Genomic DNA, 144179 nt, shown 5'->3' on the forward strand with positions numbered 1-144179 from the left:
ATCCATACTTACACTGCCCCTCCCCACCATGCACACACACGTTAATTTAGCAGACTTGAGCCAGACTCTAAATTCACCAAGAATTTATGATCCATGAAGGGCAGGTTTAGCAGAAAAGCATGGGGGAAGCAGTGAAAAACAAGCTTGACAGTATTAGCCTGTCTCCAGTGCCCTCTGGCTTCACAGCGCTGGGAGTACAAAAGGAGAGAAAGGTCATTTATTCCCTGTCCCTTCCTGCTGGCCAGCTTTGTGTTCCTCTAGTGTAGCCACAGTTCCCAGTGGCTAAACTCAGCTCACACCCCTAAAAATAGTCCCTTCACCAAATCCTGTTCCATTTCCCTTTTGAGTGTGCTGTCATTTCCTGCCTGAGGTTTAATGCACTAGAAAAGTAATTTCCAAGAAAAAGGATAGAAATTAAGATGATCACACAGTAATAAATTACCATGGGTCACACTCCTCATTTACACACTAATAAATTACCATGGGTCACACTACTCATTTACACACTAACTAAATGAAGGCACCGGAAAACAGCAACAATTATCTCACCAATCCTAAGAATTAAACCAGAGTCAAAAGGAAATTTTTGTCAAAGAATTTGCAAAAGCTGCAGAAGTGGCTTTTGCTGGGAAGCAACAAGGGTGGTCCCCAGGCTAACAGGTTGATATTTTTCTTTAAGATTTATTTATTTATTATTATGTGTATAGCATTCTGCCTCCATGTATGCCTGCTCACCAGAAGAGGTCATCAGATCTCATTATAGATGGCTGTGAGCCACCATGTGGTTGCTGGGACTTGAACTCAGGACCTCTGGAAGTAGTCAGTACTCTTAACCTCTAAGCTGTCTCTCCAGCCCTAACAGGTTGATTTTTAAGATCTGTTTTTCTACAGTTTACAGAATTATGAAACAGCTGGAAGACAATTATCTGAGTGTGTGCGGGCGTGTTGCCTTACAGAATATCTAGCATTTCAGTTTTCACCACAGCACACGCCTTCTTACCAGGAAATGCAAGTGTGCAAGGTGAGGGAAAGCCATCTATGGATTTGTTTTAGAGGAAACATTTTTGTTTTGTTTTGTTTTGCTTTTTTGAGATAGACTCTCACTATGTAGTTCAACTGTCCGAAACTCACTCTGTAGACTAGGATAGTCTCCAACTCAGAGACTCACCCGCCTTTTCCTCCAGGGTGCACTAACTCACCAGCTTTAGAAACATAGTTCTTCATTTGGAGAAAGTACTTTGACGCAGAGTGAGAGATTCCTTATGCCATCCCACCCCCAACCAACTCCTACCCCACCCCTCCCCTCACACTCCTCCACAAACAGTAAGAGTGCAGGAAGCCAGGATAAGAATAGGCTTTGCTAAGCAAAGGGAAAGAAAGGCAGAAGGCTGCTAACAGGCTGGTTCACAATGTAAGTCCTTTTGTTTTGTTTTTTTGAGATAGGGTCTCTCTATGTAACCTTAGCTGACCTAGAACTAGCTATGCACACTATGCTGGCCTCAAACTCACAGAGGTCCCCCTGCTTCTGCTGAGATTAAAGGCCTGTACCACCACACCCAGCTGTGAACAGTCCTTTAATGCCCATGTTCAATAGTTTAATTTTTAAAAATTTTTTTTAAAAACAGCTGTTGAGACTAGATCTTTATGCCTTTGTAGAAACGGAAACACTTTTTTAAAAAGACGAATTTTTCCTTAAGAACTGGAGCCAATAGAGACATCTGCACATGAGTCTAAGCGAAGGATAATAAAGTAAAGAATTTACAGCCGGCCATAGATACAGAGCACTCTGAACATACTGGGATGGGTACTGGTAAAAGATAAATTTGGGTGGCAAGTAAGACAACTCAGTGAGTAAAGACACTTGCTGCCACCTCTGATGGCCTGAGTTTAATCCCCAGGACCCACTTGGTGGAAGGAGACCTGAATCCTGAGAGTTGTCCTCTGGCCTTCTCATAGATTCGGAAGCATGTGTGCTTATGTGTGCACCTGCATGTGTGTACACACACAAATAAATAGGTAAATAAAGAAACAAATTTAACTTAAAAAATAAAAATGAATAAGTCATGAGCTTGGCCACATTAAAAACATAAAGTTTTGACTTGAGCAGGTAACAATTATGAATTGAGCAGCTCCATTATACATGCAACTCCAAGGGACAGAAGAAGGGCTGGAGAGATGGCTCAGTGGTTAAGAGCACCCACTGCTCTTCCAGAGGTACTGAGTTCAATTCCCAGCAACCACATGGTGGCTCACAACCATCCGTTATAAGATCTGGTGCCCTCTTCTGGTGTGCAGATATACATGGAAGCAGAATGTTGTATACATAATAAAAATAAATAAAATCTTTAAAAAAAAAAAAAAAAGAAGGGACAGAAGAGAAAGCAAGATGACGAAGATATTGACTGAATAGGAACAGTGATGTCTTTGGGTCATTCTAGTGGGAAGAAGACCCTAACTGGAGGTTAATTGGTAGTTCCCATGCATCTACGCTTTGTCTTACTGTTTATCCTGGATTGGGTTTTGGTTTGCTGACTGACTTGGTTAGGGTTTCTATTGCTGCGATAAAACAGCATGACCGTGAGGGTTTATTTCATCTTATACATCTGTATTACAGTGCATCAATGAGGATATCGGGGCAGAAACTGAAGCAGGAACTTAGAGGCAGGAGCTAATGCAGAGGCCACAGAGGAGTGCTGCTTACTGGTTTTTTCCTCATAGATTTCTCAGCCTGCTTTCTTAATAGCACCCAGAACCGCCAGCATAGAGGCGGTACTGCCCACAGTGAACTGGACCCTCTAACAGCAACCATCAATCAAGAAAATGCACCACTTTTTCCCTCTAGGGGGACCAAATGACCCTTTCACAGGGGACACCTCCGACCATCAGAAAACACAGATATTTACATTATAATTCATAACAGTAGCAAAATAACAGCTATGAAGTAGCAACACAAATTTTATGGTTGAGGAACTGTATTAAAGGGTGGCAGCATTAGGAAGGTTGAGTACCACTGCTCAATGTCAATTTAAAAATTCAGTTCTTACCTCAAGGGAAATAAAAGAGTTTGTTTATTCTGGAGCCAAATATCAATTACCATGGCCTGTGAATGCAGATTTAGGTTACCCCAAATTCCTGGTAACAAGTTTCATGAAAGTTTTTACAGTCAAAGAAGAAAGTAAGTCATAAATTATCATTCTTTTAACATGCATTGGTGTGGCTGGAAAGATGGCTCAGTGGTTAAGAGCACTGGCTATTCTTTTAGTGGACCCGGGTTCAATTCCCAGCATCCACATGGCAGCTCACCACTATTTGTAACTCTAGTTCCGGGAAATCTGGAACCCTCACACAGCCATGCATGCAGGCAAAACATCAATGCACATGAAATAAAAATAGATTTTTAAAATTTTATTTTATAATAAATGTATTAGTATAATCATCTGGAAGGTGGGTTATAGCAAAGATGGGACCCTTCTGCTACAGGCTTCCCTCAGATCTGTCTGAAGAATTCTAGCTCTTGAGTTGGTGGACCTTTAGGAAGTCTGTTCATATATTCCAAAAGGATTGGAATTAATCACAGGATATTATGTGACTATCCCACTTTTCAGAGGTGGGAATCAAGTAGCTATATGGGGGTAAAAAGAGCCCAAGATATTTGGCTCTGGACCTGCAACTCTCCACCCTGTCCCCATCACTGAAGTCAAATCAGTCAGTCAGCTTTTGTAGAGTGTTCGGTGGAAGTGTGGCTTCTCTTCGGGAGATTTAATTCACAACAGTGAGAACCTATCTCAACAAACAAACAAATGAACAAATGAAAATAAAAATCCAAGTTAAACAAAAAAATGTAAACCAGTTCAGTTTATCCCGAGCCAATATGATTGACTGTGGCTTAGGAGTTTGGGTTCTAGTTGCCTTTGATACGGGGATGAGTAGCCCTGGAGGCCACCGAGAATGGACCTCATCTCCTGTTTCCCTGGTAACACTAGAAAAGGAAGCTTCACAATTGTCTTTTCATACCATATGAAAAAAAATGGAGGTAGGTACCAAGGCTTTGTTGAGGCTCATTAAGGGAAGGCTGCTTCCTCCTGGTCAAATGGAAATTTGAGTTCTACCTCTGGCCCTGGGTAGAGACATGACATTCTGATCTACCCCAAATATTAGACCATTACATACTACTGTCTCCTCCTTTAAGAGTTGATTCAGGAGTCAGGCGGTGGTGGCATACATCTTTAATCGCCATCACTTGGGAAGCAGAGGTAGGCAGATCTTACAGGCTAGGCTTATCTACCGAGACAGTTTCAGGACAGTCAGGCCTACAGAGAAACCCTGTCTTGAAAAACCAACCAACCAACCAACCCACCAACCCACCAACCCACCAACCCACCAACCCACCAACCCACCAACCCACCAACCCACCAACCCACGGAGTTGATTCATTTATGCCTGTCAATCACCTGGTCAAGGGACCACCCCATAGGAAGGCTGATTCACCTGACGACATGCTAAGGAGGAATAATCATCTCCTTAGTGAGCAAGTGTACTCATACTTTCTAGAAGCCTCTCCCATGAGGCAGCTGCTTCCAGAGCAGCTGCGGTATAGCACTGTTACGCCTGCCCACTTTTCTGAGATCTAATTCAAAAAGCGTAACTTTTCCTTTTGCCTTTCTCTCTTTCAGAAAACTGACCACACTCCTAAGCATGCTGCCCCTGACACTCTGGGTTTCCTTCTTATTTATTTCAATCGTCCCGCTCCCCTTTCAACATGCAACGGCTTGTCAACCTCTGTTGGTGAACATGCCTGCTCTTTCAGACCTTAACTCAGAAGGCATGGCCTTTTCTCTTCCTATGTCTTTGAGGGTCAAGGTGAAATCTGCCAAGGTCTAAATTTCCTAGCATGTAAGATTAGAATGTTTCTGTTTGGCTGGAATCTCCGGCTCACCCCTGCTTGTTTGGCCACTCCTTCTGCTCCAAACCCCACCCTCTCAGATCAATCACCAAGCTGTGGCTCCTCCTCTGGGGCTGCCACCCAAAGCTTATATAATTGGGCACACACCCAGCTGCATCATCCCCCCTGAGCCTGAAGGGTATTTAAACCTCCTTTTTAGAACAGCCATGTGATTTCTCTCCTGCCGGCTTCCACGCCCTAATCTCTGGGGCGGGGTAGGGGTGGGGGGCGCTGGAGGACTCACCCAGAAGTTGCTTTGCACAAATATACCTGGTCTTTTACCTTTTAATTTGCCCTGACCTGGCTTACTGAGTCACCAGAGAAACCTATTATCGGAGTCCAGAAAATCTATCAGTTTCTCCACAAGGTCAAAAAACTCTTGCTGAATTATCAAAGAGTCTAAGACTAAAATATGCATCCCATAATACGATGGAGTGATGGAGTGTTGAGTGGAAGGAAAAAGATGCCGCATAGCGTCTGCCTTCCCTGTATTTGCCTAAAAGTAGGAGTAGCTTTCAGAGATATGTTTTCCTTTGCCTTCTACAAGGGAGAACAAAGGTATTGACATAAAACACAACTTTGATCCAAAGGGAGTAAGAGTTGGTTTATTCTGAGCCAAGTTATCAAGGTCTGTAACCTGGAGTTACCTTGCCCTGAGTAAACTACTCCACTGTGACAGTGGCTATATAAAATTTCACAGTCACAAAACAAAAGGAAGCCATAATTCAGTGTATTTACCAAATATATTGATAAGGGGGCTAGAGCAGAGCAGGAAAATTTCAGATTAAAGCATTCTTAGCTCTAGAGTGGTAGAGACTAGAGACTGGCTGTTTAATAACATATTCTGAATTTTTGCCTAGTACATATAAAGCTGAAAGGGCATATACAGAGGCTTCCTGGGCCTGCTGCCCTGGGGTTATAAGAAAGCAGACTGAGCAAGCCAGTAAGTAAGCTGTATTCCTTCCTCTGTGGTCTCTGCTTCAGTTCCTATCTCCAGATCCCTGCCCTGCTTAAGTGCTTGCCTTAACGATGGACTGTGGTCAGGCCATACAAGCCACATAAACCCTTTCCACCCCAAGTTTCTGATTGTAGTTGGTTTTTACTCTGGCTCTTTGGGGGGGCCCACCACCCAGCTCCCAAATAAATCACTTATTCTTACTTAATAAATGCCCGGCCTTAACTTGGCTTGTTTGTAGCCAGCTTTTCTTAAATTATCCTATCTACCTTTTGCCTATGGGCTTTTAACTTTTTCTTTCTGTATGTCTTTCTTTGCTTCTCACTCCGTGGCTGGCTGTGTGGCTGGCCCCTATCATTCTCCTCCCCCTTTTCTTGCTCCTTGATCCTCCCAGATTTCCCCTATGTAACTCAGTCTACTCATAAACTGATTATGTAGGCCAGACTAGCATTGAGTTTGTGATCCTCTGACCTCAAACTCCTGAGTGCTGAAATTATAGGTGCACACCATACTAAGTTCAACTTAAACTTTGATAGTATGTGTAACACAAAATACTCCTGAATGTTTCAGTTAGAATGGATGGACTCCTGCTTAAAGAGAGAGACAGAATAAGAGAAAAATCCAAGTTTATTAGAACATATATTCCATCCACATGTTAGAGATAAACTACTGTTTCACTTGTACACACACACACACACACACACACACACACACACACACACACACACAGAGTACTTGCAATAAAGAAAATGAAAGTAGTAGCATTCCTTGGAACCTGTAACCGTGTCTTGGATGTTAAATTATATCCCGGGTAACACAGAGAAATAAGATTCTGGTCTGACCTTTTTAAAGGTCAATTTTGTTTTTTTGATTTTTTTTTGTTTAATCCCCCACCCCACCCCCACATTTTTCTGAAAACCTTAAGTTAACATCCCTAGGCATTTTTTAAAAAAAACTTTCAGCTGGCAAATGATGGACCATAATAGAACACCCACCTACATCTATCTATGGTTATTGGTGAATTGATCACTTCCCAGCTAGGCTCTGAGAACAAAAGCAGCACATTCTGACCCTACAGTTGAGAATTTGGGGCAGATGTTCTAGAAGGATAGAGTGAGAAATTGTGTCTGCCCTCCCCTTGTCTGGTCTGTTTCCTCACCCTGGCAGAGGATGGGTGACTGAGATGTATCAGGCCAGGGCAGCAAGATTGAGGCACTTAATCTCTGTTCACAGCTACAAAATTGCGCTGGACTCCTTCACTCCTGAGTAATCACCACCCATTTACTTGGTTAGTTTTGCCCTTTTGGTGCCTGGCAGACAGAGGTGCTAGGCTGGAACCAACTTTTGTGATCTGGGTTTTGTTTGTAACAGCCTATGTTCAGAGTACTTTGCCATGCATTCCCTTACAAATTTCTTTCTAGATGAGTTCTATTGTCAATACCTCTACAGAGTTGGCATCAGATCCTAATCAAGAACACTCTCTACAAACAAACAATTTTTTTTTTAAAAAAAAGGCTAAGCACTGTAGATCAAGTAGATATTAATTCCCAGCTAATACTAACTGTAAACACACACACACACACACACACACACACACACACACACACACCAGCCAGATGGCACTGGAGTAAAGATGTTTGGTCCCCAAACCCGATGACTTAGTTTCCAGGTCCCACATGGTGGAAAAAATCAACTCCTTCGAGTTGTCCTGACCTCCAAGCCTATGCTATGACTTACATCTGTACACACACACACACACACACACACACACACACACACACACACACGTGTAAATATAAGACGTTAAACTAGTGCCTGTGGTACATGCCTTTAATCCCAGCACTCAGGAGGCAGAGGCAAGTGGATCTGTGAGTTCGAGGCCAACCTGATCTACAGAGCAAGTTCTAGAAGCTACAGAGAAATCCTGTCTCAGAAAAAAAGGAAGGAAGGAAGGAGGGAGGGAGGGGGGGAGGGAGGAAGGAAGGGAGGGAGGGAGGGAGGGAGGGAGAGAAGGAAGGAAGGATGGAAGGGAGGAAGGAAGGAAGGAAGGAAGGAAGGAAAGAAGGAAGATTGAATTAGTAAAAGGAGCACTCCTACATTCATTCAGGAAGCTGGAAGCAGGCTCTTTATCCCTGACCAGAGGGGAAGTACAGACTCCTACTGGCTTGGCAGAGCCACTTATGAAGCCACCCAGAAATCTGGTCTCCACTCTCTGAATACTGTCTCTTCCTCCCCAGTGGCCCCTCTTTTGGTCTTCAGGAACTGTTTAAAATCATCAGCCTTGAGAACCCATTAGTTGGAATCTCGCCACCTAAAGCATCTTTCTCATTTAAAACCCAGTACTCTCTCAATGCCCCACTGTCTTTGAACACTGTCCTTCGGTGGGTGTCTCATTAAGACATGTCATTTAAAACTCGATCTCAGCCCTGCATCCTTGGTCTGGAGAGAGTTGGAAGCACCTGCCACTTAGATCCTCTCCACATCCTGGAATATTAATTCTTAGCCACAAGAGCATAGCATAAACCACAGCTTGTGTGTGACCCATGACATTTGGGCAAGCAATTTGCAACAAGAATAAGGTGTCCCTGTTTGCAACATTCCCTTTATGAATCTCTCTGTGGCAGAGAGCCCTGCAACACCATCATTGTTCATGGGCATTCCTGTGTGACTTTTGACATCAGGCCCTCTATCCCATGTGACCTGTATCACAGCTAATGAAAGACTCAATGGATAGGATGATTGCCTATTGCTGAGAGTTTAGTATGGCATGTTCATAGAACGGAAATGTAAATCAGGGCTTTGAGAAGGTCACAGGTACTGGCATCAGTCATTCAGAGTACCAATTACATGTCTCATTGGGCAGTAGCACCTGTTTGTTTTCAAAGAACCAAGAAGGTTGGGCTGGAGAGATGGCTCAGAGGTTAAGAGCATGGCTGTTCTTCCAGAGGTCCTAAGTTCAATTCCCAGCAACCACATGGTAGCTTACAACCATCCATTATGGGATCTGGTGCCCTCTTCTGGTGTGCAGATATACATGGAAGCAGAATGTTGTATACATAATAAATAAATAAAAATCTTAAAAAAAAAAAAGAACCAAGAAGGGCAAGACTCAATATGTAACAATTGTAATGAAAACTTAGACAACATAGCAGGCAAACAATATACGTCTGATGGGAAATGTATTCAGGTTAAGGTATGTTACATTGTCAAGACACCATACATGCACATTATTTTCTGTGTTGTGATTATCTACAGAAGTTTTAGAAAACTGCTTAAATCTAGATGAAATGTCCTGCTGAAGAAAGGATTTTCTGATGGGGACTCTGTGAAATCAGCTCTACAGAATAACTGAATGTCACATCATTGCTGGACTATTCTCACATTCAGAAGAAAGCAACTCGGCTAGAAGAAATCATTTTTAAGACATAGTGTCATTGCAAAATAATACCTTTCCAGGTTTAAGCCTTTGAGGTAGAGTATCAATGAAAAGAGAAAGCTCCCAGTGTGTAGATAACGTGAATAAACCACCTATAAGACTATTTTTGCATTTGTAAAGACATGCCATCAGCTAAATAAGGGTTTCAAACAAAGATATAAACAAAAGCATCCCCAAACAATTCCAGGGGCCAGTGAATGAGTCAGCAAGTACTTACTGCCAAGCCCGAGGGCCCAGGCTCCCAAAAGTTGTCCTCTGACCTCAGCACCCACTCTGTGGCACATGTACGTGTACACACACACACACACACACACACACACACACACACACACACACACACACGAGAACATACACATTAAAATAGATAAATTTAAAAACCTTCAACCACATTTATATTGCACCACTTTGGGTACCTTTGCCTGAAATTATATGGGACACTAAAAAATATTGAAAACTTTACTTTTTTGGCTTTGATAAAATACAAAGAAAGGCAACTCGGGTCGTCATTTATAATTTAGGTTTGCTTCACATACATGATGCTGTGTTAGTAAGCACGAGCACTTTCATAAAAAATTTATTTCACACTTTTATACAAATATCCACAGGTATTTTCTAATTATGAAATAACTTTACAATGCTAGTTAGTATAAAACCTATCAAATGCAAACAGACCAGTGACTTGACTTGAGATGACATTTTTAACAACTATAAATTTAAACATCATAACATTCTTGTTTCTCTGTTGTCGAACTCCCTCCCCACCCTTTTCTGGACATTCATTTCTTTTTCTTTTCTTTTTTTTTTTTTAAGATTTTATTTATTTATTATGTAAATACTCTTCTGCCCGAATGCCAGCAGAGGGCACCAGATCTCATTCAAGGTGGTTGTGAGCCACTATATGGTTGCCGGGAATTGAACTCAGGACCTCTGGAAGAACAGTCAGTGCTCTTAACCTCTTGAGCCATCTCTCCAGCCCCCCTGGACATTCATTTCTATAACAGAGGTCTACTGACACTGTCAAAATATCAGCTTCTTTGTTGTGTCCTTCAAAGGCAGTATGTTTGGCCTCAAGTTACCCAAGCAAGAAACTGAGACTTTAAACACCATCTGGACCCGTGGTAGAGAACTTTTTGTAAACAAGGTATTATTTGTAAAATTATTTTTATGAGTGAAAAATGCCAAAGTAGAACCAGAATAAAAGGTTTTAATATCTTAAGGGTATAACTTTTTATGAAAAAAAAAAAGACTTAAAAAATACCTCCAAAGCAACAATGGCATATTTAGCAATGTTTTGTTCTTTTAAAAGACTGAGAAATGGCGGCATGTAGCTCAGTTGGTAGAGTGATGGCCTAGAACACACAAAGCCCTGGGTTCAGTCCCAAGCACTGCATAAAACTGAGTATGGTGGCAAACACTTGCAATCCCAGCCCTGGGAATGTGGGGGTCAGGGCGGGGAGGCAAGAGGATCATAAGTTCAAGGCTATCCCCAGCTACCTAAGGAGTTCAAGACTAGCCTGGGTTACTTGAGACCCAGTCTTAAAAAAAAAACACAGAACTGCTTATATACAATACCCAAACAAAATAGCACCTCTTTGCTGCTGCTTCCATATAACTTACTTGTTTTAAAGCACAATTAAAAAAATCAGTTTTGATAGTATATTCAATGTCTGTTGAATATATATACACATACATATGTATGTATGTATGTGTATATATATAAAACTGGTTTCCCCTTCTGACATTTTAACAAACAAAAACCAAGGTGAGTCCCGGGAATGCTAGGCAAGCAGTCTAGCAGTGAGCTAAACCTTCTGCTCTAGGCCTAAAGGGCGTCACAGGTCATTTGGAAGAATTGAGATTGGGGTGAACAGTTAAAAAAAAATCAAACATGGACTCGCTGGTTGAATGGTTCCGACGGTATTTAAGAAGCTAAGCGCCGTGGCTCTCCATCTGTCTGGTATGGCTGTTTTGGTAGCAGATACTCTTCAGTAGTCTCACACTGGATTGGTCTGGATCCACACAGGTACTCACTTCAAGTCCTGAATGTACAGTGTTGACATCAGTGAGCACACAGATCCTAGAGTTCAATGAACTCACTTCCTCTAAGAGTTCTGAAAGTTACAGCACGAAGTTCACATGTTCCACACAGGGCTCAAAATCAGGGAACACCCCATGCTGGGTAAAGATGACACATCTTACAGTTAACCCTTTGTCAAACTTTCTGGGTTGAGGGAGAGCCTGCCAGAAAGGAGATGGTATCACTTACAGATAAGTTTAAGTTATTAAATCGATCCTTGCATGCTTATAAAGAACTTCCTTTTGGCAGTAAATGATCAAGGTCAGAACAAACGACCTCCCAAGTTCTCATTCTGATTGCCTAAACAAACCTGAAGTATCTTTGGCCTATCAGTCAATAGCAAGATGGCTTGAAGAAAAAAAAATAAATATATATAAACAAGTGTAACTAGCATTCAAGTCTGCCGAGCCTGTGCTTTAGTGACGAGGGAGAAGGGAACCTCTGTGCGTTTGGCATCAGCAAGGATTCTCACTTCTGGGAAATGGAGAGAGAAGGCAAGATGGCAACATCACCTTCTATTGCACATTTAAGACAGAACTTTCAACAGAGACACAGTTATCCAATGGCAGAGTCTTGAGCCACAGGGCAATTAACTTGCAGGTTCTGCAATCTTATGAGAAGGATGGCTTGTGGAGGCAGGCTGGGATGGCCACCCTGTGAGCACGGGTGACGGTGGGGGCCTTCTTCCTCCCGTGCTATCAGGAGAGAATGTCCCAGGAGTGCAGATGGGCAGGCCCTGCCACACAGCACATGTAATGTAAGTCAGTCACGCCAAAAACAAAGGCAATCTGGAAAGTTAAATTAAGGCAGTTAAAGAAAAATCCACTCTAAAAGTCTTAAATTTGGCTGTGCAAAACAGGAGCCTTAGGTGTAACAATATCCACAGCTGAAACTGTAGGTCCACACTGTGTGTCGTCAGTCTGAAATCACACTTCAGGTGCTAAGCAGGCTTTGGACCCACCTGGATCTCTGGGTTGGGAAAAATGAAAGGGGGTTTGGGTAGTGTGAAGCTTTCCTGGGTCCCCTATGAGTAGCTCTCATTCTCATTCCACTTTGTGATCCACTGTTTTTTTTCCAGGTTATCACCGTGTTTTTCATCTTTGATCTCTCGCTCTTCTTTCCGGATGCGAACAGCATGGTATCGGGGAACGCTGTCATCGTACCTAGAGCGCTTAAAGAATCCACACTGGAAAAAGGGGACAGAAAAACAAGACGGAAGTTAGTCAGTCTGAAGACCAGATGCACTAAACCAGAACATCTAAGCGTTCAGTTCATCTAGGTCTACCTATGGAATGCTGAGAACAGACTCTGCTTTCTTTATGAAAATAACAGGTTGAAAAGAAACAGCCAGTGGGGAAAAACAAGGAGAATGGATGTGGGCCTGGAAGAAAAGTCAGTTTCTTCTTTTTTACATTTTACAACTTGAGCTATTTCTTGACTAATGATTTAAGCATTTTGTAAAACACTGCTTTTATGTAAAAAAAAAATTTCACCATATAAATGAAAGATCTAATTTTCATATTACTAGGCCATTATAAAACAACTTGTGTGAATAAAAAACAGGAACTTGCTATGTAGCCAAGGATGCCCTTGAACTCAACATCCTTCTGCCTGAACCTCCTGGTGCTGGATAATAGACATATGTATACCACACTCTCTAAAGGCTTAAAAAAGTTACTTTCTAGTCCTCTCCATTAATAAACTGTAAATCAGATCACAAGTAATTTTACAAATACTATTTGGCATGCCATGTTCATGTGGGTCGGTTTAAAACTGTTCTCTCCCCTAGGGGCTTTATATCACTGCACTGGCTAGACTCCCTGGGGTGCTTCCTATCGAGCAGCTTTGTTAATAAGTTACAAAGTAACTGTGCTGTGATGCAATCAGCCAGCCATAAACCTCATAGGACTCAAGGGCAGCAAAACCAAACTGAATTTGAGTACTCCCCAATTTCTCCTCTTCATTTGGAAGCAGAAAAGGAAAGAAAGGAGGGGTTTGGGGAAGGGAGGGACAATCTTAAAAAAAAAAAAAAAAAAAACTGAACCAAAGTGCATTTTAAAAATATACCCAAAATTTTTGAATCAGATTAAAAATATTTATAAGAAAGATACACTTTTTTCTTTCTTATTTTTTTTAAAAGGAGTATTCTCAAATTTAAAAATGCAGTGTAGAAGGATCTATGTAGAATGGTTGGTTAATGTCCTTTGTGACAGCAACAAGAATAGAATGTTTATATTGAAGAATGTTGTGTCATAAAGATGCCATAGGGCAAGACAAAAAATCACACATAATAGGCCAAATGGGCCAAGAAATTTTGTTTAGGTCATTTCTATACAGACTCATTTGTAATTCTGCATAGAAAAACCAATATGCTTATCATAAAACAGGGCAGCTGCCTGCCCCATTTAAAAACAGAAGGAAATGAAGTTTGGAATATAAAATCAAAGTGACCACGTTGGGATCACTGTGTCAATGCCACAGAAAGGAACTGCAGTAATAACTGCACCCCCTCCTGCCCATAGAAAAGAAAAAGGAATCACCAACGGTTCCTGTTTCAATGGGTTTATAAAACGTAGGAGAAAAACATGAACTTAAAATCAACTGAGAAGCAAGGTGGAATAAAGTCTCTATGAATGTGAAACACGGCCAAACTCCATTACAACATATTGTATTACCCACAACGCTTTGGTATTAGATTGTTTTTGCATGCCTAGGGTTACTTGGGCAGAGGAACCATCTCCTGAAGCACTTTGTTGTAATGGTCTTTGGCCCAGAAGAAATACAAAGGAAAAGGGGAAGTTGCATGCTTAGCTAGCATAAACCACATCCATGCGACAGTAGGAAGCACCCCAAGCCTGCCCCATCACCTAGAGCAAGGACAGCAAAATGGTGACAAGTAGAGGAAGCCTCTCTACAGGAGAAACACAGGTCTCCCACATGCAACAGGTTAAGCAGGCAGTCAACAAAGCTTGAAATTCCAAAATGAACAAGAAATCTGGGCTGATTTCTCATGCATCTTTGAAATTCCGAGTGGGACACGACGTAACAACACATGGCAAACTGGGCTGCTCCGGAGCTCTTAACATCTAATTAGACAAACAGTGTGATTGTCTTCATTGCTGTGGGTATTGTTTAACAAGAGCACAAAACAACTCACCTGCATGAAAGATTCTTTGTACATTAACAAAAAGACAACTGAACTTTCAAGTGAAACAACAAAATAAATGAATAAATAAATAAGTAAACAAACAAATAAATCCAAGCAAGGCAAGCCAGTGTGGACACTTGGAAACATCTGTTAATGGGACACACACAGCAAGCTGTCGCTCTTTAGTTAGCCACCACAACCACAGCAGGTCCCACAGCTAGCGATGAAAGACACTGATCAATTACCAATTACGGGAGGAGATCAATACTATGCATCGGAAGTGAGCCTCTCTTTATCAGATGGCTGAGTATGGATCTCAGCCTTGTGATAGGTGGCATCGTAATGATCTTTCTTATTTCTCTTGAAGAAACCACACTACAAGGAAGCAAGGTATTCAGTCAATTTTACAGTTTTGTGTTTAAAAGCTAAAGAAAAGAACACCTCCGGTTTTAGCCCAAGTGAGCAGTTACTGCGCTGGCACCTTGTGCCAGCGTTCAGCAGTCTACCACTTGGTGTCTCTAGACAAAGATGACACACATTGGCTAATTGACTTTTCTATTTGCAGCAGAAGTCTTGAGGTCATTCTAAAAGGAACATGCATGCACATTTGACTGGAACTTGGTTGAATTTTTTCCTTGCACAACAGACTTGAAAAAGTCAAAACATTCACTTCTGCAGTCTACTGAGACAAGGAATGGACTATAAACCCTATAAAGTACAGATATAGTGTATCTATCTGCTTTTGCAGTAAGTTTTATGGAACACTATTTTCTACTGGAGGCCTCCGAACCAACTGGTAAGGTGAATCACAGAATAAATTCGAATGAAGGAATATTTGCTGTCATTTCCCTGAATTCTGAACCACCATGCAACCCTTAAATGGAAGGATTCCATGCTCCTCAGTTCAGGTCACTCTTAAGTGAGTATAAAAGTGTAATTTTACTCTCTGCTATTGTTTCCTTCATTTAGCAATGGGGAGCTTTTCCTATTTACTTTCGTCTAGTTCACAGGCTGTGGGGACTATCTTTTGAAATAAAATTGTGCCTCCTAGCCTGGCAATTCATTGGAATATCCTTCTTCGTTTGGAAGGATAGATCTAGATCTAGAAGATGTAGATCCCCCCGTCACAGGGTACATACACATGGTTATTCAAGTTCAGACTTGAAATTGAAAATGCGACTCTTCCACGGTACTAGCCACAAGTGACTCCTGGCTGTCATGAGATGGTGCCACTCTAGAACATTTCCTTATTACTGAGCCCTTTACTGGGCTGCACTGATGCAGCCTATATATCATATGTACTTGTGGCTATCAGGGTAACACGGCAAATGTACACAGCCAAGTTGCAATCACAAGAACTAGTAAATAGGATAGGAAGAAAAGTTAACCAAAAATGAATAGTCTTAAATAAGAGTCTAAGGACTTTTCTTTTTTACTTTCAAAAGAAGTCCTGTGCAAAAGCCAGAATTTTAAAAAAACAGATAAAGTCAGGGTTCCTCTGGGTAAAGTGGACCTCTTGGTTGTAGCTTTTGACACTGAAGTAGATGGACAAAGCTCAATGTCTGACTGCTGAACTAGACCCCATCCATGCTCCCCCCTTCCACAGTGCCTGGAGACTGAATGCAGAGCCTCAGACATCTAGACAGCAGCTTTAGGATCCTAGAGTCCTTTCGGCCTAAAAATTGCACTATTTTTAAATACAAATAATTTCGTTTATAAAGAAGAATATGAAGTAATAATACTGACTTTCGTGTGTAGTTTGAGGATCTGTTTAGAATCTGCCTCAGAGTCTGAAAGTTAAGAATGTCAAAGAACCCAATGAGATCATTTAGTCTGATCCAACTATCAGACAACTGAGTCCCAGGGAGGTGACATGATTTGCCCAACATTATAAACAGCTCAGGTATCTTAACTCTGCATCTACTGCCATGACTACACATGGATTCAGGACTGCCAATAAGATCTGCTCTGGGGAAAGACTGACCTTGTGAACTCTTCCAGGGAATACAAGCTCATTCTCAAGCATCAAAACCCCAAATTAACTTTTCCCCGTCAGATAATTGTGGCAAGAGCTCTAATATTGATTGGCTGTATTTGCCAGATAAACCTAGTGCTTGCAATACAACATGGGTAAAGCTGACTAAAATCCAAGTATCAGGAAGATTATTGGTACAGACAGATACCAAGTCTCAAACCCAGTATCTCAGCCTGGCAAAAGGAGTTGTTTAGAAGAGTGTGTGTATGTGTGTGTGTGGGGCACTCAAAATTAGAAAGTCAGAATATCCTTTGTCCTTGTACTCTAGGACACAACGGAAGGGAAAGGGTGGTTTGGGCCTAGCATATACTTTCTTGACCCCAAGCCCTCTGGAATAGACATGCTTGGGAAGTGCTATACACACAATGGCACAGTAATAGGAATGCTAGCACATCTGCAATGAAACTCAAGAAATAATAGAGCAAGACTAAATACTGTCTCTTCACAGCATAGTTCTATCAAGTCAGTCAAACTTCCGGTTCCCAGAGATTTTTGCAGTCTGGAATTACAGATAAAGATTGTGGAGGTCCATTACTCCCTGGGACTCACATAAAACTGAAAGAGGTTGTAATTTGTTGACAAACGTTCACAACCATCTACTGTGTATAGATAGGATTCAGGGCAAGACAGCACACACTGTGCATTGTCAGAACTGGGATGTTCATCATGCTTGTAACAGGCCGAGGGCCCCTGAGATGGAGTATTCATCCTGTCATGTCTTTTTGCTATATGGGCAATGATTCCCAGTGGCTGTCATGAAGGCTTCTTTACACAAAGGGAAATTAGCTGGAACTTACATCCAGATTCAACTGGTATCTGTCAATTTGGCTTAAAGGTTGATCTTAGGTTCAGAAAATGCTAAGAAAAGTAGTAAAATTCAGATTTGCTATTTACCAAACATGCTGAATTATACATGACACCTCAAAATTACTTAAGACACTTCTTACATGCAAATAAAGAGTATCTAAATATAAACTGTTAGGTAGATACACAGATAATCCTTGTAAAATTCTCTCAGACTTGCTGTATATTGGAAAAGTTTCATGATAAAATACTGGGGGAAAAAAAGAGAAACAAAGAAAATGCAAACGTGTCAGTGTCAATCCTCATATTTTACAAACATGAAGTTTACATCTAGAAACTCAGGTCATAGATGTGACTTACCTTCCACAGTAAAAACACTAACAGAGCCAGCATCAAAATCCCAGCAAGGACAGCCAGGAGGATGATCCACCAAGCTATCCCGGAATATTGAGCAGCAGTCTTTGAGGGAAACACTGTCACACGAACCTACAGGACACAAAAGAGAGACCACTATACACCAGGTGCCAGCTGACATCAGGCATCCATGGCTTCAATTTTGCTCAGCTCCTGAACACATTTCGAAAGAATGAAAAAGGGTATGGATGGATAAGTCACTTTCTCCTGAGAGACCCTTTTTCTCAATAACAGAATACCACTTCAACAGGCTTTTCCTGAAGACCTTTATCTGGAATCTGGAAAGGTCTGGGTTATATTTGTTAATTTAACTCTTAAATAATGTTTTTTTTGTTTTGTTTTGTTTTTTAAAAGAAAAGCAGAGAAAACGATACAATGAATCCAAGAATCCATCATTGTCTTTAAGTCTGAACAGCTATCAGCAGATAATTATGTTTCACTACAATTGCTTGATTGTTTTATGTTTTTTTGTTTTGTTTTATAATTTAGCTATGCTGGAGTCAAGCCTTGCACATGTGTAGGAAACACTGTACCTCCAAGCTCTGCCTCCAGCCTTCTATCTATGACCTTTTGAAAATAATCACACTTTCTTTTAGTTAATTTCCAGCAATGGAGAGACAAGGGTCAGTTTGGGTATAATTATTCTACAAACCTCAGGTTCCAAAGATGCTGTGAAATAGGGGTGAGCTACATAACAAACGCGTGCCATTTAATTCCTTTTCTTAGGCTATCAAACTAAAGACCTACAATGCAATTTCTTAGGCTATCAAACTAAAGACAAACAATGTAATTTCCTGAAGTGACTTGTTGCCATACTCTAAAAAAATGTGTGTGGACAAATTAGGTTCCTTCAGGTGTGGCTTAGAGCATAAGCTGTAGGGATGAGAAACTTAAACTCTAAGCATGTGATCATTGCAAACACCCTCCACAAGGTGTTTACTCTAAAACCTAAAAAGTTGCCTCGGCCATTTTTAACAGCTCAATGGAAATGTCTGCAGAGCTTTGCCATCCCTAAAACAATCTTTTCCTTTTGGTTTCATTAAACTTTTATGCATTTCCACGGGGGTGGTGGCTTAACCATAGGTACCTCATTCATCATATGCCAAAGACAGAAAGGGCTCACGCTTGACTGGTATATTCAATTGCATCACCAGTGACCAGTACAGAGACCACATCAATTTGCCAACTGCCAAAACACCTGTCCCCAATTACTCTACGTTGTAAAGCCCACTCTTACTGAACAGCAGTATAAATCACACAGGAAAGGGGCTGTCACACTTTTTACAAAACTTAACATCAAAGGTACCACCCGCCCAGGTGAGTGCTCTGCACATACAAGCCTGTTTTCTAAAAGCACACATACCTCAAGTTCTCTGAATTTGGGGCTCCCAGAAAGAAAATCTCACTATCCCAAAAAATGGGGTACTTAATTCTACCCATTACAATTTTCAGAAGGCAAAAAACGTGGATATTTACCTACCTGAGTCTTGGGAATAAAATGAGACATGTGTACACATATACATATTGACATATTGCCTTCTTCCTTGGATTAATTTGAAATTCTTGAGACTTTATTCAACTTTGCTTCTAGCACAGGGAGGGTGGCCACATGTTTTACCAGGTGCTTGTTTGCCACATAGATTTAAACAAACTGATGTCAAAATACAGTCATCTTACCTGGCTCAATTGTGTGATTTCTGCTTTCATTTGTTTTGATACTAAATTTAAGTATCTTATTGAGCAGCAAACACTAAATTCTTGAAATCAAACAGTAAGTAAACAAATTTTTCTTATTCTCTTTTTTTAAGAAGCAGGATTAGAGTAAAAAAAAAAAATCCAAAAAGACTGAATCACACAATGTATTTTGCTTCTATTGCCAAAGAAAATGATCCTCAGATTAGAAACGGGGAGCTAGATGAAGATGAAAATGTGACCCACAGTAAGTGAGGGGATCAAGAAGAAAGGCATCCTGACTCTCAAGTTCAGCTCCACTCTTCAGGCTGAAATACTGCACCTTCAGATTTACATGAAAAGTGCCTGCAGCATGGGGTCTGAGCTATCACAGAAATCACAGAAAATAGGGAGGCAGCAGAAGACAAGTGATAAGAAAATGCCTCTACTTTCAAAAGAAATGGGTTCCAAATAGAAGGTTAGAAGTTGTTCACCAACCTATAAAGGATTAAGCAAAGCAGGGTCAGGCAGAGACTCCATCTCCTGGTTAAGACAGAATGCCCAAGATAAGGATTTTTCTCTGTCACTATGCAGCCAGACTTGCTCTCAGGCCCAGAAAAGAACCTGAGATCTGGTCTCGGCTCCACTGGCAGGTCACAGGACAGTTAAGGAGAGACAACCTTCCTCTTGAAGGTGTCCAAGGAGATAGGACATTTCCTGTCATTGGAAAAGCTGTTCCATGGCCAAGGTTTATTCCAAAGGACACATCATGGATTTATTTTAGAAAATTCAATTCTAGACCAATGAGTTGATTGATTGATTGATTGATTGATTGATTCATTCATTCATTCACAGGGATTTTGAGATAGGGTCTCACTGTGGGCCATCTTAACCTGGAGCTCACTATATAGCTCAAACTGCCTCAGACTTGGAGCATCCCTCAGTGCTGGGATTGTAGATGTGAGCCGCCATGTTTGGCTCACACATAAAATCCCGATTTACAGAGAAATATCTTTTTTCAGTCACTGCCATGGCCACACACAGCACAGGCATTCTGAGAATGCAGCATTGGGGTGGGCTGACTTCATTTTCTACTGAACCATACGCTACTATTCTTCCGCTGCGTGGCTTCCCATCCTGGCCATGGCTCTGCTGAATGGAGGTCTATGGACTTCCTAATTTTTGGTGTGTATGCTGCACTTGGGATCGAACCTAGGGCCTCGTGCAGCAGTAGGAAGTATGAGCTACATATTGGCCCTTTTAAACTTTCTATATCAGAACAGGGCCTCACTAGATTGCCCAGGCTGGCCTGAAACTCACTCTGAAATCCAGACAGACTAAATCATGATTGTCCTGCTTCTGATTCCTGAGTAGCTAGCATATCAACAGGCCAGCACTACCAGGCCTGGCTCAGGGCTACTTTGTATTTTCAACAATTCCCTTAAAACAGAGCATTGTGCGGCATAACCTAAAACTGTCCTTTACAGAGCAGCAGGATCCGAGGGGTATGAGCACCAAAGAAGGTGACCTCGGGTTTTGGATGTGGTGTAGTGGGAGAGGCCAGCTGAGGCACCCAGGTCTCACCTGAGTGCCCGCATGAGGCAGCTTGATGTTCTGAGCAGCAGCTGTCACGTCAATAGAGGCCCGCACGAGAATGTCCAAGTAGTTCAGTTTGGAATATTCCTGTGGAAGACAAGACGTGTGTTAGGAGAGTGACAAACGTCCTTGGCAGTAGCAAGTCCTTCCAGGAGGCAAAGCCACACCTCTAGAAATGTACTGTTCCATAGCCTGGATCGCAAAATGAGAGAGGCCTTGCTGTCGAGCCCGCGCAGAGGACACCTGATGTTCACACACTTTACGTTGACGCTGCAGTTCTAAAGAGGAGACTAGTGGTGAGAATCCATTGTTCTGGGAAGCCGTTCCTTGTTTATGCCAACCCCGTTCACAGCCCGGAAAGATACTCACAAGAGTTTGGTATTTTCGTTCAGAAAACAAAGAAAACTTCCTGCTGTCATCTATTTGTTTTTCAGGAATTTCCCGTTTCTTTCTTGCGTTGTGAGACTCCTAAAAGTGATATCCAAAACAGACCCTCTTTATGTAAATTTCTGCTGTTGCCATATAAGCCTTACAAATAATGCCAAATTTACATCATCAATTAATATCTGCTTGTCTTTTTTTTTTTTTTTTTTTTTTGCTTTTTCGAAACAGGGTTTCTCTGCAGCTTTGGAGCCTGTCCTGGAACTAGCTCTTGTAGACCAGACTTGTCTCTAACTCACAGAGACCTGCCTGCCTCTGCCTCTGCCTCCCAAGTGCTGGGATTAAAGGCATGCGCCACCAGTCACCACTGCCCGGCTAATATCTGCCTGTCTTAGCTTCTTTTCCTGTCCTGTGATAATACACCCTGACATAGCAACTTACAGGGGAAAGGGCTTATTTTGGCTCACAGTTCTAGTTCCAGTCCATCATGGAGGGGATGTTAAGGAGCGGAAGGCAGCTGGTCACATGGTACCCACAGTAAGGAAGCAGAGAGCAATGAACGCTGGTGCCCAGCTCACTTTCTGTATAGATCCCACCCCAGGGACTGGTGCCACCTACTTTTAATGTGGGTCTCCACAACCCAAGAAACCTTACCAAAATAATCCTTCACAGGCATGGCCAGAGACTAAATAATCCCTCTATGTGTGCACAGTGTCTCAGAGATTCCACATTCTACCAAGGCTATAGTAAATCATCACATCTTCCCTCCTACCAGCAAAAGCAGGCGTTATGGCCATTTTTGGTTCATCGATGGTCTCACAGGTCTGTTTATTTATGTAGTTTATTCCTAGTGTGGTATTGAACTCGGGGAAAGAAAAAGCCACCTCCTTTGTTCTTGTGTCTCCCCTGAACCACGAGCACACAGCATCAAACTGTTAAGTCTATCCCAGCACTCAGCTCAGTGTATAACTCACAGGAGACAGTCAACAGGTAGGAATGACGGAATGACAAATGAGGAAGTGACAGGGAGGACAAGGAAACACAAGGCCTTCTGTATAATCAACTCCGAGAGGAGTGTGCTGCAAACTAAGCCAGATAAGAACTTTGAACATGTGCCGTCCTTATACAGACTGAATCGCCCTTCTTAGAAATGTACCTAAGATTTTAGAGCATTTCGAATTTATGATTGTTAGAAAGGGGCAGTCAAACAGGAATAACCACCCTGTTTTTCAATGTCAAGGGGCATGCTGTAAGCCTCCAACTCATAATACAACTTCGGAACTTAACATAAAAGAGGACTGGGGATACAGCTGAATTGGTAGAATGCTTCCCTAGCATGCATGAAGCCCTGGGTTTGAGCCCTAGCATTGCATAGTATGGACCAGGTATAGTAGCACTTGGGAGGCAGTGGCCAGAGGATCGAGACTTCAAGGTCATTTCTGGTTACTCTAGAGTTCAAGGCCAGTCCGGGCTATATAAGATCTGCCTCAAAAATGCACAGCCAAGCTGGGCACAGTGGCGGACGCCTTTAATCCCAGCACTATGGAGACAGAAGCAAGCAGATTTCTGAGTTCGAAGGCAGCCTGGTCTACAGAGTGAGTTCCAGACAAGCCAGTGCTACACACCAGCCAAACCCCAGTTAGTCAACCAACCAAAAACAGCAACCTCCCCTACCCCCAAGAATTTACACTAAATGAAACAGCCATCCACAGACAATGCAACTGTTCATCACACTGGAACTCAAGTCATCTAGTTACATAAGTGTGCTGTAGTAGAGAAGGGGTGAGCTTTGAAATCAGTGGGGCTTAAACGCAGAACCTATCATCTCTTAACAGCTGAGCTACTTTGAGAAGGTCACTTAATGTCTCTGATTCTCCATGTATTCACTCTTCTGTGAAGAGGCAGATGATAAAAAGCTATCTCACAGAATTGTCAAGAGAAGGGCTGGAGAGATGACTCAGCTGTTAAGAGCACTGACTGTTCTTCTAGAGGTCATGAGTTCAATTCCCAGCAACCACATGGTGGCTCACAAACACCTTGAATGAGATCTGGTGCCTTCTGCTGGCATGCAGGCAGAAGACTGCATACATAATAAATAAATAAAAAATAAAAAAAATCTACTCTCATGTAACAAAATTAAAAAAAAAAAGAATTATCAAGAGAGAGAATACACAAAGTACTTAGTCTGGTACTGGCAAAGTAAGGGACCCAGTGAACATTTTCTATTAATGAGAATGAAAGTGTTCCAGGTCATTTGCTAAGGTGCAGAGGCCTTTGTGGTGCCCTCCTAAAGCTCTTACAGTTTATGCTGGCTGGTTCATCCCCATGGGAATCTCCCAGTTTTCCTTACATTATTGGGTCATAACACTTCAGAAAATGTCCTTCATCTCAACAAGTGGATGTTCCATAATGGTCATTCATCAGCAAAAATGCCTTAGCCAGACTAACCGGGTTACTCAGTTATGAATGAGAAAAACTGTGACAACCCAAAACGACACAATGCGGTTTCCCTAGCAGAGTCAAGTTTACCCCTTGAAGGTCAGCAGCTCCCACCTGGGAGGCAGCAGAAAACCCATCAACGTACCTTCAGCTTCAGGAAGTTTATTTCATTGTGGGGCTCGCAATTGATCTGCTCCAAACCTTTGGATTCGACTTTCACCAAATAAAGCAACCATTTGCCATTGCTAATTTCCTTGGGCCACTGTATATTCAAGGTCGCTGTGCCGAGGTTTTTAAGAGGTTTACCTAAGTTAATCACCTGTCACAAAACAACATTATTTTGCTACAATATAATCCTTTTAAGATAAAATTACAAGATTCTTATCATAAAAAAAAAATAGAAGGAAAAAGGAAAGGTCAAAAAGAAAGGATTGCTAGTTCAATCCAGGGGTAACTATCATATGTAACAAAACCCACAGTGCAGTTCTGACATGTTCCCAAAAGCACAAGGAAAAGTCCTGGGTGCACTGGCGAATTGCTCAGCGAGCATCCTACCTGGCAGATGACAAAGCCTCTGCTTTGGTACCCAAATCCTGCTCTGGAAAATGTCCCTACCATGAAAATGAAGCAATCTCTTCATCTATTTGTACACAGGGAGACAGCTCAGGGCAAGTGCTGGGAGTGGAGTAGCTTTGTCCAACGGGGCCCTGAGCATCATGGCACACAATTCTAGAACCTCATCTGCCTGACTGCACAGAGCCCACACCAGCCGGCATTTCTTGAGAGAATTAGCCTCTTCAGTGTGCTGGATTTGGGTCAAGTCTGTTCTTGCCATTTCAGGCTTTAACCTCATTGCTCACCAGCATTTTAGGAACTCAATTTGCACCATGGAGACCCGAATCCATATGCATCATAGGCAGACATCACAGTCCATGTTCAAGTTTGTTAGACTGGACCCAGAGTCACAGTGGTTGCCCACTGTGAGAGCTCATCATCTGCTTTCTTTGCTGGCACCATCACACAATTGGGCTTGTGAAAGGGAGTAAATGTGAATATTCCTTCAGCCAAGAGCACCAGAAAAAATGACTTTCTTATAGAGGAAGAAACCAACTATACATTCTAAGGTCAACTACAAATTACCCGGAACTATTTCTTTGTTTTATAGACTCTGAGCAAAAAAATTAAGTATTACTTTGTACCTACACCACACATATATTACAATTCCCTGGTAAGGGTTAGCAGAGTTGGATTCGGAACCACAAGTCTCTGCTGAGTCATAGTTCTTCTCTACGTGGGAGGATAAAGTGTTCACTGTTAAAACCCAGCAAACATGTTCAACTGACTGATCATTAAAACGACATATCAAGACTGTATCTAGGACCGATTGCTCCGACTTACCCTGAATTCATACTCTATTAAACTTCCTACTTCGTCTTCAGATTTCATAGCTTGTTCACCAACAACTGTACCTCCAAAATACACCTGCGAAGGTTTAGCGACTCTGTCAAATTAAAAAAACACCCGTTTTAGTGAGAATTATAAATGGTCCTTTCAAACATTGATTTGTTATGCCAAACACAACACTTACCCGGAGACCGATAAAAGCAGTTCAATAACCACTTTTGCTTTCGCTGTAATTGGAGCCAAATTATCTTGATTGCTTGTTCTGAAAATGAAAGGGGAAACAATGGGTTTTATTTGAACAGTCAGTTTTCTCATTACAATTACATTTCTTTTATGAGTTAGATCAGTGCTAATTCAGTGACTCTGGGGTTCTCATGAAATAAGTATGAATGGGAAGGTTGAAGTAACTCTTACGTTTCCAACTTCAGATTAATATCCAGATCTGTGGTGTCAAATGTGACCTCAGTTGTACTTAAAATCAGATAAAAAGTAACCTAAAGAAAATACATATAAACAACTGTTACCAAGGGCCAGGCCCCTGGGCACAGTACAGGTAATCAGAACAGTACGACAGAGCGCGTGGAGGCATCACCTACACTGGAATTTCTCTTAAAAGGATTCCCGAGCTCACAGTCAGCTTGAGAGCCATTCTGGTTGGCGACACAGCTCAGCTGCTTCTCCTGGGGCAGAAAGGCATGGGGTCATGGTTTATTCACGGACTGTGTGGTCTTGTTCTTTCCCTCCCCGCTGGTTTCTCAAAAACACTTACAGGGAAAGCCCTCAGCTCTCTGTATGCAGAGTATGTGAGAGTGTCAGGGAAAGTTGCAACGAGTTTGGCTTCGTGAGCGTCGTCACCATCTTTTCTGGGATTCCTTGGATCAGATGGGCCGTTGGTCACTGTTATTTCCAGAGCTATATCCTTCTGATCTTTTAGGACTAATTCTGGGATGCCTTTCTGACTATTAAAAAAGAAAGAAAAACACAAAGAGAATCTGAACACGTGCAATTCTCTTTCTAACCAAAGCCTAGAGGTCAGAGTAACTTCTCATGATTCTTACATTGGAAGGTAAGAGAATTTGTCTTGACTGCCTTCTCGGGTACAGAATTTATACTCTAGTTTAAGGTTGCTGTTACAGACATTGTCATCTCCACACCCCTCCTTTAAGAAGTGTACCTGTAGGGAACCAAATGCAGAGAGGTCAGGTCCTAAAAGTCTTCACAGCTCATTTTCCTGTGGTACTTTACCCTCCTTTGCCAAACACCTGGTTCTGCTGTGTCCTCTATAAAGACACGTTGACCAGGCGATACAATTCCCAGCACCAAAACAGTAATCAAGATGACAATAATAGCTGGGTGGTGGTGGTGGTGAGTGTTTTTATCCAGCACTCAGGAGGCAGAGGCAGGCGGATTGCTGAGTTCGAGGCCAGCCTGGTCTATAGAGCGAATTCCAAGACAGCCAGGGCAACACAGAGAAACCCTGTCTTGGAAAACAAAACAAAATAATCATGATGATGACTCAAGGTCAAGCTGTCAAACTTCTCTAGGCTCATCTTGAATCTCCACTCTGTCCTAGCACACTGACTTCGTCTTACATGACATGTCCAGCAGCGATAGAATACTTATTTTCTTCCTACAGTGACCTAAGCTGCATTAGGTAAAGTATTTCATCATGTCTAATTTTCTTTTGCTTTGCTAAGTTTTGCTATTCATTGAGTTTAATGTTTTAATAATATATATTATCATCACACTGTGCTATACTCAGTGGTACAATGAAGACAAATATTGCTAGGCCCCAAAATTCCATCTAACAGGCCAATTATGTATACAGAAATAAGTAGTTATTATTATTTTTTCTTAGATAGGGTCTCATCATGAACCCTGGCTGGCCTAGAACTTGTTGTATAGACCAGACTAGCCTTGATCTCACAGGCATCCTCCTGCCTCTGCCTCCCAAGTGCTGGGATTAAAGGCACACACAATACCACCAAACCTGGCCATAAGTAAGTGGCCTGTAAAGCAAATCCCTATTTCTATAACACTGGCAAAAACAGAAACCAGGATGGCTTACATCTGTCTGGACGGACTTGGCTTCATTCGAATTCAAGATGGGAAGAACTTCGGGAAGTGAATTGACCCGCCTGCGAGAGCTGGTCTCCTGGATCTCCACAGAGGCGGTGATGGGGATGGGACGCAGCTTGTCTCTGATGTTTTCCTGCAAAGTGAGGAGAGTCATGGGTGAGTGTGGTCAACGGTGGACAGACCTCCAAAGCAATGGCAGCGCATTGATGAGCAGCTTGTTGTTCAGAAACCTAAGCATCAGGAAAGCACTGTTCTCTGCAACACGGAGATGACTGCCACATGCTTGCTCACCTGCAGCCAGAGGGTCTCCTCCATGCATGCCCGCTGCTTCTGCCGGTTCAGAGTTAGCTCCTGAGTATACTTTGGCTCAGAACCTTGGTGTCGAAACTGAACTCTCGACGACAACCCAGACTTTCTTCTTTCTTTTTCAGCTTCAAGTATGCCCAAAATCGCTAGGTTGAAGTGAACAAACTGTGTTAACTTAGAAGTGTCGATGCACCCCCCCAACTACAAATAGGATGAGTTCTTCTACAGTATTTAAAACTCCACACACTAGCACTTTGCCCCCAACCTTTGCTTTTCTTTATTATTTCCTGGTAGGGGACCTTCTATCGAACTGTGAAGTTTTAAATCCAATTGTTCTTCCCCATTGCTGTTACCGGTTTGTTAAGTTAAATTTTCACTGGACCACCTGGGGGAGCTAGAGAACAAGCCAGAACCTTCCGCAGCAGCTAGGAATCAATCAGTTTCTGGCTGAATTTCAGGAACCCACAGACTACTAAAGATAACCAGAAACACTAGATTCTTTCAGCCTGGGCTCTATGACCTAAGGTCTTTGTTATTTGAAAAGGTGTCTGGGAAAACCGTCTCCTGCAGCTGAACTGGTATTTGCATTTTAGTGCTGATAAGCAATGGGGGCAAACATTAAAGTCCTTGAAAGTAGGATAAGAGACTTGTAATCCCAGCACTTGGGAGCAAAGGGAAGGAAGGACTGCCAAGAATTCAAGGGTAGCTTCAGGTACAATGTCTGAAACACTAGATGGATGATGGATGGATGGATGGATGGATGGATGGATGGATGGACAGATGGACAGATGATAAATTTGACTGACATTTCTCTCCATAGCTGGAAACCAGTTTGTCAACCTAAAGCTTTTATAGGTAAGTCTCCAATCTGCAGCAGAGGTGGCCTGCTGCCGACTGCCACTGCTAACACAGCTTGGAGGCAGGCCAGGATCTGGACCATCAGAAGCTCACTTCTGGACCCTGGAATGCATTCTTCATTGGGTCACTGGACGAGGCTGCTAAATATGCTTTTCATGGGCCAATACTTAAATTACTTACATTCATTAAGCACTCACTGAAACCATCAGAGAGGAAAGAAAGCATGAGCATGTACAGAGGGTCAGAGAAAACAGCCTCCAGGGGAAAAAACTCCACTCTAGAAAATGTAGAAAATGAGCAACTTACGATCCTACTACCCAAGCTAAGGTGGAAGAAACACTTCTTAGAGTTTGTTGTTTGAGACAGATTCCATGTAGCTCAGGTTGCCTGGAACTCGCTATGAAGAAGAGATGACCTGAACAGGTCCTCCTGCCCCCACTTCCTGAGTGCTAAGATTACAGGCATGTACCACCATACTTGGTTTTATACAATGCTACAATTGAACCAGTACTTTATAATCACACAGAGCTGGGACTGGACCAGGACTTTGTGCATCCAAGACAAGCACTATCTGAGACACCTACATCCCCAGCCATGAGAATGTTTGTTTTAATGTTCTCTTTGTAAATGAAGGAGGTTCAGAACCACACAGCAAGGGACAGTGGTATTGACCGTTCTAAGATGTCCTGAAATTCAAAAGTGGCTGCTTCATACAATGGCTTAGATGCCAGGTCTCACTGCCTTTCCTCCCTCTGCACTGGTCCTGCTCTTCCTCTTTATCCTCCCTGCTCTGCTCCCCTATTCCCTCTTCAGAGCTTTGCTTTATCCTCCTGAGCCACTGAGAAAATTCTGTTCCCAAACCCTTTGAGGCCACCGCACTGGGACTGCCTGTCTTCCAGTGTGGAGGAACTAAGGATGAAGACTGCATCACTCTTGTTCACCACTGTATCCCTAGCAACTACCATAACACTTGATAGACATATCAACTGTAAGACAGAAGAATGGAATGGAGTAACCAGCTGTATGCACAGCGTGATGTGTGTGCACGTGTACACACAGTGTGATGTAACTTTTGCATGGCAATGGTAGTTTTTCAGATACTCAAGACCAAAATTTAGAAGCACTGACAGTTTCAAATAGCATTTTTTTCTATCCATCTGAAATATTCTTAAATGTCATAGCTACCAAATGGAATGCTCCTTTTTGGCCTTCTGCAGCTTTGACATCATGCATTTATCAGTGACCTGCTAACTTCACAATGAATCAGATGAAGGCTCCCAAGCTGAGTGCCCCTCATGGCAAAAGTACAGGAGGGTATGGGTACATTAAAACCATTTATCTACCAAACCCACGCCAACCTCCTGTAACCCTCCAGACAACTCACATCATCTTAAAATCCTTGCAGGTCACCTTTGCTGATCTTCTGAGGGGCAAGCCAAGAATACTCATTAAGGCTCAATTATAAATATCCATGTCCATGCAACACAGCAAGTGAGGACTGCCGGGTTAAAATACCCTGGCCCGACAGTAAGCTCACTTGTGGGATACTGGGAGATGATTCTAAATGTATTGAAACTTAGGCAGTTTGGTGGAAATTGTTTTGTTTCATTTTAAAGTTCCTAGTACTGTGGAAGTACAAACAATGAAAGAGTTCCTCCAGGTGAAAAGGTCCACCATCATAGGCCATCAATAAACACTTGGGTAATGGAGTAATTACATACTATAAAGGAGATGCACAGAGCATCAGACGTTGGGTTAAAGGTAGGAGAGAAAGCTTGTCATTCTCTCTATTAAGGCAGGAGCACACCAGTGAGACCTGACATTAAACAACTCAGACAGAGCCAATGTTTTCTCATTTCTTCTTCCTGCTCAAGAATCCAGTTCGTTCTCATTTCTCAAATTCATTACAAATACAGATAAAAGGCCTGGCATCAAAGTGAGGAAGGTGTATATTTTCTTATTATTAAAAACCATGCAACAGCCAGGTAGTGGTGGTGGTACACACCTTTAAACCCAGCATGTGAGGCAGGCGGATCTCTGAGTTCAAGGCCACTGGAGTTCCAGAACACCAGGGTTATACAGAGAAACCATGTTTCAAAAAACAAAAACCCAGCCAAACAACAACAAAAACATGCAACAAGGGGTTGGGTAAAAGACTCAGTTTGTAAAGTGCCACACAAACATGAGGACCAGTTCAGTCTCCAGACTCTGACTTTAAAAAGCCAGGCATGGTGATATGCCTGTCATCCCAGTAGATGCAGAGATGGCTCAGTCCATAAAGCACCACTGTAAATCCACACAAGTTTGGATTACAAGAACCCACATGAAAAGTCAAGAAAGCATGGCAGTCTAGGCTTATAACCCTAGCCCTGGGGCTCACTGGCCATGAGCTTCATTTTCAACAAGAGACCTATCTCAAAAGACAGCTAGCAATGAAAGAGAACACTTGCAGTTGACTTTCTGGCCACCACACACATATGCATGCACACTTATACAGATGTGCACGCACCCATTTTAACAAGCTATGTATGTACACACAAACAAATACACATGGAAATCCTGCTTTGGGTACCAGAGAAAGGAAGTAGAATAATTTAAAAGGCAAAGTGCCTTCCATCTGGTTTTGTCATTGACCAGCGTCACAAACCTAGACAATGACTTAGAGGCATTGTTTTAACACACAGGAAAGCCAACTTAAAGGTTAAGGACTTGTCCTTTGCTGTAGGTCAACCAGAGCTAGGCTGAGGCCAGGAGCAACAGCCAGGTCTTTGCCCTTTGGATGAGCCTTCAAATGCTCAGGGTCCTGTACTTGTGAACACAGCTTGGGGGAGCCTCTGTGGGAGGGGCAGTGAGGCTAGTTAACCTGGAGAGTGTGCCAGCTGCAGCTGTGCTCTGGCTCCCAGGCTGTCTTCCCACAACTGCCACCCACCACCTCAGAACCACACAACCAATTTTCCACAGTGCTTTGCAAAGACTGCACAGGAAGATGATGTTGTGACAGCAGATAAGTGCTTTTCCAAGTCTTCCTGTCCCAAACCATCTGCTCTGGAAAATTCAAATGGGGACCAAGTACAGAGTTTTCCTTCCCTCACCATGCTGTGCCCTCCTATTAAAGGGAGACCACGGATAAACCTCATCCTCTAGACAAGAGTTTATGAACTCACTTTGGCCACTGCAGTTTTGTCTTCCTGTGATTTAAGCAAAACTTTCAACTGACAGAGAGAAAAAAAAAATTTTTTTAAATGTACTAGGCACTTACATATTGGAGGATTATAATCAGAGGGTTTCGCAGTATATTCAAAACAGGCTTTAACCTTGAGGCTGCATAAAATCAAACACATATTTCTTAAAAAGATGCACTGTAGCAGTGGAAAATTCCCACCCTATCCCCCAACCCTCCAATGTCCCCGCTGCCCGCTGATGAGTAAACAATATGTTCACTCAACAGAATCTCATCCCTTTGTCCAACACACCCTTAGCCTTCCCTGCAGCCCAGCATCAGGTCAATGAGGCCATCACAAAGCAGAACTGAGGTTGCCCCCAGAAACACAAAATGAACTCACCATATTCCGCTAGGTGACCCGCACAGGGATTTCTGACGGAGGTCAATTCTGCTAGGGGTCACTGTGATGGTTTTCAGAATGTTAATCACTGGCCGGGACCTGAAGACAAAAGGAGTGAAGAACCTAAGCCTTTTGTTGTCTTGAACATCTGGGTCATTCCCATAAGAGGTAGTATTTGCAGTAGCCCAAAGCAGCTTTAAAAACACAGGCAAATGAATGTGTGTAACAGGTACAACTTCTTCTTTCGGGAACAAAACAAGCAACTAATGGATATAAACTTATGCTACTTAAAATACACAAAACTTAAAATTTTACTATATTTAAAAACCAATAGACTTGCTGAGCAGTGGTGGGACACACTTTTAATCCCAACAATCAGGAGGTAGAGGTAGACAGATCTCTGTGAGTTTGAGGCCAGTCTGGTTTACAGAGCTCCAAGACAGCCAGGGCTATACAGAGAAACCCTGTTTGGGGTGGGGGTGGGGCGAGGGAGATACACTTAATGCATGCAATGCATGCGATGTCATCAAGAAAATACTCTCTCCATTATAAAAAAATACTCACACCCAAGTAATCTTGTATGTTCTTTTCAGACATGCTATCTGTTTGTTTCTGTTACAAATATCATCTACTGGCAAACATAAAAATAAAGTAGCATTTTATGTTAACTGTTCTCTGTGGAGGTATGTCTCATTCCTTCACATTTAGGGGGCTCCTCCTATCACACACATATGATTTATTACCCTTCATCTGTAGTCATGATGAACTGTAACAATGTAATAGCCTCTATATACTCAGTCATCACCAGCAGCCATGGTAACAACACCATACAGAAATCTATGTTTACACTGGAGTTCACTTATAGATAAATCCCCAGAAGCAGAGCCTCAGAGTCTAAGAACACACAGTGTTCTTAGCATTCTGTGTGTTCAAAGCATTGTGTTCAGGAAGCAGAGGCAGGAGGGTTGCTGTAAACTCAAGACTAGTCTGGCCTAGATACGGAGTTGCAGGCCAGCTGGGGTCATACAGCAAGAACCTGCCTCAATACACAGACAAATACACTTTATTTTATTTAAATTTTTGAAAACTGATGTGTGTGTATACACAAAACAGCTAGGCATGATGGCACATGTTTGTAATTCCAGCACTTTAGAAGCTGAAGGAATAGGACTGTAATATCAAGGACTTCCTGGGATTTCCTGTAAGTTCAAGGCCAGCCAGTATTCAATAGGATGAGGCAGGAAAACTGCAACCTTAAGACTTGCTTCAGATCAAGTTCAAGCAGTTATTGAGACCCTGTCTCAGCTGCTTGCCTAGTATGCATAAGCCCCAGGATTCAATCGAAAATACCCCCTCCTCCACACACAGTTTTTAACTGCACATGTTACGGGGTACCTTGTGATTTTCTATACATCTACACATTGTATAATGTTCAAAATCAGAGTAAATATATCTATTTAAACACAAATAATTTTTTTTTCTGGTAGCAACATTCAAAATCCTTCAAGCTTTTTTAAATATACAATACATCATGATGTTCTAATCACCCACCGTACTGTGCAGCTGCTCCTGACTGTAACTTAGTACTGATCCTCCTCTCCCTCAAAGCCCCCCACCCCCAATGGTAACCACCCCAATTACCTTATGATGGAAAGTTTGCTACAGGGAATGAATGCAGACATTGTAGCCTTTACAGATGTTCAATCACGTTAATGTCGACACACTGAGGAGTTGGTGGTGTTTTGTAGAAAACTTTCTGACTGTGTTACCTAGGGGGGTCACCGTGCCTCCCAGAAACTCACTGTGGTGGCTTCTCAGAAGGCAATGGGACTCGAGACTGATGTTATGCAGTCACAGCATGAACCAGCACTTAATGGGACACCAGTCCTGTGAGCTCTGTCACATGTTCAATTATTTGGTAAACTTAACTCAGTTTCTTCCTTTGGCCTCATCAATAGCTCATCTCAGGCACACTCTCCTCTGCTTATTTTGCTATCTCCCTGTAACTAACTTCGGTATAAGATAGCTCTCACAGATCTTGCTATTGCACCAGAAAATGCTTTTTCTTTCACTATATCAAAGCATCTCTTTGAAAGTGTCCTGGGAGCCAGGTGATCAACTCTACTCAAAGGTATCCAGGAGGCTCAGGGCAGAGCTGTTTGAGGGAAGAAGTTCAAGACCAGCCTGGACGGCATATGAGAGCACATCTCACAACAATGAAGGTCTCCTGTGATGGGTTTCCACTCCAGGGGGCTTTGGAGGATGACTGTATGTTAGATGCAGAGGTTGCCTCTACACCTGCCACTCTCCTGAAGGTCCAGGGAAATAACAGGACCAAGTCCACACAGCACACAGTTTCACTGTACCTTATTGACCATTTTAAGAAGTAAAGATGACTCTACAGCCAAATAGTTTAAAAGGCAAAAAAAAACCAACATAAGACAAAAAAAAAAAAACAGGTATGGTGGCACACTGCTATAATCTGAGTACCGTGGAAGAAGTCTCAGGAGGGTTTTGAGTTTCAGGCCAGGCTGGGTTACAGAGCAAGGCCCTGCCTCAGAAATAAAACAAATAAAAAACAAACAACAAAAAACCCAAACCTGATCAACAAATAGTTCATTTCCTTCCTTCCTTCCTTCCTTCCTTCCTTCCTTCCTTCCTTCCTTCCTTCCTTTTCTTGAGACAGGGCTCTCTATATAGGCCTGACTATTCTAGAACTCACTATGTGGACCAGGCCGCCCTCAAACTCACAAAGATCTGCCAGCTTCTGCTTCCTGAGCACTGTGATTAAAAATTTGCATCACTACACCCGGCTTTCAAATGGTTTGTTTTCAAAGAAATGTAAACTAAATCAAAAGTAAGATCACTTATCTTGCAAAAATTAGATTCATCATATTTAATACTTTAGTCTGTGAGAAAATAACCTCTCAATGAATACAAAGTAACACAACTTTTCTGAAAATATAAGCATTTATGTAAATGTTTGCTAGCCTGTATCCCACGAACTTTCATTTTTCTTTTAAAAACATCATACAGAGGGACATATACAATGTTCCATATCACATTGTTTTTAATAAAAATCAGACACTATCCACATCTTCCATCAATTTTAAGAATTAATTCAGCATGTTTTTAGCAGGTTACCATTAAGTCACACTGTGGCACAAATGTAGATGTCAGAGGACCACGTGTAGGGAGGGGTTGATTCTCTTCTACCCAGGTATGGACCTCAAGTTACTAGGCTTTGTGTCAAATGCCTTGACCCACTGAGCCAGCTTGCTGGCCTAATTTAAAAAAAAAAAAAAAAAAAAAAAAAAAAAAAAAACTACAAGTGGTTATGAGCCACCATGTGGTTGCTGGGAATTGAACTCAAGACCTCTGGAAAAGCAGCCAGAGCTTTTAACTGCTGAACCTTCTCTCTAGCCCTGCTGGCCTAATTTTTATATATTATTTTAAAAACTTGTAACCCTAGTTAGCCTGGAATTTATCATGTAAATCAGGCTGGCCCCAACCTCCCAAGTCCCGGGGTTACAGGCATGAGCCACCATGCCTGGCTAGACGTGAAATTTTTACAAACCAGATTAAGGAACAGCGACGCCTGTGGTCTTTTAATTGATCCTAAATCAATGCTGCCCAAACCCATTAAACTGTTTTGAGAGAGATCGGAATATTTGGGCATTATTTAGGAACTTGATCTTCTACAAATGAATTAATCTTGTCAGTAAAAGCAACAACAACAAACCCCCAAGAATCTTACTTAAAAACCAAACCTTCTAAAATGGTGACTGCCAGGAGTGCTGGAAACACAGGGAAAGGAGGCTCCAAGCCCCTGCCTCAGCCTCTTCAGCCTTGGGGGTGGGGGTGTCACTCCATGAACCTGAATCAAGTCTTCAGATGCACACAGTAATGTCACTTTCAGAGACCACTGTAAGGAGCTGGCTATGGGACCACACCAGAGGACACGAGACAGTAACGTACTGTCGGGAAATGACCCATACAAGGGTGGTTACCATTGCCTGTTGTACCATGGGTTAGAGGAGGGAGGCACTTCAAACTATCAATGACAATATAGCAGCTGGTTAGACAAAACCCAAGCCCATTTATCCACAGCTAAGTAGTACTCGGTGGCAGGCACAAGCCTCCTAATACCACACAGGGACCAGAGCATCAAGTATTTATGGATGAGCACTGGATGCAGATAGAAGATAAGAAACATGAAAATCCACCTTTTGGAGTTAAAAAATGGATGGCAAAAAACCAACTGAAACAAAGGGGGAATATGGTAAATAACAAGACACTTTTCTTCTCTACGTGTTTTGCTTTTTCGTCAAAAGGAAGGTTGCTTTTAAAACCTGCTTTGCTTCTTCTCATGTGTATGTGTGTGGTGTGCTCATGTGTAGGTGTTCCTGAATGTGGAGGACCAGGGGTGACTCTGAATGACTCCAGAGAGTCCTTGTCTCTCTTCCATCTTATTCGCCAAGGCAGGGTCTTTCGGAGATGCCCACTGGTAGTCTCTGTCACTAGCTAGCTGGCTTCAGGATCCTTCCTGGGTGGGGATTACAGGAGGATCACCACACCTGGCCAGTACTGTCAGCCAAGTGCTGTGAAGCCCTCCCCAATCCTCTCACAAAAGGCTTGAGAGATACACGTAGGAAGCAGAACCTTCCATTAATTCTGACACATTTTCACTCCAAATTAGTTCAACATTAGCAAGATTTTACACCATTTTTTTAATCTTATAACCCTTCAAAAGAAAAATCTTCAAATTCAAAAAGCCTTTGTCTCAAAAAGTCAAAACATTAGTGTAAGATCATTTTGGAGCTTGCTTAACTGAAGTCAAAGATAACACACACCTGAAAATAGTTACTGAGTCTGAGAGGGAACCAACAGCAACGTCAGGGTAGGAATTCTTATCCAGGTCCATATTCCCAGCGATCGAATATCCAAAGTAAGGCGATGTGCCCTCAAGAACCTGAAATACACAGGGCATTAGAATGAATACTGGGCCACTAAATGAGCTGGCTAGCTATACTTTGAAAAAGACACAGAAGGGCTAGGGGAGAAGCTCAATAGTACAGCACTTCCCCAGCATGGGCAAGATGGGGAGTGGGACCCCTGGAACCACGAGCAGAGGAAATGAAAACAAAGACAAAGTTGATCTTGAGCCAAAGTTTTCAGTTCTCTTATAAAAATTATATTACATTATAAACGTAGTTACCTGTTACTTCATACAGTTCATAAAAGTCATGTGATTCACACAGTATTCCAAAAGATAAAGTCTATTTTGTTTGTTATATATCAGTGTAGCTTAAAACCAAATCTAACTGCCCCGCCAAAAGTCTTATTTTCAAAACCTGTTAAAACCTTTGGTGTCTCAATTCTCCAGGTAATTATGATCTTCTACTTTGTTTGCCCAGTTTCGACTCTAGTAAGCACACCCCTAAGGAACCAGAGCACAGGCCCCTACCCCTCACCCCACCCTCTCCCAGCTCAGAACAGTCTTCACTCTGGATAACACTGATTTCCCAACTTAGCTAAGACATTTAATAGTTAAAATAAGCCTGTCATTGCATCTGTGTGAGTGTGTCAAAGCCACCTCCCCATGGTACTCTGCAATTCACACTGGGCTTAAAAGATGGCTCATTGGTTTAGAGCATGGACTGCTCTCCCAGTGGATCCCAGTACCATTCCCAGCACCCATGTCAACCGCTCATAACCACCAGTAACTCTAGTTCCAGGGCATCTGATGCCTTTAGCTTCCTGAGGCATATTGGGTCACTTGTGCATGTGCACACACAATTTATACACACACATAATTAAAAGTAAATTTTTTTTTTAATTCATACTATTGTATGAGGCTAAAGAGATGACTCAGTGGTTAAGAGCACTGGCTACTCTTCTGGAGGAACCAGGTTCAATTCCCACACCCACAATGTAACTTCCATTCCAGAGGATCTCACACCTTCACACAGACATACATGCAAACAAAACACCAATGCACAAAAAATACAATAGCTAAATTATTAAAAATTCATACTAATGTATACGTGGGACTGAAATATGGGCGAAAATTGAGTTAAACCTATATAGTATACTACTAGCAAAACGCTGACACTGTTGAAGAGAGGGATCTGGTTACCTGTGTTGGTTTGGTATTTATGCCAGCTGGGGATCCATGATAGATAAAAACCTTCCCCAGATCATCGTAGGGAGCTCCAACAGCAATATCTGTTGATACCACATTTAAAAAACATTATCATTTAAAAAGTACTTCAATGTCTCAAAGATGCCATGAACGCTCATTAGCTACTCAATCAACCAGTCTATGATGGTAACCATGCCACAATCTATTTTAGCTACCTGGATAGCCGTCTTGATTAATATCTCCAATATTTTTCACAGAAATTCCAAACATAGAATCTTTGGTCCCATTAAGACGAATTGGCTTCACGTTATTCCATCTGCCTTGCTGGTTAATGTAGACATACACTGCACCCCCAACTTCACCATCCCTGTCAAAATACTGCGGGGCTCCAATAACTATGTCTTGCCACCTAAAAACATAATGAAAGGAAGATCTGGGAATGACTGCCTAAAATGCCAACAGGCTCCAGGAAATTACAACCAGTGTAGGCTCCAAGATCATACAAACACAACAACTTATATCTTACCAACTTATATACTTAAGATCCGCAACAAGCCAAGGAAAACAGTGACGCTAGCAATTCAAAGGCAGTTTCTCAAGTCAGAGCCACAGTACAGGAGGTCTGCAAGGATCTGCTTTTCCATTACTATTTCCAGCTGGCACTGAGAACTACCGAGTCCTGTACATACTGACGTGGTCACCACTTCCTACTTTCTGTAAGACATTCTGGATACTCCAACAGCCCCAGCCCCCGAGAAACCACAGAGCAGTCATGTAGCTAATGCCATTTTCTGAGTGATTTTTTTTTTTTCCAAATGTAAATTCTCAAGAAACTATGATCCCCAAACACAAGTGAAAACGTAACATTTAAAAGGTACTCCTGTGCCACTGGGAGTATAAGGAATGTCAGCTGTCATCAATGATGACAGGATGGTAAACTTTTGAGTCAACTAACCTATAATTCTTCTCTAGACCTACAGAAACCAATCAGCAGCAACCTTAGCCACATATGATAACCAAAGACATGCTTACCCATCTGCGTTGAGGTCCACCACCGCCACATCATAGCCAAATGAAGAAGCCAGGCCTTCTCCATCAAATATATACTCGGGGAGAAGATGTGCAGACTTCATGTCTCTTTTTAGTAAGACTACAGCCCCACTGTGATTGGCTCTTGGAGCACCAGATACAAAAGTGATGTCATCTTTAGAAACAATACCCTTCCCTGAGTCCAGTGAAAAGCCTAGAAAAACAAAACACAGTCTCTCACGTCAGTCCTGTACTTCGGCGAGGGACTCCCACCCAGCTCTCCTCCTGGCCATCTGATCTACTTTCACATTTACTACAGGAGTCACGGTGCTAAAGGACTGACAGAAGGACAAAGTGCCACAGATATTTGACTGCTTTCTATGGATATTAAGACTTCTAAAGAACAATTCTATGCTGTTTAGTATTTGGAGAGTTTGAACTGTGAAGTGTTCAAACTATGACAAAGAAAGAGTGAGCTAGATACCGAAGTCACCTGGGAATTCTGTGTCATATGCTCATTATTGAGTGTATGTTACAGGGTTCTGTACTGACCAGCAGTTTACACGAACAGAACCTGTATGTCATGTCAGTCTAGCTGGTAGTCAGGTAAGAACAAATGTTAATACTACTAACATACCCTAGGTAGCTTCTCATTGCTTTGAACCAATTCAGTTCTCAGACACAAACATGCAAAAAACAAACAAACAAAAAAACCAAAGAAAATGCATGGGTTTGTTTGTTATTTGAGAACCTCACATCAACAATAGCGGTGAGTCAACTGCCATTTGGCTCAGTTACATATGTTCAAAGGGTAGGCAACATTGGAATGTCCAGTTATCATGAATGAAGTAGCCCTTCCGGTTACAAACACTGAGATTTTCTAGAAAAACAAATAGAAGTATCCATTGCCCAAGCTCTTCAAAATTAACCTAGTCTCTCTCTATAAACGTGCCAGAGGCAGAGTAACGTAAAGCTCACCCTTTTTATTGGGTTTTATTTATAAAAAGTATCACCGCTACTGTTGCAGTTCTCAAATTGTGAGGTGAATTGAAAATATGATGAGCCCCAAGTTTAGAGCAAGGAGATATAATTGAACCCAGTGCTGAAAACCATCTGGCAGCTGAGCTCGACCATGGCATGCTTTTTGTATGTGTTTCATTGGAAATGAAATAGAAAATAGGAAGATTTATGCTCTGTATGGATCAAAAAAAATTTTAAATGACCATGACCAAGGCAATTTATTTGTCATCTCAGAGGTCACAAACCTAGGTAGCTATTCATCCTCACATCAGGGGATGTGTCAGGCTGCTCCCTGGGAGGCCGTGTTTTATAAACAAACTGATCGGGATCTGTATAGGAAATGCTGGTCAAAAACAGCAGGCCTGTACACATGCACGGGACAGGAGAGATCGGAGAAAAACGATTATGTGTGGTAAGAAGCAGGGCTGCGCTCCTTGCTAGCTTCCACAGCAGATCGGTCTAGACCCACACCCACTCATCTTTTTAAATGAGACCTTCACTGCACACATATGACTTCTTTCTCAGACATCTACTTTTGAGGAAACCCATTCTCAAAGAGGTAACGGTGTTGGAGGAAACAAACAAACAAACAAAACCCTTCCCCATCTAGCCATGTTCTACCAGAAGCTGTGTTTATAAACCCCAGGGGCATCTGAAAGACCAAACCATCGGTTTGTTAGCCAGGACAATTAATATGAAGTATATCCCATCATAAAATAATCCCTAAATAGCATATATGGAAAACAGAGGTTGCTGGTTAACACATCCCAGGAAAATACTAGTTTGTTGCTATTTTCCTTGTCCAGAGATCCTTTCTTGTCCTGCAAGGCTACTAACATGCACTCAGCCACTGTCCAGACCCATCATTTCCTGAGTATTCTCTCTCGGTTGGGGAATTATTAATGGTGTGACCTTGACTAGAAAATTAGTTCCTTCAGTAAACATAAGGAGGGGTGACAATCTTTAACAGTACTGTAGATAAGTAACACACTGAACATGGTACCTGACTCATACACAACAGGTGTTTAATAAGTAGCTGCTATAAATGCCCTCTTCTATACTATCTTTTTGAGTTTGTACAGGAGGTGGGAATTGTATATGAACTGTAAAAGGCTTCTTTTTTTAATACACAATACTCGTCATGTGTATTTGCACAATTAGAGCAACTTTCATGTATGCTTACTCCAGCATACTGTTTAGAATTATTTACTTATCCATATCTGCTTTTTTCCTTTTTATTTAACCTTCCATTGTTCCAGTAATCTCTCTCTAGTACATGTCTGTTTTGCCCCCACATTATTTTTTAAAAATAGGTTACTATGTAGGTTTAGAAGATTTTTTACATTTTTCCAAGAAATGTACAGTAATTATTCTTTATGTCAACTCACACCAAGAATTAAAGCTTTTTAAAAGCCTTTGTGCAATTACCATAATGTGCAGGAATAATTTAGGACACCATTAGTAATGCAAACAAGCCTCTGGAGTTAAGGAACCGGCACTTAGACACAATCTGGGTGTCCTCCACATTGCCTTAGCAGTCCTGGTTGGCCTCATCTGGGGAGCCCTGTGCCACCCACTGGGCCCTCTGACATGGAGCCCCAATGCAGTCGCAGGGCCAGGCCTTAGAGAGTGGCAATCACCAAGGAAGGACCTGGAAGTCTGACCTGCCACTTGAAAGTAACTTTGCAAGTGGAGCTCTTAAGTGTATGTCTAAAAGAGGCTCTGAAGGGAGAGGAAGGACCACTTAGCCTACCCTGAACACCCAGGCATTTCCTCATGGCTTCGTGAAGGGCCTGCTGCAGGCTATACAGGCTGCCATCAGCTCAGGTGGCATAGCTCCCTTCCAAAAGGGATGACTTCCGGGTGATAGCAGGTTCTCCCTGACTTTGCGGAAGCTCAGGCCAGAGGGATCAGTGAGCAGGCAATCTGCTTTCACCAGGGTAGAGCTAAAGCATGCCCTGAGGGCCCTGGCTCCCACCAGGCCTGTTCTCAGCCTGTGGGCCCTCAGAGGGAGAGAGTCAGGCAGTGTCTGAGAGAGGAGGTATGGTACCTCTGCTTGTTCCTACCTAGATAACTGTTAGCAGGAACAGGCACGAGACTTTCATCATGGTCAGTCTCTCCGCCAACTTCATAGGGCCCATCTTCAAAGATGTTCATGTCAAAAAAAGTGTTATTCTTTTGCTCTACACGAACAATCCCTAAAGGAATGAAATGGAAAACAACAACAACAACAAAAAATAAAGATGAAACAAAATAAAATAGATGGTTCCTAATAAACATCCCTCGTGTTAACAAGGAGAATAGAAGACTGGAAGAGAGAGATGAAAGGGGTGATGCTAGAATTGTTCAATATGGTCATGCAAGTTTTTATGTGAAAGAAATTTGCTCTAGGAATCTTGAAAATGACCCATGCATTTTAATAAACTATAACACCAAGAAGCTAGATGGAAAATGGAATGTTTGCTTAGCCAACAAAAATCTACCAAAACCTAAATTTGAATGACATGAACTTGAAATAAATGACTATTTTGTTTTCTTTAGTCCTGTATCAAGTTTCCTTTTCTGTAAAGTAAAATTAATATATCCATCTGCACTTCAATCTGCTTTAACCAAAATTTCTTCTTTTGAAAATTCTATAATTCTTAAAAATATTTCAGTATATTAAATCCCAAATCACAAAATGACCTTCTTTTTTAAGTTTTTTACTTATTTATTATGTATAGAGTCTTCTGCCCACATGTCAGCAGAGGGTACCAGATCTCATTCAAGGTGGTTGTGAGCCACCATGTGGTTGTCGGGAATTGAACTTAGGACCTCTGGAAGAACAGTCAGTGCTCTTAACCACTGAGCCATCTCTCCAGCCCACAAAATGGCCTTTTAAAAGTAACATTTCCATGGGTAGCAGTTGTGCACTCCTTTAATCCCAGAGCTTACAAGGCAGAGGCAGGTCGATCTCTGTGAGTTTGAGGCCAGATTGGTCTACATAACAAGTTCCAGGACAATCAGGGCTACACAGAGAAAACCTGTATTGAAAAAAACAAAAAAAGCAAACAACACCAAACCCATGACATTTAAAGTCAGTGTTGCAAAGTCAGAAGATATATTTTCCAAGAATTAAAATGGAGCTAACTGATGGGTGGTTTTATTGTTCTGTTTTACAATATAATGCCATCCACTCTTGCCAAAATAAAACTATTTCTAAATACAAAATGTTCTTTCTTTCTTTTTTTTTTTTTTTTTTTTGTTTTTTTGTTTTTTTGAGACAGGGTTTCTCTGTGTAGCTTTTGGAGCCTATCCTGGCACTCACTCTGGAGACCAGGCTGGCATCGAACTCACAGAAATCTGCCTGCCTCTGCCTCCAGAGTGCTGGGATTAAAGGGGTGCGCCACCAACGCCCGGCTTCAAAATGTTCTTTCAATGAGTTCAAAAAGCCTGATGTTTGGTTATATGAAAGACTCTGCCACAGACAGAGTGGAGACAAGGGAAATAACTTCCTAATGTCATAAGGAATGATATAGAGGATTCTCAAGAACCATTTTTAATAACAGTTGAGTGTGTGAGTGTGTGTGTGTTATGCTTGCTCACACAACTGCAGGTGCCAGTAGAGTCCAGAAGAGGGCACTGGATCCCCCACAGGTGGAGTTATAGACAGTTGTGAGCTGCCAATTACTGAGAACTAAACTTCGAATTCTCTGCAAGACTGGTACGTGCTCTTAAGCACTGGGCCATCCTCAGCTCCCACCCAACCCCCATGCCCATGCTTTATCCTGAGACAGACTCTTCATAAAGTGTCAGGGCTAACCTTGAATTTTTGGTTTTCATGCCTCAACCTTCCATGTAGTAATCTTTTCCTGGCTTATAGAAATATGGTTTAATTTCTCAAAATGTTTTATTGCCAAACCACCATAGATTCTCTTCACCACGGATTAGAGCTAGATTCCCTTATGATATAGCAGCTTGTCATATACCTCATTAATTTTTCAGAGAAACTTTTTTTTTTTTTTTTTTTTTTTTTTTTTTTGAGACAGGGTTTCTCTGTATTGCTTTGGTGGTTGTCCTGAAACTCACTCTGTAGACCAGGCTGACCCTGAACTCACAGAGATCCACCTGCCTCTGCCTCCCAAGCACTGGGATTAAAGGTGTGCATCACCAATGCCGGGAAAAGATTTATTTATTTGTTTGTTTGTTTGTTTATGTGTACAGTGTTCTGCTTGCATGTATGCTTGGGTGCCAGAAGAGGGCACCAGATCTCATTACGGATGGTTGTGAGCCACCATGTGGTTTCTGGGAATTGAACTCAGGACCTTTGGAAGAGTAGGCAGTGCTCTTAACCGTTGAGCCACCTCTCCAGCCATCAGAGAGACTTAATATGTATTGAAGGAATTGACCGGACTCATCTGACCACAAACATGAGTCATTTTCCTTGTTCCTTCACAGTGTCTCCTTTTCTTACAATAATATTGCCAACTAACCTTACCTCAAACTGCCTTGAATTTTTTGACTAACCCCCCCACAACCAATCTACCAGTCATCTGTTCTTTTAGCTTATTTGTTATTCATAGAACATGACCTTCTGAGATACTATACAATGGAATGCCCATGTTAACACAGCTCTTTGTATGTACCATTTACTCCAACTCAGTGTTCATATCACTGAACAGTTCTTCAAGTAGCAAATGTAAGACAGCAAAAAGCCCTACTAATTATTATATTAGAGAAAACTTAACCCTAAAACATTTGCATTACTGTTAAAATTCACAGTAGAGTTTAATATCCCAGCCATTTTCTTCTTCTTTTTCTTCTTTTTTTTCCTCCTCCTCCTCCTCTTTTGGTTTTTTGAGACAGGGTTTCTCTGGTTGGCTCCAGCTATTCTGAAACTCGCAGAGATCCTCCTGCCTCTGTCTCCCAAGTGCTGGGATTAAAGTCGTGTGCCACCACCGCCTGGCCCTACCCACTTTTATAAACACCTTACAGCCTGTTAAAAATGTACTGAACCATGGGGCATATTATAGGAATTTTACTGATATTTTCATGTGTTTCTGTAAATACAGATGCCATACCTTTCCAGTTGTAAGTGCCCGGGGCTCCAAACACAATGTAATGGAAATCTTTAGTGAAAGTAGCTGCTACCCCTTGCTGACAGGAGCCAAATTTTTCATGGCCTCTCAAGCGGCCATCACAGAAACTCCAGTCTCCTCCATCCATGTCATCTTCAATCTTGAGATTCTGACTCAGGACGTAACACCTCCCGAAGATGTCTCTCGACTCCTGCTTTGTGTTAACATGCTGTCTCTTTTCGTATCGATGCGCACATGTCTGTAAACAGTAAAACCTTGCTATTAAAACTTTGTAGAACTGGGGCACTTAGCAATAATAAGGAGGTTGGCTCTAAACAGGATGAACAAACGTGCCCTCATCCTGGGAGAGAATCCCAAAGCAAACCAGCAAATTCCTCACCAAGAAGCCATCTACAAGACAAAGGACCAGGGACTTCTGCCTTAGTCTCAAAGAACAAAGCCCCATGCCAAATATTAAAATGCCAGTTTGTATCCACAGGCAACTCACCTGTAAATTCACCCCGTCATATAAACAAAGGCAATACCACCTCACTACACTGTCTTGATGTAACAACTGGCTTTTAGTGGCTGTAAATAACTCTGTTGGAGACAGAAGCATGGACACATGCTCTTAGGAGACAAAGCCAACAGCGAGAACAAAGACACTTTTCTTTCCATCAGTACCATCATCTCCTTACAGAGAGCCCCATCTTACACTCTGCTCTCAGACTATTTCCTATCACTAGAAGGCAGAAGGAATGACCCTGTCAAGAGAGAATAATCTTCGTTTTCTACAGGGTCTTCATGCTACCTTCCATGTAACCCAGTCTAGTGTCTAAAGACAGTACCTCCAAGTCCATTTCACACACTGTGGCCCTGGTGTTAAGAATCGGTGGTTCACCAAGATTTTCAGTTTTCTCAAGTTTCTGTTTAAACTTTGTGATAGCAACTAGACTGTGAGACATGCCCCCCCCAAAAAAAATCACCATATTCCAACCAGAAGTGCTTCCAGGCCAGGCTACCTAACAAGCCGCATCCTATCTGAAGAGGTTAGGGGTAAAAGTAAAATTGATGTTACTGTTCACGATCAAATCCCATGGTTTGCAATAATTTTGTCAAAAAAAAAAAAAAAAAGAAGTTGCCAGGACAGAAAACTGTCTACTTGGCTTTGCTCTTTTTGTCCTAATTCTGGGCATCGGGACCTACGTTAGAGCAGGGTGTCTGCTGCTTAAAAGTAAACCAACCGAGGCAGGAGTTCTGTCTGTTGTCCACTGCTGTGAGCCCATAACCAGCCAATACTGAGGAGGTGGACTTTTCCTGCACTTACCACCACTTTGCCTCCTGGACCTTGACTCTGGACGGTGACTCCCATCCACTGATCTTCCTTACTTTCTGACATGGGGTCAGCTGCAGGAAGTAACACGGGTTACGCAGACAGTTAGCACATCCAAGTGACTGAAAGGAAGACTATCCAAACCAACACAGTAACAACAACAACAACAACAAAACAATAAGAAGTCATGTTCAAATGCCTGGACTCCAAGTCTAGCTACTCAGGAATTCAGTTAATCCCAAACAATTTCTTATCTTAAGGAAAGGGAGAAAGAGTTGAGTGAATCTTTCATAAAAATTCTGTAATAAGACCTTTGAAAATGGTGTGAGGGGGAGCCACCCAACAGCTGACTTTGATGCGGCAATGTGAAAAGCAGCATCTAAACTAACAGAGCGGGCACTTCTCTGCTCACCCCCCTGTTCTGGATGTAGCAGTGCATACTACTCTCTTCTGGGCTGGAAAGAGGGAGAAGGGGAGTGAGAACGTACAGAATGATCACCATGTACTCATTTCAATACCAGGTTTAAATCTACTCTATGACCCCACATTTCTGCCTTTCTAAACAAGAATCAAAACGTTAGGGAGAATGTCTAGATACTAAGATTACTACTGACATTTTGCCTTTTCTCTCTTTACATATCTGTGTACTTTTAAGTCTTCCACATTTAACATGTAATATTTCCTAGTCTTAAGAGCAGCACATTCGTTACTCCTGAAGGACACAGACGAGAATGGAAGCATGAGCCTGCATGTCTACTTCGGCCAATAATCAAGTTTGGTTTCTTAGAAGCTTCTCAGAGTACTAATGGCTCTGTTCAATCTACGGGAAACCAGGTAAATTAGCCGGTGACACATCTGGACTCCATTACGGCATCTTCCAGCTACTCGGAGGCTTCTAAAATGGGATATTAAAATAAAAGGGAAATAAGCCTGTCTTTCAGAGTTAGCGGTTTTAGCTGGGTAAGAGTCTGAGGTTTAAAAGACCCTTTTGTATAACAGTGACATGTATGGGACTCAACAGCAGAGCATGTGACACTTTCAACATCCCAGGGGGGAAAATTGTCACATTACATTTAATAAGGGTATAGATTTCCAAGACTAGCTGCTCCTGAAGTTTTTCAGAAATTATTTTAACTGCACCCCATCTCATCAATTAATGTATCTCAGTCTTTAGGGAAGATTTCATTCAAGTTGGTCTGTTCTCATTTTAGAGTATTCTCATATTTAAAAGTTTTTCAGGGTCGGAGGTGCTGTTTGGTGGTAAAATCGCTTGCTTAGGATATACGGGCACTGAGTTAGAGTCCCAGACATCACAAAAACAAACAAACACATGAATAAAATAAATAATAAAGACAGACAAGTCTTTCCCCCAAATATTTTAACAGTAGGTGATGTTTTGACTGCTTAAATATACGATAGACACATTTAATTTTCTTCACTGCTATGAACTCAATTTTGCAATGGTATCAATGCACCACTAGGTGGCAACATACACACGCCATTGTAACTAAAACAGACCAGATTAAACAAAGGTAGCAAATTGGCACACTTCGGTGTGATTTAGAAAAGTATTTTCAGGGCAAATAAAACAGTCAAGACTGACAGAATTAAAAGTGGTCCTTTCTTCAAGAATAAATGCCTGTGACTCCTGTCCTTGTGGCTTGTGGCAAGGAAAGCATGGTACAGACAGGCTAGCCAAATGAACAGGGAGAGCAGAACATACCATCATTATCAAACTCAATCCGAGTGCAGGGTCCCCGGGAGGTGATGTCACAGCTGTACAGGCCCCCTGTTCTGTTTGCCCTCTGTCGGGGCAGTGCCACAGCCCGAGGCGCTCCCACAAGCAACCTGGGGACAAAACAGAAAGAATTTAGGGACTTACATGTCAAATACTTTAAACGTTTAGCCAGAATCCAAAGCAATGGGCATTATTCTCTGCCATGCAGTCCACACTAAATGTTCAGCAGCTGAGGAGTTGAGGACAACAATCTTGTTTTTGCAGCACAGGCAGATACGACTTGCAGCTGAGGCACAATTCTGTCCCTCCCAGAATCGGCAGCAGTATCTGGGTGCTATGCTGGTGTTGGAAGACACTCTTCATAGAGCAAGAGCAGAACGCAACGGAACAATTCACACCCCCAACTTTGGGTGAGAAGCAGCCATCATGTTCCATCTAGTAAGTCTACATTGGTTTCCAACACTGACCAACCTCCCCTCGCCCCCCCCCACCAGGGGGGGTATTTTTGACTACACCTAGCTTTGCAACAGTTTCTTCACATTTAGAATCCAACGCTTGCCTATGACATAACTCAACGATTCTTGCAACCTGCCTCTTCCCTTACTTGTCTTCTTCAGCTTTACCGAGGATATAACTGACAAGTAGAGACTGCCTTCATTTAAAGTGCAATACTTGATGTTTGCCTCACTGGAACCTGATACGCAGTCTCCCATAAAGGATGTGGGACGAAATGGCAGCTTCGGGTGAAATATCTTCCTCTTCCTCCCGCCCCAGATTTCCCCTGAGGAGCGGTTCCTAAACCAAAGTCATGATCATCAGTCATTTCTGTTATTTCACTCCTGGAGGGGCTGACTCACCATCTGGTTTACAACCTGTGGGGTCTGCTTGACCACATAACAAACTGTCCAAGAGACAAAGAGAAAGGGCACACACCTGACCACACAGAGAGGCAAGGCCAGAGTTTGGGGGTATGAGGGTGGAAATGGAAAAACAGCTGGGAACAGAAGCCAATGCAAACAACAGACCCTCTGAAGAGAGAACAAGCCACACTTGGCCACAAGAAGCCTGCAGAGCCGGGTTCAGAAGGAACAAAACAAACACCCTCTGACCATCTCCACTACCTGTTGACTGCTGGGATGGATCCCAGAAAAGAAGTCAATGTACTAGTGGATACTCTGCTGCAGGTGCAACCAAGGGAAGGGAATTACATCCGCCCAGGAGAATAATGGTGGCTTCCTTCCATGGGACAACTGGCTGCCCTTCCTCCTATACCCCGAGGCAGTTTGCACTGCCAGCTTCTACCTCCAAGTCTATCCTGCATCTGGAAGGGCAAAACAGCGCACACAGAGGTATAGCACTGAAGTACAGCCTTAGCAACTGTTCCCAGCTTCTCAAATTTCTCAATTAATAGAAAGTTGCAGGGGTCTGAGTAATGCTGTTCCTGCTCTTGGGAACTCCAACAAAGGCCTGAGAGATGAGAGACTAGACTATGAGGTGAACAGGTTTAGATGCTTGCCAGATGGGATGGGCCCTGTGGCTGGGGAACAGGAGAAGCAAGCAATGGGCTGAATCACACACAGGCACAAATGAAGCTAAGGAGCTCACACCCTCTAGTTTGATAGGAAATAGAGGCCGTGACAGCGGTTGGGTCTCACAGGTAGGTGCCAGCCAGGACAAAAATCACCCAGCCATGTCTCGGATCCTTCAGAATGCTTCTTAATAAACAAAACTCAACACCTGAAAAGTTTTAAACTGGGCTGAAAGAGCCAACTTATACCAATGGCATACTGAAATAAAAACTGCCCTGAATAGTGACAGATTCAAGACCCATTCCCAACAGGCTGAGGGGAGAAAGAACCCAGGCCCAACCATAGCCAGTGGGTAAAGGTAACCAACCACCAAGAGGAGGTGCTTAAGGGCATCTCAGAAGTCCCAGACTGTTTTTTCCTCCTCTCTAACCACTTCCTCTTATACACACCCAAGGAGGCTGCTAAGTGTGGCAGGCAGGCTGCTTCCTGTTTACCCCACTCCGCCTTCAGCCAGTACTCCTTCAACACACACTGCCTCCAAAATGCATAAGGAATGGCCTCCCACTTACACTCAAGTGTGGGAATGCCTGATCCATGAGTAGCTCATAAAAGGACATGGAGGTAGAGTCAACAAGACGGCAAGGGCTTTGTGGAAGGAGTGTCACCAGGAAATGACAGCAGAACGGACATGGGGGAGGCAGCACAGCATAGGCAAACTGGCTTTGCTCCCAGGGAGCAGTTCTCAACCTTCCTAATGCTGTGACCCTTTAATACAGCTCTCCATGTTGTGGTGATCCCCAAGCATAAAATTATTTTCGTTGCTACTTCATAACTGTAATTTTGCTACTGTTATGAATTGCAATGCAAATATCTAATATGCAGGATATCTGGTATGTGACCCCTATGAAAGGGTGTTCAAGCCCCCCCCCATAAATGGGGGTCTCAACCCACAGCTTGAGAATTGCTGAGCTAAAAGCCATAGGGGAGTGGAGTCTGGTGATGTGGGTGGGGTTGGAGATGGAAGGGCCTGGTGAGAAGATTGGCTCAGGGGAGAGGATCAGAGGAGGCCCATAGAGCCTCAGGACACAGCCATCTCTTGAGCCTTTCTGGGTCCCTACAGGGACAGGGACTCCAAGGTTCCCTCCAATGTGAAAAGCTGTAGCAGGGTTGGAGAGATGGGTTAATACACTGTCTATTCTTCCAAAGGAGCAGAGTTTCGAGTCCAGCACCAAGTAGAGTGCCTGAAACTCCAGCTCCAGGGGATCCAAAGCCCTTTTCTGGGCTCCATGGGCACCTACACACATGAGGTGTGGCACACACACACACACACACACACACACACACACACACACACACACTAAACAACAAACTGTGGAGGCTGCTCCAGGCACAGCAGGCCTTCAGCCATGGGATTTCTCCAGCCTTTCTCCCCTTCATCCCTGGAGGGGGACAAGCATGGGACAGAGTGGAAAGTGGACTGCACAGAAGGAAGAAAGGAACAGGGCTGTTGAGTGACAAAGACAAATCTCAGGAGAAACCACAAAATAAGAGACACTTATCTATGAAGGCTAATGCCACCTGAGATGGTGCCTACCCTGGGCTCTGCCTGCATGGGTCCCTAAGTATTCTATCCCCATTTTGGATTCATCCTGGGAGGAATGGAAGAGGAGGGTATGGGACTGCCCTCAGTGGATCCCTGGGAGGCTGCAGGAGGGAGCACTTGCCAGCAGAGGGTGCCCTCTGCATCATTCTGCATTCCAAGGCTGCATCGGACTAATCCCAGCCTTGGGACAATAGGCCCCAGAAATGTGTGAATTAAATCACCCCGATACTCAGCAACTGGCAGAGGCTTCATTCGGAAATTAGCAAAAAAAAAAAAAAAAAAAAAAAAAAAAAGGCTCTTAATCCCACTTGGTAGTCTGTTCCAATCAACCCTTCAACCCATGCCAAAATCTGGTTTTTGCACTAATCCCGGCTTCCTCTCGGTTCCTCCCAGTAAGGGCTTGGGCCCCAGGCTGCCCAGATGGCTCAATGACAGAACCAAGTGCTCTGTGGGCACCACTACGATGACCAGATCAACTCCAAGGACCAGGACTGCAGGTGTCAACGCTACTCAGATCCTCTCTTAAGCAGAAAAAGCCTGACCTACAGCAACAGCTCTGCATTCAGACAGACAGGCTAGGGATGACGGTGGGGGTGGGGAAGTGAGTCAGCCTTGTAGGGAGGGAAGTGGAGGAAATTAACACAACAGCATCCAAAAGTCTATTCCTGTATCAGGTCCAAAGAAGGAAAGACTACAAACATGGTGCAAGAGTGTAGTCTGGGCTACGAAAAGTCACTTTTCACACAACTTGCCTCAGAGCCTGTGGATAGATACTTCTACTGGGTTTTATTATTTTCCTTTGTTTTTGGGGTGGGGGGGGGCGGTAAGATTTTTGAGACAGGATTGTCCTCTAATTTAGTATCTTCTTCCCTCAGCCTCCCAGGGCTGGATTGACTTGAGCCACCATGGTCACCTTCCTCTGAATTCTAAAGTTGTACTGAAATAACTCCTTGAAGATTTGAACATATTGGAAAACATTTAAAGCCAAGACAAGGGCTAAAGAGATGGCTCAGTGGTTAATCGCACTGGCTGCTTTTCCAGAGGACCCACGTGTGGTTCCCAGTGCCCACATTGGTGGCTCACAACCATCCATAACTCCAGTTCCAGGGGATCCTACTCTCTCTTCTAACATCCAAAGATACCAGGCACACATACAGTACACATTATGCATGCAGACAAAACACTCATACACATAAAAATTAGCTAGAATTTAAAAAACATCTTAAAATAAGATGCAAAACCACAGCATCACCTTTAACAGTAAGAGATAAACTTTTTCATAGTGAAAGGCAATGTCAAAAAGTATGGCGGTATTTCAGAATAAGACATAAATCGAGGTCTTGAGAGGCCATCATGACTACATGCTAAGGGTCTGGACCCACCACCATGGTCTGGAAAAGCAATTCTAAAATCCACCAAGAAGGCCACACGGCCACTCGTATTTTCACAACTCCCCCAACAACAGCTGGTCTACTTCTGTATAACTGTTTCAATCAAATGTTCTAAACACTGGGGTTCTCTTTAAACTTTAAAGACAATGCAGCAGAGCTGCATTGTCTTTGGCAATAATTCATTTCCTTAAGGATTAAAGACAGTGCCTCTAGCTACTCAACTCTGTCTTGGGAAACGTGAACTTCTGCTTCGTTGGAACAAGGGCACCATTATTGCTTAATTGAAAACACAGCCTTCCCCATTCACTTCATCAAAGAGTCAGCAGACAGCATTACCCACGGAACTGTGTCACTGACATTTAGGCATTCTTCAAATTCGATATCGCATCTTTAGTAAAGTAATAAATAACAATGATAAGTAGTCAAAAAATAAAGAAAGAACTTGGGGTCATAACAGATTCTAAACTCACCCCAAGCTCCAAAGATTGAGCAATTCTCTTACTTTTCTTATAGATTTAACTTCTTCTTAAATACAAATTATGATGTTTCTCTCTTGATTAATCAGTTCTGAGCAATGTTAGCCCTATCATCAGGAAGGGATGCCAATAAGTCTCTGGCTACTTCTGGTTCTATTTGCTATGCTAAGTTTCACATTCTTGAGCTTCTATTTTCTTTTCAACATTTGATAAAATAGTGAGATGAGGGTACTAGCATACCAACCCTTCCCCAAACACCTCTCTTCAGTTTCCCAAGTCCTACCATCTGCCATCTTTCATATACAATCAAAGATGAGTTACCTATGTAACCACAATTCCCTCACCTCTTTTTTACATAGACAGGAAAGTTTACTAAGTGCTGAACCAAACTATAAATGGATGGAGGACCAGTACCAGAATCAGATGCCAGTTTCCTCAAAGGAAGTTGCATCTAATCCAGAGGTCAAAGAGAGTTGCTTTTCTCCTGCCCTATCAGTGTGGTGTGCTTTATGTTTAGACCAAGACTTCTGTCTTCCTTGGCATTTCTCTGTGCCTGTTTTTTTCTGACATCATTGACCTTTATTGAAGTCTTTATTTCTTAAACTCCCAATCATGCTTTGTATTAAATCAAGACCTTGTCCTTGCTCAGACTTCTCTTCCTATTTACCCGTTACTCATCTAGATGTGATCTACAGGATACTCTAGACTCTCTTCACTGTTACCCTGGGGTGATGCACTCTGACCTGGGATCTCATACTTTTCTCTTGGATTTTCTTACTGTCCTAACATTACGTGATGGACAAGGCAAGCCTACGTGTACCCACGGTCTTTATTGGCTCTCATCTCAGATGGTGTCAGGGCACAGAACTCATCTCTTGAGAACCTTGAAGGCAGTGCTGATATTCGGATCTGCATTCCTTTGAGGGTAGCTTTTTCAGCTTCCCACTTTGCCTCAGGCATCCTGGAATGTAGTAAGCTTTTATCAACACCTAAGTTCTGTGGAGCCTCACTCACACAGTGTCCCACTTACTGACTCTCAAGGCACGCCTTCTATCGTGCAGGCTTCACCCCACATGTCCCACTCTCCTACCCTCTTTCTAGACTTGTACTACTTAGGTGTTTGACATCCAGGGTAATCAACTTTTTCCCACACATTCTTCCCTGGGGTTTCCATAGCTTCCAACTTCATTTTCCAGAGTTTCTACTACCATCTTAGGTCTCTGCAGTCATGGTTGTTACTCCTGGAAGCCCCCTCTCTTTTTTTAAGGGTACTTTTTTCCATAACTATTTTTGTGCATTTGGTATGTTCTCAACATCCTGTGCATTTTATCTGTAAGTTCTCCTAAAGCTCCCTTTGTGCTTCTAGAAGGCTTCTTTGCCCTTTCCACTCCTTCCCTGCATCCACTGCTTTTTGTGCTCCTAGCTCTCACCATGTATACGTGACAGCACGTAGGTTTTGTTGATATTGTTGCCTGGCCTTTCTTACCTAAGGACACTTTTTTGGCCATCTCCTACTCAGTAGCAATCATGGGTCACCCATACTTATGTTGGCTCCATCTGTCATGGGTTGCATCTTGGTTTACCCCCAGATTCTCATGAAGCTGAGGAGCAACAAAGAGAAGACCTAGAAGTTCATCTGGCACCAGTGTGGTTGTACTACTTAGCGGTACTCAAAGGTCAGATCCTAAGGCTCAGGCCTGGTCCTGGGGGCAACAAAAAAACAAAGCTCTCAGTGCATGCACAGCAGCTTCCAGAAGGTCCAGATGCTAGAGGAGCTCTTGAAGTACAGTGAAGCTTTGCTTGCATTGCTCATACTTCCCCTAGAACCCACAAAGCCATTATGGAAAGAATAGCCTAGCTGGCCATCAGTCACTCATGCCAGTGGCAACAAAGAAAATGAAGAGATGGCTCTTGGTAGAACACATACATTAACACTCTCCTGTTGTACCTACTCCTAGCAAAGTATTAGGGGCTTTTTCTGATAACTGCTAGGAGCTAAAGTTTGTACAGAAGTGGGAAGGATAATGACATTTGGCACTCATGGATCCTGACTCCTCGTTCCCAGCCCCTCTCTTATGGCATCATCTCTGGTTTGGGGACAGGATCATTATGGAGCAGAACACCCTTTCCCTCTGACCAGGCCCTGCATGAAGGGTCCAAACTTAACCAGGCTCTTCCTTTAAGGTGATAATATACTCATGCTGTAAGGAATCCGACCATCCAGCCTTTTTCCTCAAGGTTAAAGGTCAGTGTCTTTCTCCCACTGAGTGCATATCAAACATCTAAATGAATACAAGAAAGGTATCTTGGCCAACATCTACACTAAGATCCTATGATTGTAGATAAAAGTCAGTTGACACCATCTGATTGGTCATCCAACTTAAACATTTAAAACCATATTCATTTATTGATACTTTTATATGTATCTTATGAATTAATTTTATTCACAATCTATAAGCTTCTTTGACATCTCTTCAGAGAGTTCTGTCTAGCCTAATTTCCTAGAATAGTTTATATCCAAGATTTACAATCATGGTCAAAACCTTGGGAGTTAGTACTGACTACAAGCTAAATCCGGACATGAGCTTCCTCCTCTGAGTCAACTCTGAGGAGTTTGCTTTTATTTAAAATGTTTTAAAACTAAAGTTAGCCTCTATACCACACACAATTAAAAGTGACTGAGGTGTCTGGGGGCTGATATATTCATTACAGACAGAACTTCATGATTCAAAGTGAAGAATCCAGACAATAGTCATGTCACAGAAAACTAATTCCAGCACTTAGGAAACTGAGGCAGGAGAATCTTAAACTGGGATTTTGAGGTCAGCCTGAGCAATTCTCCTAAGAGAACAATTTTGTAAGGGCTCTAGCAGAGCAATATTTTGGGTGTAAAATACAAATTCTGCACGCTCTCCAAGGGCAAAAGGAAAATACCTCTAGAAGCCCTTTCTATGAGCTTCCCATGTGTGGACAGACGTGTGAGGAAGGGGTGGGGGAGCACTCTGCCCTCCCACATGGGTCACACTGTACCAAGTTCATTGTGGGTCACCAAGCTGTCCCATGAAATAGTTCTGTTCCTGGGCCTTACCATGGTTGGCTGTATGCCCAGTTTTCACCAGGGCAGGCCTTGATCACACCTGTTGCCTGAAAGTTCAATACTCACCTTCCCTCCCTCCCTTTTTCCCCCAATCAAAAGGTCCCAGGTTGAAGATTAGTGATAGTCAGGTCAACAAAGCCTCGCAGACATAAGGCTGGCTGTGGAATGTGCCCCACACAACATCCGTTCTATAGTGAGCACCATCCCAAGTCCACTGTGTGATGGCATTTGACTGTGGGTTCGCAGGCACTGGCAGCGCATTGCCAGGAGTCCTGTGGCTAGGCTTCTTCATCTTCTGACTACCCAAGGGTAGTTTCTCTAGTCACCAAAGCTCCACCGACCTTTCGGGTAACTCCCCTCCCCACAGCTGGGGCTCTTCAGGAGTCCAGCAACAGAAGGACCAGTGGTTAATAAGAATGACCCCACATCTTCACCAACCCAGGGCCACTGGCTGTATGGGTGTACACTAGCCTAACCTTACTCCCCTCTCTAAAATCAATTTACTCCACACCCCAATGTCTTCCTCATGGGGAGAAGTAAAGGAGTCACTTATTCTTGCCCATGCCAGGTCATAGGCATTAGGCTTCCCAGACATCATACATATTTTTAATTAAACTTTTACTTTTGAATTATTTTAACTTTAAGAACTTGCATCATGCTAACATTTTCACACATACGTCACTTTACCTTGTCAGATTTCCCCCAAATTTCCCTATTCCTAGGTCCCCTTCCTCCCTCAAAACAGTCCCTTTCCTGTTTTATATAATTGTGTGTGTGCATATTAAACACATACACATGTTCATTTGTATACTAATTGTGTGTACATACACACACACACACATACACACACGTTCATTTGTATACTAATTGTGTGTGCATATACACACACATACACACATTCATTTGTATACACGTACACATTCACACATTTTTTTAAATCTAGATTACACAGTTCTTATTTTTATTTATTTATTTTGGTTTTTCGAGTCAGGGTTTCTCTGTATTGCTTTGGAGCTTGTCCTGGAACTCAATCTGTAGACCAGGCTTTCCTCAAACTCACAGAGATATGCCTGCCTCTGCCTCCCGAGTGCTGGGATTAAAGGCGTGTGCCACCAACACCCAGCCTATTTCTTATTTTTAAAAGAGCTACAAAATCACAATACCCCCATTTTGGTGACTGTCTATTTGGTGATCTGAAATTACATCTGAGAACTCTATACTCACAGAAAGATATATCCAACATCACAGGGCTATGCTCCAGCAAACGTTATTACATTTAGTTTGTCTTATTTCATCAATCCTAAGAAATCATTTCAAAACAACCTAAAGGGAACTAAATGCATATATATTGGCATAACTCAAGTTTTCCTCCAGTGGCGCAGTGACCACTGTCAGAATGTGGCACGGAGACCCGGACCTATCTCCTTGCTGCCCTTGGCATGAGTCAGGGTACCATGAATACTCAAGGAGACACTGAGTTGGTTTTCTATGTGGCTGTAACAAGTTGCTAGGAGTTAAGTGGCTTAAAACACTGGCTACCTCATCCTTTCCATTTCCTAAGCTGCCCACCCTCCTTGCCTTATGGTCCCTGTATTTTCAGGGCCAGCAGCACAGTTTCAAATCTCTCTTGCCCCCTTGTTCCCCATATGAAGACCTTTCCCCATAATCACTGAGCCTATCTGGGGCATTGTCCTAACTGAAGGCAGCTAATCTGAAAGCATTTAACTGAGCAGATTCATAGTCCTGGTGAGTCAAGACATGGACACTGGGAATCATTCTACTGACCTCAGCCAGAAATCTAAAATAATCCCTTTCTCAGATTCACGTTGAATTCCACTCTGATACCAAGAACTCAAACTTTGATAATGACCTTGATAGAAAACACTTTAGGTTCAGTACTTCTAAAGGGCATGCTCCGGGTTGACGCTTGCTCCCACTCTCTACCTCCCAACCACACTGGGCTGGCCTTGGACTCCTGCAGCCATCTCTACTAGCCTTTGCACCAACTGCTCTTCTCCCAGTTCTTTGCATTAAATCTGCCCGTGCCTCCCTCTTACTTCTGCAATCACCAGGACAACGCCTGCCCACTGTCCTTCCTCCTTCACCACAAGGTTACCTCCGAGGGGCCAGAGGTCATACATGCTGTTCACACTTGTGTCCCCAGCCAGCACAGTGTGTCCCAACTGTCCTCACAGTGTGAATCCACTGTCCTCATCTGCACTGTAGTTTCAGCAACAGCTTTCTTCAGCTGAAAACATTCTTGCTTTAGATTTGAAAGTTGCATTGTGTCCTTCTGTTCCCCTTTGGAGACCTCAGGACAACCTAAGCAACCCCTCCTCAGAGGATCCCTCCTCCATGGCTCTGGCTACAGTCTCACCCCACCCCTCCACACCCCACACCCACAACTTCTTTACCAGTACCTGAGGTGATGCTACCCATCTTTCTTCTATTGGAGTTCTATCAGTTCCAGGATGCAGGGACGCTTATCCCCGGGATGAATGCAGGTACATGCTGCTCATGCACCCCGATATTCTCCTGGGTATGGCTGACAGAAAGTCCAAATAATGCACAAACTACCCATACTTGTAGAACAATCGACCATTACAAACTCTTTCATAGACATTCTTAACGGAGTATCTCTAAACCGCCAGAGGGGAGCCATCTCCATCTTACCAATAAGAACTCAAGACTCAGACATTCCTGACATGGGTAGGCAGACCTTCAAGCCCAAGGCCCTTCCTTCTGAGCCACAACTGGGAACAACCCCTCCACGATGGAGCCACACCTGGCTGTCCACCCTGGGCACCTTGCTCTGTTCAATTCCTAGGCACACCCTATGGTGGAGCCTCTGCTGTTTCCTGATATCCACCGCCCGCTAACACACACACACAAGGTGTGGCCTCTTCCAACCATCCCCAGGCTGCAGTGCCTGGCCTTACCTGAGACTCTGTCTTCCACACCCCACCCTTCTCATCCCTCACACCCCACCCTAACTCACTATCACCTCCTTGAGGGTAGGAATCTGGGCTTAGTTTTTAATAACCTCTAGGGCCAAAAACAACAATAAAAAAAAAAAAAAAACCTTTTAAACTACACTAACTGGCTGATCTAGTTTGACAAGTATGAGCTAAAACACCAGATCTGTCCACCCCTAGCATGTTTTCATGTTTACACAGAAGCTGATAACAGAGCTGAGCCATAGCCTCCGGTTTCAAAACACATAACACAAGCCCACCTCCAAATGGGGGCAAATAATCTATTACTGCACTAATAACACAAGCTATCCTGTTCCATGCTCTTGCAATGCAGGTGGTACTCTGCTCTGAAACCAGTGGACCTTAGCGCCTCCTGCTTTAGCTCCTCCCTAATGTGGGCCCAAGTTTAAAGAGGACAATAACCTACCCAGTCACAAGCTGGATAAACAACAGGAGCTGTGCCCAGTACTCCTTGCTCTCAGAGCTTGCACTGAACCACAACATCCCTAGACTACTTTTTGCTTAGTTTGACAGCATCACTCAAAACCCCAATTAACCATTTAAAGGAATATTTATTTACAAGAGGCCATTATAATTAAGGCCGACTAAGTGCTTTATGACCCACACACCAGGAGCCCCAAGACATTACTTGTTGTCTTGAACTACATCACAAGACCAGTAATTTTGCTGTGGCCTTTTCAAAAACTCTTAAGAGCACTTTCCCTGTCTTCCAGAAAGAGCATGCTGGGACGAGCCCCAGGTGCCAGTGACCACGAAACACAAGTGCCAGCTAAGCCTGCGGGTTCTGGTTCCTACCTGACCTGTGCAGTTTCCTACAGGCGTGTTTCTGAGTAACAGCAATGGAGCTGGGGCATATAGGGTCATTCAAAGCCAAATCTGTTTTTCTTACCATATAATACCTTGCTCAGATCACAATCACTGACTTACCATTAAAGGGGCTATGGGGACAGAGTTCTGGTTCTACCCCTGCACCTGTCTTTGATATGACCTTGGACCACCAACACTTATTCTTATCTCCTGACAGTAAAGACTTAACGTCATCTCTATCTACTGGCCATATTAAAATTGGTCAAGAATGCCACTTTGACTCAACACAAACCTGAAAGTGTATGTATAAATATAAAATCAGTTCATTTAAAAAATAGACTGATTCATTGAAAAGTGTTCTTCAGCTGACAAAGCAACTCAGAATAACAAGACACCATCCAAGGGCTGCAATAAAAGCCCTGTCTTCTGGTCTCAGAAAAGGGAAAATAGGAAAGTTCCCGGTTTTAAGGTCCGTCTCCAAGCAACCATGGGATTTCATTCACAAAGTGGCTGCCAGAGCTTGTCAAAAGTGGAATGTAATCATGTCCTAGAGATCCGACGGCTGACTTTTCAGCTCACAAATCACATTTGTCCTTTACAGGAGTCCAGTCTCTGACTTTTTCTATCAAGGAGCCAGACTGGGAAGCTATATACACTGGACCTATGACCTTCACATTTGATACATGAAGGCTGCCTAGCAAACTTTTGCCAAGAGAATATTTACTTTATAATTACCATTTTTAATATTTTACATTCAAGTACATAATAACCAGGAAGTTTGTATATAATGCCAATACATAGCAGCAATATAATCAGTGTTAGCTTTCTTAGTAGATGTTAACAAGCAGCTCATATTTCCTTTGCAAAGGAAGAAATAACTAAGTCCCATCATTTTTCAGCAAAGTGCTTTCAATAAAAACCAGGAAGAGATAAAGTCTATGTAACAAGCTCACACCCGGCTGAGTGCTGTGCCCACTTTAATACCTTCCAGAAGCTTAGGAAATCCAACTTTTTCAGTGTTTTAAAAAGGAAATTAATAGGATCACATAGCTTATTTTCTGACAGCGATAACTGAAACAACAGGGTTCACAGCTGTGCCAGAGGCCACTGGCCCAGGCCAAGTACAGGTTCCTTTTTTCCCCCATGGTAAAAGGCTTTTTAGCTGGGCATAAAGCTGCCCAGAGGACAATTTCTCCAAGTGCCCCCCCATTCCCACTGGTCATGCCACACTGGGTCCTACTGAATGAGAAGTCCGTGGCTGCTTCTGAGGGCCTTCCTTAAGAGGCAGTACAATGGGCATGTGCCATAGTTCTGTTCTTCATTCCTTTCAAACCCCTGCCCAGAATATACATGCTGTCATACTGGATAACAAGGCTGAGGCCCAACAGTGGACGATTAGAGAGTGAGCCCCAATACTGAAGACCCCAGAAGCCACTAAGCATAATGCAAAGTCCAAATAGGGTTTTCAGGATTTTTTTTTTTTTGAGCTATTCTGGGTATCAGGCCTTGTATACAGTAGGCAAATGCTCTACTCCTCTGCTACATCCCCAGCTGGGTCTTTTTGTTTCCCTTAAACCTAGATTTAGAAGTAGGTTATTGTGATGAGAAATTTAAACTCTACATAAATGTAACAAAAAACAAATAAAGTATCTAAATAATTACATTGCTATCTACTGCACTCAGACATTTACAAAATCTTTAGGTACCAGAATGGTTTGGTGACCAGTTAAGCAGCCCAGTGGTTACCTATTGTAGACAGACATTTCCCCTTTAGTTGCTGGGTTGTTGGGGGACCTAGGTGATGGGAGTCAGGGTTTACTCTGAAAAGAGCGGACAGAGAGGGGTACTCAGGCTGTCTGAGGCAATATTTACTAGAATGGAAATCGTCCCATATTTTCACACCTAGTACTACTCACTCATATATCCTGGGTTAGTTGTCTGTGGGTCTATTATTACTGAGATGATGTGGTACATGACTGTAACAGCTACTATTTCCAGAAAACCTGCACCTTGTCATCTGCGCCATAACAGCCAGGTAGAGCAAGACCATAATCAAAACTACCGAGGGAGTTCCAGGAGCATGTGCACTGTTAGCTAGGTATCAACATGGATTATCTGAAACAGTCAACAGTCTAAACTTTTTAGTAGGTGCTGTAAGGATCAAGTGAAATGACATGTAATCATCCCACAGAGGACCACACTTTTTCAGTACAAGTAACCTTAGGGGACCAGCATCATCCAAACCGGGTTTTGTAGGAAACTGGTAAAACAATGGCTACCTCTAGAACCAGCAGGGTGACTATACACCAAGCACGGGAGTATGACTTCCACTTTACAAACGCTTTGTATCACACAGCTGTAATAAATTAAAAATGTAATTAAAATATACTGTCAGTTGATAGACATACGAGTCACTGGAAATCTTGCATAGCAAATGGCACCGGTCATAGAGGTAAACCTTGTAATTACGTAAGACAAGCTTACACATGTTATCTCTGTAGAGTCTGTTACAGGCAAAAAAAAAAAAAAAGTCAAAGATTAATTTTTACAGCCCGTCCTAGAGGCAGGCATGACAACCGACTGAGAACACATAAACACATACCTAATCTACGCAGGTGCTGTGCTGACAACCTGGACCTAAACAGCGACCTGCACATGAAAAGCACAGCTTGACAGAGCTGATGCTTTGAGGGGTGGGGCATCCCAATGGTGGGCCACAGCAAAGTGAGGTGCAGCTCTTTGAAGAATTCCCCAAAAGTCTGAGCATTCCCCCACCCCCAAGACACATCACTCTGGAGATCAGCTCAACTGTGGATAAACACTCAATACAAACTCCTCATGCCTCCCCCTTATAGGACAGTCAGACAATTCAGGAAGCCTCAGTTTTTGTCGAGAAAGCATGGCAAGTATTTCTGTTGGGGTCCTAAAGCCTGCCTTTGGAAACCAGGGGCACTGCCTGAGCCAGCTGTGTCATCACCTCCCATAGGAGGAGCTGAGTTTACTAGGCACAGAGTGAGTCACCTCCTGAGTCAGAGGCCTCACCCACCTTTCATCTAATCTAAAGCAATATGGGAAGGGGAGGACTCCTTGATCAGAAAGGTAAGTCAAGCCAACAGGACATACCTGGGGCGTCTGCATTTCCCATCATAAGACAAACCCAAGCCTAGCTCCTAAGTAAGAAACGGATGTCATCTCCACAACTCTCAAGAAGGAGAAAGAAGCCTATTGGGGCTTGGACGGTGACATTTTATAAAGACAGGGCATAGAGGCTAAGTGTACCTCTGCTCAGGAGTGAGGGTGAGGCAGGGTCCTGATTGAGAAGAACAGTAGGAACAACTTGGAATGTGAAGGGGATTGTGGGAACAGCTCTGTCTGTCGGGAGCTAGATTGGGGACTTGATGCCTTGGAGACATCTCAAGTCCCCATTTCTTCAGCCTACAAAACAAGGGTTGGGGGTGCCATTTTAGAGCAGACCCCAACTTCACCCACAACCTGGGCAGGAAATAAATCATTCTAAAGGTAACAAAATTTCCCCAGGGCTGGGTAGCAGTGCTAGAATATGCCTGTTCAATGTACAAGGACACCTGAGCCTCACACCTTGGGCTTCAATGTGTCTTAAGATACATTTTCATTTCTGAAAAAGGAGACAAGTGTCAAACTCCAAGTTAAGGTTCTAAGAAAACACAGAAAAAAGCCTGAGCCCCACCAGAGTTCGGAATCCTCATTTCGGAATCCTCAATGGTTTTCCTGATATATTCCAAACAACTTCTGAGAAATCAGCCCTGGAGAACCAATGAACAAAAAACAAAAAAACAACAGAGCCCCTCCCAGGTAATAAATGAACACAGCCTAAAGGAAGCAGGGTGGGGCTGGTGAATAAGAGACGAATTTCTAGGCAGTCTAAAGATGGCCTTGAGGGACAGCTGCCAGTACAAACTGGCGATCCCTGAACAAATAGGTACTTTCTCTCGACCTTTGACCCCTATATGTGTCACTGTCATATTGCATCCCAGCTTAAGCATTCAGTTTGCAACTAAAGGCACATTTCAGCTCCATTTTAAAGCCACCACGAGCTAGGAAGGTGTACTATCGAGATACAAGCAACCAGATAAGACAGCCAGACTTTTTAATCAATGCAATTTTCTCTTTAACACAATAGAGAACTTGTTCGGACAAAATCTTATAATTTCTCAAAGGATGCTGGGATCCTCCACAGGTGTCAACTTCAACTGGTGCCTTTATCAACTTGGCAGAAGAGGCTGTAAAGACTGAATTCCAACTTCTACCATAAATGTATCAAGCTTAATTTTACTGCCACTACATTAGATACAGTAGCAGATAATAGGTAATTCAACACTCTCTAGGGAATTAAAGTCTAGCCTGCCATTATGTTATGGTCATTTATCATTTCTAAACATCACAGTACAGGAGTAACAGGGTGGGGGAGCTGGGAGATGGCTCAGTGGGTAAAGGGCTTGCTGCACAATCCTGAAGAACTGAGTTCTGATCCCCAGCACCCACATAAATGCCCAGAGCTGTTCATTCCAGTAACACCAGCAGTGGCAGGCAGATCCTGGTGGCTTGCTAGTCTGGATTAAATGGCAAACTCCAGGCTCAGTAAGACCATGACCCAAAACTTAAGGTGCAAAGGGACAGGAGATACCCACATCAACTTCTTTTCTCTACACATACATGCACAGGTACACACATTGGCACACACATGCACACTATATGTGTGTGTGAGCACAGAAAGTATACAACAGTGTGAATATACTTGACACTATCAAGCTGTGTGCTTAGAAATAGTTAAGGTAAGAGACTTTGTCATGAGGTTCATTTTATCTTTCTTTTAGCTAGGGTGTAAGAATCAGTTTAAAGATCTGGTCAGCCCATTTCCTAGGAGTCACGGATGAATATGAGGAATTAAATCAACTCAAAGAACCCTAGAAATACCTAGTTTGAGAATGTATTACTAGACTTGAACCAAACATCAACATCTTTCAAGGCTCACACACTTAATAGTGACGGTATGTATCTATCTATCCAGCAGACATTTTCAGAGTACTTTTCATACAGAAGGGTTTGGGGTAGGGCAAGCAGGCAGTGTTCTCTTCCGTGCATACAGTCCACATTAGCAGAGCTGACCAGTGTGAACTTGAGGAATCCTGCAACCCAGCAAAGTACTGTGGTCCCTCAGAATTCCACCAATCATCAGGGGAAAGGGAGCCGCCACCTGTGGATCTGCACTCTCTTCTAGGCCACCATGTGGAGAAATTTTAAAAACTAAGGTATTATTCTAAAGGCATGATCACAGAGCCCACGTTTAACTCTAAAGATCAGCTATTCCATCTAAAGGCAGACAGATGCCTGTGGCAGTGCTACTACTTCCTGCCACAAGCTTTTGGGAGGCCTTAGTCTTCTGTCCTCAGAAAAAGGTTAGACTGACTGATCAGTGCTTCTCAATTCATTTCATGAAAACACTCAATGATCCAATGATGAAGACAGGTGAACATGTGTGGATGACAGCAAAAAGTGACTGTGAAAAGCTGGAAACGTTACTAAAAGCTTCGTGTTTCACATTTAAAAATTCACATATTCCATTCTGAACTATAATGATAAAGGCTTTAAAAAAAATAAAAACCAACAAAACACTATGCCACTTCAGGAAGATGGTCCATTTGTATCATACCCAGGATGACAACATCCTGATCATGCATGTAGTGTGAGGATATTATTTTTTCAATTACTAAATGTCCATGCCATTTATTTCAATGAAGAGACTGAAAATGACATAGGAGACTGAGTATGGTGGCACATGCCTTTGATTCTAGTGTTCAGGAGGCAGAAGCAGGCAGATCTCTGAGTTCAAGTCCAGGCTGGTCTACAGGACAGCCAGGGCCACACAGAGAAACCCTGTCTTGAGAAATAAAAAAAAAGAAAAAAGGAAGAAGAAGAAGAAGAAGAAGAAGAAGAAGAAGAAGAAGAAGGAGGAGGAGGAGGAGGAGGAGGAGGAGGAGGAGGAGGAGGAGGAGGAGAAGGAGAAGGAGAAGGAGAAGGAGAAGAAGAAGAAGAAGAAGAAGAAGAAGAAGAAGAAGAAGAAGAAGAAGAAGAAGAAAAAGAAGAAAATGGCAGTAGGACAGTGATGGTTTGTCCTCGTTTCTCACCTCTCTGGCAACTCAGCCAGGTCACAAGTCATATTATTATTATTATTATTATTATTATTATTATTATTATTATTATTTGTTTTCGAGACAGGGTTTCTCTGTATTGCTTTGGAGGCTGTCCTGGAACTCGCTCTGTAGACCAGGCTGGCCTCAAACTCACAGAGATCCGCCTGCCTCTGTCTCCTGAGTGCTGGGACTAAAGGAGTGTGCCACCAACCTCCAGCTCAAAAGTCGTTTTAAAAGAACAGTATGAATGCAATCCCCCACACCAGGGCAGGGAGGTTTTCAGTATATTGGGCAGCAATGAGTATTGGTTAAATTGATTATAAACTGAGCCATGCAGCCCAGGAAGCAAAGCCTGGCCTAGCCACACAGGGTTACCATACCCACTTCTACAATGCTCACAGCATGTACCCACCATTGTATACCCTGGTCCTACCTCAGCTTGAAGAAATTGTCAGACCATACCAGCCAGACAGTGCCAGACGCTGTGGCCACAGCTACCTCCACTCAGGGGAAGTTCTTGATACACCTCAACTGAGTCTTGTAGGAATTCAGCACCATTAAAGCTGTGGTTCTTTGTAGCTCAAATATAGTCTAAGGAAATGAAGACCTGCAAACATTTTCAATGTGTTCCTATTTTTTCCATCTTTCAAGTCCCATTGTTCCTTCATTCAGACAATGTGATGGTTCTCATCTACCTGTGAACTCCTCCCACCTCTAGCTATATAGCCCTACACAGGGAAACCTTTAAACTGATTCCCAAGACCTCCCCTCTAGAGGGACTACATCTGCCCTTCAAGGGAACACAAGAAGGCTGTTGTTTACTGGACAGGACTGGCACTCTATAAAGAGCTCAAGTATTCACAATCCTAGAGGGAGGGTGACTCAAACTACAATGGATTGATGAGGACAAGTCAACAGATACTAACAGAAGGTCAAGGAGCTAGGATTGTGTCCTAGCTGTTGTCCATCAGCCTGTACAATGTGGACTTACTCTTACCAGTGTCCTAATTTGCCTTGTATTGCTGTGATAAAGACCATGGCCAAAAGCAACTTGGGGAGGAAAAGTTTCAGTTTATGGTTGTAGTCCATAGTATGGGGCAGGAACCTGGAGGGTGGAGCTGAAGCCATAGAGAACAATGCTTATTGGCTTGCTCCCTATGGCTTGCTCAGCCTGATTTTTTTAATCAAATCAGAACCTCCTGGCCACAGGTGGCACTGCCCACAGGGAGCTGGATTCTCTGTCATCAATCTTTAACCAAGAAAATGTCCTACAAATTTGCCTACAGACTAGTCTGATGGAGGCAATTTCTCCACTGAGATTTCTACTTCCCAGATATGTCTAAGTCTATGTTGAGTTGACAAAAACCACTCACAACACACTAGGCAAACTCCCATACAAGTATTGCATAACCAGGCTCACTAACCGATTATCTGAGGAATCCCAAGCCCTCCACCTACCTGCCCCTGCATCTTTCACTTTATTTTCCTTTCTTATTACAATGAGCCACTGAGCTGCTGGCTCCAAATATAAGACCAACCCCCTCAACAGGAGTGTCGTTCCTCCCCCACAACCCCAGTAGTAGACATCATACCCTCAAGCTGCCCTCCCTGCATTAATTTTCCTTTTTTCAGAATCAATCATCCTCAACAAACCTGCTCACTATAATTTTCTCAAAAACAAAATAAACAAACAAACAAACAAAAACCCTGTGATGTCATTTCTCAGAGGCTGCTGGGCTCTGCTCCCCTGTACAACAAAACTGCTCTGTCTCCAGACTCTCCTCATCTCTAGGCAGCTACCACCCAAACCTTTCACCCGAACTTCAGATCCATCAACTGCCTCCTGGTAACTCCAAGTGTGTGTCTAGAAATCTCAAACCTAACATGTCCAAAACCAACTCCTGTTCTGTCCTTCAAAGCCATCTCTCCTACCATCCTCCCCATACCTCTATAACCTCACTCTTCCGGCAGCTCAAACCTGGAATACATTCTCTAAGTTTTCAGTGAGTGTCTGTTGAATGGACCACAGCTATAAGTAAAGAAAGCAAGCAAGCAAGGAAGGAAGGAAGGAAGAAAGAAAGAAAGAAAGAAATTAGGTTGGCTATGATGTCCCTGACAGTTCTAGAGCACATTTGAGTCTCAAATTCAAATGAAGATAAAATCCCTATGTCTTTTAGACTGAATCAGAAAACAAATAAGAATCAATATGTGTGTAGACACAACACACAAATAAACGACCTTACAGAGCTCATTTTCTTATCCTATGGCACTGAAAAAAAAAAAAAAAAAAAAAAAAAAAACATTTCCTCAGTCAGTATTCAGCTGTTGTTGCTAAGCTAGGGGTATAGTGTGTGAGTGTGTGAGTGTGTGTGTGTGTGTGCGCGCACGCTTGCACTCGCGCACTCGTGTGTAAGTATGAATGTGTGTGTATATATGAATGTGCGTGTATATATGTGAACGTGAGTATGAGTGAGTGTGAGCCTGTATGCATGATAGACGAATGTCTCTCTCTGCTTCCTTCCTGGGAGTATCCCCTGAGTAGGATGCCTCTCCAAATCCTACAATTCACTAAGTAGCAGCCCTAAGCCCTTTCTAAACACAGCACAAGCATTTGAAAGGATTTTTCTTTCTAAACAGCCTTATCTTACAGGTATCGGAGATGGCCTTACCGTGTCCTTGGCACTAGGACTCCTCTCAGATATCTAAAAGGTGTTCTGCTGATCTTTGGCCTATCTATTTCTGGAAACAACTTCACTCTTTCCCAGACTCCCTGCTCCTGAGCCTCTAGAAGGGCCCAGAAGGGTTCAGAACCATCCATATTTCCAAGTTCAGGTAAGGCCTCTTCATCAGCCTGACAGGTAGAGTTTGGATCTTAAATGCCCACAGGCCCAAATTTCTCTCTCCTCTCTATCTCCAGTCTCTTGGTAGTTTTGGAAAACTGCTTCGACACCTTTGTTCTACAGAAACAAGCAGCATATTCCCTATAAGCAGTAGGTTAGGCCAACATCTGCCAGATATATTAACAGCAAAGAGACTTCAACAAAAAGGATAAACAGAAGAGCCTCACACTCTAAGACTCACCCTTCCACACATCTGCCTATATTCACTTGATTGAGGGCCTTAGCATGATGATTATAAGAACCACCAAGACTGATTTTATCCAAAAGTAGGGCGTCCTGAAGAGAAGGGCAATGTGGTACTTGGCTTGGGAGTCTCAAGGTTAGAGACATCCAACCCTCGGGGTCTGAAGTGCTTATCATATTTGCCTGACATTGAGACATGCAAATAGTTAAGACAACTGTACTCCCAGTGAACAGACTTGTCAACAAGAAGAAACCACGATGACCTGGATATCAGCAAGCAAAGCAGATCTGGGTAAATTGGCAATATCTTGGGCTTCCTTTAGTTCCTAGTCTCCATGTCACTAACCTATGTTAACTTCTCAAATTACCTACAGTATTACTTTTCCTTTTACTCTCTGAGGCTTAGAAAGAGTAGTTCTCTAAAGTGCTTTTCTTATACTGTATCTGATATGGATTTGGTTCTCTGTGTATGTGTGTGCACGAATGAGTGCATGAAGTTTCAGATTGTAGGACATGAAAATATAGCTACCTGGTGGATATGCATGCAAGCAGCCCTCCTGGCTCCCCATTATCTGCTCTGGCCCTCTGCACTGATCTTAGTGGAATTTCTCCCTACCCCCCTGAACTTTCTTAACAGGCTTAGAAAGTTTTCTCACCAGTCTTTTTACCATGTGAAGGTTTAGAAACAGTTTTTGTCAGTTAGAGATTTAATGAACAGAGATTCAAACACTAGAACCCACCACAAAGTCAAGGTGAGGAGGGTCCTCTCCCGTGAAAGCCACTGTCCTATGGACACAGGCCAGGATCACCATGTTGTTTTGTTTATCTTGTCTTATTTATCTAAACAGAAGAACCAGACAGCAACAGATGAAATGCTGGTTATCCCATCCTGCAATGAGGCAGACAGGGACAGAGTTGGACACTGGGCCCATTTATCTGCCCCAGTTTGTAACTCATTTACAATTAGCCACTCACATTAGTTCTAAGAGATCACTGCTTGAAGGCTGAAAAGCCAGGTTAAATGCTGCTTCCCCACTTTCCCACACATCCTTCAACCTTGGGATGACAACAATTAGATGCATTTTTTTTTTTTTTGCACAAGTTCCTTCCTAACAAACATTAACAATGAATGAAGGACTTTGAAACATAAATCAGCCTTGGCAAAGAAGAGTGTGAATGCTCAGGAGCCCCACCCCAAATAGGAGAGGGGACTTTCACAGTCTGAGGTCTGACAAGTCCTGGCCATCCTTGCTAATGGGCCCACCCCTGTTGCTGCCCAATCCACCCTCCATGCGTGTTGTCTGCAGTCGCCTGGCTGCCCTGGAGCCCTTTATGCCTTCCTGTGAATCTGCCCACTCAGGAATTCTGGGACCTTAAGGGGATTTATTCACTGCTTCACAGCTACAAGATAGGGTTTTTCTGAGATCAACCATCTAGTATATGGTAACGGAAGAAAGGGAAATGAACACACCAACACTAGCCAAATCAAAGCCAAAAGAAGGATGTGCACTAATCCCAGAAGTGGAACTACGAGCGGCTCTACAACCTGGGTTTCCATGTATATTTAACCAGCCCAAAGTGTTTCCTCCTGCCAGAGCTGGTCTAAGGTGGCCGAGATTATACTTGCTATCACAGGAGAGAAAGGGGACAGAGGTTAAAAATCCTGCACATGGCCATAAGTAGCACAGGACAGAACAGGTTGTAATCCCAGATAGCCCTAAACCCTGCAAGTCTCCATATTTCACAGGTTACCTTCAAATAAAGAAGGGAGAGGCATCTCTAGAGCAAACCCAGAGTTCTGTGGGAGCAGAATCTAGGGTCACATGTACAGAAATCCCAGAGACTACTTTGTACGAAGAGCCCTCAGGAGTTAACCTGATGATCAGACACGTAAGAGCCCCTAAGTACCTTCCAGATTTAAAGTTATCTGATTCTAGGGCTGCACTCAAACCCAAGGGGAAGACACATCAGGGATTGGAGCTAGCCTCATACTCCAGCACTCAGTCCTCCCCAGAACCTGAAGGCAGTGTCAACCAACCCCAAGAGACTCCCATTCTGTGACTCTTGGATCCCTAAAAGTATTGATCTGGTAGTCAGCAGTGCACCTAAGGAGTTAAACATACCCAAGACCACTTTACTGTCCTCACTATTAGTTCCCAAGTGCCCCCATGGGCATTCCCATCTGGTCTCCAGTTGCTTTCAGGAGGTTGACTCTAGCTATATGTCTGGCTAGACTCAACCAGGCAACTTATCAAACCCTGAGCACCCACTGCAGTTCAGAGCAGCTTGTCTTTGGAGGTTAAATTCTAAAGTCTGCCTTCAGGGCAAAAGACAAATGTAATTTAAAAGAAAAAAAAAATCACTCCTGAAAATCCCTTAGTTGGGACTTGATCACTAAACTAGAAAGTAAGAATTTTTATGTCTCTTTGCTTTGTGCATATAGCATCCCTTTCCCTAGAGACTACAGACCCTGAACCCTGAACAAGGAATGGCAAAGCACACAGCTCCCTCTCTCTACCTTTAGCAGGAAGAGTGATTTCACAAGTTAAACTGAGTGTATGGTTTGACCTCTTTGTATCTGGAAGGCATAGCTAGGTGCTCTCTGACAAAGAGGAGCCTAAGGTCCCTGCCCTCACAGAACCTATAACCCAATTAGAGATTACATCATCCCCTGAAGATGAATAAAGCTTTAAACCTCAGAACTGCCAGGCATGTGCTGCCCACATTCAAGGGATGAAGAAACTGCTCTAGGGTAGGATATTTCTTGAACTCTGATTTTTTTTTTTTAAGATGGGCTGACTCAGCACAAATCATTGTTTCATGCATACCTGATAAGCAAATAACAAGCCCCACTGTCCCTAATGAAAATACAGAAGAATTCTGCATATTGGCCATTGCCATTTGGTCACAGAAATATGTCAAACCCAGGTCCTTAAATCCACATACAACAGAATTCCAGTACTTCCTAAGTGTAAAACCTTAAACAGTATTGTATTGTTTCTAATATTTCCTCTAAGTCTCCTTGCCTACTCTGGTTGCTTCTCCTGACTCTCAGGCCTCAAGGTGACACAGCAGTTCTTAGAAGATGGCCCTGAGTCACGTGGCACTCTGTTGGAGGGAATGAATGCAAGGAAGCAAGTGCTTGGGTGCACATCCTCTGACCCCTGGGTAGAGATAGCCACATCATTTGGCTGTTAGGAGTTTGATCCATAGCCAGTTGCAATAAGGATAAAAAGGAAGAGAGTCCATGTACTTAAATAGATAGCCCTGACCCATACGAGAAGCAGCTCAATGAATCAACACACATTTCCAGAACTCAGCAGCTTGCCAATTTCTCTACATCTGAAGGACGTTTCTGATTTTTCCTCTTACAGATAGCATAAGCATGAGCCAGAAATACCACCTTCCAATCCAGATTTTAATTAAGATTCTGTTCAAGTAGCTATAAGACTTTGGGTAAGACGTTTCATGACTTTTGGCTTCTGTTCCTTCATCTATAAAGGGATAAATGAACCAGATGATCTCAGTTTAGGAAATATGACTTTTAACAGTGGAACTTCGCAAGAGCAAGTAAAACCAACAACCAACACCCAGAGAGAACAGAAGTAACAGTAGGTCTGGGAAGCTCCTGGAAAATAGTGAAGAGAGTAAATGACCAAAAGACCAACCTAAAAGAAAACAAAGATTAGGGGTCAAAAGTAGGATCTCTCCAGGAGCGCACTTCCTCCCAGCTTCTGCCTTGTGACCATACAGAGATCCACACCTTCCCAGAAGAGCTGAGTGAGTCACAGGCTGGATATACCCAGAGTCCTAGCCATGCATCTTCCACCTCTAGAGATGACTCAACCCCACCTACCCAGGACAGACTGAAGATTGTGGGACTCACACCCAACCTCAGTCACTCACCTCTCTGTCTAATAACCTATGGGAGTCTAAAGTAATTAATTTATCTCCTGGAAACTCGGATGATGCTTAGAGTACCTAATCCATCTTATCATCCCCAAAGCTCAGCAATACCCAGTGTGTTACTGAATAGATATAGATGGTACTATAGAAAAAAACAAAAACAAAACAAAAACAAAACTTACAGTAGGTTTTCTGTAACCATGCATTTATCTGATATTCCCACATACCTTCTGTCTCAAAGACACTGTTCAGGAAGTTTGCTTCTGCAATGACTTGAAGCCTGAGGTAAATTAAGTTGCTTTGGAGTTCATAAATGCGACCAAGAGTTTAGGATATTAATTACCCAAGCAAGGGCCTTTGGTTTTAATGTGAGGCAGTCTGAGAATCACAAATGCTATGTAGTGCCAGGCACCTATCTATCATAGTAGGCCCACAATTTCTACTTTTAAATGCATCACCATCAACATTTCCCATTTAACCAGCAGGTGTCCATGGTGAGGGGAGGGGGGAAGACACTGAGCAGTTTGCATGCTCTTTTAATCTTCACAACAACCCAAGGAAGCAGAAACATCTCCACTCTACAAGTGAAGAAACCACAGCTTAAAGCAAATGAATAGCGGCAGCATAAATGGCCAAGAGGAAACTAAATTCAGCTTTCCACATCTCTCCCACCCCAGCCCCACCCCCTAGTCCCCTGAGATCTTCCCAATGAATTTGGAAACTGAATCCAGTGAGCCGTCAGTCAATGGGGGTGATGTGGGCTGTGTATGCTGAGTCTCCTTAGACAGTCTATGCTACTCTTGAACCTGGGATGCTTTGACAGGTGAGAGGTACTAGACAGAATTCACAGCTTCCTGAGCTACAGTTTTGGGTTCTAGGCTATAACACAGATTCCCTTACTGTGGGTCTCAGCTGAGGGTCTGCCCAACTACTGCCTTCTACAAGCCTCCATGGAGTTTGTAGAAGGTGTCCCGGGCCTCAGCCTCAAGAGGACCTGTAGCAGCTGTAATAAATAGCAGAGCAGCCCAGCAGCAGTGACAAGTTTTAGCAGGCCCAGGGCTGCTGCCTTGATGACAACAGAGACTCCTGGCTAAAGGCGCAATTTGCAATCTCCATCCCAAGGACATTTCTTGCTCCACTTATTCCCCATTGCAATGTCTACTTGGAAGCCAGTCTCTGTGGTCTCTGATACAGGGAAATTGTCCCTCTGTTGGCCCACAATCACTTCTACACTAACAAGAGCAAATCCTCCATGTGGGTAATGTGTGTCTGTCACACAGTGTTTTCAGACACGAAATGTTATCCATTGGGTTAAAGAAAGAAAAAAAAAAAAAACCTTTCACTTCAGATTTACAGCTCACCAACAATTATTTCCGAGAGAAAGTAGACTCAGACCCTATCCCTGCCTGGGACCATCCCACCCGCAGTAGATTTCTCTGCTTCACCTAGCAGGTGTCGTCAGAAAAACCTGACCTTAAGATTCAGAAGTCCACAATATGCATAAAATTCAAAGTTGTTAACTATCTGAAATCGGGGTTGTCTCTAGGTTAAAATTATATTGGCCTCTCCCTCCCCCTTGACTGCACACTGCCCTCTCCGCTCTGCTGGTCCTGGAAGGACCTGGGTTCAACTCAAGGCCTGGGAAGGGAGGAGGATCTTTTGTTGTTATAAAGGGCTTCGGGAGCATGGATCAAGAATGCAGCCCCACAGCGACTGAGGCAACCAAGCTCCAGAAAATCTTCCTTGATCAAAAGAACTGGGTCATGTGGGAGCCAACACTGTTTAAAAGGGAGAACCAGTCGCTTTCTTCTGGAAGAAGCCCTAGTGGGGGATGATTGTCACTTCCGAACCTTCTTTGCTAAGGCCCTGCTCAGATGGGTCACTGTGGTCTAACTCCTCGGTGGAGCTCACCCAGTACTGGGGGCCATGAATTATTGGGTGTTGCGAAGGATCAGGGAGCTGAGAGGGGGAGCTAGCACACCGCTGAAGCAGCTTTTTTCACAGCTGATCTAGCCTTGCGGAACAGGTGCTTTTTTAAAAGCCAGTGAAAGTAGGGGATCCCACTCTGCAGAGAAAGTAACACAACAGCTAAAAGTGGCTTCCCAACTTCCGCGGGGCGCGCGAGCCAGGGAGGGGACAGGAGGATCGGAGAGTTTGAGAAAGGCCTGGATCTCCCTGAAAGACTTCCCGCAACCCAACGTCCCATCACCGTCCCCGGCGCACGTGAGGCTCAGCAAAGCGTGCCACCTGCCGGGGTCCGTGCAAAATAAGCCAGGAGAGAAGAACCGCGGAAAGCACTGGGGTGGGGGCGGGGGGGGTCCCGAGACAGGGCCTGGGGTCTCCCCACGGTTCTCCTCGCTCCTCGGAGGCGCAGGGCGCAGGGCGCCGAGGACGCGGCTGGCCCGGCCCTGCAAGTCTTGGGCCGGAGAAGTGCAGGCGGGCAGGGCAGGGCAGGGCAGGGCAGGGCCAGGCAGGGCTGGCCGGCGAATGGGCTCTGGGCAAGCGGGACGGGCGGCAGTAGGGCGCGCCCTCGCTCCCCCTGGCGCAGCACGGCGCCTGGGTTGGGGTGGGAAGAGCCGGGGAACTCACAGCCGCTTGTCCTCCGGCTGCAGCTGCCGGTGCATGGCGAGCGAGAAGCCGAAGAGGCTCCCGGGATCCCCCGATTTCCGGATCACGTTGTCCTCACGGGTGTCCAGGTTGAAGGCTGCGCCCAGACGGGCCAGAAGCCCTGCGGACAGGTAGAGCAGGCACAACTGGCCCGCGACCGCCATGGGCGCACGCGATGGGAGGGACGCGAGGAGCTGCTGCAGCCACCGTGCGCGCGGGCTCGGGGCCGGGGCCGGGCTGCCTGGCGCGCCTCTGCGGCCACTTAGCCTCGGTCGCCCCTGCGAGCGGCCCCACCCCCGGCCGGCTCGCGCTCTCTGTCCAGCCGCTCCCCCACGCCTGCAACTCGCAGCCGCTCAATGAGCCCGTTGTTCTCTAGAGACTCTCAGGCGTTTTATCAAGTGACGAGGGCGCCGGCCCCGCCCCGCCCCGCCCCGCCCGAGGCCCGGCCCGCCTAGGGCACCTTCTTGCTGGTCCCGCCCCGCAGCCGCCCTCCCACCGTCCCGCCACCTGCCCGGAAGCGCCCCCTGCGTCCGGGAGCCCAGGAATGCTACTCAGGCGTCTTCCTACCTGTCACCGAAGTGCGGTCCAGGGCGCCTGAAGCCGACAGTTCTCGGAGCTTGGGCCGATGTGCACAGTCTTACTTGGCTCATCCATTCTGCAGGGGTTCAAGATGCACCTAACCATGCCCAGCTCTTGAGGATGGATTGGAGCCACATACTTGCTGGCTCCCCATGGACCCAAGCGTCGAAAACGTGGCACTAGCAGACTTCGATAGTGCTGTGCTACTTAAAAAAAAAAAAAAAAAAAAAAAAAAAAAAAAATCACAGCCGTCTATTTTGTTCAATCTTAGGAAGTGGTATTCTTTTGGCAAAATAGAAACTCAAACTTGCTGACTGACTCTGAGTCCTTCGATGTGGGGGCCTGGAGTTCGGCTATTGTCCCGTTTACTTACCCAAATTTCCTGGTTTAGTTAGAAGGAGAACTACCTAGAGATGCTCTTAGGTCCATGTGGGTGGCTTGAAGGCTGTGCCATCTGGGCAGAGGGTGGGGCTTCCAGGAAGGTGTTGATTTTTGAGGCATCCTTATTTTAGGATAGAAAAACTTGTTTCAGGGACATGCAGAACTTGACTGAGAACAAAATAATGTACATTTTAGTGCGTCCCTCCCCCCACCCCCAGTGTTTCTCTGTGTAACAGCCCTAGCTGTCCTGGAACTAGCTCTGTAGACCAGGCTGGGCTCGATTCACCTGCTGGCTGGAATTAAAGGTGTGCCCATTTTTATTACCCTCTGACATTTAGCACTTTTTCTCATTATGATGTTGGCAGAAAACCACAAAGGCAGGAGAATATGTATCAAAAATCCAATCATCAAAAGAAAATATTGTTTTCTCCAGGACATTTGGTTGTTCCACATGTCTCAAATTACAGTTGTTATCATTTAACCCTCTGCTAGATCTTAATGTATGTCAATAAAGAAGCAACAATATATTACTATAGCAAAAAAATGTTAACTTTTTGAGATTTTTAAAAATATAATTGGTTTTCTTCTAAAAAAAAAAAAACATATGTTGGCTGGGCAATGGTGGTGCACATCTTTAATTCCAGCAGTAGGGAGACAGAGGCAGGTGGATCCCTGATGAGTTTGAGGCCAGCCTGGTCTACAGAGTGAGTTTCAGGACAGCTAGGGCTACACAGAGAAACCCTGTCTTGAAAAACCACACACACACACACACACACACACACACACACACACAGGATTTTCTGTACTTGAATAATTCAAAATAGTTTTAGTTTTACTATATACTTGCCAAATAAAAATTTTGTTTATTTAATATCTCACGGTTAGTTGGTGTCTCAGGTTTTTATTGCTGTGAAGAAACACCATAACCACAGCAGGTATTTTATAAAGAAAACATTCAATTGGGGTGGCTCACTTACAATTTCAGAGGTTCAGTCCATTATTATGACAGGGAAGATGTCATCGCACAGGCAGTTGTAACTCTGGAGCTGAGAGAGCTATACCTTGCAGACAACAGGAAGTTGCCTGACAGTCACACTGAGGGTAGCTTGAGCCAAAGAGACCTCAAGGCCTGCCCCCACAATGACACACTTCCTCCAACGATGCCACACCTCCTAACAGCATCACTCATTTTGGGGGGCATTTTCTTTCAAACCACCACAGTAGGGGAATTTTCAAATATTTTGAAAGTACTGCTCACCCATAGAGAAGTGTGGAGAACCTGTGCTATATCCAATATCGTTACAACTTCCTGGGAACCTGAATCATTTTGCTATCAGAGAATATCTAGGTTGCTGCCTTTATGCAACATAGAAACCCTTGCATTTTGGTGAAACATCTTAACCCAGGCTTACATTTCCTGGGAACTCTTCAAGGAGAGGCCATGTGTCAGAGGTTAGCACAGTCTGTGGGATCTTGTCCTTGCTTCACATCCTGCCTCTGCTTTATACTAACCATGTGGCCCTTCATCTTTTCATTTTCCTAGCTATGCAGTGGGAGTGACCTGTCTCACAGTTGCATAGCTATAGTAGGGGTTAACAGAGTCCATCAGACATAATATGGCCATAATGTTGCACTAGAGTCAACCGACACTCAGGCTCAGACTTTCTGATGTGACAGCTCTCAGGAGCTAGGCATTCTGAACCATATTATAGCTTTGTAAATAAAAAATAATCATTAAAAGGTTTCAAATGAGGCGATTCTCAATGATACATGTTTGTTTGTGAAAGAGTTTTCCCATGGTACCTTTTCTTTTTAAAAGTGTTAGGAGGTTTTCTCCTCCATATGGAAGTGTAATAGTTTTTTTTTTTTTTTAAGTTGTTTTATTTGTTCAAAATTACAGTGTATCTTACTGGGGCAAATATCTCGTTGGTTGAAGTCAAAAGAATCCCAACTGCCAGCTGTCCCTTATTTTAACACCCAGATCTATTTTAAAGTAAATTGCAATTGAATGTTTCTAATTCACTTACAATGAGGTCATTAAAATGTTGTAGACTGCAGAGTATTTCATGGTGCCATTTTAGGGGGAGATTCTTTTTATTTTTTTTCCAAAGAATTTTTCTAAGCCAGGAAGCCACATTTTGCCAGCCAGGAACAAATTTAAACCTTAAATGAATCATATTCAATGTAACAGTGAGTTCCCAACTCTTAAGATGAGATCTCCACGTGGCAAACGGTTCTTCAGCCCAGATGTTATTAGAAAGAAACACATCTTGGGTCACATATAATACAGTCTTGAAAGAGCTAAAATTGAGTTATTTTAGAATTAAATTCATTGAAGGGAAAAATTACTTGCTGCATTAGTCAGCCTTTTGTCTCCATGACAAGGTGTTTGAGCAAACAGCTTGAGGAATTCCAGAAGGACTTACCTTGGTTTTCTGTTTAAAGGTTTCAGTCCCCCTCTGCCTGTCTCTTGGCTTCATTGTTTCTGGGCTCTGATGAGGCAGAGTATCATGGCAGAAGGGTGTGGGGAGCAGAACTTTTGACTTCATGACTCCTAAGAAGTGGGACAGAGAAGGATCCAGAACAAGAAGTAGCATCAAGGACAAGTCCCCAGTGACCTAATTCTGTGTAGGCCCCACCCCCACAGGATTCCATCACTTCCAAAGAACTCCATCAAATTATGAATCCATCAGTAGATTAATCCAGCTCCAGTTTTCTTTTTGAGAAACATTGACCAGAAGAGTGTCAGATTTCCTGGAACTGGAATTACAGGTGGTTGTGAACCACTTTGTGTGGGTACTGGGACCCAAACTACAGTCTTCTACAAGAACAAGGAACCTCTTAACCCCTGCTCCATCACACCTGCCCCCTAGGACTTGGGATTCTAACCTGTAAAATGTTCAGAATGCTCACCTGACCAGATTGTGAGAGAACTAAATGAGACAGTGTATGGGAGATGTGTAGCTCAGCATCTACTCTTAAACACTCCCTGAATAAATAAAGCAGTGGTGTGAAAACGGCAGAGGAGAAAGAGCCCTGGGAAACAAAAGAGATACTTCAGGCTACAGGCATTAAACACAGAGAATATAGAAATGAGATCACTAGACCCACACTTACTTTCTCTAAGTAGAAACCATTCGTTGTGGTTAGAGCTCGCAAACAGCCCCTGTCAAACCATCGTTTCTCGGCGCCTTAGGTTGAGTAGCAACAAGCTTGTGTTTCTCGCTGGTTCTGGACAGTGTCCATCTTGCCAGTGTATGAAGAAGCAACAAGGCACACTGAACGTGGCTCCATAGCTGCGGAAGAGACAAAGAGCTCAGGGAACCAGCTGGCTAGGCAGCCTGGTGGGAGAAAGAGGTGAAAGCAGAAGGACTTTTCTAAGTACTTCCGGAATCTTCCTCTTCTCACAGTCTACTTGGTCAGGGGAAGAGTTTATGCAATGCATTGTTCACTGTCAAGTGAAAAATCATCCATATTTTCTTTGGATATTTATGTTGGTAATACATATTGTTGCAGATATCAAAGAAGCTTATACTACTAAATGAACATGCTATTGGGCAGAGAAATCAGACCTTACGCTTAACTTTTCTCCAAAACCTTTGAATCTGAGGCATAAATACACAGGCCTTAAATCCTAGCACTCATGCGGCAGAGACAGGAGAAATAGGGGTTCAAGGCTGGCCTTCCTGCATAGTGAGAAGCCACTTGGGCTACAAGAAACCCTCTCTCTAATTCAGAAATTAAAAAAAAAAATGAATACTGGAAAGCCAAGCCACTTGCTTATGAGCAGTTGAGTTCTCAGTAGAACAGTACTCAACTAATTCCTCTTCTACTGGAAATGGCACATTAACATTTAAACATTCAAAGACAACTCCTATGGAGGGGTCTGTAATTGTGCAACTACATAGAACAAATAACAGAAGAAAAGAGGGCAAGAGATGCAGAAAGGAAGTTGAACCACTGACCAAATAATAGCTAAGAATGTCCCTATAACAATGGTGTTTGAGTTCTGTCCTAGACCACATGACCAAAAGCAAAGGGCCAAACGTTTCTTCATGATGCCTGGGCTTCCCTGACAAAGGAGAGAACTTGACTCATTGATGGCAGAAGTCACACGCCTGTAATCCTGAAGGTGGAGGCAGGGGGATTAATCTGAAACCCTGAAGTTTAAGGCAGCCTCAGTTTATGTCTAGAGGCATCTTCACTGCTCCTGGGACCAAATTAAGAGTCAGGATTTCCTGAGTTCTGATTTCATAACCCAGACCACTCCCTCAGGCCTCTCTTCATTGGCAGGCCAAGAGTCCACTGAGACCCCATTTCCTGCTTCCAAACATGGAATTCTGTGTGAGATACAGTGCAGGAAAAAAAGACCTGTTAAATTGGGATGTTAAATTGGGATGTTTGTGTATAAACACATCTCTCTATCTGCCCAGGGAAGGATATAAACAGAAAGCCCAGGAATGTGTGCTTTCCTAGAAGAGGGAACTCTCTCCGTCTTGGACCGTCCTAGGGAAGACAGCCTGCTAGAACCTCATCTTCCTCAAGTAACCACCCCACCCCTAGTTGCAAAACCGTTGGATAAATGATTCATCTGTTGAAATGGGGGTAAAGTCCTAAACAGACATGACCTCTTTGAGTTTGAAGGGCTTTTAGAATTTACTTAGCTGTAAGAAGTACAAATGCTTTTCTTTGAGTTTTTGGTAAGGTGCTGGCTATGTAAGCTGATGACAGCTCCAGTTCATAAGCAATTTCAATCTGCTTTGTTTAAGTTTTTGAGACCAGTACCCATGAGTTTATGATCCTCCTGTGTGTTCCAGTGCTGTAATTGTCACTATGATCAGGCTCTATCTATATTTTTTAAATAATAATAAAAAAGCAGAGAAGTCCATAATAAATAGGTTATCTATCCAGACTCTTCAAGAGTTGGCTTGGTGGTTAACAAATAACTTATTGAATGGTATGATTTATCTATTTGTATCTTCATGCTATAAAACCCACATTTTGCTCACAAGGGACCACATATCAATTTTTTGTAGGAGATCTGACATCCTCACACAGTCGTATATGGGCTAGAACATATGCAATAAGGTAAAATAAATAAATCAGATGGGCAAGATAAAAAAATTCAAAAGTGTTACGAAAGCCTGACTTTTAGTTTTTGATATTCCAAAATTCAAGTAGGGAAACATACCGTATACAGTGTAGTGTGTCTTGTGTGTGTGTGTGTGTGTGGTGTGTGTGTGTGTGTGTGTGTGTACACATAGTTATTTTCCATCTAGGAAAAAAGTCGAAGAGAGAAGTCCATAATAAATAGGTTATTCTCCAGACTCTTCATGCTGTTTTTGTCATAGACAAGCTTGCTACCTCTTATTGAATTGGTATGATTTATCTATTTGTATGGCTTCAACTATAAAAATGTCAGGTTTTGGTGGGGGATAGGGACCACATAAATCAGGTTAATATCCACAGGAAAGCCCCTCAAACACTGGGCTAGAACATAAAAATTCTCTACAAGAATGAGTGATTCATGAGATGGGCAAATGGCTCAACTGGTCTAAAGAGTGGACATTCTTGATGACCTGAGGGTTTTGATCTGAAAGGAGAGTGGAGGAGAAGAGGGTGCTTCTGAGGGTCAAAGTGTCTTGTCCTGAAGTGGAACTACACACACACTCTGTGAGGACTGTTGTAATCTCGAGTCACATCATCCCAGAGACACATAATGCAAAGACTTTAAAAAATGAGTGACTATGGTACTTAAGAGTTTTCACCAATGGTTTTTATGGGCTAAAAAACTTTAAAGTTGGTGGTGCTGTAGTTGTCTGCTCTTAGGAACTGCATCATCATTGTATTATAAGCTTAAAATGGAACATAACCAACAGTGCACTCCTCCAAAGGGCATAGCGTCCTTCCCAGGTCAGTAAGAACACTAAAGAAGTGGAAAGCCCCTGCATCAAGAAGCCAATTAGCACCAACGGGACTCCGTTCTCTACAGCTATTCAAGCCAGGGATTCAGGATGCCTGGGAAAAAGTGAAGTGGACCTCAATCACAGGGACATTCTTAGCTCAGAGTTTGGGGGTTTGAAAGGAGATGGAGGGCTGAGGGTGCCCAGAAAGTTTAATCCAGACTCAATTTTCTGGTGATGGAACTCAAGGCAGAGTCTTGGGAGGACTGTTGTCTGTTATCGTTCTGCTGTCCCAGAGAGCTCACGAATGTGCCAACTCCAGTGTGTTGCAAATGTTACTAAATATTATTAAGTACTTAGAAGACGTGGAGACACAATGTAGGATGGTCAGGAGAGGGGCCTCAACAGCTTTTAAACATCTTTTGTTCACCCTAGAGAATAGTTAAAACCAAACCCTGTGGCTGCATCCTGCCCCATCCCTATCTTTTGACAAAGAGAAACATGTCTTCTGGAAAGGGTTCCTGGGATGTAATGGATTCTTAAGAGCAGCGAGAACCTGCAGAACACTTCAGATGGCATTTCTATTGCAAGAGACTTGAAAAGTACTGACTTCACTTCACACCAGGCTAGTGTAGATAGGATGCAAGTAAGACATAGAAGGTATTTATGTAGCTTACACAGGATTCTGGGGACCCATTCTGTGAGTCTCTTCTTTAATCTGAACTGGCAAATGCTATTTTCTTCACCAGTGAAAGAGCATGCAGGAGATTTTCTTTTTTCTTTCTAATTTTGACTCAATTTTCTTGGTGATTTACTCAAGGCTCCGTAGCTCAGGCTTTCAAAGTGTTATCTGTTAGAAAGCCGACAGGCTGGCTGAGTCATGTACAGAGCATCTTGCAAATGTTACTAAATCTTATTAAGTACTTAGTGTTTATGCCGCTACACCTGGCTCATGATGTCAAGGCTACAACAGTAGCCAGGCCCTTATAGAGAAACTTAAACCAGCCTGGCAAGGAATATAGAATACTTTTGAAAATCTAAGAGGTCCATTTCCTTCCCTTGAGTAGATGTAACCACATTCTTAAGAGGAGGCCCACTGAGCATCTTTTTCAGCCTACCACTTGAGACTTGAAAAGTACTCCTGGCAGTGATCTGTAGCTAGAAGAAGACAAGCTAGAATCTAGACAGCTATTTATTTATTTATTTATTTATTCTTTTTCTGAGACCTTCTGCCTCTCTTCCCACAGAATTATAGGTATTAATTGGTTGTTGTTGCTTCAAGCCACCAATTTTTCTTTTTTCTTTCTTTTTGATTTGATTTTCTGTTTTCAAGGTGGGGTCTCAAACAGATAGCTCTGCTTTCATGGAAAGGGCGTGGACAGGCTGTGGGAGGGTATCAGCCTCTCCTCCATCTGCCTGCCTCTTCCTCTTCCAGGTTTTCACTGAGGGATTAAGTCCGGGCTAGGTAACACCTGGGCATGGAGGGACTATGCTCTCTGAACGTAAAGGCCCTGGTAACTTTCTGATGGAGGAAAGCCTGTGGAACACTGAGTTTTATACTCTAAACAAGGCTGGGCGAGGTCCATTTCCCATGGTTGAGTAGATGTGGGTGGTTGCTGGATCCACAGCGCTGCCTAGGCCCACATTTTTAAAGAGCCTACCACTTGTTCATGGCAGGATGTATGGTCAAACTGTAGCTGATTACTTGGACTCACAAGCAGCCTAGCTACCAGCTAAAAGCACTAAGTTGCCACGCATAACACTAAAGGCCAGCAGAAGAATTAAATCAGGCAAATCTGATCTGAATCTGAGACCCACAGAAAAGAGGTATTAAGGTGGATCCCTGAAGTCCATTCAAGCCAACTTTCCAGGGCAGAAAAACCCTGAAGTGGTGGAAACATGGACATGTGTGCTGTGCTCCCATAACACACAATTAGTGTGGGAGGGTATCAGCAAAAGCTCCATTGGATCTCGTGAGTTACATTTTCACTGAGGGATCTAGTCATGAGTGCTAGGTACGACCACTAGGCTATTGGACTCATGCTCTCTGAGAAGCATGCATTCCCACACATTTGTACCCAAACTGCACAGCTGATGGACCCAAAGCCTGTGCACACACACACACACTTTGTTCACACCTTCAGTCTCTAGCTCAAGCTGGGCGAGCGAGCTGGAGTCAAATGCAACTGTCTGCCTCGTCGGGTGGTTGCTGACGGCATCCACAGCGCTGCCTAACCCACTTCATTTTTAAAGAGTCGCGCCGTGATTACATACTGGCAAGATGGCTCAGCCAGTAAAGCTCTCGCCTCACAAGCATCAAGACTTGATTTTTGAATATGATTACAAGACAGGTGGATCCCTGAAGTTAAGTTGCCATTGCAGGTCCAGACTTAGTGGTAGACAAAATGGTCATGGTAGTACACACAATTAGTCCCAGTGCTTATGAGGCAAAAGCAAGTGGATCTCGTGAGTTACCGCCACCCTGGTCTACCTCATGAGTCCCAGGACGACCAAAGGAAAACAGTTAACTTCAAACTTGTTCTCCACATGCATTCCCACACATTTGTACCCAAACAAACACAGCACACACACACACACACACACACGCGCGCGCGCGCGCGCGCGCGCGCGCGCGATCCTATGAGCATGTCATTTCAGCACTGAAACCAAGGATCCCAGCATGGGACAGCCTTCAGAAAACCTCAATAATCCCAACACAAGCCTCCCTCTTCATTAAACGAATTGTGTGATTTCCCCTCTCCAGCTCTAGCTTCATTTTGTGAAAGGGTTTGCTGCCTTCTGTGCCATGAGCAGACGAGCTTATGGAATGAACGTAAATCTAATCAGTTTGGCCAGGGGTTTCATGGGAGCTATGGAGACAATAGCTGGAGTTGTGTTCAGCTTCACTGATTCCAACTGATTCCCAGTTTGGTTCATTTGTGCGGAACAGTTGGAGATATAAAGCCAAGTCCATTCATCTCCAGAGAGCAGCTCTACCAGAGGAGTGAACTGCTGGTCCCCGGGGGTTTAAACGTCCAGGCTCCGACTTTAGCATTTTATTTATGATAAGGCACCTCTCTAGCTTACTCAATTTTCTTCTATTTCCCCAACATTCTGTATTTCTAAGGAGATTCTGGCAACCATTTTTGAAATTTGAATACTAAGGAGAAATGAACAGAGAATGTATCCAAATTCCTATAGCCCCTAAAATAGTGATGGAAGCGTGATCCCAGATTGTAGATCCGTAAAGTGATGTGCTGTTTGCTTTTAATGTGTTACTCAGAACACCAATGAAAAGTGGACTTATTTTCAGTTCTATTTCTCACTTACATGCATCTATAAAAGCACCCAGTTTAGAATATGAATTTCACTCTCCAGAAAGTTAAGGGAAAGTTAAGGGGGCTACAGTGCTGGAGTCCCTCTCCTTGCCAGTCTCTTGAATTGCACATGCTTAGCTTCTGAATGGAAAAATGAATGAATATTCACCACAGCTCCATCAGGAATGCCAATTTCCTATCACTCCCTGGCACTGGGCAATGCACTTTGAGTGCTGTGTTAATTTAGGACATTTTCTGGCCCTGTGCATCTTGTATTTACACACTAACTGAAGCCGCAAAGTGGAAATGAGTGGGGCTGATATTTGCCTTGCCCTTTTTTTCTTTCCTGGTGAGAAGGGGGAAAGCACCAAGAGTCCTTGATGTGAAAACATTTCTCACTAATCAAAATGTTTACCACTAGCTCAGAGTGGCTGCCTGAGTAGAGACAGTGAACCTGTTCTGTATTATCCGGGAGATGGATATATTTAGTGTGACAGAACCAGGGAGCAGCGCTTTTGCAGCTGAGTCCAAGATGACCACTGGACACACCACATTTCATTGTTGAGTAGGCTGCTGACAGTTCATGAACTTGAATCCAAGAATTCATGCTGTGTCTATTTTGGCACGACCTTTCCCACCAATAAACTAAACTGACAGCTTCAAGTTACTGTATCTGAAAGTAACGTGTGTGTGTGTGTGTGTGTGTGTGTGTGTGTGTGTGTGTGTGTAGAGTGAAATCACTACAAGTTTCAAAACACTTGCTTTGTAAAATATTTCATAATAATTAAGGACATTTTAACTGGAATAAATTAAATTAAATCTCTACTACTCTGGAAGACTGCAAAAACCACACAATTGCTCCCAATTTGATCCCAGGCAGTTGGAAGTATTCTTAGCAGGGAAGTCAAAAATACATACATACATACATACATACATACATACATACATGTATATATTACACACACATATATATGTGTACACATATATGAATTTGACAGAAATCATCAGTGTGATTCTGTAGAGATCCTGGCATAATAGCTGGTCTAATTTCTTTTCCTAATAGAATGAGGGTCATGTAGATTGGTAGAAAGTGATGCAGAACAGATGGGGAGATGGCTTTGTTGACAAAGTGCATGCCTTACAAGCGTGAAGACCTAACTTCAGATTGCCAGATCCCACATAAGAACCTGGGCATGGTACCATGCACCTGCAATCCTAGTGTGGGGAGGCAGAGACAGGAAGATCCCTAGAGCTCACTGGCCAGATATTCTTGCCAATTTAGTTGGCTCCAGGTTCAGTGAGAGGCCATGTTTCAAAAATCAAGGTGAACAATAGAGAAAGACACCTGCCATTGACTTCTATATGCACACACATACATGGGAATACACAGGTACACATGTGCACACACATGTGAGAATACATAGGGTACATAGCACACATGTACATGCACACATAGGTGTGGTGATATATTATTTATGATATATTAAAGCTTGCCTGAGGATTCAGAAAGCAAAGTCAGCCACATGCTGTTGAAGCCAGGCACCCACCAGGATTCAAGATAAAAAGGTAGACTGATCTCTGTTAGTTCAAGGTCACACTGACTACACAAAATTGATCCAGTCCTAAAAGAAACAGCTCATGCAAAGATGATCTCAGCTCTTGGGACCACACACCTTTAATTCCAGGACTCATAGAGGTAATTAAGACAGAAACTATGTCCCAGAGCTGGCAACTCATTCTCTAGCCACACTGAGGATAGGGCAGCATTCTGAGATAGTCTCTGTGTTCTCTCCAGTCATGCTGAGGAGAGGCAGTAGTCTGAGGTTTGGTGGAGAGCTCCTGGATCAGCCCTTTCAGCCTGAGTGAGAGGTAAGAACTAGTGGTCATCTGCTTTGCTTTTCTGATCTTCAGCTTGAAGCTTGAACCCCAATATCTGTCTCTGGGTCTTTTACTTTTTCATGTTACACATAGGAATACACAGGTACATAAGCATACATGCACACACATGCACTCGAATGCATAAGGTATATAGCACACACAGAAAATAGCACAGGAGAGCAGATATGGTGGCCCAGTTTTGCACAACCAGCCCCAGGAGGCTGAGACAGTAGGATTGAGGCTTTGAGCCTGGATTTTACAATGAGACCCTATTTTTTTTTCTAATGGCACAAAAATTCCATCTGTATTTTCTCAACAAAGAGCACTATATCATCAAATTCACAGAATCCCATCCAAAACTAGTTTGAGCAATACGCAGGCACTCAGTGGCAGAGCACGTGCTGGGCACACACACACAGCCCTGGGTTTGAGTCCCATCTCTACAGAAAAGAAAAAGGTTTGAAATCAATTATGCCCACAAACACAAATATCTGTGGAGTATTTTCTGCCTAGTAGATACTGTTCCAAACACTCTACATTGTAAATTAGGGATTTTTTAAAATTTTCACAATGTCTATATATACTCTTGGTGGTCTCATCTTATACATTAGAGAAGTGAAGCTCAGAAGAACTGGCGGTCATATACATCTAAGGTGTAATTTGAAGGATATTGAATGGTTGGATCCTTATTCCCCAACTTCTGCTGGTGAAGAGAGACTTAGTGGCAGCCTTGTCTCCAGGATGAAGCAGGAAACAGAAACCTACACCAAAGTCTGTCTGTTTCAGGAAAAACTCGAAGTACGCCATGCCTGCCAGCTCTCCCATACCCCTCCCTGTAAAGAAAGTTAGACTTTGGCGTATCACACTATACATAAGACAAGTAGATGTAATATCCATCTACCTGAGTTATTGTATCTAATCAGCTTTTGTTTGTTTGCTCTAGGATGACAAAGGAACTGTACAATACTCACTGCTTAAAACTTTTGACTTAAGAACTCTAGAGGTCAGAGAGGTTTCAAGCTACAAGAGGCTGTAGAGGTAACATACAGCTCAGAATTGTGTGTGTTGCGTTGGGGAAACGAAGGCCCATAAAGAATAATGAGCAGATTCAGGACCAGACAGCCCATCTCCTTCATCTGAGCAAATGTCTCCTCCAGAAACCCAATCAGGATGGAAATAGCATGCCTGCTTCTCAATAGCAACCCAACCACCTACAGCCCATTGGGTCCACAGTAGACCACCATGGAGGCATCTGCCCAGAAACCAGAAAGCTGCAGAGCAAATGGTTGGTGGAGGGGAAGCAACAGATCGCCAGCATTTGGACCTCCTCACTAAGGCTGAGTACACAGTGACTGAGTTCCTTGCTGGGCAATGTGCCATAATACTTCCCAACCCAGGGGTTCAGGTGAAAAGGAACATAAAACCAGCCTTCCTGTTTGTAGACAGAGAGTCGCATTATCTGTTTCCTCTGGTCCCTCCTAACATCCATCGACTCAAATCAACTTACTCTAATGTAGCCTGAGTCTTATCTACTGCTAGTATGAGTGTGGATCCAGTTTAATTTTTTATAAGTAAATAAAATTACTTTAAAGGACAGCCACGTTGCTTTGTAAGGTCCGAGTCACATATTCATTATTAAACAAAGAAACCTGGACAATAGAAGTATATGAAACAGAAAGTGACATTTTCTACCATGTCCAGTACTACTTCCTTGAGATAAGCACTGTTGGCCGTTCAGTTTACACCCTCCCTTTTGTGCATGTCAGGATATATTTATAAATATTTGGCTTTCCAAATTTGACTGATATCAAAGGGCTCCTACTGGAAATCCTAAGTCAAACTTCTTCCTTACAATGTGTTAAACCCCACTTTGGGAAGCCTAAAAGTACAAGCAGCAAGCACAGGATGAGGATGAACTAAGTAGGCTTCTGCAGGTGACTCTAGCCCTGCAAACAGCTCAAATCTGATTACTTAAAAGCAGACCTCTAGCTCTTAGTGATGTTACTAGTAAGAGCCATGGAAATGCTTTTCCAGTTCGGGTCTGAAGTTGCCCAAGAGCCTTAAGCCAGCACAGGGAAACTGTATATATTTAGTACTCATTGTTATCGTATTTAACACTCACAGATAAATTTTGCACAACCTCCCTGGTGCCCTATACTCTTCTTTTGCTTAGAATTGTAACTCTGGCTAAGGCTATGTTTTCTTGCTATTTAGGGAGGTGGCTAGAACTTGGTGTGATCTGGAAAAACAATCTCTCCTGTCTCCCTATGACTAAGACAAGTTCCCACCCAGATACCTGAGGGCTGTGCCTCCACATGCCACAGCTGAGGCAATGTATCCCCAGGTGCTATTTATCTGCAGGGCTCCACAGGCCGCTGAGGGACAGCTGTACTTGGCAAAGACCAGAAGCTTCCCACGGTAAGGATTTGCCCCTTGTGGGGCCTGTAATTAGAAGAGGTAACATCTTGCAAGCTGAGGGCTTGGCTCCCCTCATCTCTGATTATCTGTTTCCATTTAGACTTATGTAGTTGAATAGGGCATGTGTGTGGGGAGGTGCATTTAGCACAAGTCCCAGATGACACTCTCCTCATGGTGGCCCAAGATATGAACCAGTTTGGTCCTGCCCAGAAGCAGAAGAGGAGGAAGAAGAGAAGGAGGAGGAGGAGGAGGAGGAAAAAAGGCAAAGTCAAAAGGATGGTTAACAAATTAAAGGCTGAGCAGTTTCAGTTATTGTACCAATGTACCAATTCACCATCTTGGGCACAACTTTGACCTCTGACCTGAATTCCATCACCAGGTTCCCTGCGCCATCGAGTACTGTTGTCTGCCTCAGCAGATGCACCTGCAGAGTAGGGTCAGCTGTGCCTGTCCCAACAGGAGGAGCTGTGCCAAGGACTGGTACTGAAGTGCAGATCACATCTCAAAGTCTCATTTGGAACAACTACAAAAGGTTCCCTAGTTTCTGCTACTATATTTAAACAAAAACCAACAAACAATTACTACTTCAAATACAGTAGAGTGGCATTTCTCAGACTGAGATGAATACATTCTGAATAAGAAAAATGTAAACCTGGGGCTTTCCTTTGGATTGTGATCTAAGAAAAGTAATCCAAGAACGTTCTAGGGCATCAGGATGACCAGCTTGTAGCCATATGCTGCCTGGAGTTCATTATCCACATTTGTGTTTCAAAGGAAGCTGTGTTAAACCGTCGATGCCGCATTGTACACAGTGTTGTATACCGGACATGCTAAATTGACTAGACAACTAACACAGTAGATCAGTAGACAAAAAGGATATAAGCATTGACAACAAGGAGGAGTGCAGCAATGGCCCCTCATATTCAAGATCAAAAGAATCGATCACCAACTGAAGCTCAGAGCAGACCAAACTTCCCCTAGTTCAGCCCCACACCGGCAACTTAGACTTCACAGAATACCATCCATCTCAGTCACAGTGTTGCTCATTTCAATTTACTGATCCAAAAATTATGATTATTTAAGATTGGTTTTGGCATTATATCCAAAAGTTAAAAAACCAAGAGGTATATAGCTAGTTTTATGATTATATTTAAAGTAATGTTATCCATAAAACAATTTGAATTGTTATGTGGGCTAACCAAGTTTTTTTTTTTTTTTAAGCATTTTATAAATTGATCAGACCTGAGGAGCACTGAAGGCATGATCTGGGATTTGATCTTATTTAAGAAATGTTATGGGCTGGGCGTTGGTAGCACATGCCTTAAATCCCAACACTCAGGGGGCAGAGGCAGGCAGATCTCTGTGAGTTTGAGGACAGCCTGGTCTACAGAGTGAGTACTAGGACAAGCTCCAAAGCTACACAGAGAAACCCTGTCTCGAAGAACAACAACAACAAACAAAAAACAAAAAAGAAAGGAAGGAAGGAAGGAAGGAAGGAAGGAAGGAAGGAAGAAAGAAAGAAAGAAAGAAAGAAAGAAAGAAAGAAAGAAAAGAAAAGAAAGAAATGTAATGTTAACTACTTACAGGTACTTTCTTCCCAAGTAGCTGGACTAGATGCATAACTGAGCCAATTTCAAAAAATATTTATTTTTATTATTCTACTTGTATGTGTGTGTGCATTCTGCATGTGTGTGTGGGACATTCGTTTGAATGTATTTGTATGCACACACGTATGAAAAGCCAAGGCTGATGCCAGGAATCATCTTGCACACTCTTCCAGCTTATTCTCTGGGGCAACGTCTCCCCAGCCCAGAGCTCACTACATGGATGTAGATGTCCAGCCAGCTTTTTCTGGGATCCTCTGTGTCTGCCTTGGAAGCTGTGACCGTAAGAAGGCTGCCAAGCCCACCCAGTATTCTCTGTAGGTTCTGAAGACCTGAACTCATGTCCTCACTCCTGCCAAGTGCTTTAACCTCTAAGCCTTCTCCTCAGTCACCTAAAACTTATCTTTAATTACTAAACATAGTAACCAGTTTCTTAGTGGGGTCAGTGGCTGGGCCTTTTGGTTGATTCCCACCAATCTCCCTGGCCACCTTCCCTCACTACACCCATGGGCCCCAGCTTTCTCTGTTCCATTTTTATGTCACTCCTGTTCTATTATTCTCCCCATCCCTCTCTAAGATCTCCCCGCTATCTCATAGGCCCCTTTCTAGTTTCTTGGCCTCCATTCACACTCACACCCACATAAACGCACATATATAACAATTAGAGGCTGGGATCCACATGTAGGATAGATAGAACACGCAGTATTTGTCTTTCAGAGTCTTCTTGATGGCTTTCAAGCAGAGACTTAAAGCTTATAGATTTTCCTAATATCGGTTTTCTTTTTAAATGCATACATTTCATATATTCACTTATATACTCATCAAACATTAAGGACCCACTGTTCACATTCCAGGCACACTGCAGATGTTGGAGATAGCATTGAATTAATCTACTTCTGTAAGAACATCATGTTGAGAGGGGCTGGAGAGATGGCTCAGCAGTTAAGAGCACCGTTGCTCTCCCAGAGGACCTGTGCACCAGGCATGCATAGACATACATGCAGGCAAAACACTGGTATACATAGAAACAAATATTTTTTTTAAAAAGAGAGAGAATAGCAGGGTGTTGAAAACAAAGTAACATTACGGTGCATTTTAGAACCTGGGAACATCCTGCCTCAGCTTTTCTGTTTTGTCCCCGCACTTTCTTAGATATGGCTTTTTTTTTTTTCAGATATATACTAGAATTTTTGTTATGTTCTTCTAAAATCTTTTGGGCATTTGATGAGGAATGTCCTTCTGTGTATGTTTATCTTATTGTTGAATAAAGCACTGTTTGGCCAATGAGGCAGCAAGTTAGGTGGGACTCGGAGTCGAGGAGGATTCTGGGAAATGTAGTAAAAAGAAGTCTTGCCATCTAGGCAGGAAGTGACATAGCAGGCAGACTCATATATAAGCAAGGACAAGAAGGAAGTCATCCTTTTCTCTTGCTCTTCCTCCTGGTCTCTGCTCTGGAGTCACCATGTGATCTGCCGGCAAGAGAGAGTACCAGCAGAAGGCATCCTCCATAAGATAAATCTTATAAAATATATACATTTATGATAATTAAGGCTGAGCTAGCAAATGAGAAATCCTAGTCATTGGCCAAGCAGCATTTGTACGTAATATAAGTCTCTGTATGTTACTTGGAACCTTAACAAGACTGCGGGAGAAACTCGGGCAGTCTGGTGGAAAGTGCCCATGTGGCAGCAGGGCTAGGGTGGCTTGGAGTAAAGACTTATTGTTACAGGCATTTTTATTAGCAAGGAGTTAAAAATCAAAGCTGGGTATGGTGACACACACTTTCAATCCCTGTACTCAAGAGGCAGAGTCATGTGGATCTCTGTGAGTTCCAGGTCAGCCAAGATTACATAGTGAGACCCTGTCTAGAAGACAAACAACAGCCAAAGCTTAACTTGAGAAGTTGACTTAACAGGATTACAGCTTTACAAGTGAAAGCATAGTATACGTTTGTCTATGTATCTAAATTTCCTATTACAACCCCCCTCTCCGAAAAAAAAAAAAAAGCAAAAACAAGTAACAAAATAATGAACAAAAACGATTGCTTTTTGCCCACATGTAGACTTAGCATATCCATTCCTTAGTCTTCTTTAGAGTGCTGAAACAAAAATACTGTAAACCTGTAAACCAGGTGCCTTACAAACAACAGAAATTTCTTTTTCTAGAAACTAGAAATTCAAGGCCAAAGCAGGTTCAGCATCTGGTGAGAACTTGTCACTGGCAAGCAGAGCTTCTCACAGAGTAGAAAGGACTAACAGGTTCCCTGGGGTCTCTTTTCTAAGGCCACTAATCCTTTTCATGAGGCTGTATTCATCATGATCTGGCTCTCAGTCCTAACCCTATCGAATTGGGGCATAACACTAAAGAAGTATGGAGAGAGAGAGAGAGGGGGAGGAGGAAGAGAGAGAGAGAGAGAGAGAGAGAGAGAGAGAGAGAGAGAGAGAGAGAGAGAGAGATTCTATGGATGGATCTTTATTTTATTATGCTTTATTTCTTCATATAGAAACATTATTGATGCCCATAATTATTGCATAACTGATCCCTCTGGGTGCTTATTTGTTCTGGGAACTGGGTACTTACCGTCCTTTTCACTCAAAGCCATTTTAAATGATGTCATTTGCTAAGGAAGTTTTTAACTCATTTATTTTGGTAATACGTGCACTCAGTTTTTAATGTAATATTTGTCATAATATAAAATATCTGGAGACACACTCTGCTAGGTGAATCTTCTACCTTACCTTGGAGCGTCATGCTTGCCTATATCTGAGGACATTCATCCTAATTCGACACATGTAGTTTCTCGGTTGCTTCCCTTGGTGTAGACATTACAGCAGTCTTCTATTTTTTTTTAAGGAGGAATTATTTTGTTTCCTTTAAATATTTGTATCACATAAAATAATATTGTGTTACAAAACAAGAATGTAACTGGTCGTCAAACTTTACACTGTATTGGTTTCATCAAATGTCATCATTAACTTTTTGTTCAGGGATAATGTTGAATGACAGTGCGCTGTGCCTATCTCCAAACAGTGACAGGTCAGAATGGGAAATCTGGTCACTAATTTGCTGTGCTGGTGCCATGTCAAACCCTTGGGTTTTGGAGCACAGGAACGCAGGCATTTTTGCTCCGTTTGCTCACTGCTTTGGCCCAAGGAAATGAATTGGATGACTGCCCTCTTTTTTCTTTGGAGATGCCATAGATTAATTTTAAAGGCTTTCTTTCATCTGCATAACAGAATGAGTTCAGATAGCCTTTTAAGCTATTATCTGCACTTAAGAACTTGGTGAGGGAAAGTCATACCAGTCATACAAAGGGGGCCTGTTAGGAGCCCTGAACAATGAGAGCTTGACATTTTTTCTCCTTCTGCCTCCAGAAAAGAACCAAAGCAACTATTTTATTGCATTTATGTATTTCATAAAAGAATGTGGGGTTATATTTATATGCCAGCACACTGCATGGAAATGCCCAAATGAAGGCACTTGTTCAGGACTTGTGGGAAGCTGGGGGATCCTATTAATACCCCATTCCCTTTGCATTGCAGATAACTTTGTGTTCTCTTAGGCAACTCACACTGCACACTTATTTAAATGTAAGAAAAATAATATTTTGCAGGCAAAGAGCATTGGGAAGGTGGGCATTATAAACAATGTGAAACATATTTCACATTTTGGTAAAAAAAAATGATACTGCATACACAAATATTTTAAACAAGAATTCAATAGAATTATTTTGCCCTTCCATGTAAATGCCTCTTGGTTACATTTTTGTTTCTGTTTCCTTCCTTGACTTCATTGATTTTGGTTGAGCTTGTGTGCACATTCTTTGAATAGAAATTGCTTTAATTAAAAACCACCTGAGCCAGAGAGCTTGCCTTGGCTCAGGAAGCCCTGCTCTTAGCTAAGCAGAGGAGTCAGTGGAAGGGTTTCATGTCCTGGTTGCCCTTCCAAAGTAGCTGCGGTTTTTCCAGGACAATCTCTTCTTTGAACCCAACATGAAAACACATTAGCGCTCTTTTTGGAACAAAGAAATATACATAGGAAATAAAGACATTGTTTTATCAAAGCCCCATCTTCTACGATGACGTAAGCTGGCTGGAAATGAAAGCATCCCTTTCCTAGAGGAAGGTGGCTTAAGTCTGGTCTCCCCACACTTAACAACTTCTACTAAACCTACTGGGCTTGAGAAATAAGCTTGAGTCCAACCCAGTCCTTCCTATTAACTGGCCAGGTTATGAGTGCTAGCCACTCCATGGGCAGGAATGGTTGCCAGGTGACTAGAGCTTGAGCTGGGTCCCTTAGCTGCACTGTATGTGAAGTGTTTAACCAGTTTTTGAAACTGACACAACCTCGTCCCAAGTGAGGAGGAATCTCTGCTGTTGAGAACAGCAATGTACCAACCCTCATCTTGTCCTACACAGACAGCCCTGCCTGAGGTATCTCTTTACATCAGACCTCAGACACCAGCAGTGTGTCCTCTGCCTGCCCCTGAAAGTAGCTAAAAGGGCAGCTATTTTCTGTCCCAGATGATCTCCCTACTCTTACAGCTTGGGTGAAGGTGAGAGTCAGTGACAAGACCCTTGCAGCATCCATTGTCTGAGGTGACTTTTCCAGCATCCCCTTCCAGGCCCTCACTGATTTCTTCCTTCTTCTCCATCCTCTTCTTGGATTCCATTTCTGACTCTTCCCTACCAGTGTGGACCCGATGCCACTTTATCCCCATTCTTGGATCAAACACGAGCCCCATTCACTTGTATCATTATTCAGAGGTTTGGGCTCCTTCCGTTCTCCAACAAGACGGAACTCAGGATACAACGGGACTGCGGGACACAGGGGCCACCAGGACTGTTCATAGACTCTGGGTTTGTTCTCCTAATCTTAAAAGCAGGAAGTTCAGTTGTGCTACTTAATTGTCTGGAACTCAAGGACATTTAAGGAACATCCAAGCCAAGGGTTGACAAAAGTCAACATGGCTTTTGGTAGTATTAAAAGAGCTGAGCTCTTCAGGGTCTACAAACAAAAGGGTTGTAATAATCTACCACTCAAAAATCTTTTAAAGAGATTTAAGTTGCCTGGTGTGGTGGCGCACAACTTTGATCCCAGCACTTGGGAGGCAGAAGCAGGTGGATCTCAGTGAGTTTGAGGCCAGCCTGGTCTACATATCATGTTCCGGGACAGCCAGGGTTGTTACACAGAAGAAACCTGTTTCAAAACAAACAAACAAAACAAGAATTGTAAGTTTGCTGGTCTTTTCTATACATAGTGAGCACCGACTGCATGTGCCAGGCATTGGGTTAGGTAACTGGTTAACAGAAATTAATAAAGGCACAGTCAGTCACCACAGGAACTTCACAATGTAATTGAGGAAGTAAGACATACCCACAGATGGCAATGGGGCACTAAAAGATATGTGTGCTGGGGACAGCAGGGACCTGAGGATAAGCATAAGAGACACTGAACACAGGCGTAGGTCATCCCTGAGAGGCATCCTATGTTCCAGACACTAGGAAGAGAGCTGTTTTCAAACCATTTCCTAATTACAAGGACAGCAAAAGAGCAAGCAGGAACATGATAAAAATATGGCCATGGCCAACAGGGATTCATATGGGTACAATGGGGCTCAGAGTGGAGGCACTCACAGCCCCATAAATGGCCATACTGTCTCTAGACCAGTTTGGAAGAGAGGAGAGCTTCCTGGAGGAAGTGAGGCCCGATTAGACAGGCGAGGACAAGTATAGCCTGGAAAGACAAAGGCATTTCAGACAGAGATAACAGCATAAGCAGATGCCTGGTGATTTGAAAGTCCCGGATACCTCCTAGGGACATGGCATTCCTTGACCAAACACCCCTAGGAAACACCCAGGTCACATGCATCAGGGGTCTTATCAGAAGCAGGCCCCACAGAAGTGACAAGTGAAGATAGTCACAGCTCAAAATAACACACACACACACACACACACACACACACACAGAGTGATGCTGGTACTAACCAAGAGCCCAAGTCACACACTGGGTGATGAAAACCAACCAGGGAGCTAAGGATGAAAAGAGAGAGACTGGTAAATAAGGGAAAACAAGCCAAGGAAGAGGTGAAAAAAACGAAAAAGCAGATTGCCTCAGGAAAGATTTCCTACAGTTTGAACAACAAAAACTGCTCTGGTGATGTTCTCATGAGTGGCGTGTGAAGATGAGTTAGGGAGACTGATTGCTGACCAGGGCAGCATAACAGTATAGAAGAAACTGGTGGTGCCCTTCACCCCTAGAGCATGCTTCAGTCTTCCATGAAGGAGCCTTTCTTTGCTGGGATAAAGGCAGAATATGCAGGTCAGGGATGTGTGACTCTTTCTTTCCTTTCCTGTGCCACCAGTGCATGGTGGTGACCGAGGCCTGCTGGAGGTCCCCTATTCCCTTTAGCCCTGTGATGCAGTCCCAGCAGAGCACATGTTTTGGACTCTACCGGTCAGCTGTCCTCAGGACCTCCTGGTGAAGTTCTCAGGACCTCCTGGTGAAGTTGCTGCAGAACCATTCTTTGCCTGGCTTGCAGAGCAGGTTTGTGTGTGCCCCATCCATTATTGTCTCTATCTATGAAAGATGAAGGGCTCCTGGACTTCCCTGCTATTTGAGCTAATTCCCATTTTCGCTTGGGCTGAAATCTGTCCAAAAGGTCCTGATTAAGTCAACAAAAGCTTTCAGCCACTGAAATAATGGTTTCAAGTGACAGGCATTCTACTCAGTCACTAAAGACTTCCTTATATGGCCAGATCCTATATGTGCTGAACTCTCACAAATAGAAATATTGTGAGACAGGGCTAGTTAGCGCTCACAGAAAGCACTCAGTTTGGGCTTATTAAGGAATTTCTGGCACAAAGTTCATGCTAACAAAAACACTGTATTAAAAAAAAATGTCTTTCAGAAATATTTTACCTGAGCCAAAGACATTGCCCAATTTCTTCTTTTATTCCAGAAGCATTTATTAAGCAAGTCCAGGCTAGGCACCTGCTTCGGTACTAGGGAGAAACATCAGGGCAACATCCGTACATGAAGAAATGCGAGGTCCTGGGGGAGCCCAACATGAAATCAATCCACTCGCAAAGAACTGTGAGCCAGAAAATGTGAGGTGTCCAGGTAAGCGCCCTCCCACCTCCTACCCACCCACCCCCAAACTAACAGAAGAAGGAGCAGCCCTTCCAAGTCAGAGGAGAAAACATCTGCAGGCATGCCTGATCCACAACCCATTACACATATGAATTAAGGTGGGAAGGTCCCAAAGCTTCAAGGCTTTTGCACTTCCATGTAGCAGAAAGGAATCCTATACACTCCTACCTATAGACTCCCTTGCTAAGTTTTGATCCTGTGCTAGGCACTGTCACTCCTTTTCAACTCAGTAGAGAGGGCCCATCCCCTCTGAGGGTTCTGGGGCTGGAACTCAGGTCATCAATGTTGGTGGGAAACATGTTTCTTCAGGGAGTCATCTAGTCAGCCCTTCTTTCTTGCCTTGCTATATCAAGGAATCATTTAAAGATTATGAAACAAAGCTGGCGGGAGCTCAGCATCACTGCAGCCTAGCCAATTGTAGTTGGTGTTGATCTGAAAGCTATCACAATTTTTGTACCAACTGCAATCTTTCCAGAAAAAATCTAGGTCTAGCTAGTACAGGAGCTAGAGAAAAAGTTCACAGGGAAGCCTGTAGTCTTTATTGCTCTGAGGCAATGACTACCTAAGTCAACTTGTAAAAGCCCATGAAAAATGGGTAAAATGCCCCAGAAGGAGTACCCTGACTGTAGAACATGATCCCATCCTTGAGAATTTGGTCTTCCCAAGTGAAATGGTGGGTAAGAGGAGCCTTGTGAATTGGATGTCAACCAAGTCATTAAGGTTGTTTAGACAGAGCACCGTGGAACCAGCTCGGCTCACAAGGTTGAAACTATTTCTGGTGTGTACAAGAAACCCACAAACAAGGACATTAGTTTTGAATTCCCAGAGTTTCAATTATAAACAAACAAAGTATCACTCACAGTTGCTTTTTTTTTAAGTTTTTTAAGTTTTCTAGGCACAAGAAAATTTTCTGTATATTTAACTAGAGAAGTTTTCACAAATTGGTTTTTATTCACATTTGATTTAGAAGGAGGATGGTTTCTTGGAATTTTCTGTGATGTATGTTGAATGCCACTGCTATCTACATGGAAAAATAAAAATGCTAACATTCATGTGCTACATAGTATAACATGTATGTGTTAAGTCATTAAAAGGCACAGCTTTGTTTGATAATAATAAAATTCAAAACATTAAAGGGTATTTGTATTTATTCTATTTATTATGGGACTTACTTTTCATAAAGTATTGATAGACAGATAGTGCACATGCAGTTTAAGCATTGTAGGGTTCCTTCAACACAGAAGCCTTGAAATATTATTTGTAAGACACAAACAAAGCTAATTTCATCAAAATTGTTATTATTCCAGCAACAAAAGTTAACTCTGGCTCTAAAGATGCAGTCAAATATTTTTCTTACGTTCTTAACCTCATAGTCCTTCATATGTTGACTTTCAGTGGTCTTCCTTTTCCTGGAAAATGTCTGTGATGTTGTCCGTGCAAGCAGCATTCAGGCAACACCTGCAGCATGCTAAGAACTTCACACTGTTAATTGCCAAGTGCATGAGGGTAAGTAAGGCACTGTTCTGGCCCTCCTGATAGTTACTAAGTGAGAAGTACACAAATACAAACAGATGTTCCTCCACTTATGATGGAGTCGGGTGCCAGTAAAATCATCTTTAAGTCAAAATTGCCTCCAATATGCTTAACCTACCAGAAGCATAGTTTAGCCTTGCCTAGCTTAATGTCCTTAGAACACTTAGTCTACAGTTGGACAAAATAATCCCATACAAAGTCTGTTTTATGATAAGGTTTTGAATATCTAATGTAATGTATTAAATACTGTATTAAAAGGGAAAATAGAATGCTATGGGTGGATACTGTCTTAGAGTTGAAGGTCAGAACCACTGGCAGTTGAACTATTGGAAGTTAGGGACTACCTGCTATTAAAATATACTATGGGGGCTAGACAGATGACTCAGCTGTTAAGACAGCATACTTAAGTTTCAGAGGACCCAACCTGGTTACCATCACCTATGTCAGATGGCACACAACCACCTGTAACTCCAGCTCAAGGAATTGAACACCCTCTTCTGGTATCCATAGGTACCTGTACTCACCTGCACATACCCACATACATATACATAATTAAAAATATAATAATTTTAAAAATATACACTGTATGCATAAGTAGTCACACACACACACACACACACACCACACACACACACACACACACACATATATATATATATATATATATATATATATATCAACAGAGACATATACACAAATGCCAGTACTGTGGAAGCAAGGCGTATATAAACCATGGTTTCTAGATCCTTCACATTCTAGAAAAAACGTAGAAGCCCATGTTACTGTAACACTGAGGGTTGTTTTCAGACTATCGACACAAAGGTTTACAGACAAGTGTACAAGTGTGAAGAGGGGCGTTTGGGAACCCTTCCAGGAAGTGGGATTAACACACTCTTGAAAGATGTCTTTATTACTCCTGGCATGCGTGTCCACTGGAGTCAGATGGCAAAATCAGTCACCGAGAAACAGATTTCAGAGCCAGCTGGGAGAACTGGCTAGATCCTCCTCTCTGGAATGGCCTGGGAGGGGTACTCTGGCCAGGCATGTCTATGTACCTACTGCCCTTTTAGCTGGTGCAGTATGCACTCTCTGGCCTTGACTGGCCCATCTCTGACCCTATGCCTGTATCCTTTCTGAGTTTGCTGAGAGAAGTGACCTCCAGGTTGATTATACTATGCCCAGGGAAAAATGGAGGTAGGAACAGAGGACAGCAGAAAATCTCCAATGAGTTAGGAAATGAATTCTCCATCTCAGTAATCTCACTAAGCCAAGGGGAAAGTCATTTCAGATACCAAGCTTACACTTAGGAGGCAGTGATTTTTCCCAATTAGCCTTTTCTTCTTGCCAAATCTCCATGAAATAAAAGAATTGGCATTTGCATAGGTTCAAGTCACTTGGAAACTGCCCCTACTATTCTTTCTAATCACTGTAATTAGTTCCCCACATAATGTCATTTGAGGGTTACTGACCTTCACTAATGAATAATTTGATGGACTGTAAAAATATTGCTAGAGGAAGGTAGGTATCCAGTCATGAGAAATCTAAGGCCCATACAAACCTACTGAGTCATCTCGGGTTATGTATAGTGGCAACATACAGGCTTGAAGACCATGGTGAAACCCTGGATTCCTTGCTTGTCCCAGACAGCCTCTTAAGAATGCTATAGCTCCTACCCTGAACAAACATACAAAAAAAAAAAAAAAAATGAAAGCAGTTTATACTTGTGCAGATTTTCTGTGTCTTAATGAACTTCCAGGTACCTATTTCTCTTGACAAAGCAAATGTCTATTGACCATCTGCTCAGCTCCTTATTGTGCCCTAGTCTCTTGTACTCAAGGAGAGCCACCCTGTGACTTGCCTTGGGCTCTCTCTGTCTACACCACCTACCCCACAGGATGCCTCACACATACATACTCACTGCAGAAGGGCTGCCTGGAAAAGACCCAGGGCCTGTCCTCCTGAGGGACAGGGAGAGGATACCACCCAGAGAGTGAGGCTCCATCAACTCCTGGCTCATCGCATCTGTTCCCTACCCCTGGCAGGGACTATCACAGGAATTCAGCAAGAAGGCTGAGAGTAATTACTATTGCTCTGGGGCTGACAGCTGTTAAGGACTTGTGAGGGAGTGTCAGTTTTCCACAGGCAACTGCATTTCTGAGAAAGGGCCTGAACTTGAAGAAAAAAATAACTAGCAGTTATTTCTCTTTCATGAGAACAAGCTGTTAAACCTGAAGTGGCAAGAGAGTTCATAAACCCCTTGATCCCCCACTCTTGGCACATTCCACCCACCCTTGACTAAGAAGTGGGTTTGAACTATAAAATAAGCAGTTGGTGAGTCTTCCCTTCCCCTCCTCCCAAACACATGCTGAGAACCTAGTGAGCTGCCTTAGAGATTGCTTTATCTGCTGGGAGGAAGGAGCGAAGACACAGATGTGAAAGATGAAGCCAACCCACTGGGGCATATGCTTGAATGCCCATCCATCACTTGTGTCTGGGGATGCCAGCAGACACATGCACAGTGCCTGACACTTTGAAAGAAATGAAAGCGGTATCTGAACCAGCCCTGCCCATGAGGAACATAGAATCTGGATTAAGCACTAACCCCTCAGGAACCAATTAAAAACCAAAACAAGAAAGAGCACTACCCATAATTCAGAGATTACCATCTGATGGCAGTGTTAGGAGCAGAAGTTGCTGAAGCTAGAGCATTGTCCCCAACTCTCCTCCACCCCAGTCTTCCCACCCATGGGAATGGTTCCTGAGAGCCCATGTGGACCTCCTTGTTGCCTCTTTGTCCACATGATGGACTGCAAGCTTGAAGGAGCTTAAGTCAGCCAGTGTCCATCTCAGCAGCATATTAGGACCACTCAGGGATCTTTAAAAGTGACCAAAGTCTAAGTCCAACCTTAGACTGACCCAATCAGGATCAGACACTAATGGGCAACCAGGTTGAGAAACACTAGTTTAAGCAATGAAGCGTCATTTGCTTTCCCAAAAGAAAAGGCACCAGAAGGACAAGGTAGAGCTGCCCTTAGAGACCCCAAAAAGTACTCCCTAAGCACAGACACTGCCCTCTGTTCTACCCCACTAGGGACCTATTGCATCTTAGATCAGTTCCCCCAGGAACAGAAGCACTGTGGTGACTCTGACCTACACTTTAATGAATAGAGAGGATAGACCTGCTCCATCTTGATTCTTTGTTTTGTACCTGTTCCCTCCATGGGGGTGCAGACAGAGGACAAAAGAAGAAGAAAAGAAACTTGATTGCTCCCTAGGGCATGTGACTTTCTTCTGCTTTACACTGAAATGTTATCCTTGGTCCAGCTTGTTTCATGATAACTTTCATTCCCAGGAGAGTCTAAAGTAAAACCTAGTTATTCAAAGTTTCATTCATGGACCAGCTGCTGGGGCACAGAGTTTCTTAAAAATGGGAATTGTAATATGTACAGATTACACACACACACACACACACACACACACACACACACACACCAAAGTTTTATTATTGTTTCCTCTGTTTAGTGAAAGTATGGGTATTTCTTCCACCCCTCAAAAAGATGATCTGAGAGTAGAAGAGAGATGACCAGGGAATGGGAAATGGAGGGGGGAGAGGGATGGGAAGGATGAGAGTTGGAAGGAGGAAGGACATTGAAAGAAACGCCTAGGGAAAGGCAGAGGTGAAGGAAGAAGGCTATTGGACTATCCTTTTCACAGACGTCCCTAGGGCATGGAGGAGCCGAGTGACGAGATATGGTGCCAGGTTTTCACTGAGACAGCTGGCAGGGTGCCATCCCACCGACAGCACACTGTCCTCTATTCCCATGGGAAGTTCTGAGTTCCCACATGTCGATTGATGTTTGACGTATGTACATGTATGGAATACCATACTGAGCGACGAGCAGTGTAATGAGTGTATGTCACAGGGAGTCCATCTCATCTATATAACTAATATGTGTCAATAATTACAATGTTAAAAAGAAGCATCAGTACCCCTCCCTCTTGGGGCCAAGCCTCTCCTCCTCTACTTCCGGTATCACTGCTACTGACACCAGATTGCCAAGAAACCCAGTCACTCTTCTCTTTCCTCCTTCTCTAGAGCTGGCTCCAGGCAGGTTCAGGGACCATCTGCGGTTTTGCTGCTGTAGCTGATATGGAGGAGGTTATGCTTCGGGCCAAGCAGGGTCCCACAGCTGGTGCTTATCAGCCACACCCTGCCACACACAGATGTGTCCACACTGACCTTCCTGGCTAAGGACGTGTGGGAACTCAGAGCTTCCCATGGGAATGGAGAACAGAATGTTGTAGGTGGGATGGCACCCTGCCAGCTCTCTCAGTGAAGACCTGGCATCCTATTGGGCCACTCTGCTCCTCCATGCCCTAGAATCTTCTGTGAAAAGACAGTCCACTGGCCCTCTTCCTTCACCTCTGTCTTTGCCCAGGCGTTTCCTTTTCCAAGGAGGAAACCTGCCAATTTGTGGGTACACAATAAATATTAGTTAAAGAAATAAATAGATGAATAAGTAAACAAATGGCTTCTGGTTCATTTTTGGAAGAAAGGGTCCAATGTGGCTTTCCTTTGCCTTAATAGATGCATAGCTTCACTTCTGGGAAATGGCAAAGACCTTCTACTGAGAGCATCATTTTTGTGAAGATGGCTCCTGCACCTCCATCTTTCAGAAACAGGAACTCCTCCACGGGTGTGTATTCTCAAACTCCACTTTTCTGTTCTTCCACATAAGGACTTCAGGAAGAGCCTGTGTTTTGGTCTCTGTGACTTCTCGCCAGCAGTGTCTATAAAACATGAACATAATTCCCCCAAATTATTCAAGTGCTTTCTTCTTAAGAAGAAATACATGTCTATCACTTTATGGCATCTGAATTTGACCTAAGAGAAGCATTGATGATCACTTGATGGAGAAGCTGACAGGGAAGGAGCGGCTCTGCCTGAGGTCTCACAATTAGTGAAACAGGCATCGCCCTAGACCTTAAGCTGCTTGGATCCAGTTCTTTGCCTTTTTTTTTTTTTTTTTTTTTTTTTTTTTCCACAGGAAGCTTGCCTATCAATCCTCACCTTGGGACTCCTTGCTGCCTCTTTCCTGGGACCAGAAGGTAGCATTTTTGTTGTTGTTGTTGTTTTGTTTTTCAAGACAGGGTTTCTCTGTGTAGCCCTGACTGTCCCGGAACTCACTCTGTAGACTGGCCTTGAACTCACAGATATCCACCGACCTCTTCCTCCCTGAGTCCTGGGATTAAAAGTATGCAACACCATACCCAGCTGGAAGGTAGCCTATTTAAGAGCATCCTACATGCTTGGTCCAGTGGTTTCTCCTCTAACATGGTTCTGGTAGAAGATCCTCCATATGATTCCAGAAACCAGTTCCACACTGACCCAAAGTTACATACCTGGGTTTTTTTTTTTTTTTTCCCCAAAGACCACTTATTTCTGTCTCCCTTCACCAGCCCAAACAGTCACAGAGAGGATTTTGTTCAAACTTTCCAAAGTGACTTCCCCTTTGGGCTGACACCAAGCATGTGCTGCTTCAGGCCAAGGAATACTGAGTTTATGAGCCACTAAAAATAGACAGTTACAACAGAAACTCCCTCCTACGCCAGCCATGGTCCAGGCTGGCTACACACAAAGACAGACTCTCCAATGAAGAAGGGTGGAAAAACAGTACATGCTCCAAGCTATGGTATCACCAGATGGGAAAGAAATCTAAGAAATAGCAGTGCTGTTTCAGGAATGGGTCTGATTCAAGTATTACCATTGGAAACTAGAAGATCCATCAGAACATTCTCTGGGCCTGGGTTCTGCTTCCTACAACCAAAAGAGGACAGAGGCAATGACATGAACTGACAGCCAGATTGGCAAGCCGGTTGTAGGTCTTTGCTCATTTGCATACTCTCATCTCCCTTGTGAATGGAAACTAAGTTTAAGGCATGGTGTCTCTTCAGGATCATCCACAACAGTTACAGTAGGTAGGACCATTTGGGAGGACCATTCTTTGTCTTCTTGAACAAGGTCTGTATTTGGCCATTTGAAAAGTCTGTTCACTTTATGGGATCTGGAAAATAATAAGTGTTATCCTTATGTCTCAATGTTTGAGGTTTTCTGCCAAACATGTTCCAGGAATCTCTAAGCCACACCCCACTGACGTAAAGACATTAATTTCTAGATGTAGGTCAGTCTGGTGTTCACTAGGCCTACATAGCACTCTAGATAGCACTGGGATGGAATTGTTGACCTCATCAAGAACGGAGCACCGAAGTGTTTATGAAAACATAGATCTATGTTGGGTTAATCCTGAAGCAAATGACTTTCATGGTCCTTAGCCTATGCAGGTATGTCACAAAACACCCAAAGCTAAAAAGGAACAAGGAACAGTGAAAGCATGAATAAGAGAAGGGATGCTTTTTCCATTTTAATGCATCCAGGGGGTGAGTGGGGCTCCAATGTGATTCTCAGAATTCTGTTGTCCCCAGAAGGAATGGCTTCAAGTTGCGCAAAGCATCGTCCATGTATTTCTTATACTTCAGCTCTGTTTTGTTTAGACCGCACTGAGAATGACACACTATAAAGTAGCACTGTTCTTGTTTTTAAGAATCCCAGGAAGCTGGGCGTTGGTGGTACATGCCTTTAATCCCAGCACTCGGGGAGGCAGAGGTAAGCTGATCTCTGTGAGTTTGAGACCAGCCTGGTCTACAAGAGCTAGTTCCAGGACAGCCTCCAAAGCCACAGAGAAACCTGTAAAGAAAAAAAAAAAAAAAAAAAAGACTCCCAGGGAAGAACCAGAGCCTTCCTATATTGGTCATTTTAGCAGGGGGACACAGCACTTCCATGGAAACCAGAGGACAACTTCTGGAGTGGTTCTCACCTTCCACCACGTGGGTTTCAGGGACTGAATCTGGCCCTTGGGCTTGCGTGCACCCTTTCTTGCTGAGCCATCCTGCCAACCCTCATTTTAATGTTTTAACAGCTCTTTAGAAAAAAAAGAAAGAAAAATTTTATTCCTAATCCAAATTCCATGTCATTGGTTTGAATCTGATTGAACATATTGTCTAGGGTGTCTTTAGTTTGGTTTGATTTTTTTCTCAAGACATGGCTTCTCTGTGTGTAGTCCTAGCTGTCCTGGAACTCACTCTGTAGACAAGGCTGGCTTCAAACTCAGAGATCTGCCTGCCCCTGCCTCCCAAGAACTGGGATTAAAGGCATGTGCCACCACACTCAGCTCTAGGGTGTCTTAATTGATATTTTGTTTACCTCCTTATCCACCTGAGTCCTGTATCAATTCTTTAGCTCCTTTTTTTTTCCATTATGAAGCCACGATGAGTAGTCAACATTCATTGAATGGGACAGAGCATCCGTGTGTGTGTGTGTGTGTGTGTGTGTGTGTGTGTGTGTGTGTGTAATAGTTCTTCCTGCTCATTAGCTCATTTTGTTAGATGGACAGCCAGGTATTATTATTATTGTTATTATTACTATTATTTCTATTTTGTACAGAAGAAAAGGAGTTGAAGTGAATTGCCTAGAATTAGAACCTTATTGAGTAGCCAGACACAGTCAAATGGATGCCATGTGACTCTCACTCTTTTCATGATAGTTGCTTCTTACATCTTAGAAGGATCCATGGGACCAGGTTCCTGTCAATCAGGACGAAACTCCTCCCTCTGTTGCTCCTCCCCTGCACCTTGGCCACACTTGTGTCAGAGCGCATGAGGCATTCCATTTTACTGGTTTTCTTCCTCCTGGTGGGTGAAGATCTGTCCCATTCATCTTGAATTCCTCATTTCTTAGATTATGGCTCAGTCCATTGCAGATGTCTGATAATGTGGCTAGGATGAAGGAGTAATAACCGATGAATGCAGAAGCATCCCAGAGATGCTCAGAGGCATAGAGGTGGGGCTTGATCTGTAAAGTTTACTACTATAGGGCAGCTAAGCCTAACTGAACAAAAGGCAGTTTCACAAAGGCTCCAGAACTGAGCCTTGTACCTCAATACATTTGTAAAATAGGCTTTACTACCACAGCACATTTGAAAGTATCATAACATTCAAATTGCAAATGTGTATTTCTGCAGTTATAAATATAAGTGTATGTAATAATGATGCCAAATATTCAAACAACTATTCTGAATTATTCAAATACAGAAAATTCTCTTCTCCTTCTGCTTTTTCTTTTGGTTTTTTGAGAAAGGGTTTCTTTGTGTAGCCTTGATTGTCCTGGAATTTACTTCGGTCTATAGACCAAGCTGGCCATGAACTCACAGAGATACACCTGCCTCTCTGCCTCTGCCTCTGCCTCTCTGAGTGCTGGGATTAAAGATGTGTGCCGCCACCACCCGAATTTTTTTCTTTTAATGGTAATCTCTATTATTTTCCATGATGAAATGACTTCCTTTTTTCAACAAACACTATCTAAATCTATCACTACTTACACAGCAAATATTTATCCCTCACATTGACAGGTCATGTTTTTGTTCCTTACTTCCCACAGGAAAACCATGTAGAATAGACCAGCTTAAGATATGCAGAGTATGGGGCTAGAGAAATGGCCCAGTGGTTAAGAGTATTTATTGCTCTTGCAGAGGACCTGGGTTCAGTTCCCAGCACTGACATATTAGCTCATAACTGTCTGTAACTCCAGTTCCAAGGAATCCTGTTGTGGAATATTAGTTTAAGGTTTGTTATATTTGTTCATGCTGTGGACTATTTGTTTAATGATGCAAAGATGTATTGCATTCTTTTATGTTGCATCTGTTTAGCTCTGTGAAGCTGTGTACTGTGCCTGCCTAAAACTCCTGATTGGTCTAACAAAGAGCTGAACAGTCAATAGCTAAGCAGGAGATGGTTAGACAGGGATTCCGGGCAGAGAGAATAAATAGGAGGGGAAATCTAGGCTCCAGAGAAGAAAGAAGGAGGATCAAGGAGTGAGAAAAGGAGGAGAGGAGGACACCAGGGACCAGCCACCCAGTCATACAGCCAGCCACAGAGTAAGAAGGAAAGAAAGGTATACAGAAATAGAGAAGGGTAAAATCCCAGAGGCAAAAGATAGACTGGATTATTTAAGTTAAGAAAAGCTGGCTAGAAATAAGTCAAGCTAAGGCTGGGCATTCATAAGTAAGGATAAGTCTCCATGTATTTATTTGGGAGCTTTGGTGGCTGGGCCTCTAAAGGTGGGGGTGGGGGCAGAACTACAGGATCTAATGTCCTCTTCTGGCCTCCATGGATAACAGGCACATACATACATGCAGGTAAAACACCCATATACAGCTGGGCAGTGGTGGTGCACACCTTTAACCCCAGCACTCAGGAGGCAGAGGCAGGAGGATCTCTGAGATCAAGGCCAGCCTAGTCTGCAGAATGAATTCCAGGACAGCCAAGTCTACATAGAGAAACCCTGTTTCAGAAAAACAAACATACAATGCCCATACACATAAAATAGAACACATCAACCTAAGATATTTTAATAAGAAAAAATAAAAAAATGTCTTTCTTTTTGGTGTTTTGAAGCAGAATCACTCTCTCTATACTTACTGGTTGTCCTGTAACTCATCTCAACAGAGATCTGCCTGCCTCTGCCTCATGAGTGCTGATCAAAGGCATGCACCACCATGCCTGGCTAAAAAATTCAAAATAAGAAAAGACAGCAGCAGGTTTGTTTGGCTGGGGAGATGTGAAAGTTTAAATACTCAAAATGAAGTAATTTGAGCTACTTCTCATGTTGGACAGCATGTTTTAATCCAAAGCACTTCTCATAGTTGGGAGAGGTCTGTCCCATCGTTGTTGCTAACATTCCTTCCCAGAGGGAGGGGGTTGTAGAGCAATGTCTCCCCCTCCTTCTAAATTCCAAAGATAAACAGAAGCACAATTCTGCCAAAAGGCAGTCTGGAGAACCAATGAATTTATTGGGCTTTCTTACATGTCCCAGGTAAGGGGTTACTTTCAGGAGTGGGGGCCTTCCTCCCCCAGTAGGCAGAATCAAACAGAGATGAGGGCTTCTCTGTAGCCACGAAATGGACTCTTCCCTGGCTTTCCACCTCCTACCTGGAAGGACATGCCCAGCCTTGCCGAGCAGCAGGGTGTAGCTGGATACTCAGGAGAAAATCTCATGCTCTCCCTTCTCTGCACCTGGAGACTAGGCTGTAGACCATCAACCAGCCTAGCTGGATGATCTTTAGCAAGGGAGTGCTGTGGAACTTCTCAAGATGGTGGTTTAGCAAGGGAACACAATGGAACTCCCCAAGATGGAGGTTGCTTGGCTCCAAATAGTCACACACACACAGTATAAGGATTCAGACATTATGTTGGCCTGCCCCTGTCACCTAACAGAATGCACGCAGGCAGTAGTATCCTGGTCAGCCCAGAGTTCCATGGCTATGTAGTCTGCACGCAGGTGCAAAGGACCCCTTTAAAAGAAAGACCCCACCCACTTATACTTTTCCCTGGGGCAGACAAGACTTTTCCTGTCTCCCTCTTCTCTTCTGTCTTCTCTCTGTCTCTGTGTCTCTTTACCTCTTTTCTCTTTCCTTCCTCCCCTCTTCCCTTTCTAATAGAACTTCTCACTTAAGCTCTATTTTGTCCCTCCCCCCCACCATGGAATCTGCTAAGGTCCACTAGGCACTTTATCATAACAGACAGTCATAACCTGTCAAATGGTTATATTCTCTGCTGGGTGAGAGCGGCTTGTCTGTCTTCAGTGGCCCACTCAGGCACAGCCGGCAAGTTCGGAGCCAGCATGAATCTGCATCAGTGTCTTCTTACAGTGAAGGGAATTCTCAAAAGCATAGAGTTTAAAGTATTTAAGTTTTTGTCCTATTTTTATTCAGTGTGAGAATGGAAGGGAGGTGTTGTTGTTGATGTTATTGCTAAAGTATCATTACAGGATTAAGAGAGAGAGAAAAGGCAAAGGCTGAGTAATTGTTTATATAATTATTTATGGCTTCTTATCTAAGATCAAAAAAACTTTAGGCCCTCTGAAGGAAAAGGGAAGTGGCTGTTTCCTGTGCACAAACTTGCTTTGTCACAATCCACAAGTTGAAGACCACAATGAGTAGTATAGGATCTGATGGCTTCTCCCCCTGGAAAGGGTTAACCCTTTAAAAAGACCCTGGGCAGAGCTATTGGATTTTGATGGGGCCCAAGTTTCCCTCACTGCTGAAAGCACTTAGAGGAAGGCAAGTTTTGTTGTTTCCAATGCTGGTGGAGCTCAGTTCTTAGAGCAGGAAACGGGGCTTAGGAACCTGGAAAGCTGATGAGAAAGAGCAGATTGCTGTAAAGCAAATGGCTCCAGTCTCTCAGTCTCTTGTGGGAACTATTCTGAGATAGCCGTCGGGGTTAAAGTTCAACACTGCAACATGGACTGGATTTGAAGTTCAAGGGTTTGGGAGGCCCCACGCCCACCCCACCCCCAAACCCAGAGCTGTGGTGGAGGGATGAGAAACTGACAAAGAGTTGTGGGCAGGAAGGCCTGCATGACCTTAGCTCACCTTTTCAGGCTGCTTTTCTGCCCAGCTCTCTGGCCATGGGCAGCTGGGGACAAACAGCTCTCCCTCTGCAGAGGATTTAACCGTGTGACATTGTATGGCCGTCGTGAGTAGCTTTTCTCCGAGCCAAGCAACCATCATCTTGGGGAGTTCCACTATGCCCCCTTGCAACTTCTCTGAAGGAACTAGACTTCTGTGCTTTCTTCTGGGGCTTTCCACACACTTGGGCTTCTGCCTAGAGGATACACAGTCAACACATGCCACCTTACACGTACCCAGAAATTACTTTATATGGAAGAAAGCCCTTCCAGAGTCATTCCACACTCCCAGGACCGGATTAGGTGTCCTTCCCTCAAACATCGCCCCACAGCCCCCATAGCACCATAGACGTGACACCACAGAAGTCACTGTGTACCACGGAAAACCTGGACAAGCTTTCAACCATCATTCTAATCTGTGGAGCACTTCAAAAGGATTCTTACCCAGAACCCACTGTAAAAGAGCAGATGCTTCCAAGAAATGATGGCAGAAGGAGAGAGATCCAACGCTTTATGCCGTTTGCAGCACCTCCACCCCAACTACCATCCACAGGTAGGGATATGCACATATCCTTGTAGTTATACTTTCTGTTCGGGACCATCAGCCCACAAATGATGCCCTGGAGACTTATTATTAATTATGAATGCTCAACCTTAGCTTAGGCTTGTTCCTACCTAGTTCTTATAACTTAAATTAACTTGTGTTTTTTAATCTATGTTCTTCTACGTGGCTCATCACTTCGTCTCCAGTACTGTCCATCCTGCTTCCTCTGCATCTGGCTGGAGATTCTGCCTTTCTTCCTCCCAGAATTCTCTCTCTGGCCAGAAGTCATGCCAATACTTTTCTGCCTAGCTGTTGGCCGTTCAGCTTTTTATTACACCAATCACATCAATACATCTTCACACAGTGTACAAATACCCCACAACATATCCTTGGGAGAATTTCACTATTTGTTGAAGGAGTAGGGGAAACCCAGAATGTTTTATGTAAAGGTCTCATCTGTCAATTTTATAGGCCCCATTTACAAAACCAGTGGCCTTTTAAAATTTGTCTACCTTTTCCATTAATATATCAGTTCCCAGCTGGCAAGATGGCTCAAGACATAGAGATGCTTGCTTGTCATTCCTGATAATCCAAGTTTGATACCCCAGTGGCATGTGGTGGGAAAAGGGAACAGACTCCCTCTCATAAGTTATCTCCTACCACACAGCATGCATATCCCCTTCCAAATAAATTAACGTGAACTATACATTCCTTAAGGACAGTAACCCTGAACCAAAGACAGCATGTGGTATGGAACAGGGACTGATGGGTAAATGAAGAGATCACACAGACAGACGGCATTATCACTAAAGCGATAGGAGACCTGGGACCACAGACCTGGGCAAAAGCATGGAAAAGGAGATTTTTTTTCCAAAGAACCAAAGAAGGGAGGTTAAAAATCTAACTGCAGAGTGTACAGGGCAGGTGCAGAGACAGATAGCGGCAAAGCTGGCCCCTACCCAGAGTGGGACACAGTTTGATGCTGGGGAGGGGGGTGTCAACACACAGCAAGCAGCAAGGTTTCCCGGAGAGGAGAGTCAGTGGAGGGACATCAGAGCCTGCTTCCTCAGTGCTCTGAAGACATTGGCCTCTGACTTGAGTGGCTTTTTCAGACCAGAGAAAGAACACGAGCAATGTGAAACGAATTTAATTGGCCTGGACAGTGCCAATAGTAACATAAGTTACCATGGTAGCTAATGCACACACTCCTTCTCAACAAATAAGACCTCCTTATCTGCTTTCTAAAGAAGGAACAAATGGCAAAAGGAAAGAAGGCAAAGCCACCCGTCCTGCAGAAGATGCCGATTTCCTTGTGCTCTTCCTCTTTTGGAGTCTGCCTGTAGCCTGAAAAGCTGACAGGTAATTACTTAGATCCCAAAGAGCAAACAAGCCTCACTTGATCACAGGGGCTTCCAGAGGCCTGCAAGGAAACGCTGCGCTCCATTTGACTGCTGGAAGGTGGAGGGCATTTTGAGGCACCAGAGGGAATTGGGGGAATTATTTAGAGTCCGTTCCTGATGACATAGGTGGTAATTACGGAAGAAGAAATGGAAACTCGAAAAGCTCTAGGAAATGAGTTCTGCCTTTAAAGGCGGAGGATGATCTTATCATATTTTACAGTGACATTACATGCGGATGCTTTTAAAACTTCTCTGGTGGAAGCGATCTGGAATCCGGACTCCACTGAAGATTAAAGGGCTTGGGGCGGGAGAGGGGATGAACTTACTTCTTTGTTTCATTGGTTCAGCTCCAGCCTTTCTCCTTCATAGAAAACAGACGCAGGGAAAAAAGCTCTGAGGTCATCGTATGGATGCCCCAGGGTCAGCACCAGTCTGTTCTCTGTGGGGCTGGGTGAAGTGCTCCATTCAGGCAGTTTTGAAAGAGTTTAAATAATGCAGCTCCTACGACTTCCTTCAACAAATTTTAGTATTCATATTCTAGAGGAAAGAGTTTTTTTTTTTTTTTTTTTTTTTTTTTACAAAATGGCAGCAAATAGTATCTGCCTGTTGCTTTTGGGCCAGCAAACTGCAGGCTGTGCAGTTGTCACACATGTGATAGGGACCATGCTAAGAGGTGGTTCCCAAGATGCCACATATCAGTGGCACTTTTAGGTTTTTGTGGACTAGTATAAAATTTTGTTTTCTCTCTCTTTATATATATATATTTTTTTTCTTTTTTGAGGAGGGGTATATGTGTATATGGGCAAGTGTGTGTGTGTGTGTGTGTGTGTGTGTGTGTGTGTGTGTGTGTGTGTGTGCATGTAAATGCATGCACCTAACAGCCAGAGGACAATCTTGGCTGTCATTCTTCTGGTACTGCCCACCTTGTTTTTTGAGACAGGGTCTCTTTCTTGGCCTAGAATTTGCCAAGTAGGCTAGGTTGGCTCTGCTTCCCCAAAGTTGAGATTACAAACTCATACTATCACACAGGGCTTTTTTTCACATGGATTCTGGGGGATCAAACTCAGGTCCTCCTGCTTAAAAGGCATCTTACTGAGTTCTCACTCCAGCTCTTAGTTTTGTTTTGTTTGTTTGTTTGTTTTTTTCACTTCATCATGTGTCCCAGAGGGAATCATCAAGTAAGGCCAGCCCATGTTTATCTGAGATTGTCCCTAATCCTTGCTTAGGGACACCCAAGCGGGAAGTCTAAAGATGGGAAGAGACGTTAGGTTTGGAAGAACTCGTCTATATCAAAACAGAGCCTCTTGTAGAGTTTTCTATAAGGTAGAAGAATGGTGGCTGGCCGGGAGCCCTGAGAGTTCCCAAGTAAAGCAAAAATGTGAGTAAGCAGAAGGCATGGGTACCCCTAAGTTGGAGTCACTGACAGAAAACAAATAGATATGCAAGGTAGACTGTTCCATTGCTGGTGGGAGATGCTAGGAGAAGACAAAGATTGAGCCAGTGTAATGAGGGAGAGACAAATTGTCACTCAGGGAATAACAAAAGTAAGCCATTTTAGATGGTCCAGGATTTCGGCCCAGGACTTCAGCGACACCAGTCACCAGGTGGAGGCTTTATTGCAGTTGTTTAACCAGCTAACCCCATGTTAACTCGGGCCTTTCATCCACCTACCATGGCGGATATCTGGGGAAAGACTCTGAGAAGCCATGAGACTGAAATCTTACAGGGCAGTGTAAGGGGAGTGTCTAGGGGTACACACAGGCTCAGGATTGGTGTGCCTCCAGGCTTGGAGGATTTGCCCTGTGTTGATTGGCCAACTGGTTGTTATGGCCCATGACGTGCTCTGCACGTCATTGCTGTGCACTTGTCCGTAAAGCACACCCAGAGCCGTAAAGCATAGCACCACCAGCTAATTTCTGATTGGTTCCTTGCCTCGAGGCAGGTATCTGACCTCCTAGTGACCAAGGCAAGATCAGGCAAGCACGTGTTCGGCTGTTATGGCTGCCGAAATGGGGAGCTGGTCCCTTCAATGTCAACCATCAACACAAGATGCAGACTGAAGGAACCTCCAGGTCTCATGAGCCAACAGCACCTAGAAGCTGAACTAGAACCTTGATATCACACACATGGGCTTAGACCAAGTAGAGATACCTGCAAGCAGGAAAAGTCTAGCAGAAAATCTCCAGGACAAGATGTACAGTTTAAAAGTTCAAATTTCAAAAATGCACACTTCTTCTTTGGTTATCAGTCTTTATTGCAGCAATAGGCTGATCTGCCTGATGTTTCATATGTGGCAAAACCACAAAGCATCTGTGACTTGCCCAGGACACATCTTGACCTTCATAGACCCACTCCTCTGCCAACAGTTGGCTGTATGACTGACAAAAGGCAGGCAGAGTGCATGAAGAGATAACTATTAGCCTTGGGCTGGGGCTGGGATCTGCAGGCTTAATATGGCAGAATTACACAAGTCCCAGAGTGAGTAGGGTTGCAGTCATACATGGCAGCCCTTCCTGGTGGTTCTTTAGAAGGCCCAGTGGCAGGAATGCATGCTTTGTGCAGAGCTGCAGATTCCCAGTCTTACCCTCATCAGTTCCTTTATCTGCCAATTATGCCATCCTTGTGAAGGGACCAGCCCCTCCCACCCCCACCCCCATTTTAGCAGCCATGACAGGCTAACATGTGCTCACCTGATCTTGATGGGCCTGCCCTGGTCACTAGGAGGTCAAATGCCCTCCTTGTGGCAAGGAAGCAATCAGAAGTTAGCTGGTGGGGCTGTGCATTACAGATCTGGGTGTGCTTTACAGACAACTACACAACAGTGACATGCAGAGCATAGCAACTGCCCTGGGAGAGCCTATGGGCCATAACAACCAGCTGACCAATCAACACAGGGCAGGTCGTCCAAGCCCGGAAGCGCACCAATCCTGAGACTGTTGCATATCCCTAGACACTCCCCTTACACTGCCCTATAAGATCCCCACCTTGTGGTTTCTTGGGGTCTTTCTCCAGCAGTCTGCCGTGGTGGATGGATGAAGGGCCCAAGCTAATGGGGTTAGCTCGTTAAACAACTACAATAAAAGACTCTTTGCTTTTGCATCGAAATGGGCCTCTTGGTGATTTTAGGGTTCAGAATTTGGGCACAACACTTGATGTACTTCCAAGAAGTAGTCCCAAGTTGGCCCCTTCTCAAACATCATCAAATCACCCTACCTACTCTTTTGTTTGTTTGTTTGTTTGTTTGTTTGTTTGAGACAGGGTTTCTTGTGTAGTCCTGGCTTCCTGGAACTCACTCTGTGGACCAGACTAGTCTCAAACTCTTAAAGATCTGCCTGCCTCTGCCTCCTAATGCTGGGATTAAAGGTGTGCATCACCACTGCCCTGCCTCACTTACTCTACTTATTCTTGTTCCTTCAGTCCCATAACAGCCCAAGATGAACCCCGATCATAATTATGAAGCATATATCTTAGTCTTCTAAGGAAGCACTAATGACCGTGATTTCCCCTCCCATTGGGATCTGGTTTTCTCTTTGATCAAAAGAAGTAGGGGAGGGTGTCAAGGAGGAAGCACCCTTAGCGTTTTTCTGTTAGCAGTCACCACCACCGAAATAAACTGCAAAAAGAAGAAAGCAGGATCACTTCAAAAGCAAATGTGCAACCTGCCACTCAGTTTGATTATATGTAGTGAGACAGAATAGCAGTCATTTGTTTAAGTTCCAAATTCTGTGTTCATAGCAGGCACCCCTTTGTAATAGTAGGGAGTTGGCTGGCTGCGGTGAGTAATATAGCAGGAGAAAGTTCAGAACTGTCTTTCAGTTGAGACTTCTTGAATAAGCAATTTTGCCTGTTTCCTGGATTTTCTATGAAAAGTAAATGGGGCAAAAGTAAATACCCCTCATCCCCTGTACCTCAAAGACTCCTAGCAATGTTCTTTGGCTAAAATTTGAATTTTTTAAACTCTACATACAAGTTTTGCTCTCAAACTGTGGTCATGTGTTACTCAGACCCTGCACATGGAGGCTTCCTGTTGTCTGAGGATGCTAGAGTCAAAACCTACAAGGGTCCCTCAGGCTTGCTTCCCAGAATTTGAGTGTGACTGACTTACTGCATCTCCTCAAAAATCAAAGCCAAAATCTATGGGCATATCCCTAAGTTACAGTGACACCCTTGTTTCTGGAAAATGGGGAAAGAGAAAAGGTACTGTGTTCTAAGAGAATAAGAACCACTAACTAACCAAAAGGAATCCTTGGCTGTAGTTGGTCCTCCCTCCCTACCTTATTAAAAAAATAAGTGAGATGCTAGCAGACAGGTGAACCTTCTTGAGTTTGAGGCCAGTCTGGTTTATATAACGAGTTTCAGGTTAGCCATGAATACTTAGTGAGGTCTTACTCCAAAAAAAAAAAAAAAAAAAAAAAAAAAAAAAAAAAAAAAGAATGTAAGAAAGAAAAAGTGAGGTGCTTTCACCTGTTGCAGTGAAGCTAGAGCCTAGGAAGCTAGTACCTAGTGCTGTGATTTTGGGTAAACACCCCCTTATCTCCACCACCACCCACCCACATCCCCACCGATGCTCAGCTCATTAGCCATAGGCTTTGCGAAGCTCGGCTATCCTTCCTGGCAGTTCCCCACAGTTTTGCCAAACAGTAGTCTCAAATCCCGGCTCCCTCCCAGTCCTATTAGGATTCCATGTGAGGATTTAAAACAAAGCTTGGCATTCACTGGAAGCCTGGCCTTCTATTGCTATGTTAATGAATCCGTTGGATATCACTGTGACCTACAAGTTCCTACACTGGGGGTGAGTCCTGCATCTGAGCTCCTAATAAGTCCCTCTAATAAGAAAAGAAAGGACCTGGGAAGACCTAGGGGGATTAGAGGATTTGGGACACATTCTAAGACCCGGATCATAACCGTGAGAAGATGTGAGAGATCACAACCGTCCTTGTCACTTGAGTGAGAAGTGGCTGGTGGGCGGCTCTGCATCCCAAGGATTGCTGAAACACTGGCGGCCGAAGAGGAAGTGAGAGGCCAATGGCAGTGTGACCTCAGTGACAGAAAAATCATGTTACATTGCTGGAACAGTTTATGGCAAACATCTCTTTGTCTAGGGTTTGCCTCTAAATAGAAATGCTGACATTGCGAGTCCAGGGGTCACAGTCCTGTCATGGGGAGGGCTTTAGGGATTTGGTGAACTTTATCTATTTTCATCTACTTATCTTTTGTTTTGTTTTGTTTTGTTTTTAAGAGACCCGGTTTCTCTGTGTAGCTTTAGCTGTCCTGAAACTGAAACTCGAGGCTGGCCTCTTAACTCACAGAGATCTGCCTGCCTCTGCCTCCCAAGTGCTGTGATTAAAGGGGTGCACCACCACTGTCTGGCTACTAATTTTGTAAAGGCTGAAGAATGTAGGCGTTAGAGGTGTATTTTAGCAGGCTCCTGCAGATTTTAACTACCTTGTCCCTGAACATGAATTTATACGAGCAGCTGAGATGTTTGGATTGTCTCTTTGAGGTTCCACTCACAGAGACCTTCCTAAATATCAGAGACATCAGCGGATGATTAGATGTGGAGTTTTTGGCAAAGACACAACAGCTGTGGAAACTAGCTGGTAGTTTCATGTCTGCCTCACACATTTCCTAGTTTTGCCTCCATTGCTCCACAGACAAAGCTGATCAGGATGGCTGAGCTCTTCTACTCTCCAGCGCAGCTAAGGAAATGAATGCCCCAGGCTGGTATTCCAGAAGTGAGATGTCCATGGATTCAACTACAGAACCATGGCCAGAGTCTGGGGAGCTCTACGCTGACGAGTGAATAGAAAGTATTCCAAAGCTCTGTGTCTGTGTCTGTGTCTGTGTCTGTGTCTGCTAAAGGGCATGGACATCCCTGAAATGGGCCAGTGAAGCTTCATCTTTCATAAGCTTTTTCTAGCAACAGTCACCCTGGCCCCCCATAGCATTTGCCATTCATGAACTTATCCCCCACTTCTTTGACCTTAGGAAATGTTCTAAGGCCATCGTTTCTGTTAGACCCCCCGAAAACTCAAGTATCCGGGGTCTCAGGCCAGGTTCTCGGTCACCCCAATCACCAGGCGGATTCGAGAGCTTGCTGCAAACTGCACGAGGCTTTATTGTAATTTAACGAGTTAACCCCATGTTAGCTCGGGTCTTTCACCCACCCGCCATGGCGGACGGCTAGAAAAGACGGCTCCTTGGGTCTCCCAAAAGATCTTATAGGGCAGCGTAAGGGGAGTGTCTAGGGGTACGCACAGGCTTACGCACAGGCTCACGATTGGTGTGCTTCCAGGCTTGGAGGGCTTGCCCTGTGTTGATTGGTCAACTGCTTGTTATGGCCCATAGGCCCTCCCAGGGTGGTTGCTATGCTCTGTACGTCATTGCTGTGCGCTTGTCCGTAAAGCACACCCAGAGCCATAAAGCATAGCGCCACCAGCTAACTTCTGATTGGTTCCTTGTCACGAGACAGGCATCTGACTTTCTAGTGACTAACTTCTGATTGTTTCCTTGTCACGAGGCAGGCATCTGACTTTCTGGTTTCTAGGACAAGGTCATAGAAGCACATGTTTGACCATTATGGCTGCCAAAAGGGAAGCCGGTTCCTTCAGTTTCCTCACAGAGAATGGTCTCCTATATCGTTTGAGTAGAGGGAAGGGCTTGGCAGATTCATTACAGCTTAAATGCTGTATTTTTCAGCCTTACTTCATGTCTTTACACCCCTCCCCATTCAAATAAAGAAATTTTCGTAGTCATTGGGTAGCTGGTGAGACCAGGGCTCTGACTTATCAGAGCTTCCCCTCCCCCCCCCAGCCCCCAACACACACACACACACACACACACACACACTTTGGTTTTCTGAGACAGGGTTTCTCTGTAGTTTTGGAGCTTGTCCTGAACTCATTGTAGACCATGATGGCCTCGAACTCACTGAGATTTGTCTGCCTCTGCCTCCCAAGTGCTGGGATTAAAGGCGTGCGCCGCCACCACCGGGTTTACCAGGGCTTTAATGAGTCAACAGCATTCATTCTACTGATAATCAAACACCTCACGGGTATTGAACCTGAAGGGACCAGCTCCCCATTTCTGCAGCCATAACAGCCAAACTCGTATTTGTCTGACCTTGTCTTAGTCACTAAGGTCAGATGCCTGCCCCTTTCAGCAGCCATGGCAGTAACACGTGCTTTTCTGACCTTGCCTTGGTCACTAGAGGTTAGGTGCCTGCCTCGTGGCAAGGAATCAATCAGAAGTTAGCTGGTGGCACTATGCTTTACGGCTCTGGGTGTGCTTTACGGACAAGTGCACAGCAATGATGTGCAGAGCATAGCAACCACCCTGGGAGGGCCTATGGGCCATAACAACCAGTTGGCCAATCAACACAGGGCAAGCCCTCCAAGCCTGGAGGCACACCAATCCTGAGCCTGTGTGTACCCCTAGACACTCCCCTTGTGCTGCCCTACAAGATCTCTATGCAGCCCCTTCAAGCTGTCTTTGCTAGCCATCCGACATGGCGGGTGGGTGAAAGACCCGAGCTAACATGGGGTTAGCTCGTTAAACAACAATAAAGCCTCATGCAGTTTTCAACAAGTTTTCGAATCTGTCTGGTGATTGGGGTGACCTCGGTCCTGGGCTGAGACCCTGGAGGCCTGAGTTTTCCGGGGATCTAACAAACCCAAACAAGTTCTGCTATATGGAACACACAGATAGAATTGAAAATGTAGATTATCAGAAATTTAGTGCCAAGATCCAGTAGCTCAAAATAAGTGTAAATGACCCCAAAACATAGGTCATGATTAGAAAGGACAGTATAGTGTTAAGGCAGAAAAATATGTCAAATGTAATTATAAGCCAGGTTACATATTAGGACTTATACACATGTATAGACACACAGAGATACATATACCCATGAGTATAGCTTTTTGTGTCTGTGAATTTGTGTATAAATGCATGAATATATAGATAGTAGGGGGAACTTTCCTGTCTGCCACTCTATCACTTCCTATGTCTCTTTTTAAAAAAATGATTTATTTATTTTTATTTTCTGTCTGTGTGAGGGCATAGGGCCCCCCACAGAACTGTAATAACAGCTGTGATCTGCCATGTGGTTGCTGGGAATTGAACCCAAGTCCTTTGGTAGAACAGCCAGTGCTCTTAAACACTGAGCCATCTCTCCAGCCCCAAATCTAATTTTTTTTGTTGTTGTTGTTGTTTATTTGCTTTTTGTTTTTTTGAGACAGAGTTTGTCTTTGTAGCTCTGGCTGTCCTGGAACTCACTCTGTGCACCAGGCTGATCTTGAACTCACAGAAATCCACCTGCATCTGCCTCTAGAGCGCTGGAACTAAAGGCGTACACCACCATCGCCCTCATTTCCTATTTCTAACATGCAAAGAAATCTAAGATTAAAATTCTAGGATGAGTGGATCTCTGGGGACATGAGAGACAGGACACCATGGGAACTAGCAGCCACTCTTGTGATTTTCACATGCTTTAAGCAGGGACCTAGTGACCTAGCCTCGCCATCTCCCGCAGACCTTCTGATCCCAGGCCACACCCTACAAAGGTAGTTCAGGCTGCCACAATGCCGAGAGTCCCGTCGGCCTGGTCTGTTGCAGTGCTAAGCAGGAAGATGAATTCTTTTCTGGACAGCAGGCAGACAGGTGAGCATGGAACCTGGAAGCAAGGACACATTTGCAGAGGCAGCTGTTTGGATCACAGCTGTCGAGGGCAGAGGGGAGAAGACTCAGATGGCAGAACTGTGTTTCCAGATGGCATCCAAGGCAGCAGGATGTCATGCCTGTGAGCCCTTCACAGAAATTCTGCTCCACCAGTCAAGGGACCCTTCCCTCACTTCCGGAGATAGGCACTTATTCTTGGAAAGTACAACCTCCCTCAAGCAGGATTTGCCTGCGGGTTGCTCCCTTGTAGTGATCAGCTATGGGAGAATCTCCAGGGTGTCTGAGTTAGAGGCTGACCTTCTCAGGCATTTATTTGCCTGCCACTTCAGATTGCCAATATCCTTCCAGCATATTCGTGGGATAAAATGGAAACCAAACAGAAAAGGAAAAGCATGGGCTTGGGGAAAGCTGGGTGGAAGGAGCCTGGCTTGCTACTAAGAACATGCCAAAGCTGGTAGATAATTTTTCAGACATTTGGTCCAAGTGCCTTAACTAGACAGAGAGCAATTTATTCTTTCAAAATTTATACTTTAGTATATGCTTTTGTTTTATACAGTGAATGGATTTCATTCAAAGTCATTTACTTATTGCAATGTAAGATTCAAGCTCAAAGACATTTAATTATGCCCAACTTTGATCCCATTAAGTAGATTAAAAGTCTTAACATATTGGCTGGCCCCCTGTACAGCTGGCCCTGTAGATATGCATGTTCGATTGCAGTTTGCAAAAAGAAATTACATCAGCCTTAAAACAGTATTTATTCAGGATTTGGTTCCATTCTGAGCTTATACTTGGCTTAATTGTACTCGGCAAGGGAATAATATTACAGTGACAGCCACTGAATTCATAAGTTAATTTCTGTTAGCAAGAAAGGCCTAAAGAGTCAACCAGTGTAAATTCTTCTTGGCTACTGAGCAATTACTATCTCAAGGACTTGGGAAATTGTCAAGTCTTCTGGTTCAGCACCGGTAATGTTCTTCAATTGAAATATAAGAGAGACTAGCACTCCTCCATGGATGAGCCTCTCATAATATAGAATTCTTTAAAGGAGATCGAAAGAAGAAATCCAAGTACTGTGATGTCTAGTAATGATATTTACTTACAACACAAGGCAGGCAGATACACCACATATCTTGGGAAAAGCTGTAATTATGAATGATGTGTAGAATACAATATTTTGATGCATTTAAAGGGGTAAACTAAACTAAAAGGCTTCACTTCTAGGAATGAAGGGACCAGATGCCCACTCAGCCCCTGCTTTAGCAGCCATGACAGGCTACAGAAAAAACACATATTCCTCTGACACAAGGAAACTCCACTTCCCCAGAGCCTAGGGCCAAAACTGAACACAAAGAAACTCCAGACACCCTCCCCCTCCCACCTCCTAGGTACTTGGTTCCTGGGAACTGTTTGGCCACAAAAGAAACTCCAAGGGAGACCAAAACCTCCCCTATAGTCTCCAGGATACAGGTCTGAAAACTATTGGTATCTATGAACAACAGGCTACCTGCAAGTAACAAGACAAAGCTGTAGAAACCACAGAATGTTCCCTCTCAGCACTGACCAATGAAAATACCTGGTACACAGGTATTTCATGCCAAAATATGACTTTGAGAAATTTTCTTGATTGTTCCCAAATGTCAACCAATCAGAAACCAACCCGTACCTACTGATGCAATCCTGTAACTTTTGTCTTTAAAACCTAGCAGTAGACAGGGAACTTCACCCCCTCTGGAGGTTTCTGCATCAGCTTGCTAGATGGGGTCCCTCCTGCGGTAGGATAGACAATTTAATAAACCTCGTGCATTTGCATCGGTGTTCTGTCTCCCTGGTCTCTTTGGGGATCCTTGTGACTCAGGCACAACAGCACGGCCAAGTTTTCCTTGACATGTTGTGCTGAGACATATAGTAAAGGTTAAAGCCACCTATGTTTAAAAATAGGCAAGAGGTCTACATCAGGGCCCGTGTGTGCATGTTCGTGTGTACAGTGGTATGCTGGTAAATGTTTAATAACCAGGGCTGTGGAATAAAAGGCCTTGTTGTAGTGCTTGCCAATTTCTGTGATGGAAATACTCGTACCATGGTCACTTTTAAGCTTCCAATGTGGATTCACTGATTACAGAGCAAGTGAGAGAAGTATAGGCAAAGTACATCATATTATAAAAGATTCCCGGTACATAGACCTCATAGGTGCGAATTATTATGAAGGAATAAATTTTGGTAATTTATTATATTTGCTGTTAACATTATTTGCTGTTTATACAAATGTTAATAATAACCATGTTTAGGGTCAGAGCCACAGCTCTGTAAATGGAGTTCTTAATTGGTCTAAGTAATAAAAACCCAGAGTCAGGCCAGGCAGTGGTGGCACATGCCTTTAATCCTAGCACTCAGGAGGCAGAGGCAGGCAGATCTCTGTGAGTTCGAGACCAGCCTGGTCTACAAGAGCTAGTTCCAGGTCAGCCTCCAAAGCCACAGAGAAACCCTGTCTTGAAAATCCAAAACCAACCAACCAAACAAACAAACAAAAAACCCAGAGTCAGATATAGAGGAAAATGCTGAGAGATCACAAAGAAGAAGCAAATTACCACCACACCTTACCTCCTTAGCATCTCAGCAGACAAGAGAGCAATTTCCTGTTTCTCCCTGCTTATATCCTGTTTCTGCCCAGCTACCTCACTTCCTGTCTGTCTGTACAGACCTCCAGACCTCTATGGTTAGCTAGTGGCAAGTTCCATTCTCTGACCTTAAGATAGGCTTTATTTGTACAAGCAAGATATCACCACATAACCCCCTTTTTTGTCTAAAATTAAAAAATAAGGCTATAACTAATATAAGAAAAACTACATACAATAAATATACATATTATGTATAGGCAGTAAGTACATTATCAATGTCTACCATTAGCATTAGACAAATTCAGAGAAAATACTCCATAATCTATTCTTTTTGATGAGCTCAAAGTCTTATACCTAATATACTTTCTATTCTAATTTGCATTATCAAATTATCTTTTAATGTCTTTCAAACCTATTACACTTAACACATGTATAGTGCGTTTCTTTACTGAACCTGGTAAGCAAGGAAAACTATATCTATACTATCAGGTCTTCAACTCCTTCAGAGGCCCAAGAAGGAAATAATATTAACTAAGTAAACAGGAAGTGTGAACAAGAGACTTCCAAAAAATAAATGTGAAAAATGACAGAAACAGCTAGCTGCCTGGACAGTCAGCCAAGATTGCTCCGCTATGTTGGGGCATCCATCTTTGGCGTATAGGCCTAGCATATCTGACAAACATTTCTGTGAACCAGGATAATCTGAAGGACTGGACCGCCTTGTCTTGGCAATGTTTGCAGTCACTCTTTTTGATATCTTGTTAGTCCAATTTGGACAGCATGCTGTCAGCAGTTGAGGCAAGGGCACTTTCTTGCCCAGTGGCTTACCTTTGCCACAAAGTAAACTTCATGTGGAGTTTCTTCAATGCCCATCATTTTCTCCGACATAGATTGGTGCTGCCAGGAACAGACATGTCTCATTGTCATAAAAAAAAAAAAACCTATGTTATTACAACATGTTAAATGCCATATTCTAGCCGGACGTTAGTGGTGCATGCCTTTAATCCCAGCACTCAGGAGGCAGAGGCAAGTGGATCTCTGTGAGTTCGAGACCAGCCTGGTCTACAAGAGCTAGTTCCAGGACAGCCTCCAAAAGCCACAGAGAAACCTTGTCTCGAAAAACAAATAAATAAATAAATGCCATATTCTTTAGATCTCCGAAGTGTTTGAAGATGACCTGTCTTTCTAAAATATGTTTGACCTTGTAAACATACCAAATGTGACTACAAGTTCAATTATAAAAGTTGAGTAATTACTAAACTACATTTCCTTATTGTCCTATATAGTTCATAATAATAACTTTCAAGCCTAGAGATTTGTATAAAATTGTAAAATGAGCTATATAAATACAATACCTTGAACAACATTGGAAACGTATGTACAGTATGTTTTAGCAAAATTAATCTCAAATTTGTATCAATATACAACATTTGTATGCAATATATAAAAATCCAATCCAATGTAAAGTATTTAAAGCTAGTAGTTACTTTTCAAGAGTGCATTCACTAATCTACCCTTTTCATCTTTTTTTTTTTTTTCAAACAAAATAAACCTCGGATATAATCCCCTTTGTTTAACTTTCTTCCTGATTGTAAGCAACAACATTTTGTAACCAATCCCCCTAAACAATGACAAATATCCATAACCCAGTGAGTGACAAAAACCACCCACCCCACCTCTTGGGAATGTGGGCATTATGTTCTTAAAGTTATTTCCTGCTGTCTGGGGACAACAACATCTTTAGGGGGTCCTGAAAAGAATATTCGAGTTAATTGTCAAGCTTCATCATTTGTTTCCAGTGTCTGCATAATGGGCAAGTACAGGGCTTGTTTCAAATGCTGGCTACAGTAGTCTGTGAGGCTGCTCTTGCCTAGACTGTTTGACTGGATGCTATATAATCTGGACATGCAGGCTCCACAAGAAGAGTGACTGCTGAACTTGCCAAGGGACAGGATGATCCTTCAGGTTTCATGCTTCATTAAAAAGTCTGCCAGATACTATGACCTATAGGCTGAAGATGGGTGCCCTAATATTACAGAAGAACTTTGGGTGACTGTCCAGGCAGTCACCTGTCTATTCTAGAGTTTATATATTATCCTTCTGAGGTCTTTGATGGAGTTGAAGACAGATAGTTATGTTTATGGTTTTCCTTAGTTATGATAAAAGATAAGTTACATATAAAACTTTAGACTCACAAAGATAGAATAGATGATAGAATATTTTTTTTAAATTTTGCCAAATGTTAATGGACTAAATATTGTTAACTATAGTTCTTGCTTGATAACTGTTTTGTTATATATAATTTTACTATTTTAAAGTTAAAACCTTTCTTTTTATTTAGACAGAAAAGAGGAGATGATGAGGGGTGTCCTGTATGCTGTGAATATATGTTTCTCTTATTGGTTGATGAATAAATGCTGATTGGGCCAATGACCAGGCCTGAGGTATAGGTGGGGCTATCAGACTAGGAGAATCCTGGCAAGAGGAAGGCAAAGAGAAGCCACCAGGCAGACAACATGTAGCTACCACGAAGACACTGGGCATTCTCTGGTAAGATAATGCCATGTAGAAATACATAGATTAATAGTTATGGGTTAATAATTAAGAGAGAGCTAGCCAGTAAGAAGCCTAAGCCATTGGCCAAACAGTTTATAATTAATATGAGCCTCAGTGTGTTTATTTGGGACCAAAATGGCTGTGGGACCAGGCTGGACAGAAACTGTGTTTTCACAGCTCTTTGGTTAAGAGCACTTGATACACTTGTAGAAGACCCAGGTTCAATTCCCGTCATTCATATAGCAGCACATAACTGTCTGTGGCTCCAGTTCCAAGGGATCTAATGCCTGCTTCTGACCTCCACAGAAGCCACATGCACCTGCTGCACACATACATGCAGGCAAAACACTCATGCGCATGAAATAAAAAGAAATAAATCTCTAAAATAATACTAACTATATTTAACCGTTGACTTTCAAATCTTAATATCAGTGCTCAGGAAGCAGATCCAGCATATTGATGTGTGTGCATGTATGTGCCCACACACGTGCGTGTGCCTTTGCATGCTTGTGTGTACGTGCACATGTGTGCTTGTGTGCAAGTGCATGAAGAATTCATTGATGTTAGTGTATCTCCAGGTCAAGGAAAGCATGAATGCTAGAGCTCTTTCTTTGAGTAGAAAAGAATTCCAGAGCAAATCAGAATGCCCACTAGGTAGAATAACCCTTGCCATGAAATCCAGCTAAAACCCCAAATCTAGGTTATACATTATGTTATGAATTCAAGAATTCCTAAGGGTTTGGTGGAAGCATCATTACCGTCAAACTGCAAGTGATGAGAAGTTCCTACTGTGGCTACCTCTTCCCCACAGCCCAGAGTGCAGCGATAACATATAGACAATGGGCACAATCTCTTTGGAGAATTGCTCAAAGACTATTTCAAAGACTATTGTTTGCCTTTACAGTCCTTCAGTTTGTAGCAAAAACCAAACAAACAAACAAAAAACCCACCTATGTTTATTAATAAAAATGCTCTTGTTTGTGAACCAAAGAGCAAAAAAAGAAAAGGTTGCTGCAATCCTTACCCCACCCAACTCCCTTTGTGCAGTGTGCACTGGTCATATACTCTTGTTTTGCACCAACACATCATTTACCTTCCTTGTCTGTCAACTATCTCACCAGCTCTTCCAGCAAGAAAGTGGGCATATGACCCAGGTCTGGAAAATTAGACCATTGCATCTCTCTGGCAATTGGGAAACCAGGAATGTTAAATACGCAGGGTTGACTCTTCAACGGAAGAAATATGTAACTTGTTTTCCACCCAGAATGTTAGGACTGGATGTAATTAATATCATGGTGACCTGTGTTACCTGTAGGGCCGGGACACACCTGAGTCTCCCAGACTATGCAACCCACCCCTGGACTCCTCAGCTCTCAGCTGCTTACAATAACCTTCCTTCATTTTTTCCTTCTTCTTTGCCACTGTCTTTGTTGTTCTCCTGTCTCCTATTTCTTCTTTCTACCTTCTGCTGCCTTCTCCTCCCCTCTTTTATTCCTCCCTCTGCCCTTCTTGTTTTCTTCATTAGGCTAGTTTCTGTCATTTGTAGATGACACTGCCTTCCAGAGTGCTGGAATTAAAGGTGTGTGCCATGGTGCCCAGCTTTGAGGCTGTTCCGTTTTGTTTTGTTTTGTTTTGAGACACGGTTTCTCTGTGTAACAGTTCTAGCTGTCCTGGAAGTCACTCTGAAGTCAGGCTGGCCTCGAACTCACAGAGATCCACCTGCCTCTGCCTCCCGAGTGCTGGCATTAAAGGTGTGTGCCACCACTGCCCATCTGAAGCTGTCCCTTCATTCTGAAATAATTATTTCTCAATTCTCTGTATGAAAAAGTCTAAAGCTTCCACAAAGACCCAGCATAACTATCACCAAGGAAGTCTGCCCCGAAGTCTCCAATCAAAAAGCTCCTCATCTCACAACTGCAGCCTTACGTCATGTTTGCACCATTGCTATTATTATAACCAGGGAAAAACATACATCAGCTCCCCCCTTTGAATTGTCTCCTTGGGAAAAAACACAATTACTTATTATTACTATTTTGCCCATTATCTGGTACATCTTAAATGCAGGGCAAGAAATATGCCATTTAGAAATAAATGGATGATTACGTAAATGAGCAAGTGAGGATAACAGATATTCTTTAAGCGATGATGAGACACTGCATATTTTACATAGATTATTTGTGTAATTCCCTCCAGAACTCCATGAGAAGGATACTATTAATGAAATTTGCCCACAAGGAAATGAAGACTTAGCTTTGTGAGTCACACCCAACAGCCTTACAGGAAACAGTGGTATAACCAGTATTTGGCCCAGGGTGTTTGGCTTCTTCTGTTGTTATATTAAACTACCTCCCTACACCACAGCTCTCCTACTCCAGTATTCACTTATTCTTTAGTCACTGTCTGGGATTGGGGCTTCTACACAGTCAGCTCTCATTCTGGCAGCTATCAGGTATCCAGGACCCCTCAAGCCACAATCCTAATTACACTCTGCTGAGTTGGAAGGAAGAGCTGTCTGACCTCAACTCAGAGAACCTGTGTGAAGGGGAAAGGGTCCTCATCCCCCAGAACAAAGCTCTTTGGGGGGAATTCATCTCTGTCCTCCAGGTGGGGTCTTTCGATTTAAAGAGCTAATCTCTTAATGATAGCAATTCCCAGCTAAGTAAATATGAAACCTAAGTTCAGCTACGTCTTTGGTTAGCAAGTCACAGCTTCCGTGTTTCTTCCCAGAATCTTTGTGGGAAAGCGGGGAGGAAAATGAAGGTAAGGAGAAACCATGGTCCAGGAAATGAGGTGACCCAGCAAGTGCTGACAAGGTAGGGACTGTGCCAACTTATGCTGCAGACCTATTAAACCCCACACAGCCACCCTTCCAGGAGTTAAATATTAATCGGTGGCACTGTTCCTTCCGTTGTGCATTAATCAGACCTTGTTTAAATAAGTTATTCTGGGAGTTACCATCCAGGAAGTCTACCTGAAGCGTGGTAAGGATCTCTGTGCATTCTAAGAAGCAAAGTCCATGGCTTTCACAAGGGGAAAAAGGGACTCTATAGAATAATGTGAAGATGGAAATGGCATCGGGTTTAATTGGGTGGAACACCACCTGGAGGATCAGAATGAAGCCTGCATAGCAACACAGCATACCTCCTCCAGGGCACAGGGAACAGTTGAACTTCATAGTGTCTTGACTTCTCTTTATGTGTTGTGTGTATGCTTCTGTCCTTAAAGATCACAGAGAATTGAACTGGAGGCAAGATGGGCTAGATAGACATTTTCCCCAGAGCTACTGCATGAACTGACCTGGGTCTTTAAGAGCACTATTGGGTTCTGACATAAGAAAAATGGACAGGCTCTTACCCCCCTTCCTCTTGCCCCCTCTCTCTTCTCTTTGCCCTCTCTTGCTCTCTTGCCCTCTCTCTCTTCTCTTACTCTTCTTGCTTGCTCTCTTGCTCTTCCCCCCTTGAATAAACTCCATGGTTAACAAAAAAAGAAAAAAAAAGAGAGAGAGAGAGAGAGAGAGAGAGAGAGAGAGAGAGAAAGAAAGAAAGAAAGAAAGAAAGAAAGAAAGAAAGAAAGAAAGAAAGAAAGAAAAGTGGACAGTAGGAGATGGAAGCTAAGGATTGCCTGAGACTGGAAATAGAAATGGTTTCAAGCCACCATGGTTCAGGTTAGATGAATCCCTACTGTTCTAGCTAGTAGATAGATAGTGTGCACAAACACTCTCACTATCATTGACACCCAGTAAGACAAGAGAGCTATGAGATCCAGTGTCACACATGAGCAGGACGGTAGAGAAAATGATGCTTACCAGCATATTTCTGTACTCTTTAAATTGAACTTCTACTCATATTTACCTAGTGTGAAAGCTGAAGCTCTGTCTTTTGTTTGGTCCTAGAACTTGAGAACAATAGGCTCAGTAGTCCACTTTATGGGTTTTCCAAAGAAACGCTTTCCAGACCAGATAATACAGACAGTTATATCATAGTCTTTCTTCACTAGTTGTACTTAGGAAGATAAAAAAGACTAAGAGTCAAGACCAGACCTGTCCTGGGAGTGAAGTTTCCTGGACAGTCTGATGGGTAATCTTCCTGGCATAGCCCAGGGCAATGTTGCCTGGGGACATGGAGAATGGAAATTCTCACCCATCTGAATCACTCCCTGCAATCTCATGGCTAACTTGCTGAGCCACCCAGGGCTAAGATGAGGATGAAGAAACAAGACACCCAGGGCATATATAATTCCGAGGAATGAAGGGGAGATTAGTGGTGATATCTGCAGGATTACAAGAAGCCACAAACCCCTCTTTTTGGCACGAACATTCATAATCAGAAATGTAAATATGCTCTGTCACATGTATTCTTTCTAAGATCTTTTTACAGAGGCCAGTGAGATGTTACTGAAGACATTGGGTTTTTTGTTTGTTTGTTTTCTTTTCTTTTTTTTTTTCCTTCAAAACAGGTTTGTGGAGCCTGTCCTGGAACTTGCTCAGTAGACCAGACTGACCTTGAACTCACAGAGATCTGCCTGTCTCTGCTTCCCGAGTGCTGGGATCAAAGGCATTCGACACCACCGCCCGGCTGACATCGGGATTTTTAACAGGCACATACCATAAGGTAACAGTCAACCATGTCTCCACACTTTACTGCCTCTGAAGCATAGAAGTGTTTTACAACTTTAATTTTCACCCCACTGAATATGAGATTCAGCTTATGATTCTTAATTAAATACTCATGCATTTCTTTTCTCAGTAGGTGTATAGACTCCTACCTCCTTTGTCCAACTGACCAGAAGAAGAGATTTTTGATGTCTCTGCTGGAGTCCAGAACCTTCCCCGAGACTGACACACCAGAGACAACCTGCAGTACTCCTAGACAGTAAGAGATGTCCACTATGGGCACGCCTCCCTCAGGGCCATGATGTATGAGTGCCCCCCAGCCCTCATGAGCAGGGGGGAGGGCCCTCTGGAAGACTGCAAGCAGAATGGACCTGAGATTTAAAAAAAAAAAAAAAAAGTGTTTCCTAGAACATCACTGCTTAAGATGTCTGCAGTCTCTTTGTGTTCCACTGTGGCTTGTTGTTTTGTTTATTTTTTAATATTTGTTGTTTATTTATATGTGTACAAGTATGTGAACGTGTATTTTGGAATGTGCCATGCATGGCGTATATGTAGTGGTCAGGGGACAACTTTCTGGAGTTGGCTGTCACCTTCCACCTGGCTGTGAGCTGTGATCTCTCCTGCTGTTTGTGCCACCATGCTGCATACTCTAGGCCAGCAGGTCCAGGAGCCCAGGCTACCGTCTAATTCACAGCAGTCCTCTTATCTCTCAGCATACTGAGTGCTGGGATTACAAACCTACGCTATCACATCACACCCATCTTGTGGTCTTCGGTTATATCTGCCCTAAGGTAGGTATAGAAGTCGCCAGAGAGTTAGTTACGAAACTTTGTTTCAGGATATTTGATAGCACTGTAACACTCGGAGACTGTATACCTTGAATTAAGGGGTGAAGTCAGCAACTAGCTGACTGGAATTAGCCATAGAGAAGCCAATAATTTGGATAGAGAAGACCCACAGGAAGGGAAGGGTGCGGACATGGTTTAGCAATACTTTTTGGTTTGGGGACAAGGAGAGAAGAGACATGCCTCTCGCTGGGTCTCATACCAAGCCAAAAAGCAAGGTCAGCTAGTTGGTTGCTGGCTCCACCCCCTGATTCAAGGTAAACTTTTTAACAGTCTCAGAGTGCCACAGTGTGATCAAATATCTCAAAACAAAACTTTGATAACATTTCATTTAAAAATTGTGTGTGTGTAGAGGTCAGAGAATAACTTGAGGGAGCTAGCTGATTCCTTCCACCATATGGATCAAGCACCTAAACTCACTGATCTACTTGTTCAGCCCGTTGATAAAATATTATACATGTAACAAAGAAGGAATTTTTTGTCTCCGTTGTATCTAATAATAAAAATTTGGGAATATATTTCATATGACAGATTCATCTCCCTGGTTATTACTTTTATTGTAAGTGATGGTAAAGAATAGGCTGAAAATAGTCTAAAAGCCAGAATGAGTTTGTTTTTTAACCTCAGATCCTTGGGAAAACAGTGAGCTAGAGATAGAGAAGTGCGAAGCCTTGGGGAAAGTCAGCCATGTTTGTAAGGTCCAGGGCTAAGATGAGGGGGAAAAGGGAAGCAGAAAAGAACAGTAAGGAGAAAGACAGGAGGAGTTCAAAGGCTAGTGATTTGTTCAAAACCTCCCCAGAGAAAAGGAGGAAGAAAGCCACCACTTTGCTACAACTAGATTCCCCTCATGGTGGCAGATCAAGGACTCCTCACCTCTTCAATAATTCAACAGCAGACACCATTTGCTGTTGAGGTTTTGGGTACCTCTGTCTGAGTGTAGGACGTGCGGGTGGGTGTGTCTGTGTTAGACCCCCGAAAACTCAAGTATCCGGGGTCTCAGGCCAGGTTCTCGGTCACCCCAATCACCAGGCGGATTCGAGAGCTTGCTGCAAACTGCACGAGGCTTTATTGTAATTTAACGAGCTAACCCTATGTTAGCTCGGGTCTTTCACCCACCTGCCATGGCGGACAGCTAGAAAAGACGGCTCCTTGGGTCTCCCAAAAGATCTTATAGGGCAGCGTAAGGGGAGTGTCTAGGGGTACGCACAGGCTCACGATTGGTGTGCTTCCAGGCTTGGAGGGCTTGCCCTGTGTTGATTGGTCAACTGGTTGTTATGGCCCATAGGCCCTCCCAGGGTGGTTGCTATGCTCTCTACGTCATTGCTGTGCGCTTGTCCGTAAAGCACACCCAGGGTCGTAAAGCATAGCGCCACCAGCTAACCTCTGATTGGCTCCTTGTCACGAGACAGGCATCTGACTTTCTAGTGACTAACTTCTGATGGGTTCCTTGTCATGAGACAGGCATCTGACCTCTACGTGACCAAGGCAGGTTTATGGCAAGCACGTGTTCGGCTGTTATGGCTGCCAAAAGGGAAGCCGATTTCTTCATCTGTATCTGTGGACATGCACAAGTGGCGGATGTTGGAGGCTGACACCGGTGTCTCTGTCTGCTGTTTTCCACCTTATTTTTTTCCCCTTATTAAGTCATTTATTTATTGTGTTGAGTGTGTAGTCTTATGTACTAAGGAACATATACAGAAATGGGAGAACAGCTTTGTATATCATCTCTCTCCATCTACCTTCCTGTGGGTCCTGGGGATCACACTCAGGGCACCAGGCTTGCCCCTGGAGTACTGTTACTTGCTGAGTCAACTCACTAATCTACTTTTTTTTTTTTCCTTTTTCCTTCTCTGTGTAGTTTTGGCTGCCCTAGAACTCACTCTGTAGACCAGTCTGGCTTCAAATTCACAGAGATCCACCTGCCTCTGCCTCCAGGGTGATGGGATCAAAGGTATGTCGCACTACAGTCTCACTTTCTCCCTGTGTCTTATATTCACACTCCAAGAGAAAACAGCTCTGACTGGCTGAGCTAGTTTCTGTTCTTTCCCTTTATCTGGTAAACTGACTGTCCAGTCTATGTGTTGGGGCCTCTCCTAGCCCTATCAACTCTCACAATCACTAGAACATGCAAAGTGAGAAGCAGGGAACCAACCACAGTCTTCACCTAGCCAGATGGGACAGCGATTTCCCAAGATGGAGAAGGTCTGGGGTTCCCAGTGAGGTGCATCGGGTCTCAGGAAGCCAACTCATTTCCCTCTGGTTCCTCAGCTGCTATCCAATCATTAAGAGAGCAGACTTACAGTAGAGAGGCTCACTCCACAGGTTTCTCCCTGAAAAACCTTCTAGAAGGCACTAATGGCAGGCTGCTTCTCCACTTTGTTTCCTGGCAGAGCCACGGCTGCAGTCCATCATTCTGGAACTTTCCCAAACAGCCCCATGGAGAGTGAGTTTTCTTGTGGAAAGTAACGTGCTTAAATGTAGTTTTGGTTTTTCCCCATTTGCTTTTTGGCTGGCGTGGTGTGCTGGATGAAGGCTGGGCAGTTGTATAAGAATGCGGAGAAGATAAGTTCAGAAATCTGGGTGATTACATCCGGACTACGTGCTTACGGTTGCAAATGCAGAGACATCTGTGATTTGTCAGCCTGGAACTGAAGCAGGCACATAGCAGCACCTGCCTGGTTACATTCTTTCAGCTTTGGGCCATCTGGGTGTGGGTTTTGCTGACACCACATAAATTTCATCTCTGTATAAAGCAGCCCCCCTGTGTGGAACAAACACTTAGGCGAATAAAGACCAGGAAACCACATAAAATGTGGGCGCCAGCTTCTGTTAGTGAGGCCAGGGGCAAGCAGAAACAAGGGTCGACAGCAGAAAAGGCTCATTCTAACGGACTTCCCAGGGAACAGGGCTGCTACCTGGATAATGAACTGAGGGGTTGATCTATCCAGCCACGGAGGATATTACCCTCAAACAAAAATCCCCTGTGTGACAGATTGCATTAAGACTGCTGTTCAAGAACCAAGCTGTTGAAATGACAAGGCCTATTTCTTGGTCCAGGGATACCCTTGGGGTTTCATTTTTGTCTTTGCATGGAAACAAGAAGCTAGGGAGACGAGGAGAGAAATCAGTGTGCACACATCACTGGGAGAGAAATCAGTGTGCACACATCACTGGGAGAGAAATAAGTGTGCACATGTCACTGGGAGAAAGGGAGATGGGAAACTTGATTAGGGATTCAGAGGCTTGGAACACGTGTCCAGAGGTTTCCTGAAGCCACAGACATGAGGGTCATGTCATAGAGATGGGGGACCCAAGTGACAAAACAAACCCACTTGCTGTTCCCTAAGAGGAAAAAAGTAAAGATATAAAGTGGTCCATAATCACTCAATTATGAAACGAGTGCCTCATTTCCACTGTGTGTGTGTGTGTGTGTGTGTGAGAGAGAGAGAGAGAGAGAGAGAGAGAGAGAGAGAGAGAGAGAGAAGAGAGAGAGAGAGAGAGAGAGAGAGAGAGAGAGAGAAGAGAGAGAGAACATAAAACTCATAAAGATCTATCAGGCTAGGAAGGACAATCAGACTAACTGGATGCCCACAGCTGTGCCTGCTCTCCTGTCACCATCCAGGACATTCCAGACACACTGATCTTTTTCCATGCACGATCAAGCTGTGATGTCCCATACATCTCTCCTTTTTATATGTACTTTGTTTGTTTTCTCCCTGGAATGCATGTCCTTGTCTTTTCCATCAGGACAACTCTAACTTGCGCCCTCAAGCCTCAGGTGAGGTGTTTTCTTTCTCTGGGGAGACTTCTGATGTTCCTTTGATTCCTTTGATCAAGGCCTTTCACCCATCATTTGCATGCCGAAGACTCAGCCACCCCTTAAGATCCACTCTACCCTTTTTTTTTTTTTAAGATTTTATTTAATTATTTGTATACAACATTCTGCTTCCATGTATATCTATCTACACACCAGAAGAGGGCAGCAGATCTCATAACGGATGGTTGTGAGCCACCATGTGGTTGCTGTGAATTGAACTCAGGACCTCTGGAAGAGCAGTCGGTGCTCTTAACCTCTGAGCCATCTCTCCAGCCCCCCATTCTCCCTTTCTCACACACCATAAAGTGTGTAAACGTGTGGCCACCCAGCCACAGGCCATCCCTCCCAAGCTCACCACACTCCCAGCCTGCATGTATGTGTGCCTGTGTGGGGAAATATGGGTCCCCATGATGTGTGCCACTTCTGAGCTTCCCTGCACCACCCATCTGGGCTCAGTCCCCTTCCAGTAAACAGAAGTATGAATGTAATAATACCATGAGCCAGCTTTGACTATTTTACCGATGAGCTGTCACCAGGTAAAGTATGATCTGTGTTAGTCGGTTTTCTATAAGTGCCACAAAATACCTGAAAACTTAGACTTACCTACAAAGAAGAAAACTTTATTCTAGCCCATGGTTTAAGTCCATGGTTGACTGAATCCTTTGTGGAACTCTCTGTGACAATCACATTTGAAAAAAAGACTTAAGGAGATGATGAATGGCATATAACTACTTGAAAGACAGTACTGCACAGAGGAAACCGCAGAGCCAAGTCTTAGGGTGGGAAGCTCCTTCATATGGTTGAAGAACAGCAAGGATGCCCATGTAGTTGGATCAGATATTTACTGCCTGGAAGTAGCAGAAAAGGTTCCCAAACATTGGATTTGCCAGAAAAAGACAACTAACGCTCAAATAAGTTTAACCTCTGGGGCCCGGAAAGCCTGGCCCGGCAACCGATTCTCTAGCAACGGGTTTCCGTGGCTGTTCACAAAGTTATGAAACACTCACTGTGAAAGTGACATTTGGCATCCTTGACTGAGCACCTCTGGGAATGGCAAGTGACCATGGAGCAAGCAGGAGCTCAGAGCTTTCGCCCAAGGACCACCTCTGGCTCCTGCCTGTACTCGTGCACAGTGTGGGAAAACCAGAATCAGGAATCACTCAAAGAAAGTCCAACAAGGCTCTTCTGGCATAGTGCTTTAGGAACTCCATACACACGTTCCTGCTTCTCCCCTCACAAGGACGAGGGCCACGCAGGAGAAAGAGGACACAATTGAGACCATACCTCCTGACCCTGAGTGTGTCAGCCACACATGTCTTCACTTACTATGAGGCTTGTATGCCTCTCTGCCCTACCCTCATCCCCACCCCATTCCTCTTTCTTTTCAAAGGAAGACCATAACTGTGTTTTCATTCTTGCTGTGTTAGTGCACTGTGAATCAGGAGAGAAAACGTCTCAAACAATGAAAAAAAAATGAAGAGCTTCTGAACAGACTGTCTTCCAACAGTCTCTTGAGACCCATTAACTGTTTAGAAGGAAGGAAATGGGGGTTGGGAGGTAGGATTGGTGCAGTACACCCCCACACCCTACCCGCTTTTTTATAGGTTCTAGAAGAATCACTTGGATACTGACAGTCAAGGCACCCTTCAAGCTAACCCTATAAAAACATCATCGAGACTGGTGGGTCCCAGATGTGACCAGTGCAGGAATGTGGGAAAGGATGTGCTCTTTTTCTGGTTCCTGACTTGTGTACTAGCTGCTGTTGGAGAATCTTCAGCCCTGTGCCAGTGAGTCTCCAGGCTCTGCGCCCAGAACCAGTCTCTCCATTCCCAAAGGGAATTGGCCTTGATGCTGGTGATGTATTAGTCTAATAAATGATCATTTTATTTGTTCTGTCAAGTAGCTGTAGTTCAAATTTTTATTCATCTTGTACAATAGACACTATGTGATTCTGAATGCCAGGAATTTAATTGGTTTACAGGAAACCTCGACAAGAGCCAAAGGTTTGTGCTAGTATATTGCAGTGAATTTTCCTAGGATCTTATCTAAATAGGAAGGTTGAGGCCTTCTCCTCTGCTCCATCTCAGAGAATCTGTCAAGCAAGCAACACGATGACGACATGGTCAGAGACCCTTCCTGCTGCAAGGCCTTCCAGATTCTCCCCACCACAGGTCTTTTTCACTGGGAGGGAATGGATGGGACCTCACACATGGTAGGCAAGTGCCCCTAAGTTTAATTTTAAATGAAGAGCAGGCATATCATAAACATGACTGATTCGGGTTAAGCTTACCTGTCAAGCTAAAGAACATTGTATCATCCCATCTCAATCCACCAGGAGAGGACCACCAGGGGTATGCATGTGTAATCCTGTGTGTATGTATGTATTATAGACAGAGACATAAGATGCAGATATCAACAGATAGCTCTTTTAAAAGGCAATAACAAAAACAACAAACACACTATGCTTGCTTTCTGGTCCAGAATAAGATAGCTTCAGAGTGATGAGGAAAGGTGGTTAAGATTGATGTAGACTGACATGGCCATACCCTTTGCTTACCTTTCACCACCTTCCCAACACACAGCTTGGAAGAGGAAGGAACACTCCTTTTACAAAATGTTTTGTGTTCACATCAGTCTGTGTTATCCCAAACAAATGGTCTTCTGTTAGCGGAGGTGAGTTAGCTGCAGGGCCCATCAAGCTATCATTAAACAGGAAAGCAACCCGGTCTTAATGTCTACAAATCGTACATTGAGCAGTCTCACAAATCTGGTAAAGTTCATGATGACATCTAGACATAAATCAGAGACATTAATATGGGAATCACCAATGAACTCAAAACAGATGGTAGTTGGGCTTCTGCTTGATGAATGGCTATTTTGTGGTCCATTTGGAGCCATCTTCTTTGCATATATTTGCATATTCCAGTTGTTTGCTGGCCAGGCTGTCCACACCTCTTCCTGATTCCCTTGTGGATGAAGTGGGTGATCACTGGCATCAGACATGAAGAGGAATTCACCTTCTCTGCAAGCATCTAGGAGCAGAGACCTGGGTAAGGCAGGGTCTTTCTCACTGGGATAAGAAATCATGCATCCATGACATGTGCTCGCAGGCTGTCTGTCTTGTGTCTCAAACATATGTCCTACTACTTTGCCATTCTCAGTCTCTGCTAAGTATCCACTGTTCATTCAGGGCTCATAGCTCTATCAGAGGAGAGACTTTTTCTTCTGTATTAAGTTCTAATCGACAAACGCAGTCAAACCCATCATACATCATCAGACGCAGAGGACTAATGGGTATCAGGCCAGAACAGAACCCATTGCACTGGATGGCAGGGTGGTCACCCTCTCCTGCACTGTAAACCCAAGCTCCCAGGGGAAAAAGTCCACACCGTATTAAAGAGGCCAAATGACTGAATGTGATTACAGAGAGTTAGAATGTTGCAGACCAAATTATCTAGAGCTATTTTTAGTTCCTTTGAAAGTCATTCATTGCCTACTCCTGTGTGTTTGACCTAGCATCCTATTCTTAGACAAACACTAGCTTCCACCAATCCAAAAGCCAAGCTTGTCATCAGATACCATCTGAAACCTACACCAGCGCTTACATGTGGGCTCCACAAATGTATTTCACATTGGATATGCTTTGATTTATGACTTTCTTTGTTCTGTAACTAATAATCTGTCTGTAACCACTTCTACAGTGGAATATGTCTTTTGAGATAACCTGAACCTGGGGTTTCAGGTCACAGTCATTCATATTTAGCTCCCTCCTGTTCCCTTGAAGTCTGCACACCCATACTTGAGCTCAAAGTCTATTGTACCATTGGGGCTGGGACACAAAGCATGTTCAGCTCCGTAATGGCCTAATGTTTTTGTGACCTGTCCCATTCTCCCTCACATTCGAAGCTACTCCTGTCTGGCTCACCTCAGCTCCAGACTGCTAAGGAGGTGGGAATCGGGATCTTTCCCAATGGGATCTTCTTTCATCTCTGTGTGAGCTGAAGCACTGCTGGACCAGGGTGAAACCACAGTGTTTGCCAATTTGAAACTGTGCAGAGAATCTCAGTGATATTGTTACATCACCACTCCAGTGTCTCTTCCGCAAGCTCTGCCAGAAGAGATGGAATCACAAGCCTTCATTTGTGCAGGAAGTCCTGGCAGGCTCTACAGCCATAAGAGTCCCCCACATCACACAGCTATCCAGCTGCTTCCGGAATGCACACCCAAGCTTGCTCTGGATGGGACGTCAGGTCCCACAGCAAAGCATACAGAGCAGAGCATCCCTCAATCCTCAGGAAGACGCAGCTACAGTGGAGCCAGAAGGGGTGGCAGCAGGCTGCTGATGGAGATGCTATGTAGCAAGATGTGAGGCAACAAGCCACAAGCCTTGTGGTAAAATATAGAATAAATAAAAATGGGTTAATTTAATTGTGAGAGCTAGTTAGTAATATGCCTGAACCATTGGCCAAACAATTATATTTAATATTAGCCTCTGAGTGATTATTTCATAAGCAGCTGCAGGATGAGAAACCTCCAACCACACTGCCTGCTCTTTATTTATCTCAAGTGTGGAACTTGTCCTTCGTCCGTATTGTTTCGTTTCTTCCTATGATATTCAGGGTAGCATTTGAGCCTGCTGACACTTTCTGGTTTGCAATTATGCACTGGCTGCTCCTTTGAGCTTCTTGAGCTCCACAAATTCCATAGGCATGCCTCCTATGTCTTTCTTGTAACTCCCTGATACTGAGTGCAGCCCAGAAGCCAGCTGACGTCACCTTGTCCTTCAAGATTTAAATGAAGTTGGCTAGACTTTGTTGGCATGCATTCCCTGGGAAGTCAGCTGGCCTAGGGTTTGTTGTCACCTTGTTCTACAGTCCACCTCTAATGGCCTGGGACTCACACATAAAACATCTCCACAGCTGGTCTCTCAGTGGGGTTCATGCCAATCAGGCCCTGTCCCTAGCTTTAAAGAGACTGTTTGGATAATTTGAGAAGTGGCATAGTAGAGTGGGCTCTGCCTGGCTTCCTTCTGGTGACAGTTGCTGACCTGGAGCTGCTGTGCCAGCATCCAGCCAGGAAGCATGCAGCTAGTGAGCCAATAACCTTCTTCAACCATGGCTCGCTCCATCATCTCTCTCTCCACCGTCTGAGCAAAGAGTTGGATGTCAGTACTAGTTTATAACCTCTGAGATCTGACCTTCACGGTACCTGCCACTCCAGCTTTCTATGTCCAGGGGTGGGGGTGGGGGTGGGGGTGGAGGTGGAGGTGTAACCAGACTTCAAGTCACTAGAATTGAATAGGTGTCCCTTTCAGTCCTTGGAAGCCCTTCAGTAACCACAGCAGAACCTGTCTTTGGCCTCCTTTACCCAAGTGCTCCTCATGAGTACCCACAGAGCCACAGGACAGAGGGTTTACCAACACAACAGACTGTCTTGGCCTTTTTAATGCCTATATGCATATGTTTATATAAATACCTACACTCATGTATGTTCTCACAAATACAAAATCATGTGTTATGAATAACTTCAGTTTTCTTAACGTTTTAAGTATCTTTCAGTGTTCTGGAACTCACTTTGTAGACCAGGCTGGCCTCGAATTCACAGAGATCCTCCTGCTTCTGCCTGCTGGTGCGCCACCACACCCAGCTGTCAATTTCTCAGAAATATAGTTTACAGCAGCTGGTAATTTAACTGCACACACTCAGGCAACTTCCAGTTTCACAGAAGAGACTCCCCGACATCATTCCCAGAGTAATCATTTCTGTTCGACAGGATGCAATGAGTTGTTCAGGCTTGGAGCTATTATTCTACCACAGGAATAGAACAGAGGGACATACATCGGGTAGGCCATCTCTAACTCTGCACCCCAAGATGCTAAGGACAGAATATGAAAGAGATGATGTGATCAGGGAGGCCATTGTGTGCTAATCAAACACGTCCTCCTCTGCTTTGTCTTCTCTGTCCCTACTACTCAGGCACAAGTACCGATGCCATTCAAAGTCTGCAAAGCACCTTCAAGGTCATCCCTCCATGCCATCACCATACCAGTTGTCCGACAGTCACTTGTCAAGAGAGGAAAGCCCAAATGGGCCTTGATCTCGTTTAAAATGGCCTCCACAAAGAGCAATATCCATGCTTTATCCATGGAACCTAATTTGAGAAGCAGTGCAAGGGACTCAATCCTGGACTAAGGATTGGAGAGAGCATTAGGCTGAGGATGGAGAGAGCATTAGACACCTGTGGCTGAAGACAACATTCCAGCAGTGCTTCTCTGCTACCTCATACTGTTAGGAAGTCCTATTTGTGATTTTTCTGACTGGACAGTCAGAGTGTTAAGCCAGAAATCTGGGACCTGAATCACCACCACAAAACAGACGCCAATGCAAAAACAGAGTCTTTATTTGCAAGTTAACAAAGTAGCAGCAGCAACAGGAGCAGAGCAGGAGAGGGACCCAGGGTAGGGAGGGAAAGGGGTTTATATAGTAGCCAGACAAGAGGGAGGGGCTTGGGGGAACACCAAACCTGTCTAGCTACAGGCTTGTGATTGGCTCAGACCCTCCAAAACTGCATACTTACAGCCTTGGGATTGGCTCAAGTCTGGACTGAGCTGATTGGCTGCCCTAGGTCTAGGGGAATTCCACGCCCTCTGGATGGTGATTGGTTACCCCACAGGAAGTGGTGGGAATTCCCAGTGTAGGGGAATCCCCAGCCTGAGAATATTCCAAACCCA

The 144179-nt window shown here is 43.6% G+C and overlaps 1 protein-coding gene across 2 annotated transcripts; it reads right to left on the reverse strand.

The window, feature by feature from the left end:
- Nucleotides 1–10764: 10764 nt before the first annotated feature.
- On the reverse strand, nucleotides 10765–76486 carry Itga6 (integrin subunit alpha 6). Of its 2 annotated transcripts, XM_027420195.2 has the most exons (26): nucleotides 76078–76486; nucleotides 48416–48540; nucleotides 46687–46766; nucleotides 45363–45618; nucleotides 42369–42500; nucleotides 39286–39496; nucleotides 38469–38662; nucleotides 38248–38336; nucleotides 36962–37080; nucleotides 32109–32207; nucleotides 31805–31866; nucleotides 27673–27833; nucleotides 27371–27514; nucleotides 26361–26476; nucleotides 26072–26261; nucleotides 25899–25982; nucleotides 25717–25796; nucleotides 25487–25564; nucleotides 25297–25399; nucleotides 24044–24217; nucleotides 21448–21546; nucleotides 21246–21356; nucleotides 21067–21165; nucleotides 17758–17883; nucleotides 14804–14933; nucleotides 12507–12596 (listed from the first exon to the last, which is right to left on the reverse strand). In XM_027420195.2, the coding sequence occupies exons 1-25, from the start codon at nucleotides 76257–76259 to the stop codon at nucleotides 14826–14828; spliced, it is 3222 nt and encodes a 1073-aa protein (XP_027275996.1). In that variant the 5' UTR covers nucleotides 76260–76486; the 3' UTR covers nucleotides 12507–12596; nucleotides 14804–14825. The 2 variants fall into 2 exon arrangements, with proteins under 2 accessions (XP_027275995.1, XP_027275996.1); XM_027420194.2 differs by lacking the exon at nucleotides 14804–14933 and having other exon boundaries at nucleotides 10765–12596.
- Nucleotides 76487–144179: the final 67693 nt, after the last annotated feature.

This window comes from Cricetulus griseus, chromosome 6, assembly GCF_003668045.3.
Source record: "Cricetulus griseus strain 17A/GY chromosome 6, alternate assembly CriGri-PICRH-1.0, whole genome shotgun sequence".
NCBI lineage: Eukaryota > Metazoa > Chordata > Mammalia > Rodentia > Cricetidae > Cricetulus > Cricetulus griseus.

What these genes read in the sequence shown, in the direction of transcription:
- Itga6 (XM_027420194.2), bottom strand. Translation starts at nt 76,259, where the DNA reads ATGGCGGTCGCGGGCCAGTTGTGCCTGCTCTACCTGTCCGCAGGGCTT. An exon ending in TCCTGCTAACAGTTATCTAG is followed by an intron (nt 39,497 to 42,368) that starts GTAGGAACAAGC and finishes TTGTTTTTCTAG; the next exon opens with GCTTTTCACTGGACTCAGGG. An exon ending in GAGAGCTGAGGGCTTTCCCT is followed by an intron (nt 25,983 to 26,071) that starts GTAAGTGTTTTT and finishes TTTCTGCCCCAG; the next exon opens with GAGAAGCAGCTGAGCTGTGT.